Here is a 144,179-nt window from a genome sequence, read left to right on the forward strand (position 1 = left end):
CTGTGTTTGACCCCCTTTCGCCTTCAGAACTGCCTTAATTCTACGTGGCATTGATTCAACTAGGTGCTGAAAGCATTCTTTAGAAATGTTGGCCCATATTGATAGGATAGCTTCTTGCAGTTGATGGAGATTTGTGGGATGCACATCCAGGGCACGAAGCTCCCGTTCCACCACATCCCAAAGATGCTCTATTGGGTTGAGATCTGGTGACTGTGGGGGCCATTTTAGTACAGTGAACTCATTGTCATGTTCAAGAAACCAATTTGAAATGATTCGAGCTTTGTGACATGGTGCATTATCCTGCTGGAAGTAGCCATTAGAGGATAGGTACATGGTGGTCATAAAGGGATGGACATGGTCAGAAACAATGCTCAGGTAGGCCGTGGCATTTAATGATAAGGCTTGTGAAATTTTACTGAAATGTCAAATGGTATAAGAGAGTAATGCCAGAGGTTGGGCGCCACCTTTGCCTTGGCACAGGGGATTAACCTCTATTCAGTACCTACACTCAGATTTCATTGTGAATATTATGAAGTGTGCCTCTTTTTTAGTTATTGTTAGACAACATTTTCTTGTACACATCCACATTTATGGTTGCAAATTGAATGTTCCAACCATATACAGTCACACAAGAATATGTCATGCAAGCTACTGGTGTACAGTTTGTTACTTCCTCTTACTTTTGTTGTGTCTTATGATGTGAATTTTTTTGAGCTGTTACAAAATTACAGTTTCTAGTAATTGTCAGTATTTTTTTACATTCCAGACCAGCTGTCAATCTGTCGAGGCCCCTAGTTTGACAGCTCATGTTGCTGCTTCAGAGCAGTCAAGAAAAATAAATAAATAAATAAAAAGTCAACTAAAAAGTTGACAATATAAAATTATGATATACTGTATCACATGTAGCCATTGCCTAATTGTAATTGGTGTCAGTATGGTCAACTTCTACATCCTGCTTTTCATATATGCCACAAAAATGTATAATAAGGGTTTTGTGTTCTCATTAAGTAGGTCTAATGTGCTTACTCATTAAAAACTCCTGTTTCTTGAGTAAATTAGGCAAGTATGCAGGCACTCTAAAGTGTATGTTTTCAGATAAACTGTTGCCAGAGCATCTTTATTTTGTTATTATGAGGTTTGCAGTGCATCCAAAGTGTGAGAAACACATTAAAAAACCCAAGTCTCTGACTTCTATGTTCTTGAGGACCGACATGCTAGATTTGTTACCAGAAACCCAAGGGTCTAATGATCCTTATTCAAGAGACCTCTCAGTTACCCACAACACCACACTTTATGGAAATCTCCATCTGCCACTGTGCTGAGATGTGGCCTTTTAGAAAGATCATATAAACCAAAATAGATTAAATGTATATGGAGAGATGGATGATGGAAAACACAATTATGCTGCGTTTAGTGGTCTGCCCAGTGAAATGAAAGAAGCCTTTATTTCTTAAGTCTGTGAAGATGTCTGATAGTTTGATGTGTCCATATGATGATTCACATGGATGTAACAGTTTGCACATAAAGATGCTGAAGACTGACGTCAAACTTCCCAGAGGGCCATTGCTGGTTTACTGTTGGCTGTTGGTCAAATCTCCTGTGGAAAATCATCTATTTAGTCAGAGGAGTGTGATAGACTTCAAATATAAAAAAGAGATCCGTGGGCGGTTCTGTACTGTCTAGCAGAGCTAAGGAAAGGATAGAGAGAGGAAAAGGGGGAGGGGGTATGTAGCGAGAGAGTGAGAGTGGGTTGTATGACTCATTCTGACCTAGTTTATGAGCTAGGATGGGTAAGTAGGGATAATGCAGAAACGTGCTAATGAAATATTTTTTTGGTCTCCAACACTTAAATCAAAGAATAACCTTAACAAAACCACAAAACCTATCAATTTGGGAGGAAACTGAACCTTTTTGCACTGGGCACTTTAGTTTACTTGCTGATGTCCAGGTAGGCGCATCAATGCTGTAAAATGTTTTTAATTGCCTGGATCTGACAGGGTGGGCAAGCTGTCAATCTAAGCCCACCCAGGCCCACCCGTAGATCCGCCCCTGCCTAGTAGTGAATAATATTTTAAATACCACATTCTAAAAAAAAAGTTCTATATGGCACCAAAAATGGTTCTTCGTCGTCATCATAGAGGAACCACTTTTGGTGCTATATAGCACCATATCTGAACATGTTCTGTATATGGTAGCGGTGCTATATAGCACATTGGTTAGCGGTGCTATATAGCACCTTAGTCAAAGAACCAGTGAAGAACCTCTGAAGAACCGCTGAAGAACCACTGAAGCACCAAAATTGGTACTATATAGCACCATATCTTAACATGTTCTGTATATGGTAGCGGTGCTATATAGCACCTTGGTTAGCGGTGCTATATAGCACCTTAGTCAAAGAACCAGTGAAGAACCTCTGAAGAACCACTGAAGCACCAAAATTGGTGCTATATAGCACTTAAAAAGGTTCCCCTATGATTACGAGCCAACAACTATTTTTGGTACCATATAGAACCTTTTTTTTTAGAGTGCAGTCAGTCACGCAGAGTACTGTAGTTTACTTGCTGATGTCCAGATAGGCAGTCAAATCTTGAGATGTTTCTTGAACTTTTGAAATGAAAATATGATGGTAATTTCTCAATTTGATTCAATAAATGGCGTTCCAATACTTGATAGGCCTATGCAGTCTAACAGCTCTAGAGCTTCTCACTGTTTGTTTCACTCTGCTTTTTTTGAGTTAGTCTGTGTTTTCGTAATGGGGATTTTTAAGTGACTCTTTCTGAAGGTTACATCGATACGTCGGAAGGTGGTGACAAGTGACTGTCTTTATGAGTGGATCCTTGAATCAACCAGTCAACTGATTTGTTCAAAATACTGATTCATTCAGGAACGAAAACAAATCCGTGGCCACGCCTGAAGTTGCATATTATCTGAGTAGGTACAACATTTGAATAAGAACAGCATGTTAAAACAGCATGTTCCATATAATATACATGTGTGAATGAAATCTAGAAATATTCGTCATGTCATTGTCATGTGACCTACCAGCGTCAGTTCCTTCGATTCACTGCCATTCACAAATCCTCGCCAGTGGCTTGATGGGATAGTTAAGTGTCCATTGGATGCACACTTCAGAATCTTGTCGGAAGTTGAAGGTCATCCAGGTACTTTTTTATGAATACAGTTAATTCAGACATAATATTCTTTTCACACGCTGTTTTTGCCGCCTATAGTAAGGAAATATGCAGTCTATGTCTTTATAAGTGAATAATTTAATCATTCACTCAACCAATTTGTTCAAAATACTGATGCAGAATTCGGAACCACATACTAGCATACTACTCTTCCTATTTCTGACATAGAAAGATATGGTAAAAGTAGTACGAGTAGTGTGGTTCCGAATTCAGCATGATTCATTCAGAAACTAAACAAATGACTTTATGAGCAAATCATGGGATCATTAACTCATCTGATTTCTTCAAAATCACTGATTCAGGAACGTGCACTGCAAAGGCTCTGCTTTGACTTTGTTTAGAACTATTTCAGTTTACGATTCAAAAGGTAACTGGCAAATGTTACTCTTAACTTTTTGTTTATTGAACCGTTGTATAACAGCATGATTCCACTCGCAGTCTTGCTTTTGGGTCTCAATATAAACATTCGTAACAAACAAAGGGTACTATATAAGAATTAAATCAGTTTTGTCAAGTCAGTGTCTAACTAGGATTAACAAAAGCCACTAGAACGCAGTGCAATGTCACACCCATAGTCATTAGATTCTTGCTTTATATGTGGCTCTAGTATCCAGACATGTTGGTTTATTTTTGGGCAAAGTATCTCTGGCCTAGTTTCTTGTTGCCTCAAACCTTTATAACAGTGCCCCCATGAATTTTCAGTTCATTCCCCTCACAGTTCATTGTGAGTGGAAAAGAGCAAAAAATTAATTGTCACGATGCCCTGTGGTCGTGGCCAAGTTGTTTGTGGTGGAACCTAATAACCCCTTGTGACTGGCTATAGTGTACAAAATAACATTGGTGCTGTGAAGTTAATGCATCATTGAGCAAGTATGGGATGTTGCATACATATTAAATAATGCCATAACACTCAAGACGTGACTGACCTGCATTTGGAAGACTGCATAAAATACCCACAAAAATTGAGACAGTGGTTTTCTTTGGCTTTGAAATTTTGAAATCTTTCCCAGAAATAGTTTGACGAAATGAATTAGTCCCCCCCCCCCTCCATTTAAAGTATTAATAGTGTAAAGACCTAAAGAATCGAGGTTTGGAGGAGGGTTTATGTTCCACTTGAAATGAATCTGATGTAATGTACTTGGAATTTGGTTAAGGCTATATTAAAGCTTTGTATTACCATGTGTGGAGGAAAAATAACAGTTGGGATTGGAATGCATATCTATGTGCTGAGTGCAGCCGAAGCTAAATTAATATTCAATACAGTAGTGCTATATGGACAATAATCAATATTTTAAAATAGAGGAAAATATTGGAATTCGCATTCGTTTCTGAATACAAACAGCAATCACAATAACATAATAAACATTTCTGAACTTTCAGTAGACTCTCAAGTCTCATTCGCCCAAACTTAATGCTTAAAGGGATAGTTCTCCCAGAAATGAAAACTCTGTCATCATTTACAGTTGTTCCATATAATCTTCTGAGGAACACAAAAGAAAAATAATAAAAAAAGAAAACTTTAGAAATGATAGCTTTGGATAATACACATTGAAAGATATCTTCAAAACATGACTATTTACATAACATAAGTAACACATTTTGGGGGAGGAATCTGCTCCAGATTAAATTTCTGTACTTCTCTCTCTCTCTCTCAGGTAAAATTCTAATTCACACTCTTTAGATCTCTGGAGATTTGTGTCATCGCTAACTTAAATATAAAACAAGTTCCAACAACCACAGCAGCACTGCTGAGTCCCTGAACATCATTTGGTGCTAAGTACAGTATGTGTTCGTGGACAGTAGATTGCTGTCAGATATGTGGATGTGAATGCGAAGATACTGAATTCTAAACACTTCAGAACTTTCTGAAAAATAAGAAAGGAAATGTGTAAGATAAATGGTAATGTATGTATTTTAATAACAGTGGGGATGAAGGATGGCTGAAGCAGGTGGTTCGGCATGGTTGTTGGCAGGACAATTTGATGCTGATGCAGGCTGTCTAGCTGTCTTGCTGAGTAATGTATGAAATGGCGGGGGAACCTGGTTATAGGCACAGACAGCGAAGATCAGCACAGACAGGGAGTGAGAGAGGGCAAAAGTGAAAAATGTTTGAGTGAGGGACATTTACATTTGTCCAGGCAGATATTTTCTGACCAAAGTGACTTACAATAATGCAAAGTGGCAATAAATAGAACTGATTATATGTCCGTATATAGCCAATGTGCATTGGCAGGAGTGTAGGCCATAAACAGTGTCTTGACTTAATTCCTGCAAACAGCAGAGCAGAGTAGGGGTGTAACGTGAGAGAATTCCCAAAGGAGTTTAGAGGAAGAGGCCCTTAAGGTATTTCTGTAAATATGACACCCGGTTTTGGAGGCAAAGGCCACTCAGGCACTGTGACCTTGCTTTTGAACCTCATCCTCCCCCTTCCACTGTGACAAGAGAACGAGATGATTGTTTTGTTTTTTTATCACAGTAGTAAGACATAATCATTAAATCTTATTTCAGCCTTATTATCATTTATCAGGGCATTAATGAAGTCGCTAAATATATGCAGATTGAATCCCACCCTTTATGTCTGATATGGTTTTCGTTAAAGGAATAGTTCACTGACAAATGGAAGTTCTCATGATACCCAACTGGATACACAGAACAATATGCATTATGACAGGTTGAATATTAATAATAATAATAATAATAATAATAATGTGAAATAGTGAAAATATAGGCTAAATAATTTATATAGCCTATAATAATTTGACATTAGCCTCCTTTGTCTTCCAGAATTTTAATAGCATATATATTTATATAGGCCTAGTATATTATATAATCCTTTGGAAATGTCTGTCTTTCAGAGTTTCAGACTGCACAGACTTGCTTTGGTCTGTGTGTTGTGTGTTTGTGTCCCATCTCTCCTCCCTCCGGCCTCCATGTGACAAGAGAAACTGTTCTGCCCAATACGATTCGCATAGATCGAGTTACTGGCCCTCTCGCGCTGCGCCGCTGCTGCTCAATACACTCACTCACCAGTCTCTGCCGGGCGGGTGGCGCACCGACGCACCGCTCCACACACACACTCTCTCCGCTTCTCACATCCATTCAGCTCGATTCCGCCTCGTTGTCCGAAGATGACCGTGACTGTTGCGGGGCCATCCACGAGCCTAACCTCCTCCAACCGCGGAGAGTAGATCCGGAGCCGAGGAGAGAGAGAGAGAGCGTAACCCACATCTCTCTCGTCTCTCCCCATCATCTGCCTCAATCCTCTGGGCAGCAACCCGACAGCTCAAGACAGCGATTTCTGCCGAAATCTAGCTCTCACCCACAAACACTGTTTTTAGCTCTCAAGACGCGTCTCTTCGGGATATTGTGGAAGTAATCAAACACAAGGATTTTTTGCTCTACATTCGGTGAAGATGGATAATATAAACGTGGAGTCTGTGGAGAAGGAGTGTGGGGCTCTTGGTGGATTATTCCAGGCGATTGTCAATGATATGAAGGTGAGAGGTTTGACACGACGCTTTAAACACACGAAACCGTATATTCTTCATGAGCGTGACCAGCATGTAGATGATGAAAATCTGAAAACCGTTAAGTGGCTTAATTGAGCAATAACCATAATGCAATCTACAGTCGCCTATTTATGTTAGACCTAAATGACAGGGGGAACTACCGCTGCATGACATATCCTTACAGAAGATAGATAGATAGATAGATAGATAGATAGATAGATAGATAGATAGATAGATAGATAGATAGATAGATAGATAGATAGATAGATAGATAGATAGATAGATAGATAGATAGATAGACACACATGCATAGACTACATAGGCTACATACGCCTATATTATGAAGGCATGTTGTGTATCGTTTGGCTCGATACATTTTGCCATAATGCCGGTGCGGCTGAAAACACTGTATCCACACGGGAATGTTGTGCATGTAGAGAGGAAATGGAGGGGGTTTCACTCACACAATAGGAAACAGACTGAACTGCTGCTGATTAAGCAGATGCGGCCGCGCGCCATTCCGTGTGACACGCCGTGAGATGTGTTGCGTCTGTCTGACGGATTGCAGCGTTCCGTCATATCATTGGGTCTATGAGCGTAAAAGAGCGGCCGCGCTCGCGTGAAAACACTGTATCGATCTTCTGTCGGGTTTCATATTTTAAACACATCTTGAAAAGGACACACTGACCGGGTTTTGGGACTCGTATCCAGGCATTATACAGGTTCTGACGAGCTGGCAATAACATAGCCAGCGAGACCCAATAGCGACCACGTGACTTCTCTCTTGAGAAGCATTAGCTGCTTGTTAACATCACAGTTTTACTGTATTGACAAAAAGACGTGATTTTCTTAAGATCTAACAGCTTTAAACAGGACACCCACCCCATCTGCATCTGATCTCTGCTCTGCTTACACAGATATTCTCTTCTCATTCATAATTTAACTCTTACTTCTCCAGCATGCTCATGGTCCCATTTGCTTCCAGGCTGTTAAATGGGGGATTGCAAAATATGGGTCAGCTATCATGCCGACATGCATGTCTGTCTATATGTCTATGTCTATTGAGCACACAGTGGCATTGGCACAGTGGGTCGATGATGTTTGCCCCCAGAGCCTCTCATTTCGGTGTCTGGCACAGTTCTGTAGTAAATGAGCGCTGACTTAAAGATACAGACCCAGGCTTCACCTTTAAGATGTAGGTTGATTCAGGTGCTGCGCTGTTCCTGGTCTCGCTCAAGCTCGCTCTGTGATTGGACCCAGTCGCCGCGTGGATGCAATGCAGACATGCGGTTTGTCCTCGCCAGCCTCTCATGTTGCTATATTGAGATGGGAAAAGCAGGAAAGCACTGTAGCGGATGACTGTAGTAGAGTTGTTCAAGTTCAACAATTTGACGATGGTTACTCGGAAAAAGTGCAGGCATTTCATTCAGTAGTGAAGCAAAAATGAAGTTATTGTTCAAGAGCCAAGATTTGAAAATCTACCAGTGTCTTCTCTCTGCTTCTGCCTTTGCGTGTCTTTGTTTGTGGGTTGTGGGCAGCCTGTGGCTATGCCAGCTCACTTGTCATATGTGTCTCATCACCAGAATGTCAGCTGGATCTTCTTTGTTTCATCTCTGAGATCCTAACAGTACTGGAATACATAAGAGGCCCCAATTCCCCACCTGAATCAATGAAGTATAGATTCAGCTCACTGTTCTACTAGCGTTCCTCTTCACCCAGCAGGTCTGCAGGGTGCTGTTTGGAAACTAGCCTGTGGGAAAAAAATAACTGTACGTGAACGACTACTGTTTCCTGCCAAATAGGAACAGAAAGGAATAATATGCCATACAAGGCTCTTTTGGGAATGTGAATATCTTTTCTAATTCAAAATCAGTTTGATTTCGATGCAGAGCTGTACGTGTGTGTTTTTGTGTCTGGCTCTTGGGAGGACATTGTTGTAAAAGGGTTGTTATGAGTATGGCTCCGAATCATGGGGGGAGGATGATCGGATTTGAAGGGAGGGGGATGGAGAAATGAGATGGAAGGGGTTGAGGAGTGGAATGGGCTGTCATATTTAGGCCCACATTCTTACCCCCCTTCTTTAGGTGAAAGGGCCCTAAGCAAGTGAGAGGGACACCAGCATTAGACGTGATGATGACACAAGCACACAGTTGTCTGTTTGCCAGCTGGACCTGTTGTATATCACTGCTGTTTACATTCGCATGCCTCACACTGAGTTGTGCATACCAGCTTAGAGTAGAGACACTCGTATAGACTCACGCACTTGGTCTAGATCTCATTCTGCCTGGCTACTGAATCTGAACTATGCCTTTAGTAATCCTTTGAATGTTTGCCTGGAAATGGACCTGAGATCATGGTATATAGGGCTATTTCTTTGGTATTTCTTTTATATTCTAGGGGTTGCTTTTTAGTAGACCTAAATTTAAATGTAAATATTACTTTTAGATTTAATTTAATCTTTTCATTTAGTTATATGAATATCACATTAAAACCAATTTGGCTGTGTTTTTACTGTTGTCCCAGAGCCAAACTTTCAATCATTTTGTGGGAATTTTGTAGGAAATTTTTTGGATATAAGGTAAATATCACTTATGAGCAGACAAATGTATTTATTTACTTATTTAGTCAAATTGTGCACAAAATAAATGTGAACATTTAATTTAATTTAATATAAATATGATTGAATGTGTATTTAAGATCAATAGAATGCTAGCTATGCAAATAGCAAGCCATCTTATTCAAATGATGTTTAAAACCATGTCATTTCCACCACTGTCATTTCTACAACAGAATGCTAATATCATTTGAGATGTGGCAGAAATGGCACAGCGGTGGGAATTTTAATTATTTACTTTCAGAGATAAATGAGAAAAAAGAAACACAATGCTCCTGTGATGCATATTGTAACCATGTTTAAAGGCTCAGGGAAAGAGACGGGAACCGGCAAACGAAACGATCAATGCAAGGTTTTAATCATAAAATAAACAAACAACAAAACGAAAGTCAAGCGGCAGCCCCTCACAGACGACTGTTGCATATAAACAATAAAACACAACATAAAGTCCAGGCCTGGTCCTCTCTTGTCTTGCACTGTCAACACTCCTCCTTTTATCCTTACGGAGCTCCTCCATGAGACTAAAGACCGGTGTGGTGCTCATTAGAAAATCGCGCCACCAGCCTCGCTCCGTTTCCAAACATGTATATCCACTGTTGGACATTATTAGTGGACAAATAAAACAAACTAGAGAGAGTCCACATGGCCAGAAGTACCCCTAGTTGAAGAAACAGCTGTAAATGTGGCTTACTGACAACCAAATTTGGGTTAACCAACATCATTGTCTTATTCCCTTTTGCAGAGCAGTTCAGTACGAGTATGTGAAAAAAAATCTATTTGTCTTAAGGCCCATTCACACCAAGGATGGTAACTATAACGGTAACTGTAACTATGAATACATGCACCAATTCTGTGAGAACAGGGGAAGTCATCACCACAACTATAACAATAACAAGGAAAAATATCATTGGAATCATTTTCTGAGTGATTTTTTTCCAGCTGGTGAATTATAAAAACACTGACAGGCAATCAGAACCTTGTGACTTAAACAAGCTTGAGCATTTAAAGCTGAAGATGTCATAACTGCTGCATGCCTATAATAGACCGAATGTTATCATGCGTTGGTGTATATGCTAATGTAGTTGTCATTTTAGTTATCTTTATCATTCTGGGTGTGAACTGGCCTTTGTTCAAGCAATGAGGCTGAGAATCCTCGTGACCACTCAACTCATGTCCACACATTTATTTCTTAATTTGGGAAAGCCCTGAGACAACAGGTTTGCGGCATCTAAATGAGCATGTGTTTTCACTGGCCCCTTGTTAAGCTTGTTAAAGATGAATCAACTTGTTTTGGATGGAGGAGTTTTCTTGGCAATTTTCCAGGAATACTCAGTACATCTTTGTTTGGACTGTCAAACTCATCTCATCTCTTATGTCTGCTGACATGAGGAAAATCTCCCAAAGAGTGATGATTATGGGTAAGCACTGAAATATGTGTCAAATGAACATTTTACTGCTCAGGTTCAAAGCGGGAATCTTTGCTGTTGGGAATCTGTTATATGAGCCCAGTGGCCTCTTGGTAGGGCATCAGATTTTAGAGCTGAGGATTGTGGGTTTGAGCCCCATCTGGGTTGCCTTTTAAGCTCAGCTGATCCTGCAGCTGAATATGTATCAAACTGCATTTAATTTTAAAGCTCTATCTTTCATACACGGTGCAGCCTAATGGCAAAGGATCAGGGGTGTTAACAAAGAGCTTTAAATGCAGTGGCAATTAAGGGCCATGAGAGGCACATATACCCAGACTGCTCTTTAAATCCATTCTTGGGATCCCCTGAGATCCGATCTGTCTGTGAATGTGAATGATCAAGAAACATTTCTTATTATTATCAACGTTGAAAACAGTAGTGCTGCTTAATATTTTGTGGAAACCATTCCAAAGTTTGGGGTTAGTAAGGTAAAAAAAAAATAAGAGAGAGCTTTTATTCTAGCAACGATGTATTAAACTGAGCAAAAGTGACAGTAAATACATTTATAATGCTACAAAATATTTCTATTTCAAATAAATCCTGTTTTGATCTTTCTATTCTACAAAGAATCCTGAAAATAACATGTATCATAGTTATTTGCAACATCCAATAGCCACATAGAGGTCTTAGGTAGTGGGATAGCTCGTGACTCGTTCGCGTTCGGTCATCATTTTCTACAAAAGGAAGACTGATGATCTTATCTTGCTTTCGATATTATTTCAACAAGGCATATGAAGACATGATTTAAACCGATGCAATACGGTCAACAGGAAGTTGGCTCCTGCTACTCGCCCCTTCCAACACTAGCTCAAACAATCAGCCAAAGGAAATAATAAAGAAAACGGAAGTGTTCACCTGTGCCCATGTGACAGTGAATAAACAATAAGAAATAACAAAGAATTAATGCTCCGCTCCTGCAGCAGTCTCCACATAAATATTAAATAGCAAAACTGTTTTCAACATTGATAATAAGAACCCTTATTGATAACTGAGCACCAATAATATTTGATTACAATTGAGCTCCAGATTCAACATATAATGATTTCTGAATGATCATCTGACACTGAAGAAAGGAGTAATTTAAAAATGTTAAAATAATTATTTTAAATTGTAAAAATATTTCATATTTTTTGATAAAATAAGTGCAGCCTTGGTGAGCAGAAGATACCTCTTTCAAATGCATTAATAAAATCTTAATTATTCCAAACTTATATTGCTATAATTAGTGGGTAATAACAAATTCCATTTAATATTTGAATACACTGAAAAAATTATAAACGCAACACTTTTGTTTTTGCCCCCATTTTTCATAAGCTGAACTCAAAGATCTAAAACTTTTTCTATGTACACAAAAGGCCAATTTCTCTCAAATATTTTTCCCAAATCTGTCTAAATCTGTGTTAGTGAGCACTTCTCCTTTGCAGAGAGAATCCATCCACCTCACAGGTGTGGCAGGATCTCGTCACGGTATCTCTGTGCATTCAAAATGCCATCTATAAAATGCACCTGTGTTCGTTGTCCATAACATACGCCTGCCAATACCATAACCCACTCCATGGGCCACTCGATCCACAACGTTGACATCAGCAAACCGCTCACCCACACGACGCCATACATGCTGTCTGCCATCTGCCCCGTACAGTGAAAACCGGGATTCATCTGTGAAGAGAACACTTCTCCAAAGTGCCAGACGCCATCGAATGTGAGCATTTGCCCACTCAAGTCAGTTACGATGACGAACTGCAGTCAGGTCGAGACCCCGATGAAGATGATGAGCATGCAGATGAGCTTCCCTGAGGTGGTTTCTGACAGTTTGTGCAGAAATTCTTTGGCTGGTCTCAGACGATCTTGGAGGTGAAGATGCTGGATGTGGAGGTCCTGGGCTGGTGTGGTTACACGTGGTCTGCGGTTGTGAGGCCGGTTGGATGTACTACCAAATTCTCTGAAACACCTTTGGAGATGGCTTATGGTAGAGAAATGAACATTCAATTCACGGGCATTCCTGCAATCAGCATGCCAATTGCACACTCCCTCAAAACTTGCGACATCTGTGGCATTGTGCTGTGTGATAAAACTGCACATTTTAGAGTGGCCTTTTATTGTGGCCAGCCCAGCACACCTGTGTAATAATCATCCTGTCTAATCAGCATTTTGACATGCCACACCTGTGAGGTGGATGGATTATCTCGGCAAAGGAGAAGTGCTCACTAACACAGATTTAGACAGATTTGTCAACAATATTTGAGAGAATTAGGCCTTTTGTGTACATAGAAAAAGTCTTAGATCTTTGATTTCAGCTCATGAAAAATGGGAGCAAAAACAAAAGTGTTGCGTTTATAATTTTGTTCAGTGTAATTTGCTTTGGCTTAATAACAGTAAGTATTAATAGGCAATAAAGGTATTTATAATGTGAAAATAAATATATTAAATTATATTTTTAAAAGTATTTAGCTAGCTTATTTCATGTTTTACTAGACGAGCATCATATTTGTTGGTCCTTGGTGTTTAAAACCTCCATTTTAAAAGTTGTGAAAATGCCTTTGTTCATTGCAAGTCTAGACATACTTCCTTATGTTTCCCACTAGCTCTAGCCGGAGCTATAGAAAGATATTGTTGCACACAAGGGCACCTGTACTTTCAGCTTGATGACAACCCTGTCATTAAAGTTGCACCATTTCTCTGACTGGTAGTCAATCACAGTAACCTCCCTTCCTTTTAAATTACATACATCATCAGGATGTACAACATCTAGTGTATCTGAGTGGTTTCTGTCATATAGCTTTCAATCAGACTAAGTACCCTTAGAACGTGAGGCAGGACAAGAACAGATTTGAGTCGGGTTGGTAGGGTGGATGTGTCAGAAAGGGAAAGGAAATATACGTTTACACTCAAATCAGTCTCTGTCTGTGCCTAACTGCTCTCATCCTTATGTTGGTATGTTCTGTTATTATCAGGAAACTGAAAAGAATGGAAATTACTGATGGTTGCATATTAGAGAAGAATTTGAATTGGATGGAAAGGGAAATGAAAATAAGCAGTTCAAGGAAAGACACATTTATATTAGAGAATGTATGAGAAAGAGAGAAAGAGAGATAGAGAGACGGGAATGGAAAAGGAGCGCTTGCATAGTGCTCATGCTAAGTGATTTCCATTATTCATTAGGGCATGACTTCAGGCTGCTGTGGTAAATGTCAGAAATAGAGATGATTTGCTTCCATCTTTCGTTTATTCAGTCAGTCATTCATTCGTTCGTTCGTTCGCACCAAAGACTTTTGTGTACTGTACTGAGGGCCTGACAGCTTTGAACACACTGGCAGTTTCTGTCCTCTGCCCACAAAGGCACAAAGCCAATCAGTGCCGCTTCAAAGGAACCCAGTGGAAGCAGAACAGCCAATCACGTTTCACGGCTTCCACTAGCCCCTTGATGTCTGTTCTACGAATACGTGCATTCCTTCATTCCCTCATTCATCCCTTTATCTGCTTGTTGTAGAGGTGGAGGAGGTGACAGAGGAGAAGAGATTGACTTATCAAGAGCATATCAAGAGTCTCAGAGGTTCTATAACTGACCCTTTATTAATTATAGCTGAGGAAAAAAGAAATCAAATGAAGCAAATCTTCTTTTTAGGACCCCTTTATCTAAAACAAGCATCCAAGTGTTAAAATTTGTTTGTATTAGCATGTTAGAATAAGTAAGCTACTTTGCTCATAAATTATGAAACATACAATCTCTGTTTAATCTGAGAACTGCTTGTCTGCCAGTGTAATTCAAGAGTCTTTAAGAAACATGATGCACAACTGACAATCTGTTAGCAATATCATTTCATTTTGTGTAAATTGTTAATATAAACATAAACATTTTTATTAACACAAACTTTGCAGGGCTACATTATTCTGTTAGATTAATTAGTAAGATAGGTTTAACAACACTGTTAGCATTGAGAGTGGGGAACAGTACACTCTAAAAAATGGTGCTATATGCCACTAAAAGTGTTTCTTTGGGTCGTAATCATAGGGGAACCACTTTAAGTGCTGTATAGCACCAAATCTTGGTGCTTCAGTGGTTCTTCAGCGGTTCTTTGGCTGAGGTGCTATATAGCACCGCTACCATATACAGAACATGTTAAAGGGTTATTTCACCCAAAAATGAAAATTCTGTCATTAATTACTTACCCTCATGTCTTTCGACACCTGCGTTCATCTTCGGAACACAAATGAAGATATTTCAGTTGAAATCCGATGGCTCAGAAAGGCCTCCATTGGCACAATGCACTTTACACTCTCAAGACCCATAAAAGGTACTAAAGACGTCGTTACAAAGTCCATCTCACTACAGTGGTTCTACAATAACTTTATGAAGCGACGAGATTAATTTTTGTGAGCAAAAAAAATCTAAATAACGACTTAAATGACCGATTTCAAAACACTGCATCATGAAGCTTCGAAGCGTTATGAATCAGCGAGTCAAATCATGATTTGGATCGCATGTCAAGCTGCTGAAATCATGTGACTTTGGCGATCCAAACCGCTGAATCGACTCACTGATTCATAACGCTTCGAAGCTTCATGATGCTGTGTTTTGAAATCGGTCATCACTATATAAGTCGTTATTTAGGTTTTTTTTGCGAACAAAAAATATTCTAGTCGCTTCATAAAGTTATTGTAGAACCACTGTAGTGAGATGGACTTTGTAACGACATCTTTAGTACCTTTTATGGGTCTTAATTTGTGTTCTGAAGATGAACGGAGGTCTTATGAGTGTCGAACAACATGAGGGTAAGTAATTAATGACAGAATTTTCATTTTTGGATCAACTAACCCTTTAAGATATGGTGCTCTATAGCACCAAAAGTAGTTCCCCTATGATTACAAACTAGGAACCACTTTTAGTTCCATATAGCACCATTTTTTTTAGAGTATATTATAGAAGCCTAGCTAAATACTTGAATATAGAACAATTAAAAATTCATTGTATAAACATTTAAGCTTCTCAACTCACATATTGCTAATGAAAACATTAACAACAATTTCAGAGGCCCTCTTAAGAACTTCTTAATGAGCTACTGTTCAGGGCACAATCCTCATGGATCACTTGTTACAGTCATATGAGCCTTCCCAATATGAATCTCTGATTTAATTAACCTGTTAAAGTCCCCCTGTAGTCAATCATTTTATCCCTTAAAACTCGTCTTTGATCTCCAAAATTACATATTTAAAAAATTTTCCTGTGAAAAAAAAAAACATTTCATGCCTTAAAAAGCTTGAATGTAACTCTACACCCCTGCTTCATTTAGTATACGCAAATCCATGAATATGCCCCGCCTCCACTCAATCACACAAGCTCAGAATACATGATCCACTCACTCAACTTCACTGTAGTAAATGCTGCGTAACGGCAAATGGAAATACTGTTTAATTCTGCTATATATGTTTTAACCAGAAACCGATTCAGAAGAAGTGAGCATACAGGCTTGTATACAATTCGATCAGAATAGTAATGTGTTTTATGTATTGCTCTCTACAATGCACATACGTTAATTATTATGATTAGCCTTTTGTTTGAATATGTTATCAAACAGCTGGTTCACAAACCATGCTCCCGTTCGCCATCTCAGTCTGCCTTCTAAAAATCAGCATCCTTAGAAATGCTTTGAACATTATAGAACATCAGTGGAGAAAGCACTGTTTACTGCGTAGGAGACTGACAGGCCAGAATGAAATTGCTGAATAAAGCAATTTATTTTTGTTTGTTTTTGCACACAAAAAAATTGGAATGTCATTAGCTATGTTTCCATCCAAAGTTGCAAATTTAACTTTGCGCCAAATTGGAATATCGCATAAAACAGTCTCATCCAATGTGTTCAAGAGAACAAAAATGTTACTTCCTGGGAAATTGGCACAAAATATCTGTAATAAAAATTAAAGTTGCTTCTATCGGAGAAGTCACAGTGGCTCTTTCTATCCTATATCTTAAATGAATTGCGCACTGAAAGCACTATTTACAACGTAAACGGAGTAGGAGACTGACAGGCTAGAATGAAATTGCTGAATTGCTAAATTTTTGTTTGTTTTTGAGCACAAAAAGTATTCTCATCACTTCATAAAATTAAGGTTGAACAACTGTAGTCACACTGACTATTTTAACAATGTCTTTCTGGACCTTGAAAGTGTTAATTATGTTGCTGTCTATGGAGGGGTCAGAGAGCTCTCAGATTTCATAAAAAATATCTTCATTTGTGTTCCAAAGATGAACGAAGGTCTTACGGGTTTGGAACGACATGAGGATGAGGAATTAATGACAGAATTTTCATTTTTGGGTGAACTAACCCTTTAAAGCATATTAAAAACACCACATAAACATAAACAACATTAAAAACTCGATTTTCACCACTGGGACCCCTTTTCTGAGCATAGTTCTGAACTTAAATGTTTGTCATTTGTGAATGCTTTGGAATATAGACCTAAGATTGGTCTTTTCTATAGATACTCAGCTGATTATTGCAGAAGTGAAAGCACTTAAAAACTTGTTTACTGTAAAGCAAATATATTTTTATTTTATACAAAATATATATTTTACAAAATAATTTTTAATCTAAAATTACTAGAAAATCAAAGCCAAATCAAGTTGTGTTCCAATTTTGAAGTTGATTTCACGAAAATAGAGCCTGTAAAAACGATTTTCCATGGTAACACAATGTCCAAATCACAAGATGAACTATGCGTGTTTAAGCTTTCAAATGATACCTAATTGATGATGACTAAAATATGTGAAAGGGAAAAAGGCAATATAAAAGCATGCCAAGTGTCCCTCTGCCAGGACACTGACAGTTAACAGGGTATAGTTATATGACTCTACCTTTCAGACTTTGTAGCCCTCTTTAATTTCTCACTGTTGTAAGATGTCATTAGCTATGTTTCCATCCAAAGTTGCAAATTGAACTTTGCGCAAAAATGGAATATCGCATAAAACAGTCTCATCCCATGTGTTCAAGTGAACAAAATGGTTGCTTCCTGGGAAATTGGCACAAAATGTCTGTAATAAAAGTAAAAGTTGCTTGAATCGCAGAAGCCACAGTGGCTCTTTCTATCCTATATCTTAAATGAATTGCGCCTCAGAAATTGAGCTGTAGATGAAACGCAATAAACGCTGTTGTGTTATCTTGTGTTCGGGTGCCTGTTTATGAACGCAATCATGTTAGAATTTTGGGAGGTCATTATACTAAATCACTTTGATGACAGACTCAGGCACACAACATTTGAGATGCTGTGCAATGAAGCTGACTCGCTGGTTAGTTCAGTTATCCAATCACATCCTATGTTGAGGCAAAGTCACAAGCTTTTTTGTTGTTGCACATTGAGGGATTTATTTGGTAAATGTGTGTCCATCGTAGTTTAGGTGTATATCCTCTTATTGGATAAAAAATGTATTCGCCTCAATTGAGCTCATACGTTTTTTAAGCACATTTTTTGAATTTATTCACATCTTGAATAAAGCAATATCCTAACATTTGCATGAAAAAAGGTGGATGGAAACATGGCTATTGTTGCAAAGAAGTGAACTACAGCTCTACAGCCATGTTAGTGTTAAAACACAGTTCTTGCAGTAACATCTTTAAGACCTTAAGAACACATTAAGCTCCAAAAATATTAATCATAAGCCACTTTTGCAGTACATCTCATATCGCCTGTAAACCCTTGCGTTACCAATGCAACGACTGAGCAAATGTGTATTACATTCCAAAGAGCGGCCGTTATCAGCCTCAAAGTGGAAAATGAAACCATATCCGTATCGTCTGGCCCGGATCGGCATGGAATGGAATGGTTAAGCAAAGACATTTATACCAAATAATTCAGCTTTGGACATTGTAAGAAAGGGCTGGCAACTGAATTCAGTTGCAAAAGTGATACTCTAGATAAGTATATGAATTATGATATAAAAAAATCCATTATTGTTTAATGGCTCGAGCCTTTGTTTGAGCATTTGAATTGATTCATTTGTAGAAATGGAATTAGTCTAATGCAGCTCCGCTTTTGTCTTCCACAATCAGCAGTGAAAGCAGTGGGGAAGAAAAGAGAAATTAAGGCAGCAGTGAGCTATTCATTTTGGGATCATAAATGAAAATGAGTCATTTGAACTTTGACAGAACGTGTCTTTAAGATCTGAGGCAGTGGCTCCTCGTGGGATTCCATTAGCAAGAATAATGCCAGAGAGGGCTTCCTTTGTTAAGCCAGATCAATAGCAGTAAAATCAGTCTTCTCTGGTGATTTCATAGACATCTATGGGGCTAGACTGCCTCTTTTATTTGCATGCGTCACTTTTATAGTCTGGTTTGGAGGAATTATATAGCAGACATACTGTAGTTCTGAATTTTAGGAATCATTTGCTTAATGATCAGTGAAAAAGATGGAGTTCAAATTGAGCAAGGAGTATTTCTCTGAACACGTTGCGCTGACCTTTAAAAGCGCCATCATCATAATCAATTGAATTTAATCCTCCTCACATTATCAAGGCACAGGGTTTGTTTGCCCTGTATACCTCTACAACAGAACCTGGGATAATGGCTGACAGAAAGTATTTAAGGCCAGTGAGAGTAAACAATACAGTGGCTGATCAATACATGTGTTAATCCTACTTTGCATCTGCAGTTGATACACCTGCAATGTGATTCTTAATAGTGTTATACATTTTTTTTTTTTTTTACAGTTAGGTACTTTGCACATGCATTCAGATGTATGTATTTTGAGTTCCCTTTCGTTCAGTCACTACGACGTACGTTAGTGACTAACGAATGGGGGTTTCGCTTAGAAGCCAATCATCTTCATCGTATTCAACAGCGCCCAATGGCAGTGCCAATGCCATGGGCATGCGGAATTTGCATGCGTAACTCCGCCCCACCTCGTGGGTATATAAGGAAGTACGCTGCGAACATCGCATTATGTTTCTGCTTTGGAGCCAAGAGGATCTCTTCACTCCTACAAGCCTGAATTCTGAAGTCTTCTCTTCAGTCTTCGAGAGACCAGCGGTTCTCCAGGGTGTTGGTGTTACGGCGCGTTCCAGCGATCTCATGCTGCCTGCCTGCTGATCTGTGCAGTGATCTGCAACAGCTGTGTGTGTGTTTCCCTGGGCGCTTCGGCACTCTGCAGAGCTTTCCTCTCACAAAAAGAGCTTGCGCGTGGCACGTCTTTTTCAAGACGGTTCGCCCGTGCACTTCCGGGTGCGATCGATCTCCGTTGCTGTCTATGGGCACATTCACTGCTCGATGTGTTTGGGCTTCAGCACGTTCGGGCAGTGTTTGTGGATGCGTCAGGTTCCCACTGCGGGAACGTGACCATCGCGATGTTGCGGTCGAGACTCAGTGATCTCCGTGAGGAGAGAGAGTCCCCTCTGCCACACCCCAATCTACCGTCTCCGAGTGAGGCGGTACTTTGGCTGGTGGCCAGGGTGACCTGAGTGCGGTGCCGTGGTATTAAGAACCCCGACGATCATTCCTCGGGCCACGCCCCCTCTTGCACATTGCTTAAACCCGCGAGTGTTGGACTGAAACAGCGGCCCGTCTCTGACGCCTCGTTCGTTTCGTTCACGCTCCAGATAGCAGTGAGATGTCGATCGCCGCATCCCAAGGTGGGCTGGAGTCCTTTGGGGATGACGATTAGGAGTTGTGCTCCGCCTCCGGGTGTGTCAGCGCTGCCTGATCCGACCTAAGGTTGACAGCCATGTTATCTCGGGCAGCCGCAAGTCTCGCGCTGGTGTGGAACTCCGCCCAGTCGCGAGTGCTCGTGGTTGCGCGATTGGTTTTTGGGGACGGCACCCGACAGCTGTTGGGCCCCGCCCCCAATGCCTTTCGCTCCCGAGGTGCATGAGGAGATCACGCGGTCCTGGAAGTCCCCGTGCTTCCCGCGATCGTTTGGTGGCCTCCTCCACCTTCTCTGCCCTTGATGGGGCCGCGGCCTAGGGTACACTGGGGCCCCCTCACCCCCACTGTTGAACTCTCTGTTGCGCACTACGGTGTCCACAGAGGGCTTGACGTGGCGTGGTGTGGCTGTCCTAAGCACCCTCCCAAAGCCTGTGGGCTCGTCTACTTCGGTGGCGTGGTCCTGCAGAGCTACGGGCAGGCCGCCGCCCCGTTGCACATGCACAAGGGTGGAGCCGACCCAGGGCTCTTCATTGAGCTGCGTGCCGCGACTGATCCCGCCCCCGGGCGGTGAAGGTGGCCACACGCTCCCTGGGTCGGGAGATGTCCACAGCTGTGGTCCGGGAGAACACCTGGCCTTACCTGGTGATTTGGAGGACGTTGAGTGGGCCCGCCCCCTCAACTCACCCATATCCCAGGCTGGCCTCTTCGGCGGCGCGGCTGGGAACTGCGCCCAACAGTTCTCGGCCGCCCCAGAGCAGACTGAGGCTGTAACACGTACTGCCCCGGCGGCCAGCTGCTGCACCAGCCGCCGGCTCAGTCGCCTCAGTCCGCTCGCCGCCGAGGGCGCCCTCCCTCCTCCCGCCCGGCCCCAGCAGCAGCCTTCACCCGGGCCGCGCCGTGGAGGTGGTTGAGGATGACGCCCAGTCCGCTCCCCAGCCTGGTTAAACGCCACGCTGGAAGTGGACAACTCAGAGATGGGTTCCAGTTCTTCCCAGGGGATGGTAGCAGGGCCTCTCCTTCCCCCGGTGGAGGGCCGGGGGAAAATCCTTCCGCTGCTGGCCCCCGGGCTAGCAGCGCTTGGGAAGAACTCATGTTCCTGTCTCTGAGAACCCAGAGACCGGTGATGACAGTGCGCGCCACCCACGGGTCCCGCCACTCGCATCCCTCTCTGTCGCCAGCCTCCTGGCAGAGCAGACCCCAGTGGAACGCGCGTCCTTCCCTGGTCTCCTCTGTCAGGACGCAGCCGTTAACCGCACCCCCACACCGGGACGCCCAACAGCCTCCCTTGTCCGGGTCGGTAACGCTGCATCGCTGCCCCACTCCGGGTACACCTGTAGTCCGATTGACCCCGCTGGTGCAGTTCCTGGGAGCCTGGCTTCAGATTCCAGGGCTGTCCCGCTGGGTCGCGAAGACAGTCAGGTGCGGCTACGCGATTCAGTTCGCGCAGGTTCCTCCCCGCTTTCGGGGAGTCCGTTCCACTATGATCGGGGCTATGCCCCCGTCATGCGAGCGGAGGTTGCCACCCTACTGGCGAAGGGTGCGATCGAACCTGTCCCTCCAGCCGAGGTGAATTCCGGGTGTTACAGCCCGTACTTCATTGTACCCATAAAGACCGGTGGGCTTGACCGATCCTGGACCTGCGCGTCTTGAACCGTTACCTCCACCGGTTTCCGTTCAAGATGTTGACAGCGAAACGCCTTTTCGAAAGCGTTCGTCCAGTCGATTGGTTGCAGCGATCGACCTGAAGGACGCCTACTTCCATGTCTCCATTCTACCTCGACACAGACCGTTCCTACGGTTTGCTTTCGAGGGGCGGGCATATCAGTACGCAGTTCTACCATTCGGGCTATCTCTGTCCCCTCGCGTCTTTACGAAGATTGCCGAGGCAGCCCTTGCGCCCCTTCGGCAGCACGGGGTTCGCATCCTGAATTACCTCGACGACTGGCTTACTGGGTCACTCTCGAGAGCAGGTTTGCGGACACAGAGATTTGGTGCTCCATCACCTAGCCCGTCTGGGCCTTCGGGTCAACTGGGAGAAGAGCAAACTTTGCCCCGCGCAGAGGATCTCTTTTCTCGGTATGGATCGACTCGGTCGCCATGTGCGCGCTGCTTTCGAGCGAGCGCGCGCAGTCTCTGCTGACTTCCCTTCGACAAGTCGAGGGCAAGAGTGCGGTTCCACTGAAACTGTTTCAGAGGCTCCTGGGGCATATGGCATCTGCAGCCGCGGTAACGCCGCTCGGATTGCTTCATATGAGACCGCTTCAGCACGGGCTACGCGATCGAGTCCCGAGATGGGCATGGCGGTCTGGCACGCTCCGGGTACAAGTGACTCGGGCCTGCTTACAGACTCTCTCCCCGTGGTCGAACCTCAGCTTTCTACGGACCCGAGTGTCCTTAGAACGAGTTTCCAGGCATCTTGTTGTATCAACAGATGCATCATCCACGGGCTGGGGTGCCATGTGCAATGGACAAGCAGCCACGGGCTCCTGGATAGGACCCCAGTGCCTTCTGCATGTCAATTGCCTCGAGTTGCTGGCAGTACGGTTCGCCCTGCACCGCTTCCGAGCGTTGCTGAAGGGTCAACATGTACTAGTCAGGACAGACGACACGGCCGGGCGGTCTACGCTCCCGCCGTATGTCTCAACTCGCCCGCCATCTCGTTTTATGGAGTCAGAAGCATCTGAGGTCCCTTCATGCTGTCCACATCCTGGGAGTCCTGAACCGTGCAGCCTCGAGCTCTCACGGCTTCAGCCACTTCCTGGAGAATGGAGACTCCATCCCCAGACGGCCCAGCTGATATGGGAACGGTTCGGTGACGCACAGGTAGTCCTGTTGCCTCCCAGGACTCTTCCCATTGCTCCCTGTATTATTCCCTGACCTATGGTCGGCACGGATGTACTGGCGCACAGCTGGTCGTCGGGGCTACGCTATTATGCGTTTCCCCCAGTGAGCCTTCTCGCACAGGTACTGTGCAAGATCAGGGAGGACAAGGAGCAGGTCATGTTGGTCGCCCCGTTGGCACGGCCGGACCTGGTTCTCAGAACTGCTACTCCTTGCGACAGCCCCTCCCTGGCCTATTCCTCTGAGACTCCTCAGAGACGGGGCACCTTTTGGCACCCGCATCCAGCGTTCTGGAAGCTCCACGTGTGGCTTCTGGACGGGACGCGGCTGGTTTGAGTAGCCCTCCACCTGCGGTGGTCGCTACCATCACTTCCGCTAGGGCAGAGTCTACACGACACCTCTATGCGTTGAAGTGGGACCTCTTCGTCACATGGTGCTCTTCCCGCCAGGAAGACCCCTGGAAATGCCCGATCGGGTCTGTGCTTCGTTTCTCCAGGAGGGGGTGGGACGAAGGCTGTCTCCTTCCACCCTTAAGTGTACGTGGCCGCAATATCTGCCTACCACGATCTCCTGGGAGACAATAAGGTAAGTAGCAGCACGACCTGATCATCAGGTTCCTGAGGGGGGCGAGGAGACTGAATCTTCCTCGCTCTCCTCTCGTTCCCTCTTGGGACCTCTCAGTAGTCTTAAGTGCTCTGTAGAGGCCTCCCTTGAGCCTTTGCGGTCGGCCGAGATTAAGCTCTTGTCTATGAAGACGGCTCTGCTGACCGCATTGGCCTCGCTTAGAGGGTCGGGGACCTGCAAGCATTTTCGGTTGACGAAGCGTGCCTTGAGTTCGGGCCGGCTAACTCTCACGTGATCCTGAGACCCCGGCCCGGATATGTGCCCAAGGTTCCCACCACTCCGTTCCAGAGATCAGGTGGTGAACCTGCAAGCGCTGCCTTTGGAGGAGGCAGACCCAGCCTTGGCATTGCTCTGTCCAGTACGCGCTCTCCGCGCCTATGTAGACATGACGCAGTGTTTCAGGACCTCAGACCAGCTCTTTGTCTGTTATGGTGGAGAGCGGAAGGGAAGTGCTCTCTCAAAGCAGAGGTTGTCTCACTGGATAGTGGACACCATTGTTTTGGCATACCAGCAGTAAGGTCGACCATGTCCCCTTGGTGTGAGGGCACACTCCACCCGGAGTGTGGCCTCCTCTTGGGCTCTAGCGCATGGCGCCTCGCTAACAGACATCTGCAGAGCTGCAGGCTGGGCGACACCCAACACATTCGCCAGATTCTACAATCTCCGAGTGGAGCCAGTGTCCGACTTTGTACTCGCCCCCCCGAGGGGCCGGTAATGGACCACGCTCAGGTGTCTTCGCTTGCTCGCCATTCCACTCCCATGACTGGATACGTGCGATATTTTCCTCAGGTGAGCTCCCCGAGAGCCCTGAGCTCCTCCAGCACTGTCAACGCCGACATCAGTTCAGTCTGCCCTTTCGAGCCCAGACCCTCATGTCCGGCCAGGTGCTCCGTGTGCATGGTTCCCCTCTGGCGACCCCCACACGAGTATTCCCACCGTAAGCCTCCTCAGTGAGCAGGTGTCTTTCCCTTGGCAAGTCCCTGCCACCCCTAGGGTTAAAAATCCACCTTCGGCTGGTACCCTAGAGATCTTCCATATGCAACCCTCAGCGGGTCATATGTGTATTCTCTAAGTCCTCCCTACGGTAGGCACCTTGGCATTCCCTCACTGGGATATGCTTCCCAGTGTACCTTGGTAATCCTGTGATAAGTGGGAGTCCTAGGGCCTTAAGTGGTGGGATCTCACACTTACGCAGGGCACTGGATGACAGCTGAGTGGCGCTGTTTTACAGGTTCCCCCATTCGTTAGTCACTAACGTACGTCGTAGTGACTGAACGAAAGGGAACGTCCGGTTACGTATGTAACCCTCGTTCCCTGAGGAGGGAACGGAGACGTACGTTTCCTTAGCCACGTCAGCTGTGCTGCCTGGAACGCGGAGTTCAGTCTTGGCTCCTGCAGCAGTAACATAATGCGATGTTCGCAGCGTACTTCCTTATATACCCACGAGGTGGGGCGGAGTTACGCATGCAAATTCCGCATGCCCATGGCATTGGCACTGCCATTGGGCGCTGTTGAATACGATGAAGATGATTGGCTTCTAAGCGAAACCCCCATTCGTTAGTCACTAACGTACGTCTCCGTTCCCTCCTCAGGGAACGAGGGTTACATACGTAACCGGACGATTTTTCTCTTAATTGTCTATTATCATTGACCCAAATCCAGCAGCTGTCAGCTGTGGTAATTTTGGCAGATTTGGTAGTATCACTATTGTGCAGTTGCTTATGGAGTGCATGAAATGCCTTTAGCTTTCATCGTCTGCCAGAATTCTGGCTGTTTTTTGGCCTTATTAAAATTCACCTTTAATGCCGTTTTTCCACTCGGTTTGGCAAAACAGAAATTAGCCTGCTTCGTTTACAAGGCCCATCTGAGCATGTTTTATCTAAAATGGTGGGGAGAGGTACTTACCCAATTGTTTGCGGATCACTTGGCTAGTCAAGAAAAAGACTGAATAAAGACAGGGATAGAAAGATGGGAAATAACTTAAGTGAAAATGAGCCAGCTAACAGTATTTGCATAATTGGAAACATTGCTGCTCTGCTATTGGATTAGCCTATGAATATGCTAATGTCCGGAGATGGATGAGGGGGGCGGGTCTTGTGCCTTATCGCTCTCCCACAAGCCCCCGAAGATGATGAACCTCTGTCCCGTGCCTCAGATTAGAGCACTTCAAACAGTGCAGGGGTCCCCTCTGGAGTAACGTGTTCAGATTTCAGAGCAAATTAGCAGACATCAAACAAGCAGGATGAGATGCTGGATCAAAGGAGAGACGCTCACAATCTTTGTCAGCGTACCAGCAGCTTTTGTAGTGTCACCAGTGACTAGGCCCTTCTGCGCTCATCCACTGTCCTCCGCTGTACTGTTCTTTCTTTCTTTCTTTCTTTCTTTCTTTCTTTCTTTCTTTCTTTCTTTCTTTCTTTCTTTCTTTCTTTCTTTCTTTCTTTCTTTCTTTCTTTCTTTCTTTCTTTCTTTCTTTCTTTCTTTCTTTCTTCTCTTGTTTGACAGATTTTACATTTTATTTAAACCCCCTTCTAAAACACAAATTTAAACCTACAATATTTTTTTTTGGCCATTTCAGGAGAGAAATCTTATCTTGTCTGAATAGAAATATCTGCTAATGTGGAATATTATTTATAAACCCTTGCATGAATGTTTCACCAGTCATTATTACATATTCGAGTCCTTTATAGCGACCCGTATCTATATCTAACACAGATGGATCTCTCCTGATATTAGAGTAACAATTACAGAAGGATAAAATAGAGCATATTTTGAAGGGTTCAGTTTGAGCAGATGTTTTATACCACCATCACTCTCCTCATCAGAACTCATTTGCCAGTACATTCAGCATCTGGCTCATATTCACAATCTCAAACATAGTCTCAAAACTATAATTTTCAACATCTTCACAATCAATATTTTGATCGGTGACAGCTTCTTCACCAGATCCACCGAGTGACAGTGACTCTAATATTTGATTGCGTTCAGTATTTGCTCTGCAGTAAATGCTGAGCCATTTCCAGTTTTGCTGATGATACTTCCTATTCTTTTGTTTTCTGCCTGCGGTAACTATGAGTGAAACGTCACTTCATCATTGTTTATCAGACATTGCCACCTTTTGGCATAAAGGTGAATTGCACTTATTCAGTCATCAAAGATTAAATTATTGTTGTGCAGAAAAAAATATACTTGGACTGTTACACACCTCGGCTCACCAGCGACCCTATACAATTTTTTTTTTAAATTAATAGGAAAACAGGCATTCTTTTATAATTGTATTATAATTTTTTTCTTGTTATATTGTGTATAAGGAATTGATTGAGGAATACTTAGAAGGTTGATGTCTTTAAAAAAAATAATAATAAGGAGGAGGGTGGTGAATGACGTCCCGGGTCACTAAGGACCCAAGGTATGCATTTAAGGGTTAACTCTACTAATATTAACTCTGCTCTTCATATATTTTTACCTTCAAGGCAGCTAACCTACCTAAAGCTAACCGCTTACAGTGTGTCAGGACCGAAACTGCCATTACCATATCTGAATATCAGCTCCAGAGGCTCCTCGGCAATTGTATACACAGTGATATAAAAAGTAATAACTATGACGTCGGTTTTACCGTATCAATTCCTCATCCTTTGGAAGTGCATGCAAAGTGGATATGCTTTGCAACCAATAAAGAACAAAGACTAAGGCATTATGCAGTTTTGGCACAAACCAGGTTCTTGCAGGAAGTAAGACTGGAATTACTGATGACTCAATTCTTTTAGTTCAGAATCGGTTCTTTCTTTTGGGAGACAATAATAACATTTATTCTGCACGTTGATCTTTGAAACTTTGCACACCTTTTACATTCACAAAATCTGTATGTAACAGATTAGATGAAAGGTAATATCTGAAAAATCAAAAAAGCTAAAGTAAATTCAATTAATAAAGAGAGACAGATTGTTTATTTCAATGGGTTAATACTTAATACTTAAAAATGTATAAAACCATAGTAAAAATTAGATATCCTGATTCTGTCCGATTCAATATATGAAATGATCCTAAATTAAGAATAGTAAGCCAGATGTCATGTATAAAACAAATCCCATCCGAACAGTGCTCTAGGCTATTTTGCTCCAGTCCCCATGTGTCAGTCTCTTTTCTCTTTTATCTCAAAATCATTCTTGCTTTTTTTGACTGTGGGGCAAGGTGAGACATGGCACAGGGGCTATTTGGGTAATGTGTGGGTGTATGAGGAAGGGGAGGGGTCTTCTTCCAGTTGCTGAGCACAATCTTGACCTCCAGCTATGCTCTGAAGTGTGGCTAATTTCACCCCTTGACACGCAGCGGTCTGAATCTGCCCTGCTCAAAGCTCAACTGAGCTCAGCAGTCTAAAGATGCTAACAAAGACAGCTGTGGCAAGGTGCTGCTTGATGGAGATACTGTTAAAAGCACTGGAAGTGGAGATGCAACAATGATAGTGAGATCACAAACTAACTTTAGAATGTTGAGTCATGCTGATTGATAATATAGAACATTCTTGGGTTTACTATCTCAAAAACATACTTAATATTGAAGTAACACGGTGATACTTAATGACTTTTTCTAATATTTTTAAAGCTGATTACAATATCACCTTCATAACATGTCCAACAACAACAACAAAAACCACAAAAAGATATACAAACATAATGAACAGCTAATGCATTTTCACCTGGTTATACTCTACACTCCTGTTTACACGATACTTCAAAGTTGTGTAAAAAATACCATGCTACTTCCACGCTGTTAAAAGTAACCTGCAATTTCTACCTGGTCTTTCCGCTAAATTTTGTTTTGTTTACTGTGATGTGTTGGAAAATTTTGTAAAATGCCTTGCTAAATTGAAATTAATTTCAGTCCCAAACTGAACAGTTCAAGAAAGAAATTTAATATTAGAAAAGGAAAAAACAAATTCAGTTAGATTCAAAATTGACTCAATAATGGGAGAGAGTTTTAAAAAATATATCACTGTTTTTTGAAAACTGACCGTATTTGAAGCAAGATCATTATTGAAGTGATTTCATGAAAAACACCATTACATCTCAGGATGACAGTCACAAGATAGTGTGTACTAGTCGTCATGCTTGTTAGTTTCTGCTCGGTTACTGTGATATTGCATTTAGCCCATGGCCTGTTGTAAAGCAGACTTCACACAGAATACTTTGTCTGCTGCGTTTCCGTGGCAACTAGGCAGAGATGTACATGGCTCGTCCCCTTATCATCAGGCGACACTCCTGTTCCTGCCCCAGGACAAACCACATCCCCGCAAATTATCATATCCATATAGATATACACACATTATATATGTAAATGACTACAGTGCTTTATCTATAGCCAACATTCTACTGCAATTACTACACAGACTCCATTAAATATATTCACCTTTATGTTTTTTATTTTAAATTTTTGCTATTAGTATTATGGATGCCACAGGGATATTTTGTTTTTTGAATGAAATTAATACTTTTATTCAACAAGGGTGCATTAAATTGATCAAAAGTGAAAATAAAGGCATTTATAGTGTTACAACAGATGTTTTATTTCAAAGAAATGCTATTCTTTCTATTCGTCAAAGAATCCTGAAAAAATGTTTCACCGTTTCCACAAAAATATAAAGCAGCACAACTATTTTCGGAATTGATAGTAACAATAAATGTTTCTTGAGCAGCAAATCAACATATTTATTAGAATGATTTCAGAAGGATCATGTGACTCTGAAGACTGGAGTAATGATGCAAAAAAATTCAGCATTTTAAAATATATATCTTTCATAATATTACATAAAATTACTTAAATAAATGACTGCAGCCTTGATGAGCATAATGTATTTCTTTCAAAAAACATGAAAAAAAACCTTACCGACTACAAAACTTTTGAGTTTTGAGCGTTCGTGTACGAACAATGCACTGAACTTTAAAAAAATGACACATTTACTGCCTTGTACATCGAACACATATTTACACAAAGTACACACTCATAACTCGCCTTGTGTATTTGTGCTTTTGCAGTGTTCATATCCTGTCTGGGAAGACTTCAGTGCCAAGGCCACCAAGCTGCATTCTCAACTCCGGTAAGTTCAGTCTCCGGCTCACATCCGCACCTGTCATGTGAGGAAGGTTTTATTGAATGCTGAGAAAAGACATCAATTTATCCCATTTGGTTTTGTGCTTTTCAGAACCACCGTGCTAGCGGCAGTGGCCTTTCTGGATGCCTTTCAGAAGGTGGCGGACATGGCAACCAACACAAGAGGTAGGCATGTTTAGGGATGTGTGAGAGCGTGCGTGTGGGTTTGTGTGTGTGTGCGCTTTCTGTCCAACATGCAGTATGCATATCCCATTATGAGGGTTATGCATAGCAGAAAACACTACTGGAGGAAGAGATACTGTAGACACTGAGTGTCCAAAACAAAGGATTATAGAAGGGACAGAGCCAGACACTCTAGATTTAATGCTCTCATTTGGATTGCTCTCAAAGAGTGTGAGGATGTATTTCTGTTAATGTTTGTATTTTTGTGCATATAAGACAAAAGCTGGCCTAACTTTATCAGCAAATAATTAAACATAGCTGCATTATTCATCTTTATCTCTGGTGTGTTTTGAACCGTATGTTCACATGGTAAAAATAAACGGATGTTATAAATCCTTGACAATAATGGATAAATGAGAGGGAACAAAGATGTGGCTCATAGCTGTAGAGAGGCTTGCTGGGCGTTTTGGGTTATTTACAGCGTGGTACTTTAGTAATGATTTGACATTTGAGTCGAGATCTTCAAGGGGAATCAACTGATGAAAAAAAGTTGTTTGGAAATAAACCACCAGCCTCATTATGATTATGTTACTGTTTTGGGCTTTTTTCTCTTGGTTGGGGGATTTTTTCATTTCATCTTGTCTTGTGTCTTGCCTGAGGTAAAGACTGTGTTTGAATGAGTATGATGATCTGCGTTATTATGGGTGCGTGTGGGCATGTTGTGTTTTTAATGAGCTGATGGAGCTGGGAGCCTTCCTGTATGCCTTATAAAGGCAACAAGGATCGCATCCAATCCCACTTGTGACACAAACTTCAGATGGAGGCTGTTGGGGTGCAAAAAGCAAAAGGAAAATGAGTGAGTGAGAACAATAAATGAAAGGAGCATTAAATAGTCAGAGGAACAAGGCTATACGAAAGTGAGGCAGCATATTATTATTATTTTTTTTTACAACAATTTGGACAGATAAATGTATTTTTGTCTCATGCAGTGTTCAAAAATTTGCATTTTTCTCAAGCTTTCATATTCTCTCAATGTGAATTATACTCATACACTCCAAAATTCATATTCTCAATCAGTGTATTATTTTCCAATAATATTAAGTTCTCAAATAACGAGTCTTGAATATAAATGGTTTTTGTTGTTCTTCCATTTGAACATTTTTCACTTGTTTTAGGCATAAACCTCAGTAAATATATAATTGTATCTAATGTCTGGCCAATTCTCACGTTGACTGTTGAGTAACTCACTGCTTTACCAGAATGAGATGTCAGTAAATTATAGATTGTATAATTTATAGATTACAGTATAGTTACTGTATGTAGCACAGAGCGAGTGTCCTGGATGTACACTCTCAGAAAAAAAAGGTATAAAAGCTGTCACTGGGGCGGTACCTTTTCAAAAGGTACACTTTTGTTCCTTTTAGGAACTAATATGTACACTTTGGGTACTAATATGTACGTTTAAGGTACCAATATGCACACTTTATGTACAAAGATGTACCTTTTGAAAAGGTACCGCCCCAGTGACAGCTTTTGTTTCCTGAGAATGTAGGTCAGATGCCGCTGTGTAACACTCATTTCTTCTTTAACACTGTTTTAGTGAATAAATATGTGAGCCTGTGAGTGAAATTTCCTCTGTTCTGATTAAGACATGCATCAGCCCACATCCAGCCTTGGGCTTAGAATAGACTGAGAATGACTGTAGTTGAAAGGATGACAACAGCTTTCACAGATTTACATTTCAGAATGATATGAACTCCATTTTATATTTCATCAGCCAATAAAAGTGGATTGATGTGGAGTATATAAAAATAGGCTAGATAACCTGATGGTTGAGCTTGTGTCTCTCTATGGGAAGGAAGGCTTACATACTGCTCAGTGATTATGTGACCTGACGGATGTAAATTTGTTGAATGCCAAAGGGAGAATGGCCACCAAGTTCCGACACACACCTCACAGACGTGCCCTGGCACTTCAAAGTGAGAGAGAGAGAGAGAGCGCCAGGCAAGCAGACATATGAATGGATAAAACAGTGTGTTGACAACAGGACTGCTGCAAGATAAACAAACAAAAGGAGAGAATTTGAGGGCACGGTTGGGGTGTCGTGTAACAGGATAAAAGTCAAGTGAACTCTGATGGGAGGATGTGTCATATTTTATATTATTATATATATACAGTATGTATCATATATTATATGTATCATATATAATGTGGTGCACTCAGGAACGAGTCCTGTGAAACACAAGTCATGATAAAAGAGCTCAAAGACTTGTAATGACATGCTTAAATTCATTTTTATCTCATGTTTGCTCGTTAACTCTGTTGGTTAGGTTTAAGCAGTGTTGTGCGTGAACGAGTTCAAAAGAACGCGTTCATTGAACACGCTCATTTTTTCGTGAACGTTGAACTGAACGCAACACATTTTTTAATAAAGAACTTGAACGTGAATTAGTTCACATTATGTGTCATGAACGGCAGACATCACTGTAAATGAACGTTGGAATTTGTTTTCCATTGAAAACTGAGTGACATCTGTTTTCTCTTTTGAAACGCAACGAGAGAAAGTTCCTCCCTCCTGTATTCTCGCTGGTGCCGCTTAAATCATGTATCACCAGACAGAAATGGTTTTGACATTGTGTGCGCAATGCATTGCGGGCAACGTAGTGTCCGGCTGAGAATAGTTGAATAGCATACTGGCTTCCGCACAACGTTACCCGTGATGAATTGCAGCAGAGCGGGGTAGGCACAGCAACGCCGCGTAGCAGGCAACGACGAGAGCGCGGAGGGCTAGAGGAGCGAGAGAGAGAGAGAGAGAGAGAGAGAGAGAGAGACAGACCAAAGACGAGAGTGAGAGAAAGCGCTGCAATTTAAAAAAAAATGGCTAGTGGAAGTTTTTTGTGCCTTTGAGTTTTGCCTTCATTACCTTCATTCAAGAGTTTTGCTCATTTCATACACACACATATGTATATATACTATCATATATATCAAATAATATATACATATTTCATATTATATATTCTTTTTTTAATTAAATGCTGGTAGATTTCATTGCACTAAGTATAGAACTGGTCTACCTTGTCTGTACTGCTGCAAGTTTCATCACCTGGTAAGAAACCCACAATTGCAGTGTCATGAGCAAATGTCTACAATGAGCAGCTTCAAGGAACGTATAGTGATTTCTAGCTCGTAGTGTGAAAAAAAGTATTTATTTGAATATCTCACGAAAAAAGTAAAATGAACTGAACTTTGAACTAGTTCAGAATTAAAATTGTGAACTTTGAACGTGAACTGTTCACTTTGAGCATATATGAACTGAACTTGAACTAGTTCAGAAAAGCTGTGAACTGGCACAACACTGGGTTTAAGGTACGGTTTAGTAGTGGTGGTACGTTATTCAAACACAATAAAGCATTAACCTTTTAGTGCCAATCACCAGACATTTCATTTCTAAACTGCCGTGATATGTACAACAACCAACAATAAAATGTTGCTAGATTTACGTTCATCAAAACTGACTAGACACCAGACATTTCACTTTGCGTCACCAAAACCCCCCCCAAAAAACAAGTAAAAACCAAGATTGAGCCTGGGTTGCATATTCATGTTTAGCTGGTAAGGTATGTTTGGGACAACTTTCACCCCCTCTCCATCACAACGCCACAGACTGCCACGAAGCAATAAGGAGGGTATGGCAGTGAACCGCAACGAAACGGAAGCAAACACAACCGCACACACACACACACACACACACACACACACACACACACACACACAAACACACTCCAGGCCTTCATACTCTCAATGGGGGTCTGCCGCTATAGTGAGGGAGGAAACTGATGCTTCCTGCCAGTAACTGCCTATAATCTGCTTTTCATTTACTTTCTTTACTGTTCTTCTTCCTTCAGCTCATCCTCCTCCTCTTCTCCTGCTGAGATTGAGTCTAGCTAACTCTCTTCATCACCAGCACTTTTTCTTGTGTTCTCATATTGGCAATACAACTACTTAAAGGGACAGTTCACCCTGAAATAAAAATTCAGTCATCATTTACTCACCCTCATGTCGTTCTAAAACTTTCTGTGGAACCTAATAATAAAAAAAAAAAAAAAAAAAAAAAAATATATATATATATATACACTCACCTAAAGGATTATTAGGAACACCATACTAATACTGTGTTTGACCCCCTTTCGCCTTCAGAACTGCCTTAATTCTATGTGGCATTGATTCAACAAGGTGCTGAAAGCATTCTTTAGAAATGTTGGCCCATATTGATAGGATAGCATCTTGTAGTTGATGGAGATTTGTGGGATGCACATCCATGGCACGAAGCTCCTGTTCCCCCACATCCCAAAGATGCTCTATTGGGTTGAGATCTGGTGACTGTGGGGGCCATTTTAGTACAGTGAACTCATTGTCATGTTCAAGAAACCAATTTGAGATGATTTGAGCTTTGTGACATGGTGCATTATCCTGCTGGAAGTAGCCATCAGAGGATGGGTACATGGTGGTCATAAAGGGATGGACATGGTCAGAAACAATGCTCAGGTAGGCCGTGGCATTTAAACAATGCCCAATTGGCACTAAGGGGCCTAAAGTGTGCCAAGAAAACATCCCCCACACCATTATACCACCACCACCAGCCTGCACAGTGGTAACAAGGCATGATGGATCCATGTTCTTATTCTGTTTACGCCAAATTCTGACTCTACCATCTGAATGTCTCAACAGAAATCGAGACTCATCAGACCAGGCAACATTTTTCCAGTCTTCAACTTTCCAATTTTGGTGAGCTCGTGCAAAGTGTAGCCTCTTTTTCCTATTTGTAGTGGAGATGAGTGGTACCCGGTGGGGTCTTCTGGTGTTGTAGCCCATCCGCCTCAAGGTTGTGCGTGTTGTGGCTTCACAAATTCTTTGCTGCATACCTCGGTTATAACGAGTGGTTATTTCAGTCAAAGTTGCTCTTCTATCAGCTTGAATCAGTCGGCCCATTCTCCTCTGACCTCTAGCATCAACAAGGCATTTTCGCCCACAGGACTGCCGCATACTGGATGTTTTTCCCTTTTCACACCATTCTTTGTAAACCCTAGAAATGGTTGCGCGTGAAAGTCCCAGTAACTGAGCAGATTGTGAAATACTCAGACCGGCCCGTCTGGCACCAACAACCATGCCACGCTCAAAATTGCTTATGTGATTGGTTGATTAGATAATTGCATTAATGAGAAATTGAACAGGTGTTCCTAATAATCCTCTAGGTGAGTGTATAACTGTGTATATATATAACTGTGCATTTAAACAGTACCCTTGCAGACAAATCTTCTTGGCCTAACTGGAGGGTTATCTCAAAATGTTTTATATTTGTCAGGTAACTGCATTTAAACATTACCCTTACAGACAAATTTTCCTGGACAGGAACACCAGGGCTATCTCTACCTTCTATGGAATCAATCAATCAATCCCATCACCACAGGAAATCATACAAAGACAACTTACCTGTGATGGAGGATGACTTCTCAGTCCCGTGTTTCTTGGGAATATCCCGGTAACAGCCCCTAGCTGTTAGAATTTAACATCACAGGGGTCTCTTTATCAATTTTTGTCAAATATTAATTGTCAAAACGGAATATTCCCATCAACACTTTGTTTGACCTTCAGAGCGGATCTACTCCATCCTTCCTCTCACCACCAAGGCTATACAGATCTATCCGTCAGAGCAGATCTAAACGGATCGTCCTCGATCTGTTTAGATCTCTTTAACTTAAATTGTTCAGACAAAGCAGTCAAAAATATCTTCCTTTGTGTTCCGTAAAGTCATATAAGTTTGGATGACTAAAGTCATTCTGTTTTTGATGACTAAATGATGTCAATCAATCAAATCAAATGAGTGAATTGGGTGAATTAACCCTTTAAGATTATGGTCTCACACTGTCTCCTTTAAGGAAAATCAGGCTTTAGCCAAGTTTTTGTCTTTTTCACATGTGTACAATAAGTGGCAGGGGGAAAGAACACAGCATCGGGAGGCCTAGATAATAATCTTGTTCTGTATGGATGGATTCAGTGGAGGGAGTCTGACTGTGTGTGTGAAAACCCTAATTCATGAGCCAGAATCAAAACAAAAAGTGCTTTGGCTTGTCCTCTCGATCTTCCTCTCGGCCTCTCACTCTCTCTTTCTCCTCGCGCTCAGTCTCTCACACAGAGACTCTCTTTCCCACTCTGTTCTTGGCTGTGGTGGCAATAAATGTTGATAGATCACAGTCTGTCCTGGAAGCCTGGCACGGGAGCTCGTAAAAAAAAGGCGGCCTGCAGATGTGTGCGCGGTGCGGAAAGCTCGTCCGGCGCTTCATAGGGGTGTTTTACTGCCCTGCCTGCATGAGCGGGATAGTAGCAACCATAATGAACATCATAAATCTGATTCATACACCAGGGGGCAAAATGGCTGCCCCTTCATAGTCAAAGAGAACATGAAAAAAAGTCTGCCAGCTCAGCAACCAGCAAGCTATTTGGTGGATCAGTTTGTGTGTCTCAGTGTGTTTGTGTGTAATGGGGGTTAGTGTTTCCCCAGATGTTTTAAGCAGACTGGTGTAGGCAGCAGGGTGTTACCATTCACACGGCCGTGTAAGCAAACACCAGCCAAACAGTCTGAGAGGAACATTCTCAGTCGCCTTAACACGTCTATTTCTGATAGGGTCTAGTGTAGATTTTCAAGGCACACTCTATAATATCAACAAGAGATAGTATATTCTGCTTAAAGTGGTACACAAATGTATGTCGCTTAAATAAAACATAATGAAACTTGCACCACAGGAGCACCTTAGCCGTCATTTTAGTGCAAGAACAAAACGCCAAAGAATGACCAGTTGTGTTGAACATATGAACAGTCTTGGGGATGTTACTCCTAAAATAATTCATGATCAATTAGTAAAACTGCAATGGAATTGCTTTAATAATTAGCTCATTCTTTCTGAACTGTAATTGTCTTGCTCACATTACATTAGTTTTGCATTTCTAAAGACTCCATATTGATCTTCACCAGATGAAAAATGGAAGGATGGACATCATCCATTTGGTGATACATTCAGGGTGTATTTATTCATTATTAGTATATTAGCTTAACATAATACAGCATTTAAAGAACTTAGATTGGCCTGAAAGCACAGTTTAAAATGTACACTGCTGTTCAAAAGGTCAGGAAGATTTATTAAAATATTTTTTTAAGGAATTAGGGAAAAATATGTTTTACGACACAAGGATGCATTAAATTGATCAAAAGTGACAGCAGGACTTACAATTTTACAAAAAAAATCTTATAATCATGAAATAATTCATGAACATACACAGTCCTATTTTTATGCAATCTCTATATTATCAATGTAAATACACTATGTACACTCATACTAAGCATCCTTAATCTTTCGCCATCTAAATCGAATTAGCATTCTTCAGTTCTCTCATCTGTTCAGCTTCATGAACATCAATGTGTGCATGTTAACCAAATGAAAGGGAGCAGGTGCAATTCTGAATGCTAAATGTACAGTTTTTAAGTCACCATAATTCACTGCTGTCCAATTTCCAAGTAACTGCTTTTATAATTGTAGTAACTCTAAGTGCTTTACATTCCTTTGTCACAAGGAAGAATAATCTGATGCTGCATAAAAATGACTGAGGATCAAGTGAAGTCCATCTGTGTCTGCCAGTCTATCTCTCCATAGCCAAGAGTTTGACAGCCAATGACCTTGAATGATCCCGTTTCAGTACAGTACAGCCGGACACTATTATGGCTTCTCCTTTTAGAGCTGTTTATTCTTTGTTTAATGTTTTGAATACTTCTAAAATGCAGGCTCTGTTTATTAATATAATGTCAGATTAAGGACATAAGAGGGTTTGTGTGATTACAAAAAAAAGGGAAAAGACACAACACACAGCACAGCCTTGTGATATATGTTTAATAGCAACGGCTGCCAGAAAAAAGTATTAAAAAAGGCAAGAAGATAGAATCTCTTCTTACAAATCATCACTGGCTTTGTGCTCCCCATCAACACTCTCTTATTACAGGAAAATTACTGCTGCTCTTTAATTCTACTGGGCGGTTTGATGGTGCAGGACCTCCCGCCAGCATGGTGAGCCTGACTCAGCTTTCCCCGTATACTTCCCCAAATACACACACACACACACACACACACACACACACACACGACCTCCTCTTGGGAACACCTGTTCTCACTGAGAGACTTGTACAGCTCAGCACTCCTACACCCTCCCAGACTACACTATCATTAAAACCTTATAATCAAGAAACACTATTAACCAAAGACAGGATGCTTGAAATGAGCTCCTCAACAAAAAAACAGAACCAAAGATTTCCATGAACAGGTTCTTTGAAGAGAAACGCACATTTGTTCGCACTGTAATAAAGACCACCAAGATAGAAGGACCCACCTTTTCTTTGTCAGTGTTTGTTTTTTTTGCTGTTATACTGTAGGTAAGGATTCAGCAGGCATTCTTTTGTCGATTTTATTTTGATCCTTCATTTCTCATATCATCCTATAGTACTTCAATAATAGCTGCTTAAACTATTAGTTTTGGATCTGGAATTTGTCTGGGCGAGCAATGTAACTTTGCACAGGATTAGTATTATCTGGGGACCTCGTGTGATTTAAATGACCTCCCCAAATCTGAATTTTGTGTGGCACATTCACACGGGATAAGCGAAGTTTGTGATTTTACTCAAATTAACTGACTTATCTCCTGGATATAATGTCAACTTTCGCTTGATTTATTTGTAACACATTAACCTCTAATTATGATGTGAACCCACTCGCTTAATTGTGCTGTATTTTGGATAGGCTAAATTGTAAATGTCTTGTCGTTATAGGTCAAGCTTTATGATATATCATAAACAGAAGTATGTTCCTTACCACATGCTGCTGTATGTCATCTGTCTCCATCAAATCATTCTTTTCGTTTTCACTCTTCTGATGGTTTCCAGCTTTCTCTTTCTGCAAATTGTATATAGTTGTATGGTGTATAGCGATGACCCAGCACCCAAAATACTATCAAAACACTCCAGACTCCATTCTTCGCAAAATATTGATAAAAATGCGCACAGGAAACAAAAAAAAATTTCTGGCCAAATCACAGAGCTGCCGATTCGCACGGGACTAATATTGTCATTATTACTAGACTGGGTAAACCCAGCCTGATCTAACGGCGATTTGATTTCGCCCGGCAACTCAGTCTGGAAACCCATACATTCATTTATACTGCTTCTGTAATGCAGCGTTCACACCAAACGCGAATAGAGCGTCAAAATCGCATCTACCGCGTTTAGTTGGACGCTTGAACATTTTGAATCCATTTGCGCGTCCACAGCGAATTGGACGCGCGTATAAATTGAGCATTTGAAGCTAAATAGACGTGCGTTCAAGACACTCCAGGAGAAATATGTCATAAAACACCTCTCTGCCTCTTTTAATTTTCATTAAAAATATATATTAAACATTAATAGCCAAACAAATGTTGTCCAGGCAACTCCTACATTATCTTCACTGCATGTGTATTTAAATATCCTTAAAAAATAAAGTTATGAAACTTTCTTTGCCCTCAGTCAAAATGATTTGGCAGACAACAAATGATAGATTCATGACACCAAAGATCGCCCGTTAGATCCACACAAGACAAACCACTACTGGACATCAGAGCCAGCGGCAAACGTCAGAAGGACTAGCCGAGGAAAGGTTGCTCTCGCCGGGGTTAATGAGCGCTGAGCGCCCGGTGATCGCCTGGATCTCACAAACATCTTTTTTTTAAATAGGGGCTCTCTTTATAAATAAACCACAGATTTGAGCTTTAAACAACTACATTCCCACCTGAAAAAGTGTTAAAACTACATTTTGTGACACAATAGGAGTATTTTTAAATTATGCAGGGTTTCTCATCATGTCACTTTACCACGTGGCAGCAGCAAGCAGGCTCCTGATTGGTTAACGCGGCGCGAATTGATGTCAAAGTTCAGATTTTTCAACTCGGGCAAAAAAGCCCCACTCGCGCATAACATCAACGCGCCTTTCCATTGACTTAACACGGAAATCACTCGCACCAGACGCTCTATTAGCGTTCGGTGTGAACGCAGCATTACACTTTTGCGTCACAGACTGGCTTATCCACCTGGCCTGCTATTGGAGGGATTATCACGATGATGGATAGAGAAGCGATGGGTCGTTGCCCGTTGATCACGCCTCTTGTGGTCTGATTGGTTGAAGGACTATCCAATTGCGTACAGAGTAATTTAATTTATGCGCGTTTATGCTCGCGTGTACACTAGAAAATACAGAGCAGACTCCCTAGAACAATGTTCAATCTTAAATTGAGCTTGTTCTGGTGATAGCCAGACAAACAAATGACTAGAGATCACCAGGTAATACTAATTCCATGTGAATAGGGCTTTTGTCAGTGTGTGGGTAAACACGCCCTTTTTCAGGTTACATTGTTACACCAGCAGGTGGCGACAAGTGACAAGAGTCATTGAATCATTCGCTCATTTAACAGATTAATTAAAAAAGAATGATTAATTCAGGAACAAAACATCACTAGTGGGTTTTGCTAGGTGTCGAGACGATTCCAAAACAGTTTGAGAGCCACTGTTTTAGGGTGTTTACGTGACAACGATGTAATAAAAACAGATGACAACTTTGTCAGAACAATCCCTGTTCACGCGTATCTGCGAATATGATTAAAAAGGATGTAGGCTATTATGCATGTCAGGTCAGTAGCGGGTGATGTCACTGTCAAGAACACATGCGCAAACATGTAATATGCATGTGCATGACGTCATCGTTTTCACAAATTCGCGTTTTTGTTGTTTACATGGAGATGGTAAAGGAATTGTTTTCAAAACCTTGCACTGTGAAACCAGTTATTTCCAGGCCCCCAAAACGCTGTTGTCGTGTAAATGAATGGCCAATATGTATAAAAAGTTTTCTGTTTTTAGTTGAAAACGGTGCCGTGTAAACAGCCTTTTGTTTTTGTAGTCTTTTAGTTTGTAGTTTTATTCCTGTTTCCTGTTCCTGTTTTTTTCTGTGTCCGTTGTTGGGTTTTGTCCTTGCACTTACATGTGCTCACTTTTGATTTCCTTGTTCCTCTATTCCTACGTTCTTTGTACTCTACATTGGTTATTATTTTAATAAAGAATCTGCATTTGGATTCAGCTCTCCTGTGTTTTTTTTAGTTCTAGGCGTGACAGTACATTTACATCCGTACATGAACATGCTCTGAAACAGCATGTACAATATGGAAATTTTGAGGCTCGATTTTGCCTTAATGGCAATTAAATATTAACAGTGGTTTGATTTATAGTCATAATTAAGATAGCATTATGTGTAGACCCTCCAGCTCCTTCCCCACAAGGATTCACAAAGCTGTTCAGAAGCTGACAGAGATGTTAAAACCTGATTGAAAGACACTCATTTTTATACATAGACTGATTTCTGGTGTGTATGGAATCAGATTATCTTAAATCAAGGTCCTGATGGAATGGCTTTTTTCCCCCAAACTCACAAAAAATGATATTGCAGTCTGAGTGGTCTGAATTGGAAAGCCCAGTGTGAATTCCTTATGTAACTGTATCATCTTCTGCTTTTCCTTCATTTCTATTTTCCGTTATGACCATACCCTTGTAACAATAGACTAATCCATGCATGTGTGTGTGTGTGTTTCTTGGTGCTCTTGGCATTTACTACAGGATATCGGCTGTTTTTCCTCAAGCTAATCTGAAACACTGGATGCGGTGCAGTGGCACATGACACACAGGTAGACTCTGTACCCCACTGCCAGCCAGCTCATTGCAAGGGGAGGGCGATCGCTGCATTGTTGCCTAGCAACAGAGACAGAGGTGCCCCTGTTGCTTATAGTGTTGCTAAGAAACTGGGAAAAATGTTGCAGTCATTTACAGTGTTTGCCTAGTGGCAAAGAGTAACATGGTAGGCTACAAGCAGAGCTGCTTGTTGTCACAAGCTGTTTCAGTGTTTTTACAGCGTTGAATGAATGCAAGGGTTCAACAGAGGATACAAGCTCAAACCTTGAAGCTGTAGGTGAAGACTTGAAATGAATCTGAATCAGGACTCACAGTGTGGGCGCACTGCGAAGAGGATGTGTCTCTTGTCATTAGTAACAGAACAGAACAGTCTTGCACATAGATACTCCCATGCGCTCACACGCACATACCCACCGCTCTCATTAAGAAGACGGGAGACTTGGCTTGGCAGCGGAGTGTAGTTTCTGCCGCTTCCCACGTACATGCTGCTGGCTGCAGGGACAAAGAGAGCCTGTGACACAAGGAAGTGTCCTCACAGAGCGGCTAAAGAGAGAGAGAGAGGGATGCAGAGGGAGGAAGAGAGGCAAATAGATGAGCATTGTGAACGCAGCTTAATTAAAGACAATAATGTTGTTTTTGTAGCACATTCTTAAAAACAAATGGCTGACTCAGAGAGGTGGAGATGGCCTAGTTTTCCACTCGAGAGAAACTCTCAGCTTTTAAGAGAGTTAAGATGAGATGGGCTTTTGATGAAAAGCATTTTCTTGAAAGACTTAATGTTAATGTGTTTGCATCTGATAGATAGATAGATAGATAGATGGATGGATGGATGGATGGATGGATGGATGGATGGATGGATGGATGGATGGATGGATGGATGGATGGATGGATGGATGGATGGATGGATGGATGGATGGATGGATGGATGGATGGATGGATGGATGGATGGATGGATGGATGGATGGATGGATGGATGGATGGATAGATAGATAGATAGATAGATAGATAGATAGATAGATAGATAGATAGATAGATAGATAGATAGATAGATAGATAGATGTATTCTGTGACTCATCATTTACCCCCCTCCCTCATGCCGTTGTATGACTTTCTACTTTAGAACATAAAAGAAGATCATTTGATGAATGTTGGTAACCAAACATTTTTGGTGACCACCCAATGACTTGCATTGTATGGACCAAGAAAAAAACACTGAAACATACAGGGGTTGGACAATCAAACTGAAACACTGGCCAGTACAGTGTTGGATGTTTACGCCTATATATGCACGGTCTGGTGGCCAATATTCACTGATTTTACATTCCATCAGCAGTAAAAGCAGAGTGTGAAGGTTGGATTAGCAGACCAATAGCACAGGTCAGGTTGCTATAGCCAAACTTTAGGTCACTCATGCCAATGAGTAATGTCGGTTTCATTGGTTGCACCAACAGTGCAAACCTTGAGCTATGGACAATGTGAAACTCTGATGAGTCCACCTTCACTGTCTTTCCCACATAATGGGAGTTACGGTATGGAGAAGCCCCAAAGAGGCTTAGGGGTGGATCAGTGATGGTTTGGGCTGCAATATCATGGCATCAGGATGATAATGCTCCACTACACACAGCAAGACTTGACAGAAGGGTTTGATGAACATGAAAGTGAAGTTGATCATCTCTCATGGCCTACACAGCCACCAGATCTAAATATTTTTGAGCCACTTTGGGGTATTTTGGAGGAGCAAGACAGAAAACATTTCCTCCACCAGCATCACATAGCAACCTAGCCACTGTTCTGGAAGAGGAAGGCCTCAAAATCCCCTCTGGCCACTGTGCAGGACTTGCATCTGTCATTTCCAAGACAAATTGATGCAGTAATTGCCGCAAAAGGAAGCCCTACACCATACTAATAAATTGTTGTGGTCTACAACCAGATGTGTTTTAGTTTCGTTGTCCAACCTCTATATCTCAAAATATCTTCTTTTGTGTTTCCCACAAGTTTGGAATGTCATGAGGTTGAGTAATTGATGACAAATGTTCATTTTTGGGTGAACTATCCCTTTAACTTTAACCAGTGTGAGAAGTCAGTACAGATGTATGGAAACATTGTATCAGACTTAATTTACATTTAAAATAATTTATATGGGTCAGATCATAAGGAGATTTCCTGGACCTTGTGAGATAAAATAGTTCAATGCACTTTAGCATGCTAAAATCAGGCTGATTTTTTTGTGTTGTGAATACGCCTTGAGAATACATTGAGTTCTAAGGAAGCAAAAGAGACGCCACCTCCATTTGGAAGAATTTCACCTCATGCTTCTTTGTTTTGTTTTATTTGTTGTGTTTTGAATTATTTTCTCATCGAAAGGTTTTTGAGGAGGTGCTGTTTCCCTTTTAGTCCTTTGAGCACTGTAAGTGTTGCCTTTTGTGTAATGTTTCCATGGAACTTACAGGATCAAACTGCCTATAACAACCAAATATAAACGTTTCTACACTGTATGAGTCCACTGATAATGACAGATGACCACGATGGTTTATGTTCAGAATGTATATGATTTCATCTGTGTGTACGTGGGGCATGAGTGTTGGAGGGTGATCAGTGGATGAGCCCAGGCCGGACTGAGCATAATCCCTGCTATTAAGAATCAGCATTCAGGCGTGATCTACCTCTACAGGCTCTACTGCTGGCTCAGCTGGTGCAATCATCACACATTTGATTAACCCTACATTGGCATTCTCTCTCTCTCTCTCTCTGTGTCTTGTTTTTATGTCTCCTCCTCTGCTTTGCCATCCACGAACTGAATATGTCAGTCAGGGAGCTTTTGATCTACCTCTGCTTTGTCTGCACTGCACCCTTTGTGTTCTCCTCACTCACATGTACATGTCAATCCAGCACAATAAGTGTGTCATATATTTCCACACCCTACCCCTGCACCCCAGACAGTCACAGAAAGTCTTGAAGGGTTGCGTGCTTCTCTAACAGTGCCTGTTATTGTCTTGAAAAGCTATAAACTGTTGAAGTCATGAAGTCGACAGAGTCCTCACACTACATTAGCACTGTGCACTGTGGAATTGAAAGAAGGCAGGGTCTGATGGACAGAGACAATGAATATAGATCTGTATGATGAGATTATTAGAGCATGAATGGAGACAAAATGAATAGACATTGACAGGTTTATTGATGGATATGTGAAGTGGCTGTACTGTAATCCCATGTTCTGCTCTCTCAATCTCTAACCTTCCTCATCTTTTACTATTATTGTCTCTTTCCTGTCCTCTTTATCTTGTTCCCAGTGGAAGGAGCACATTTATAGTGCTTCTCTCTTTGTCTTTGGGCAACTCCTCTCTCTTTTTAATATGTCTGTTGTTATTTTTACTTTTTCCTGTTGTTTCTCTCTGATTTTTCCTGTCTCTCACTGTATTTCACTTCTGTTTCTGTTAGTCCTTTGGGTGTGTTGGCAAGGCAATCGCCTCTGCAGTTCGCAATCCTGATTTAGGCTTTGTTGTTTTTTTATGCCCTTGTGTGTGTTTGTGCTTATATCTTTGTTTTACTTGGCTTCTTTTGCTGCATTTGTTCTAGAAATAGACATCTCTAATGCACAGACACTACTTGGATACTTGAAGCTGAATGTACAGTGGGCATCAAACATCTAAGATGCTTTTTTTTTCAATTTAACACAAATTATCAGATTATTGTCATTACTGATTATATTATCAGCATAACAATTTAAGTGGACATTTCAGAATTTAGAATTGACTTCTGCTTTAATGACAGCAACAATCAAACTGACATGAACTACTACAAGTGTGTGTGTGTGTGTGTGTGTGTGTGTGTGTGTGTGTGTGTGTGTGTGTGTGTGTGTGTGTGTGTGTGTGTGTGTGTGTGTGTGTGTGTGTGTGTGTGTGTGTGTGTGTGTGTGTGTGTGTGTGTGTGTGTGTGTGTGTGTGTGTGTGTGTGTGTGTGTGTGTGTGTGTGTGTGTGTGTGTGTGTGTGTGTGTGTGTAGGTAAACTCTAAACAATATGTCGCCACAAAGATGGTAATTTTCGAAATCATTGTCCTTGTGGGGAAATTTTTTGGACCCCGTGAGGAAAACAGCTTGTAGAATGATGTTTTTTTTTAAATGGGGTAGGGTTAGGGTATAGAATATTATGTTTGTACAGTATAAAAATCATCGTCTATGGAATGTCCCCATAAAACATGGAAACCCCATCATATATTAAAGCATACCGATTAGACCCAGAGAGAGTGGGAGAGGTTGGAGTTTGGCAGCTCTTTTCACTCTGCAGGGTTTGTGGGGAATCTCTCAGTCTCCCTACATGGAGCACACTAGGGTGCAGATTTTGTGTCCCTTAAGTTTTCCTGGGAATGGTCTTCTTGGCCATTGGTGTGTTTGTCTGGTTTGTTACCATTGTCTTGTCATGTTTGAAACGCTGAACACGGAAAAGGTCAGCAAGAGCTCTGGGTTTTCAGTCCTGGTGAAATGATTACAGAGCTCTGCAGTGCCGGACGCTTTTTCCCACAGCCTGTAGAAAAAGGAGGGCTGGAGCTCAGCCAGATGGGATTGCTGTTAGCAAGGCCATTCTCAGGGAGCCCCTTCGTCCAGTGCAAGAGCGAAATCTGGAACCATGACAGAGGGGAAAGTGTTTAAAACTCATGCTGCAATGATGCTACATTTACACAAAATGGCAGCATTTAGCAACATGTTGGCATCTCACCATTTTCCCAGACCGAACTTATAACAAATGTCTTGTTTTGTCTTCCTCTTCTTTTTTATCAACTGCTTCCTCCTCTTTCAAATAAAATCTCTCATGCATATTCTTCAGTTTCTTATCGCATTCATTATCACCTACCATTTTTTTCTTTTGATATGGACCAGGCTAGAGACTTAAATGTACCCCTTGTTATTAGATCCTCAACTCTTGTCCTTGTAACACTGTTGCAAAGATTCCTACTGTACTTGCTTTGCAGACGTCAAGGATTTCCCAAAAATGTAAGGAGTTGCAAGGATCCCATTAACCCTGTGGAGTGTTTGGAATGCCTGAAATATCCAGAATTCTATTCTGCTTCCTTGTAATGAACTCGCTGACTGCAACTTTTTGTTTACTTGAGTAATTCATATGCTATTTAACAATTGACCTATCGGTAAGCCCCTCCCATCAAACGCCGATGAGCCAATGGCAGTTGAGTATCAGTTGCGCTGGGACCGGAACTCGGACATCTTTAGGTTTCAGCGCCATAGAGATGCATTGGAAAATCCGAAGCTGTCATCGGTTTGATGGTGTTTATGCTACAAAAATGCTAAACGTCGTGCCTGAGGTACTGCAACACTGATTCCAGGTGTCCTGAGAGGATTTTCTGTTTGTCATACTCTTAAGTTATTATTAAAGTTAGTAATTCCCTGCTAACGTACAAACCGACTAAGTTAACTATAACTAACTGTTCTCATGCAACGGTGTAGGTCAGAAACACGAAGGTCTACATTTCAGTGCATTTCTCCATATTAAACTGCTGATTAAATGTGAATTTATGTAATCTTACCCTGCGGTACACGGACAGTGTTGATCCTGGATGTTATCATCTGCGATCGTAACAAGAGGCTTCTCCTGTTTGCATTGAGATCTGTAAACCTTCGCTTCCAAATTAATCTCTCACCATATTTATTTTATTTCTGTGAGTTTATATATGTTTAAAGGTCTGCATTATCTGTCTTATAAGGAGGACTCCTATTTTGACGGGTATTATAGGCCTAGTCTACGGGACGGATAGTGACAGGGAGAGCTCGCACGCAGTTTATCGGAGTTGTTTTGCAGATACAAAGTTCACCAGTTATTAACTGCACCCCCGAAAAGGCATAAGGTCTGTGTATATGTTTGTTTACTGTGAGTGTTTTTGTGTAATTTGCTGTGTATGTTAATGGTAATGCCACGGAGAGAGGGCTAGAGAGAGAGTTTGTGAATGAGATGTTAAGGCGCACTTATGCTTTGTTTGTTCAGCTCTTACGATGATTTTTTGAGTGAAAAACGATGTAATAAACTTCATAAACCATCAGTAAAGTTTGGCCATCATTCGGACGGGGTATACGTTACATTCTGTGTCCAAAAACATCTTGGGATAAGGTTTTCACACTGACAGTTGTTATTGTAAGATATAGCAACTCCGTTTGTTTGTCCGAGTTAGCAACAGTAACTAAGGGGGGCGGGGCTTACCGATAGGTCAATTGCTTTAATAACCTTAACATAATTTGATTTTATTCTTCTGAACAATCAAACAAATTCCCAGCATCTATATTTCTGTCACATCCACTATCGTCAAAGATGATAGACAATGTTTCTGTTCTAGGCAAGAACTGTGCATCCATGTAGCCTAGCATGGATACGAGCAGGGAGAGCAGTGATAAGCCCCCCTAGGGTAAATAGAACATAACCAACAATGTATAGCAGATAGCATTAATGTCAATATTAAAATTTAGTCTGATTCAGGGGCAGTCAGAATGCCAAATCCTGACTGATGAGAGGAGGAGCTGGGGATGGAGGAGGGTAATTAGCTCCGGAGCTTATACGCATGCTATGTTATGCATTGTATTCCTATAGGTAGACGTGATCAGCTATTGGTGTATTGGTGTATACACCCTATTGGTGTATACACCATAGATGGTGTATTGATTGGTGTACATATAGTTACGCTATATATGGGAATTTTCTGAATGAGATACATTTTTCATGAAGTCAGTGACAATCTGGCTTGAGCAGCATGTGTCAGTATGAATTGCCACAGGGTTAGTGGTTAGATCACCACAGTCAGTTACAGTGGGATTATAGTAGAGCTAATAGTTAGTGGATATTACAGCACTATTGCAAGTGTGTGTGTGTGTGTGTGTGTGTGTGTGTGTGTTCATGTACTCTGTCTGTGGTCGTATATGTAATCCTCTTTGTCACTGTGACACACAGACCGAGTTTTTATGAGACCTGGCATGCCTCTACTTATATACGCCTGTGTGTATGGGGCAAAGCTCAGCAGATGGTGCGTATTCATTGCAGCCATCAGGTTTAGAAGTAGACGGCACGTGTGACGTGTGAAAGAGGCATGCGTATCCATTTGCATTTACACTCATCCTCACATATACAATTCTGCACTGATCATGCAGAGCTGTAGACAATTGCAGTGTATAGAGTTATATATAATGCCTTTTGTAGATTGGATTGTTCTGCACAGTAACTAAATCTTCTCTCGTCTGACCCAGCTAACACATAAAAAAAAAAAAACACATTTCGTTAAGTTATAAAAACATTATTTTAATATGTTTTTATACTTTTTCCCTCTTGGTTATATGAACGTTAAGGGGAACATTCCATTATACCATTTTGCAAACATGAGGACATTACTCTTTAATGTTTTTAACGTTCTGAAGCAGGTAGTAATCTTTAAAAAATGTTAGATGAACATCCAACTTAAATGGTTCAGAAAAAAAAAAACTTTCAATGAACAATGGAAATAATGTGTTTGTGCTAAAGTTTTGAAAACATTATTAAAGACCAGATATCTTTGAACAACGATACTATTAATGTTACTGGAATAATTTTGTTCATGACTTTAAGAACCTTGCCAGAATGTTAGCCAAAGTTTTGAGAAGGTTCCCTGTTAGCTGATGAATTGCTTCATTGATCCTTTATCAATCTGGCTTCATTACTGCTTCATAGCACACAAAATATGTAAAAAAAAAAAAAAAAGGTGTAAGGGATAATAATAATAACCCATATGAGATTAAATTTATTAGCATTATCTTAAAAAATATTTGAATGCTTCATGTGTTAACCTCCCTGCCTGTCCTTTATCAATCTGTTCATCATATGTCTCTAGTTAAAGGAAGAGTAAAACAGTTTTTGGCTTGTTTTTCTTCCTTCTCAGAGCTGCTCTCCATATGTGTAGTCTGGAGGCTTCTGCCCAGTTCTAATAGATTTGGGAAAAGCTATCCATTAACGTCCCATTCATCTAAGTGGCAGTTGCTTGGCTTGTGTCTTCAGCCCCAAAAGTATGTGAATTGGAAGCTGCTTTTGGAAAAACTTTTTTGAGACTGTCAGCTGAGCTGTAAATGCCATGTGACTGATCATTCTGGAATTGATGTCATTTTCCAACATGACAGCAGTAGCTGAAAAACAGTCCATTTCATACTGTAAAAAGCCCTCCATTAAAAATGTCACTAGTGAAATATTATTATTATTATTATTCAACAAACAGGTACACGGCTTCATTTGAATGTTTGTTAATGGTGAAAAAAGATGTTACCTACATAATGGTGTAGTTTCATCAACAATCAGTGACTGCTAGAGATGACCATCCAAACCTTGACCCCTGGTTTGGCCTCTCTTGCCCTGGAGACTGTCTGTAAGTCTTCCTCTTTCCATCCCGTCAGCACTTGTCCTGTCCTGATAGATGCAGAAACACACTTCCTCTATTCCCATGCATACAACATATACAGTCTTTCCTGATCCCATCTCAGCACCATTCCTCTGTCATTATCTGTGCATCAGGAAGCTTGACATGAAACATCAGTGGGTCACATCCTTTTAACTAGTCATTTTCTGTCCCTAGAGATTGGGTGAGATTTCCACCAAATTCTTTATCTCCAGAGTGCTTTACATAGTTATAACCATGCACAGTTGTATCGGGAACTTCGTAATATATCTGGAATGTAATCAAGACAACAAAAAGAGAAACTACAGCGCATTTGTGGCTGTTGATGTTTCAGTTGATCTAACCCTAGAGTACATATAACAGCGAGTTCACGTTACGGTCCGCAAGAGTGCTAGTGTATGCAAAGAAGCTTCATTTTTACTGAGTACCAAAGTTTGGGTTGTGACATATGACCTGTGAATTCATATAGAAAAGATACATGTTTGACCACTTTTTGACCTAGTACACACAAAACTTACTTACTGTGTATTGTTATGGGAAAGTACAGTGTATATGGTACATTGAACATATTGCTATTTCCTTTTTTAATTATTTTTCATTAAAATCAGAATCCCTTATATTCATAGCATATTCATGTTCATAGCAGAGTCTAAAGTAATTTTACATAATCATTTTAATTCATACATAATAATACAAGGTTAGATATGTAATTTCCATTTTAGAATATATTATATATTCTGTTAAGGATATATGCTTATAAATTGTCTCAGTCGTAACTCAAGCTGCAGATACAATAAAGGGCTATTTAATCGCTGACTAGTAGACATTTTGTTTCCTCAAATCTTTCTTAGAAACCACTGCAAACGATTCAATGCGTGAGTGAACTGTCTAAATTAATCAAATTAAATGTTATTACATTTATTACAAGAACATTATTCTTCCATCTCCAAAAGTATCTCCAAAGACTGTGGGAAGGGGTGAAGAAAATAGAAAGTTTGGACTGTATGCTATGGCAACAGCTCAAATGGGTGAGCGTTTGTATTGTTTAGTGCTGGTGAGCTCATGTCCTCCGAGTGCTGTTTTTTACCGCCTACTGTACATGGATCCGTCAACCATGAGGTCATGATGTTTCCTGAAATACTTTGGCAAATATCCGAAAGAGCCGGAACGAAAACAGAAAGAGTGAGCAAGTTGGGGTGGAGTGATCCAAGAGAAGATTAAAGAAAAAGTTCAACTGTGGAAGGGTTCAGACGAAGCCAAGAAATTGGCAGGGGTGAGGTTGTGCTATGAAATTCTTGTTTGGCTAAAACTTCCAGTCTATTTTTTTCCATCATTTTCCCCCATACTTTTTATTTTTAATGAAAAGGACATCTGGTGTCAGCAGTGGCGTTAGAGTATTTTTAGCCATAGCGGTGTCCTTTGCCAAGAACTTCCTTTTAGAGTAAATATTTCTTGCCCTCTGTCTGTTCCATTCTCCCTTCAGCCTCAGGAGGGCTGTGTAAGCGCTTGCTAATCAAACCCAGACCCTTTCATGGCCCGCAGCCCAGCTGATTCCAATCACCCTCCATTACACCACCATAGTTAACAGCTGCGTTGATTGGCCCACTGGATTTTGTCTTGCACCTCGGGGCCAATCGTCTGTTTCGGTTCACATTAAAACAGGTGATCAGAAGCTTTGAAGTGCTAGCCATAAGCTAAGCCAACATTCCCGATTATCTGCGTTACAGCATAGTTCATAATGCTGCTAGACCAGCTAATGAAAAGGTTCACCCAGCATTCACCTTAAAACCAATCCAATTATGCCTTTTAAACTCTTGCTGACTTTGTTCATGGATGCTTTGTTCTTTGCATTGAGTTTAAAATCTGGAAAGCATCAAACCCACAGCCTTACGATGGTTTAGAGTTGGAAATTCTTTTTTGACTCTGAAGAGTGTTGAAAAGACGTGACTAGAAGGTTAATGTGTTAATGTGAGTTCTCTATGGAGTGTTAAAACGAACAAAGTGCACAACGTTACGGATGTAATCTCACACACTCATATAGCAATTGAGGAGTCTTGTTTGGTTTTGTTCATCTTTCAGGTCAATGAATATCAAGGTTGAGTTTTTGAAAGTGGTCAATTAGGGTTTTGTGGGTGGGCCTGGGATGATGGTGGTGATTTGCATTGAGCTGCTGTGATATAAAGGGATTCCATGACAGATGCTGAATGAGGCTTCTTCGTGTCTAAAAAGAGGCCTGGTCAGGGAGATCAGAAGGTTGCGAGAGGAAAAACACTGACTGAGTGTTGTGTGGTAATGAATGACCAGAGGGCCTGGCTGATCTGGATCTACGGTTCTAACTTTGGTGATGGAAAGTTTCATGTCTCGATTAGATGGCACATGATTGGTGCTTTAATGTCTCTGAGGGTTGGTTGGCCTCAATCAGAGGGACACTGAGGCCTGCAGACCTACTTTCTTTCCCTCATAATTAGACTTTTTTTTAACTGCTGATGTGTGTTAATGGACAGTATGGCTTGATAGAAGATTGGCTCCTCTCAGATATGAACTGACCTTGCTATTTAGACACAGATTTCCTCTTGGGCCTGAAAGAATATGGATTATTTTTGGAATCTCACTCACATTTGGGATTCTCAACATAGTATGCAAACAGCACTAAGATGATTGAGCACTTTGCATTAAATGCACATATGTCATGTAAATAGAAAGGAGCTTTGTAGATATTTGCGTTCAGGGGCCTGTTAACCCAGCTGTGCATAAGTTACTTAGCATAAATGGAAACTAAAAAGACATACACTTCTAAATTTTTTAGCATTGTACCATTAAACTGTTGAAACATAACTTTAAAAACGTAATAAATCGGCATGAAAGGGAAGTTGCGATCATCTTTTCTTGTGATGAAAAAAAAAAAAAAACGGCTTCTCGAATGAGAAAAAAGTAGGCCAGGACTTGGTTTTGTTCATCGCAAATATATTAGATAGCTGCTGTGCACAGATATTGATGTGATCTCATGTGAATGATGGGTTGTCTCACCCTAGCGTCGCTGCACACATTATTAGGAAGAGAATTGTCAATTTTGATTTCACAGTGACTTTAATGTTCATAAGTCTCCAACCAGGAAAAAACAGCTGAATCAATTCAGTGAGCTCATGCTTTACCTCACATACTTTAATCTTTTAGACATTGACATAAAGACATAAACTTGTTAAAGGATAGTTTTCCCAAAAACGTTTAATTCTGTCATCATTTACTCACCCTCAAGTTGTTCTAAACCTGTATGAGTTTCTTTGTTCTGTTGAACACAAAATATTTTTTTTTGAAGAATGCTGGTAACCAAATAGTCAATGAAAAATAAGTGCTATGGAAGTCAATGGGGTCCAGAAACCAACATAGGTTTGGTTACCAACATTCTTCAAAATATCACCTTTTGTGTAATGTTAGGGTGAACTACCCCTTTAATACTAAGAGAGAGAATAATTGAAGAATTGAATACTTTAATATAAATTTAAAAATGGCTTTTTTTCAGTTTGTATTGATTTATTGGCCTTCTAATAATTTTATATACACACTACCGTTCAATCTATGTTCAATTCAACTACTGTTTTATTTTTAAATATATTTTAAAATGTCACATTGAATAATTGTAATTTACTGTATTTTCAGCAGCCATTATTCTTCAGTGTTGTTAGTCTTCAGTGTCACATGATCCTTCAGAAATCATTCTGATATGCAGGTGCTCAAGAAACATTTATTATAATTATCAGTGTTAAAAACAGTTGTGCTTAATAACATTTAACATTTACAGGATTATTTCAGTTAAAAAGAATCAGAAAGAGATTTTTTTGTATGTTTAAACACATAAGGAATTCGTTTTGGTGATAGAAGAAGCTTCCAGTACACAGATACAACAATAGACACATTTGTACAGGTGTGCTATATACAGCTGCTTTTGTACCAATATTAATGTCTTTACTGTCAGTTTTAATCTATTCATGCATTCAAAATGGTAACAAAGTTAGTTTCAAACTAAATAGCCACTATGTTGAGCTTAATGCATCAGTTAAACAATCTTATAGCTAGTGCAACCCTACACTGGACTGTATCAGTGTTCTCTGAGGATAAGTGTGAGCTCTTCCAGATGTGTCAGATGTTTTGCCTCACAGCCAATAAAATATGAGGTCAGCATCATCCAGAGAGACATCCTATCTACATGTTCCTGCATGTCAGCCCACTGTCTGCATGTCAGTCAATACAAAATGTCAGTCAATGCAAAATGTTGAATACTTCCAAAACAATATTTTAGGTGAACGTGTAGGATTAAGAACAGTTTTAGATGATCCAGATTTCATTTTCTGATGCTTAATGTGTAAAAGTGGTCATGGATAAATCACAGAATGACTTGAGTAGTGAGATCTGAGTGAGCGGGACCTGGTGTCGACCATGACGTGAGGTACGGTTCACCACTGTAGTCAGCCTAGATACTGTAATGCAAAGTGACACACGCACTCTGACTCAACACATCACCTCACCTGACCTTACGTTTCACTGTCCAGGAATTGAGCTCAGCCAGTGGCTCTGCACTGCTACACTACATATGTATTTTTTTTCATGTGCTAGAGCAAAATATATAAAATATATAATGTCACTGACTTTCATGATAATTATTAGTATTAGGGATCCTGGATCTTTAATGGCAGAACAAGCAACAGCTTAAAGGAACACGCCAACTTTTTGGGACTTTGGCTTATTAACTGTATTCCCCAGAGTTAGATAAATCCATACATACCATTCTCATCTCTGTGCGTGCCATAACTCTGTCTGATGCACCCCCCTGCAAGCCTATTTTAGCACAAAGACCAGAGGTATATGGCTCCAGCTAGCCTACTGCTCAATAAGTGACAAAATAACGACAACATTTTCCTATTAACATGTTGTGATGTGTATAGTCATAGCGTGTACAAATAACAAGGTTACAAGAGACAGCCATTTTATAAACGTATACATACTGGGGACTATATTCTCAGAAGGCGCAGCACTACTCTACTTCTGCGGAGTGATTTGCGGTGAAGAGGAGAGAGTTTGCTCAGAGTTGGAGTAATAGAGTCAGCAATTACTAGATAGTTTACAATCATGGGTGTTCGCTGTATTGTAAAGAACTGCGACAATAAACAGGGGAGACCAGGTATTACAATGATATTTCATAGAATTCCAATCCAAAACGCTGACCTGATGAATCGATGGCTACTTGCTCTGGATATAGATCCAAACACACCTGTAGCCATCAGCAAGCACCATAGCATTTGCTCTGAACATTTCACAGAGGACGACACAGAGGAATTTGCCACACGTATGATGAAATGTGTGCTGAAGTATACGGCCATCCCGTCGATAGTACAGACGCGGATCACCCACGACTGCGGTACGTGTTCCGTTATGTTTTTAGATGACTAGCCTACTGTAACAGTACCCTTAGCTAGATCTAATGTAACATTTGTGACACTGTTACATGAATAGGGTGGTCACTAGTACTGTATTGCAGTTGTTCCCGTGCTCTATGTATCCCCTGTAATGTTAGTAATGTCAAGTCAAGTCAACTTTATTTTTATAGCGCTTTTAACAATGCAGATTGTTTCAAAGCAGCTTCACAGTGTTAAACAGGAAAATAATGCAACAGTTGTGTTGTCACGAACGCGCTCTGTCACAGTGACAAATGAGCGGTGCTAGAGATAATTCTCTGGACTGTAGCATTTACCTTGCTAATGAATTGGAGGGGAGATGGGCAGTTTTAGTTTTGGTCTGTGGGTTCATTGTGCAAAAACAGCTACCTAGTCACGCTGGTTTTGTTGACGAAAGTAACAACGCTGCTTCTCAGGTGCTGCGAGCAAATCACTCCGCAGAAGTAGAGTAGTGCTGCGCCTTCTGAGAATATAGTCCCCAGTGTGTATACGTTTATAAGATGGCTGTGTCTCATGTAACCTTGTTATTTGTACACGCTGTGACTATACACATCACAACATGTAAATAGGAAAATGATGGCGTTATTTTGTCACTTATTGAGCAGTAGGCTAGCTGGAGCCATATACTTCCAGTCTTTGTGCTAAGCTAGGCTAGCAGGGGGGTGCGTCAGACAGAGTTATGGCACGCACAGAGATGAAAATGGTATGTATGGACTTATCTAACTCTGGGGAATACAGTTAATAAGCCAAAGTCCCAAAAAGTTGGGATGTTCCTTTAATATAACCCACAATCCATATAGGGTTAAAGGTGGGGTAAGTGTTATTTCAAAAATGCTTTATAAAAGTGTCTCGGGCCGTGGACCAAAACAAACTTGTAGCGAATCAGCAGTAAGGGGCGTGTCTACTAATATTGGGGAGAAGAGAACGCTCAGTGCACGTCATTATTCAAAAGACACGACACAGGACGGACATTAGCCGAGCGATGACAAAAAGAGAGAGATGGCAGATATAAAACAAATGTGGAAGATGTCTATGGAACAAACGAAGGCTTACGATCAGGCAAAAGAAGTATCAGCTTTCAAGTGCTGGAGAGAACTCAAGGAGGTAAGGCCCGAGGTTGCTTAATTTCTTCTCGATTGGCGAGTAACATTGGTTTTGTTTTGTTTCACAGAAATAATATATGCTGGCTTTTGCTTGAATATGCTCCTGTGTCATGTTCGCTTGTTTGTCCATTTGCAATCGTATTGTCGTTCACTTCAGCGATGATAAAGACCCATTCATTTCCACATCCTATAAACCACTGTTTCAAGCGTCAGCTCCCAAAGTGTGTCCGAAAAGTAAGATAATAAAATCCTAATATATGTTTGTTTCCTTTGGTTCCTCTTTTCGTGATCGATATAACCCTCTAAACTTGTCATAATTGTAATATGTTCGTTTGTCATCTGTCATGCTTGTGCTATCGAGTTGTTCATGAGAACTGTGTTTGTGTTTTTGGGATGTAAGGGATGACTTTTTCACTGAACATTTGACCTGGATTACCATAGTAACACACATTGCTTTCACTTATTGATGACATCGGCCGGCTGGCACAGCAGATTCCGCCATAGTCGTTGCCTGGGTTACGTATGAGTGAGGTGGAGCTATCAAAATAAGGGCGTTTTTGTTTTGCTGATTTGAAATATCAACATTGGTTACCAGAAAGCACTTACCCCACCTTTAATATAAGATGTATACCTCGAATGGAGATTTGGATAAAAGCAAAAACTGCTGAATCCATAGATGTGATGTACACAAAAAATGTGCTGGTTCAAAAAGGGACGGCCCAAGCGCAGGGCTATTATGTCCCAGTTTGGAGGGGTTAAATGTTGAACATGCTGGGCTGTTAAATAATTTTGCACATTTTAAAGTTAAATGCACCAGTCTCTGAGAGCAAAATTAAGAGCGCCAAACCCTTTTCAGTGACAGAATAAAACAGAATAACAAGATTTACATTGATTTGTACCAGGACTCTATCCCACATTACATTCACCCTGGTGATTTTAGGAAGCCAAACAATTTAAATATAATGATGATGATGATGATGATGACGATAATAGTAATAATAATTTAAGATTATAGAGATAGTAGTAGTAGTTGTAATAATTATTATCTAAGACAAATATATGCTATTGGGATACAGCTGCACTGTAAAAATATATATATATTTCATAGTAAGTACTGTATATTAGTTATTTTACTGTAGTAAAAGTCTTAATTTATATAACTTGCTAGAGTTGGAGCTTTTATGCACATGCATGCTCTCTTTCACATCCACATTCCCAATCCAGCACCATTGGGTTACTGATTATGAATGATTATCAATGCAAATTGGGTCAACTCGTCCCAGCTTCCTTACCCAAAGGTCTCAACAGTCTTTTCATTTCATGTTTTTATGCATGTACTCCCCCTTTTATTTATTTGAAATTCATGCGGTGTCAGGTTTGACGCAGATTTTGGTGTCAGTAATTGTCAGTGATTCTCTTTGCTGTGCTTTCTGAGCTTCTCAGTCCAATCAGAAGCAGTTTTTGGGGCAGAAGCTTTGAGGTACAGACGCATGCTGAGAGGAGAATCAAGGCTTGCATGAATTATGCTATTTCATGTGCTGCTGCAGTCATCGTTTGTTGTCTTTCCTCTTCTTCCGTTAGCTTTTCTTTGCTTCAGCATGCAGCCTTAAACAGCGCAGTACTGTTGTTCAATTTTATATAGTGTATTCATGCCTCTTTTACAATAACCGCACAAGTGTGCAAATCAAGTCTATGAAGTGATGTGGTGACAATATTTACCTTCTTAGCTTTTAATTGTTTTAAGCATTTAGGGCGATTTCTTTTTAAATTCGCATTGTGACAGAAGTAGAATTTATTACACATTGTGCCGTACTTTACATCCGAGTGAAACATACGAGTATTTATGAAAAAAAGTATGGTGGGGACTTAGTTCTCTCCATCGATTGTTGATTGTGGCAGATCTGAATGTGTAAGTCTGGTGCGGGATTTAAGCAGACTAAATGCTTGGAGTCCGGCATCTGTCACTAAAGAGATTTTCACAGGAAGAGTTGTGGTATTTTAATTCAAAATTACAAGGTTTATTTTTTTCATGTTTTTAAATGAGACATGCATGGATGAATTGTTTGCAACAAGATCAATAACATGCATCTATAAAATATTTATAAAATTATTTTGAATTTCCATTAGATGGCGACTTTAAAACAACTGGGGTAAGGAAAGGGTAAACAAAGAAAAATGTATAAGAATTATTATCTTCGATGATTTTAGCTTTAATCTAGATTTAAGGATATCAAGATACTTTTTATTTTTTTTACAAGAAAACAATATGGAAATTATGTTTTGCAGTGATTCTAACATTCTTATTCTTATTTTTTCCTGTCTTTAGTCTCACTTGGATGTCTCGAATAATGTTAACACCCCCCAACCCTGGCTCACTAAATCGCCTGAAATGAATCTTTTGTCCTCAGACTGATTTTGAGTACTGCCTAAGGAAATGAATTTGCCTCGGTTATGGGATACAAAACAAATTAGCGAGAGGCTTTAATATGAAAGTTGGTTGACATTTTGTTAGCATAGTGTGTAAAATTCAGTCCTCGACTCTCTGATCTATGCAATGACTGCACAGTGGCATCAAACGCTTAAAATCTCTGCATGTCACTAATGTTAAATTATGTTTACTGAACCCTCTGTTTTGTTTTGTTTTAAGAATTTTTTACTTCATCGGAATGATACGAAACTTGGTGAAAGGTTTTGGCACTTGCTATGTGTACACACACACAAAAGATCATAGATATAATTTCGAAATGGTTAAATTGTACTAAAAAAAAATTCACACTTGTACTGTTCACGGTCAAAAATGGCCTGTGGATATTGACAATTTTTAACGTTATGCAAGCAGCACCAGAGAATACACTTTTTAGTTTTTTTTGAGTATTATAATGTTTCTGTGTTTTATTTTTGTTGTTGTATTTTCTCGTAAAATTTGTATAATCAGGACTCTCTAGATGTCTACAAATGTCTGATGCAAAGATACACAGACTATCCTGGGAACTAGGCCAGCTTTTGTGGTTTACACTACTAGGCTCACTGTAAACATACAAACAAACAAACAAAGAAGCACCCAATATACCCCATCTGACCCTTGGACCCAGTTCTTTAATCTATAGTTCTAAATGTGGCCTGTATTTGAATCAGTACTGGTGTCTCTGCATTAACTATACTGTGCTCAAGAATTTATAATTTTTTCCATAAATAAACAGAATCACACTTCTAATCTGCAAATGATGATCATCTGATTATTGTCTGTGCTCAGTGTAAATAACAAAAAAAAAGAGGCCCATTAGTATTTTCTTATATATGCGAGTTAAATACATAAAGTATGAGTATGTTCATGCAGTTATATAACAATGAAACCTTGTGTGTTTGTGTGAGAGCATGGCTGCATTATATGAATGGTGCAGAGAGAAGAAAATTGGCGGGCACAAATCCTTCAGCAGATTTCCTGTTGCTATGGCAAAGCATGAGGGGCATAAAGCCATAGGAGCAAGGCAAAGGAAACACTTGCGTATGACGTATTTGCATCAAGTGGAAATGATGGTAACACCATTGCCTCATTTAGGTCAACTGATAGTTTATGAAAAATTAGTTATGAGTTATAAGCTCAGTTCCCTTTCGTTCAGTCACTACGACGTAACGTTAGTGACTAACGAATGGGGGTTTCGCTTAGAAGCCTATCAACTTCGAGTTTTGAGAAAACGCCCAATGGCGTGCCAATGCCATGGGGCATGCGGAATTTGCATACGTAGCTCCGCCTCACTGCGTGAGTATATAAGGAAGTACGAGGCAATATCGCATTATGTTTCTGCTTTCGGAGCCAAGAGTACCTACCTCTTCACTCCTACAGCCTTCTGAGACTCTGTCAGCTTCTTCGAGACGAGCAGCTTTCCAGTCGGTGTTGGTGTGACGGCGCGTTCCAGTGATCGCATACTTCCTGCCTGCTGATCTGTGCAGTGGTCCGCCTGACAGCTGGTGTGTGTTTCCCTAGGCGCTTCGGCATCGACTGCAAGGTTTTCCTCTCACAAAAAGAGCTTGCGCGTGGCACGTCTTTTTCAAGACGGCTCGCCCGTGCACTTCCGGGTGCGATCGATTTTCCGCTGCTGTCTGAGGACGCATTCACTGCTCGAGCGTGTTTGGGCTTCAGCGCGCACGGGCAGTGTTTGCGGATGTGTCACGTTTCCATTACGGGGGCGTGACCATCGCGATGTCACGGTCGAGACTCAATGATCTCCGTGAGGAGAGAGAGTCCCCTCTGCCACACCCCAATCTACCGTCCCCGAGTGAGATGGTACTTTGGCTGGTGGCCAGGGTGACCTGAGGGCGGTGCTGTGGTATTAAGAACCCCGACGTTCATTCCTCGGGCCACACCCCCCTCTTATACATCGCTTCCGCGAGTGTTGGATTGAATCTACGGCCCGTCTCTGACGCCCCGTTCGTTCAGTTCACGCTCCGGATAGCAGTGAGATGTCGATCGCCACATCCCAAGGTGGGCTGGAGTCCTTTGGGGATGACGATTAGGTTGTGCTCCGCCTCCGGGTGTGTCAGCACTGCCTGATCTGACCTAAAGTTGACAGCCATGTTATCTCGGGCAGCCGCGAGTCTCGCGCTGGTGTGGAACTCCGCCCAGTCGTGGGTGCTCGTGGTTGCGCGATTGGTTTTTGGGGGCGGCACCCGACAGCTGTTGGGCCCCGCCCCCAATGCCTTTCGCTCCCGGGGTGCATGAGGAGATCACGCGGTCCCGGAAGTCCCCGTGCTTCTCGCGACCGTTTGGTGGCCTCCTCCGCCTTCTCTGCCCTTGATGGGGCCGCGGCCTAGGGTACACTGGGGCCCCCTCCCCCCCCACTGTTGAACTCTCTGTTGCGCACTACGGTGTCCACAGAGGGCTTTGACGTGGCGTGGTGTGGCTGTCCTAAGCACCCCCCCCAAAGCCTGTGGGCTCGTCTACTTCGGTGGCGTGGTCCCGCAGTGCTACGGGCAGGCCGCCGCCCCTTTGCACATGCACAAGGGTGGAGCCGACCCAGGGCTCTTCATTGAGCTGCGTGCCGCAACTGACCCCGCCCCCGGGCGGTGAAGGTGGCCACACGCTCCCTGGGTCGGGCGATGTCCACAGCTGTGGTCCGGGAGAACACCAGGCCTTACCTGGTGATGTGGAGGACGTTGAGCGGGCCCGCCTCCTCAACTCACCCATATCCCAGGCTGGCCTCTTCGGCGGCGCGGCTGAGAACTGCGCCCAACAGTTCTCGGCCGCCCCAGAGCAGACTGAGGCTGCAACACGTACTGCCCCGGCGGCCAGCTGCTGCACCAGCCGCCGGCCCAGTCGCCTCAGTCCGCTCGCCGCCGAGGGCGCCCTCCCTCTTCCCGCCCGGCCCCAGCAGCAGCCTTCACCTGGGCCGCGCCGTGGAGGTGGTTGAGGATGTCGCCCAGTCCGCTCCCCAGACTGGTTAAACGCCAGGATGGAGGTGGACAACTCAGAGATGGGTTCCAGTTCTTCCCAGGGGATGGTCGCAGGGCCTCTCCTTCCCCCGGTGGAGGGCCGGGGGAAATCCTTCCGCTGCTGGCCCCCGGGCTAGCAGCGCTTGGGAAGAACTCATGTTCCTGTCTCTGAGCACCCAGAGACCGGTGATGACAGTGTGCGCCACCCTCGGGTCTCGCCACTCGCATCCCTCTCTGTCGCCAGCCCCCTGGCAGAGCAGACCCCAGTGGAACGCGAGTCCTTCCCTGGTCTCCTCTGTCAGGGCGCAGCCGTTAACCGTGCTCCGACCCGGGGACGCCCAACAGCCTCCCCTGTCCGCGCCGGTAACGCTGCCTCGCTGCCCCACCCAGGGTACGTCTGTCGTCCGGATGACCCCGTTGGTGCAGTCTCTGGAAGCCTGGCTTCAGCTTCCGGGGCTGTCCCGCTGGGCTGCCCGGACCATCAGGCTCGGCTACGCGATTCAGTTCGCGCAGGCTCCTCCCCGTTACAGGGGAGTCCGCTATACCATGACCGGGGCCCATGCCCCCGTCATGCGTGCGGAGATTGCCACTCTACTGGCGAAGGGTGCGATCGAGCCTGTCCCTCCAGCCGAAATGAGGTCGGGGTTCTACAGCCCCTACTTCATTGTACCCAAGAAAACCAGTGGGTTACGGCCAATCCTGGACCTTCGCATCTTGAACCGATCCCTTCACCGGCTTCCGTTCGAGATGTTGACTGCGAAACGCCTTTTCGAATGCGTTCGTCCGTACGATTGGTTTGCAGCGATTGACCTGAAGGACGCCTACTTCCATGTCTCCATCCTTCCTCGACACAGACCGTTCCTACGGTTTGCTTTCGAGGGGCGGGCATACCAGTACGCAGTTCTCCCATTCGGGTTATCTCTGTCCCCTCGCGTCTTCACGAAGATCGCCGAGGCAGCCCTTGCGCCCCTTTGGCAGCACGGGGTCCGCATCCTGAACTACCTCGACGACTGGCTCATACTAGGCCACTCTCGAGAGCAGGTTTGCGGACACAGAGATCTGGTTCTCCACCACTTAACCCGTCTGGGCCTTCGGGTCAACTGGGAGAAGAGCAAACTTTGCCCCGTGCAGAGGATCTCTTTTCTCGGTATGGAGATCGACTCGGTCGCCATGTACGCGCAGCTTTCGAGCGAGCGCGCGCAGTCTCTGCTGACTTGCCTCCGACAAATCGAGAGCAAGAATGCGGTTCCACTGAAACTTTTTCAGAGGCTCCTGGGGCATATGGCATCTGCAGCCGCGGTAACGCCGCTCGGATTGCTTCATATGAGACCGCTTCAGCACTGGCTTCGCGATCGAGTCCCGAGATGGGCATGGCAGTCTGGCACGCTCCGGGTCCAAGTGACTCGGGCCTGCTTACAGACACTCACCCCGTGGTCGAACCTCAGCTTTCTACGGGCCGGTGTGCCCTTAGAACGAGTTTCCAGGCATGTTGTCGTATCGACGGATGCCTCTGCCACGGGCTGGGGTGCCATGTGCAATGGACAAGCAGCCGCGGGCTCCTGGACAGGACCCCAGCGTCTCCTGCATGTCAATTGCCTCGAGTTGCTGGCAGTACGGTTCGCCCTGCACCGCTTCCGAGCGTTGCTGAAGGGTCAACATGTGCTTGTCCGGACAGACAACACGGCCGTAGTAGCGTACATCAACCACCAGGGCGGTCTACGCTCCCGCCGCATGTCTCAACTCGCCCGCCATCTCGTCTTATGGAGTCAGAAGCGCCTGAGGTCCCTTCGTGCTGTCCATATTCCGGGAGTCCTGAACCACGCAGCCGACGAGCTCTCGCGGTTTCAGCCTCTCCCGGGAGAATGGAGACTCCATCCCCGGACGGTTCAGCTGATTTGGGAACAGTTCGGCGACGCACAGGTAGACCTGTTTGCCTCCCACGACTCTTCCCACTGCAGCCTGTATTATTCCCTGACCGAGGGCACGCTCGGCACGGATGCACTGGCGCACAGCTGGCCGCGGGGCCTACGCAAATATGCGTTTCCCCCAGTGAGCCTACTCGCACAGCTTCTGTGCAAAATCAGGGAGGACAAGGAGCAGGTCCTTTTGGTCGCCCCGTACTGGCACGGCCGGACCTGGTTCCCCGAACTCATTCTCCTTGCGACAGCCCCTCCCTGGCCTATTCCTCTGAGACCGGACCTCCTTACTCAGAGACGGGGCACCCATTGGCACCCGCGTCCCGACCTTTGGAACCTCCACGTGTGGCTCCTAGACGGGACCCGGCAGGTTTGAGTGGCCTACCACCTACGGTGGTCGCCACCATCACTTCCGCTAGGGCAGAGTCCACTCGGCATGCCTATGCGTTGAAGTGGAACCTCTTCGTCACCTGGTGCTCTTCCCGCCAAGAAGACCCCTGGAAATGTCCGATCGGGTCCGTGCTTCAGTTTCTCCAAGAGGGGCTGGAGCGAAGGCTGTCTCCCTCCACCCTCAAGGTATATGTGGCCGCAATATCTGCCCACCACGATCTCTTGGAGAACAAAAAGGTAAGTCAGCACGACCTGGTCATCAGGTTCCTGAGGGGAGCTAGGAGACTGAATCCTCCTCGCTCTCCTCTCGTACCCTCTTGGGACCTCGCAGTAGTGTTAACTGCTCTGCAGAGACCTCCCTTTGAGCCTTTGCGGTCGGTCGATATTAAGTTTCTGTCTATGAAGACGGCTCTGCTGACCGCATTGGCCTCAGTCAAGAGGGTCGGGGACCTGCAGGCATTTTCGGTTGACGAAGCGTGCCTGGAGTTCGGGCCGGCTAACTCTCACGTGATCCTGAGACCCCGGCCTGGATATGTGCCCAAGGTTCCCACCACTCCGTTCAAGGACCAGGTGGTGAACCTGCAAGCGCTGCCTTTGGAGGAGGCAGACCCAGCCTTGGCATTGCTCTGTCCAGTACGCGCTCTCCGCGCCTACGTAGACATGACGCAGTGTTTCAGGACCTCAGACCAGCTCTTTGTCTGTTATGGTGGAGAGCGGAAGGGAAGTGCTCTCTCAAAGCAAAGGCTGTCTCACTGGATAGTGGACACCATTGCTTTGGCTTACCAGCAGCAAGGCCGACCATGTCCCCTTGGTGTGAGGGCACACTCCACCCGGAGTGTGGCTTCCTCTTGGGCTCTAGCGCATGGCGCCTCGCTAGCAGACATCTGCAGAGCTGCAGGCTGGGCGACACCCAACACATTCGCCAGATTCTATAATCTCCGAGTGGAGCCAGTGTCCGACTATGTACTCGCTCCCCCGAGGGGCCGGTAAGGACCAGGTTCAGGTGTCTTCGCTTGCTCGCCACTCCACTCCACGGACTGGATACGTGCGATATTTCCTCAGGTGAGTTCCCCGAGAGCCCTGAGCTCCTCCAGCACTGTCGACGCCGACATCAGTTCAGTCTGCCCTCTCGAGCCCAGACCCTCATGTCCGGCCAGGTGCCCCATGTGCATGGTTCCCTCTGGCGACCTCCACATGTGTATTTCACCGTAAGTCTCCGCAGTGAGCGGGTTTCTTCCCTTGGCGTGTCCCCGCCACCCCTAGGGTTAAAAATCCACCTTCGGCTGGTACCCTAGAGATCTCCCATATGCAACCCTCTCCGGGTCATATGTGTCTCTTAAGTCCTCCCCACGGGTAGGCATCTTGGCATTCCCTCACTGGGATATGCTTCCCAGTGTACCTTGGTAATCCTGTGTTAAGTGGGAGTCCTTCGTCCGTACTAGTCTTACGACAGGGTACTCACACTTACGCAGGGCGCTGGAAGACAGCTGAGTGGCGGGATTATATTGGGACCCCCATTCGTTAGTCACTAACGTTACGTCGTAGTGACTGAACGAAAGGGAACGTCTCGGTTACGGATGTAACCCTCGTTCCCTGAGGAGGGAACGGAGACGTAACGTCCCCTTGCCACATCAGCTGTGTTGCCTGGAACGCAGGAGTTCAGTCTTGGCTCCTCAAGCAGGTAACATAATGCGATATTGCCTCGTACTTCCTTATATACTCACGCAGTGAGGCGGAGCTACGTATGCAAATTCCGCATGCCCCATGGCATTGGCACGCCATTGGGCGTTTTCTCAAAACTCGAAGTTGATAGGCTTCTAAGCGAAACCCCCATTCGTTAGTCACTAACGTTACGTCTCCGTTCCCTCCTCAGGGAACGAGGGTTACATCCGTAACCGAGACGTTCTCCCTCGCTGAACGATTTAATTGATTTGAAGGTCTAATAATAATACTAATGTAAAATAAATTATCATGTGTTACCCTGCATGTGTGTATTTAAGTAATACTGGAATTGTGTGTTTTTTTGTTTATTCATATGGGGGAAAATGTCTCTTTCTCTTTCTATACTTTTGGAGGCCATATAATAATGAGACCATATTACCACAAAGCTGAAATGCTATACTAGTAAAGTATCAGTATGAAGTGAACATGATTTATGGGAGAGTCCTGTTCATGATCATTACGATATAGTTTCATGTCTGTCAGAATCCCTGCTGTTTTTGTTTTGATTTAGATACATATTAATGCACCTGCATTATTAGTAATTATTAGCAGAAAAAATATTGTACGTCAAAGGTTAGGTCTGGTGAAATGAGCGCAGGAATGTTCTGTAGAGGTGAAGGCTAGTCTGTGTGGGGGTTTGAAGCCCTGCAGGCTGAAGTCTCTCTGACAGACTTTCATGTTCAGCAGCTCAACAGGGAGTCATGAGGCAACATGCGCCACACATCATCAGGTCTCGTGACGGAGAAAAAAGGGATGTCTGAATTATTGGGGTTGGGTGAGTAGTGAGAACACTGACAGGAGGAGAACTGGTGGGAGAGGAGGGGAGGAAATATATAGGTGGAGAAAGATTTAATCCCTATTCCAATATTTCATTTAAGCCCATACTGTGGTGGTACAGTGATTTCATGATGTGATTTTTTTTTGTACATTATAATGTGATGCCATTTTTTTTTGTGTTTTAAATTTTCACTTATGTAGACAAAATAGTATAGAATTTTATCATACTTTTTTACTGTATAGTGTCATATATTTATCAGTTATTGGCCATAACGTGAACATTTCAGGTTCAGTTATCTGTATTATGCCAGAATATTAATATTGAAGTTGATTCCAGTAATTTCATTGGGCTCTTTTAACCTTTTAGGTTTTCTTTTAGAAAACGTAACTGTAGTAAAGTTAGTTTGTGTGGGAATAAGGAGGCGGGAACCGGCGAACAATACAACATACTTTAATCAAAAAGAATACAAACAAAGTGAAAGTAAAAGCGGCAGCCCCTCACGGACGACTGCCGCACACACATAACAAAACATAAATAAAACACAAATTAAAATCCAGGCCTGGTCCTCTCTTGTCCTTCACTGTCTTCGCTCCTCCTTTATACTCCCGTCACTCCTCCGTGAGAGACGAGGCCAATGCGGCACGCAGCTGGCGCTCATCATCCTAATAATGACCGCGGCCTCGTCCCGCTCTCACGGTCCCTCAGCCTCGCTGCTCGCCACATACCCCCAACGCCCTTCGCAGGCCAGGGGGTACCCACGAGCCTGCGCTCTACCCCCCCCCCCTCCCCGGGGGGGCGATCACGGCGGCCGCGGTACCTGGGGGTAAGGACAGCGTGGTGAGAGAACGGAGCCGGGAGCACGAGGAGCGACAGAGACGAGAGAGTGGAGAGAGGAGAAAAAAAAATAATTAGTCCGGTTCCCTGACACACTGCCGCTTGGTCCTCAGCCCGCCGAGAGGCTCTTCCTCGCGGTGCTATGCGATGGCACTGGATGCTCGGTGGACGGCTCGATCCTCCTCTGCCCCCTGGCGGCCGGCGGTGGCTCCTCCTGTCGAGGGCAGCCGGAGCGAATCCCATTCCCGCGCTCCCTGCTCCTCCCCAACATGGCGGACGGCAGCAGGCTCCGGCTCAGGGCAAGCGCTGGCGATTCCTCCGCTCCCTCTCGGACGGCAGCCACCCCACCTCGACCCAGGGGCACGGCAGCGAGTTCTCCGTCCCACCGGATCTTCATTCGCTCCAGCACCACCGCCTCGGGCAGCTCCTCGCGGTCTTCACGCATCCGCCCTGCCCGACCTCCTCAGCACCGCGATCCTCCTCAGCAGCGAGGGCTCTTCGACAGCATGTCTCTCCTTCCTCCCGGGTTTCGGCACCAGTGTAGTAAAGTTTGTTCGTGTGGGAAGAAGGAGGCGGGAACCGGCGAACAATACAACATACTTTAATCAAAAAGAATACAAACAAAGTGAAAGTAAAAGCGGCAGCCCCTCACGGACGACTGCCGCACACACATAACAAAACATAAATAAAACACAAATTAAAATCCAGGCCTGGTCCTCTCTCGTCCTTCACTGTCGTCGCTCCTCCTTTATACTCCCGTCACTCCTCCGCGAGAGACGAGGCCAATGCGGCACGCAGCTAGCGCTCATCATCCTAATAATGACCGCGGCCTCGTCCCGCTCTCACGGTCCCTCAGCCTCGCTGCTTGCCACAGTAACTATTTTACACTTTGGAGAATTGGTGGCAAATTGTAATGAATTTGTATTATGGTGAAGGTCCACCATAAACCAAACCCTTAGTAACCAGATAGAATGAAAACTTACGAATAAGATCCTTTTAATTCATATGAATTCACTTAAATGCGGTTTAGTGAACGTGCCAAAATCGACAAAACTTTGTCAAATGATTTCAACATAATTTAAAAGAAGGCTTCTATAGCAATAGATGATTCCTGGAGAGCAGCACAGTGCCCTGTCATGGCGGCATCTGTACCGTCATTCTGCACAGACTGATAGATTTTTGGACCGCTCACTGACCTGTCTGTCCCAAGCCTGCCACACTTGTGTATAAAACTGAAGCCAAAACGTCTCAATCGCCCCCAGGTGGTTGGTCCCAGTATAGCTCATAAACCCCGCCCCTTCATGTATTCGCGAGACAAACTAAACAATCAAATAACACTTCAAATATTTTTTTTCCAAAGATGGTTTCAGTCATTTTAGGTAGTTTTTATCACACTGATTTCAATTCAAGTGTTCGTTTTTTAAAGAAGTTTAGTTTTAGTTCTTTTTTTAATGCTATAAAAACGGGGGGTGTGACGTCATGACTGACAGCTGAGATTGACGGCTTCACTAAGTGAAATATTCACTGAGGCACCAACAGACTTTTTTCAGGAAGAGATTAGAGCTTTGACTTTAATTTCTACATTTCCATAACTGTTTATTTCACACCGACATAATGAATTGTTCGGCATCTGCGAGAGTGTGGGCGGGCTTTTGATATCACGGCTCTACTTCCTGCTCTCTACTGCGCAGACTCCGGTCCCGAGGTCACTACCTTTACAGACTCCCAAATCTGCGCAAGATGTCAGCGCCATATTCGGATGTTGGCAGCTTCTCTTTTCTGCAGTGGAAGGTAGTGAAGACGCGTCTTCCATATTTTTGTTCCGTTCAATGGTCTGTCCTGAGACCTGCACTGCTCTGCATGTCTCACCACCATCCATCTGTTGCCCTAGACAGAGCAGAGAGACTGGACAGTAGAAACTCCTCAACTGCATGAGCGAGTGTAAACACTCATCACAATATACTTGAATATTAGCATGTTTCTGTTTTCATTAATTTACTGTATATGGCTCAGTACATCTGCTGTTTTTATAGGCACTGATTCTCAACTGCTTTTAATGACCTAGCTTGACCTAGATTTGCCTTGGACTACAAGTAGCGAACCAGTGCTGTACACTCTAAAAAATACTGGGTTTTTCTAACCCAAATTTGGGTCAAATATGGGCAAAACCAGCTGTTGGATTAAATTTTAAAACCTAAAATGTTTAAAAACTAAATTTTAAACACAATAGTTGGGTTTGTCCATATTTGACCCAAAACTGGGTTGAAACAATCCAGCATTTTTTAGAGTGTACTAATATATATATTTTTTTTATTAGCACACATTAGTTTAGTACTTTTTTATTTTGTTTTGTTGTTTGTTTTGTCAATGTATATGTCATCATTATGTGTACCTTTTAATTTATAGTGAAGTAATGTTGTATGATTGTTGGCTGTCTTTATGTTAGTATTATGTTACCTGCCTAGGGACTGCAGATGGAAAGTAGTTACTTTTACTAATCCTGGTATATTTACATGGTGTATTTTTATACAATTATGTTCATGAATATGCATGGTCTCTATCAAATAAACCAATAAATAAAATATATTGTTTTTTGCACAAAAATTACATATAAAATTATTAACATGAGTGAAATTGGCCGAATGTTGTTATACATTTTTTTATGGTTTAAGGGTACATACTGTTTGTGTATGACTCACTTAGAGCTACCAAGTTATTAATATTTTGCTAATATTTAGCTTTTTTAACTATATATGGATATACATAGATTTGCATTTAGCGTGTACATTCAGCATGGTTTCAATTGAGAAGCACTGTTCTGTGTTCATGTTTTTTTATGCGTTGGCTGTCACCAACTTCAGATTTGCTTTGTTTACGGTGAGATGGTAAGTCAAAATAACAATAATAGCATTGAGTAAATGCACCTGTACATCAGCTATTTCTGAAACCCCAACTCAACATTATAATCCTGCCACTGTCTCTCTCTCTCTCTCTCTCTCTCTCTCTCTCTCTCTCGTGTAAGTGTTCTGTATGCCTTTCTGCTGGTCCTCAGCCAAGTAAATGGCTCTGTTTATCCAGTTACTCTATTCAATTAAGTTCGGAAGCCACAGAAGGAATTCCCAACAGGCAGATCTCATCCATTTTTGTCTCAAATATAAAATGATGGAAGATAATCATACAGTACATGCTGACACAGAAACACACACACAGTTATTATCAGGTGTTGGTGAGTGAGCAAATATTCTGCCACAACTTTTGGTGTATATGGAGCGCACAGCTGTAAGAGTGATTTTGATGGGCAATATGGGTCATGATGCACCAGTATGATGGTAGGGATGCATCGTAATTGGTATCAGCAAGAATTTTAGGAAGTCTAGAAGTTTTTTCCATGTTATGGCCAATAACCAATAAATGGCTGATATTAAATTTTGTTAAAGGGGTGGTTCCATGTTTTTTTTCTAGGCTTGGTTGTGTTTATGGGGCGCAGTCTTAATACTTCTTTTTTTTTTTTACGCCATATTTTTATTTATTTATTTATTCCACACCACTGTCCTTTGAACGGCTCGTTTGCTTCCTGCATCTATGAAGCCCATCCCTCCGAAAAACACAATGGTCTTAGATTGGTTAGATGGTCAAATGTAGTTTGTAGTTCTGCAACAGCTCTCTCTCTTTTGTAATGACTGTGACGTGGCCTCGCCCACTTTGTTGCGTGTTGGCGGGGGCAGTGTTTATGTTAAGAGCAAGAGTTTATGATGTCACCAACCCGGGAAGAAGCTTGTTGTAGTCCAAACCGGCCGTTTTTGTAGGCAATAAACTGCCATAACTTTAAAAGACAATATCTCCGTTTGCATTTAACTTTCAGTGCTGTAACTTTGCAGATACTGTTTTTGCTCAAGCAGCAAGATTACACACTAACTAAAGTTAAAAAGTGAAATCGCATGCAACCACCCCTTTAAAATAAAATAAAAATTATACACTAAAAGAAATCAGAAATCATGTACTTCAGAAATCATTCTGATATCTTGTTGTGCTGCTTAACATTTTTGTGAAAACCTTGATATGTTTTTTTCAGGATGAATTTGATGAATAGAAAGTTTGAAAGAACAGTATTTTTTTTGTAACAGTATATTGTCTTTACTCTCACTGTTGATCAATTTAATGCATCCTTGATTAATAAACATTATTAGTTTAATTAAAAAAAAAAAAAATCGTACTGACCCCAAACTTATGAACAGTAGTGCAAATCCAATATCGAAAGATACTCGACTATAAATTAAAAATAATATAGTAGTAATACTGTATATGCAGACCGACAGTATATGGTGCTCATATTTTATCCATGCCTTGACTTACGAGACATTACATTAATTGTATTGACAATGTCTTTTGAGAACATTTTAGGCTTGGTAAGGGAGTGTTTTGGATTACTGAGACTGAGAGAGTGATTAGTGAAATACAGTCATTCATGAGGAAGATGAATTTATTCACTCTTTTACAACAGTCCACCAGTTTGTCAATGCTTTCTACTCATCTTTCCCCAGGATGGTCGTTTTCACATTGTGGTGACTAAATGTCATGAGGAAAATCAATATGTGGGGGCTAGTGTGGCAGTGTGGGTCTTAGCGATGAGGCCAACAGTAAACACAGGCTGCTGTAACAGATGGAGGCGACAGCACTGTGTGAATACTGCCACTTTGTCCAGATTACTGCGGTAACAACAGTACGCTGCTTCGGAGCATACGCTGATCCGGACATTCTTAAGGGGTCATCAGAGAAATTTTAGTCTGATATTATCTGGTTTGCGAGAGACGCTCATTGGGAAAACTGAGCATGCACCGGGAGAACTTGTATCATTAGCCAGATGTTAGCTGTCTCCCTTTACGTTAAAGTCGCGATAAAATGGAAGTAGCATCAGATCTTTTCTTCCGTATTTCGACGGACATCCAAGTGAAACAGATTATCGAAAAAAAATCAATTGGTTGTTGATAGGATGGAGGCAGATTTGAATGTGAGCTTGCAGACAATTGGTGCAAGCGAACTAAATGTTTGGAAAAGTCGGGCATGAATCACCAAGGAGAAGTCTGATGTTTTTATGTTGATTTTTGATTAAAGCTACACTGTGTAACTTTTTTAGTCTATTCTTAGCTAAAAACACTTAGTTTTTTCAAAACTATATGTGCTCATTAATGTATATTTACTTCTTTCAAGTAATAAAGTATTCTCGTAAGTTTATAATATGCCATTGAAAATACATAAGGTAATGGGATCTAACGGTGGTCGCCATGTTGCCCCTCCATCTTGAAAGTACATTAGCCAAAGAGGGACATACCCGTAAATTCAAGCTTCGCCTTTCGCGTTTTAACCGGTTTTAATACTCGATGGCACTGTACAAAGTTCTCTGCCTCGCGCATGTGCGCGTCAACTTGTTCAGACTTGTCTGGTGCATTTGCAGAGAGTTTTCATCTCAGCAGCGTCCAGTAACAGAGTTATACGGAGTTTTCCTGGCTTGTTTATTCCTCAAAAGTCTGTTTTTCCTTGTGTGGTATTTCTGTGCGTTAATAACTCCGTAAGTAATAATAGTTATTGTCATTGTAGATGTGTTTCAGAGTGTGTCATCGCGTAATTCAGTTGATGTCACCTCAGAAGTATTTTTGTGTCAACAAACAATAGCGTAATGCTCACCTATTTGAATAATCATTCAGTTATTTTGTTATCAACAATGTTTATTCGTTTTTAGAAAATATTTGCTTGTAATGTATGTTGATGGAAATATGTATCAGGTCTGATCGGCATATTAACAATTGTTATACAGAGCGCACTGCAGTGCTAACGTTAAAGCGGCGCACACACTTTTGTAACCGGACACCGCTTGTTAGCAGCGGCAGCTCCGCTCCTTTTAATGCAGCTGCATTTAGCGCCTATATATGGTACAATAAGCTCTGGTTTACGGTTACATTATACAAATGTAACTTATAAGTATAGTTATACAGTTCTTAACAGTGTATGTATATTTACCATCCTTATTTGTTCTCTCACAGAAACCACATTTATGTACATATCCACGCAAACCTGTTTATGCCTTGCAATTGGATGACTGAATAAACATTACTATCATCAAAGTTCACTCTGGATTAGCTGCAGTTCTTTCTAGCCGAATAATTAGGCCAGTTGAGTTCCAACCATCCCACTGCGCAGAGAATATCCCACAGGCACCGTGTCGAATGTGGACGAGGTCGAACTGGAAGCCAAGTTAATCTTGGACTAAATCGGCCACCGTAGGAGTTGAAACGAAATCGGAATTGAGAGGAACAGAAACTAAAATTCACTGGATGGTCATATACCTTTTCACCACTAGATGGGGGGAAATATCACACAGTGTAGCTTTAAGTAATACAAGGTCAATTTTCCTTTCGAAATTTTAATTCATGCCAACTTTTTTGGGATATAGCGTAAGGTAAAAAACAAACAGAAAAACTGCAAACAGACACAACAACTAAAGAACATCTCATTTCAGAGGCCATTAAAATGTGCAACCTCACTTGCTCCTTCCGTTCTCACGCTTACTCATTCCTGGTTTTTGTCTTTTGTAGTTTTCTCTCACTATCTTAAGGTATGGTGGCACTTTGACATTATACACTGTATCATCTCACTCTGCTGTGTGTGTTTGTGGGATGGATTAATGAATGGTTGCTGGGTAGAACAGGAGGCATGAGGCAGGAATGTGTTAATTATGAATGGAGCTTCTCTCGTGGCATACTGGAGGCTCTCATTGGAGAAACACTCTGTTTGTATGCATGTGTGCCCTTCTGAGTGTGTGTGTGTGTGTGTGTGTGTGTGTGTGTGTGTGTGTGTGTGTGTGTGTGTGTGTGTGTGTGTGTGTGTGTGTGTGTGTGTGTGTGTGTGTGTGTGTGTGTGTGTGTGTGTGTGTGTGTGTGTGTGTGTGTGTGTGTGTGTGTGTGTGTGTGTGTGTGTGTGTGTGTGTCGGCATGCATGCATGTTTACTTAATGCGCTCAGAGCAGCCATGCAGAAAATCTGTGTGAGTGAACACCTTACTGCTATTGCAAAATGGCAATAGATAGCTGGCAATGGATAATAGACAACTGCCAATATGAGTCAAAGGCATGTCGATGAAAGATTGCTGTGATTTTGCCAAGGAAGACGTGTTCCTGATTCAACATCTTTTGTTGATGATGGAACAACATTCCTGTCCAAAAACATAGTCCTCCTAACCCTATTCCTACCCCTAACCCTACCCATAACTTACTCATCTATCATTTCCCTCTTATTTTAAGGATAAGAATGGTGAAGTACCTAGCCCTTGTTTTAAGCCTAAACTTGACATTAACTGATAACCTATCCCTCAAATCTGATTGGAATGTTGTTCCAGGATCAATACGGATGTTGAGATTCCAGGAACATGCTCCACTTTTTCAACAATGTCCCAAATGATCCTCATATTTGTCAAGACACTAACGATAAAGTCTGACGTTTCAATAATAAATCAACTGTTTCTCATCACGTTCTTCCAAAACCAAACAATCTGAGCAATGGTATTCGGATTCATTTTATATTCCTATACTCTCAATTGTCAACTATTTTAATTCAAGCCTCATTTATGTCTTTATCTCTCCTCAAATTGTAGGAGAAACATCTGAGACAGTGTAGATACTTAAGAAACATAAATGAGAACCAAAATACATTAGGCTCTCGAGATATGAAAGAGCAATTAAAGTAATAAAATGACTTAAAATGACATCTTGGTATCACACATACAGTATCTTTTGGAGTTGTGAGAAAATTCTGTCTTTTTGGGATGATGTGCAGGTAGTTATGTCTGAAGTGTTTGGATATAAAATTCCTAGAACCTCTTTGTTTTTACTTATGGGAAATATTATATATATGCGGCTTGCAAAAAGACTATAACTAGGAATTGGCTTAAAGATACTAATTTGAACTTTAAACAATGGTTTGGAATTATTGAAGAAATCCTGGTTATGGAAGAACTTGCATGTATTCTAAAGATGAAAAAAAAGTGCTTTCAAAATGGACTGGGAAAAGTGGGTGATATATAAAGAACATAAGACGTCCTCAGCTAAGTAAACAGTAATTGTTATAGGAATGGTTAACCTCGCCTGTTTGGCTGTGTTGTTCTGTTTTTTTTTGTTTTAATTTATTTGGGGGTACATGTATGTGTATGTATAAGTACATTGATATTTAAGAACTTACGCTGACAAGCATCTGTAAGTATACAGCTGTGTACGCTGTTTAGCATATATTTGATATGTATACATGTATAACTTATTTTCTCCCTTCCTGTTATTGTTTTTATTTTCATTGTTAATCTTGCAATATATATATATATATATATATATATATATATATATAATTACCTCTTGATGATTTATTTAACATAAATATGGGCTGAAATTATTTATAAAGAAATATTACCAGTAAGATATAAATATGTCTATCATTTTCCATGAATGGTTAAAAAAATAGATTGTTCTTCAACCCAATGTTTAAGGCACAGCTTTTACCTTTTAAGGGCCAGAGTTGATTTGTTGGGGTGTGTGCCTCTTTGATAGGCCTAGATTAACCCTGTAAGGCCTAGATTACTGAATTGCTCTAATCTGGCTGAATCTCATTCCTCTGGAACTGGAGATCTGAGGTCAGCACAGACCAGGATTTAAAACTGGAATTTAGGTTTTCATCACCCTGAGAATAAGCTGAAAATACTAATGCAGCGAATAGATGGGTAAATCATTCCCCACAGCCACCCCGGTAACAAAGAAGCATACGCCTTTAATGCTTATTGATATAATGACATGACATTGAGTTAGATTGCCAGTCAAATTTCAAAATACCATCTTCAAAAATTGTATTCTTTCTTTTTTCATATTGTTGTGACAGTCATATGAAATACGGGGGTTTTTATATTGTAAATAATAACAAATTTATCCTATTTTGAAGGTCATGAGACAGTTAAATCTAACGGGCTGGTGTGGTTCCAGGCAACACTTACAGACTTCTCAGTTCAACAATTCAGTTTGACATCTTAAACACTTCAGGAAAGTAATAGCTGTCCAGGCAACCTTCTTTGGAAGAAAGCACACTGCCTCTTATAAATACTGGGGTCAGGATTTTCCAAACGTTTTTTTTTTCTTCCCCAACCTGCTACTAAAAATAGCTGCTACATTATACTGTGGCTACAGGTTACACACACTTTGGGGAATCTGATAGATTAAACCACTTTATTTGGACTGAAGTAAGCATAAAGTACTGGTCCGTGTTTATGATAAATATCTAATTCAGTCATGAAACTCTTGAGGGTGCAGGGTAATAGGTATATTAAATACAGTCAGCAAGTAATCACATCATTACCGTATGGCATTACCATAATATAATGAGATTGCTTGTTCAACATTTAAAAAGTCTGGGTCATTGTTTGCTGTATGCTAGTCCTGCAACAGATATCCTCTGAAACCCTCCACCTCCCCAGCTCCACCTGCCTAGATGCTTCAGGATTTATGTATGTCTATTTATGCAGCAGCAGCCGCAGCAGAAGCATATCTTCCATATAGCAATGGCAGCAGCGTGTCTGTGTATCTATTAGTAGTAGCAAGGCCATACTTACTCTGCAGCAGCAGCAGCGTCCGGCATATTTAGCCCACCAGTGAATGAAATATTTGAATGACTTGTGCAAGTTGTACACTTGATGGTCTTGAAAATGCTAGTGATTAAAGTGCAGCATATAAAGGTGCAGTAATTTCAGTGTTGTTCTGACAGGTTTTCTTTCTCTTGTGCGTCCTATAGGTGCCACCAGAGATATTGGATCAGCGCTGACCCGCATGTGTATGAGGCATCGCAGCATTGAGGCGAAACTTCGCCATTTTACTAAGTACGATCACACTCCTCCTGTTACTACTTCCTGTGTGTTATAGTTTAGAAGTCTATATACAACACAAATATACTTATTCATATGATTATACGCAACACAAGAACATAGAGCACAGACAAGGGCCAAAATTAATAGCTATACATTTTAAATGGAAATCATATATGACAAGTCAACTGGAATACTCGATTCTGTGACATTTGGTCGTCAAATACTTTTTCTAACATTATTTTCAACGCAGTTGATCAGTAAATCAATATTTCAAGTTTATTTTATTTTTGTTTTTCACACTATAATCGGAGACTCACTCTCAAAGTCTGATACACACACTTAAGTTTTCACATGTCATTAGTGGACATCTGCAGACAATTCCTTCTGACAGTCTAATGAATGGTAGCCTCAAACTCTAAGCCACACTGTAAATCAAAGCTTTCGTTTCTCATGATCAGAACACCCCACAGGGTTGATGATATTTCCTTGTGATTGTTCATATTTCTCTGTAATTGAATGAGAACCTCATTATTTTCATTACTCGGCTATGAGCGGTTTGCGAACATGATCCTCTCTCCATTGCTCTCAGTGCTTTGATGGAGAGCCTGATCAATCCTCTACAGGACCGCATTGAAGACTGGAAGAAGACAGCCAATCAACTGGACAAGGACCATGCCAAAGGTGACTTAGCACTTTTTTGTCCATATGCACATTATGTCAGCTCTTAAAAAGTAGACAATTTTCACACATTTCCGTTTTCACAGAGTACAAACGGTCTCGTCATGAAATAAAGAAAAAATCTTCGGACACCATGAAATTACAGAAAAAAGCCAGGAAAGGTAACACGATTTATTTTCATTTAGAAATTTTAAGCATGACAAAAAATTGGTCTATTTATTCTGTGAAATATTGTCACAGTAGCACACAACTATGCATACCAGTGTTTTAATGTCAATGAACCTGATGGATCAGATTAATATCACATAACATTGCCCTATTACAAAGCAGAAATGTGTTGGACACTCAAGGGCATTTCCTTAAGGTCAAAACTGGCTGTCTTATTTGACGTTCAGAACAACCAGCTGATTGGATGCCATCAGCGTTCACTGTGTTTTTAGTAGCTCTAATGGTCGATGATGGACAGTTGAATCTCGGAGCTGCTGTTAAAGACGCATAGACTGCATAGAGTGCACAATGCGAATGCGCTTGGTGAAATTACTGATCCCTTTATAGCAGGCAAACAATCCTCTGACATGTAAGCAACCCCCTCTGCTGGCTGAAATGCAGAAGTGCAACTCTCACCTCATTTGCTAAGCAGTTCGTGTTCATACCCCGGCAGCCAATAATTTCTGCTTTTGAAGATAGGATGACAATCCTGTGTGTTACTAGGAAGAGTCCAGTGTTAAAGGAAAAGCTCCCTTTTATTATTTTGTTACAAGTCCGGCATCTCATTTCTTTTAAGATCATTCAGTTTGATAAGACTACCTGTTTGATTTTCTTTTAGATCCATTGCGCATTAAATTGTACATTTTTGGCTGGTTTTTGAATTTCGTTTTTGATTAAATTTTCTGTGGTGGTTTGGCTTTTCTGAAACAATTTGGCCGTGAAATGAGCTAAATTGCTTCCTAATACTAACCCTAACACAGTGCTCTCCCTCCTCTCTTTCTCTGTATCTCTTTCTCTCTGTTCTTTACCCTCTCTGTTCTTGGACTCCCCCGTGTTGTGTTCTCTCTCTCTCTCTCTCTCTCTCTCTCTCTCTCTCTCTCTCTCTATCTTTTTCCCCTACTTTCCCCCTATAGAGCTACAGGGTAAGTATGTTTTTCCATGCAAAGATGTGGCTCACTTAGATTCTTCTCACTCGTTTCTCTGCATGGCCCTTTAACCCGGCCTCAACTCGAAAAAGACCCCAAAACGTATGCAGACAGTTCTGTGGCCGCCGGATTTAACCCCCACATGACATTTTAGCTTGACAACTTACAACAAGTGATTTCTGCCATTATAACACCTGAGGGTTTGCTTTGTGCATGATTTTGCTGATGCCGTCCCAGCATGCATGCTGCTTGTGTTCCTGGAAGCAGTTCTACTGCGGGTAACTGACTTTGCTTCCTCAGCAAAGGTCACGACCATCTCTAACAACCTAGTCTGCATGAGTTAACCTTTTAACTTCCTCTGGGAGGTTCCATGTGTTTCATTAAGAGTAGAAGATGTTCGATCGCAGAGTTCAGAGGCGTCTGTCTCCATCTGTTGTGTAGGTGCTAGTCGGAGTAGTTCGTTTTTGTTCTGTGTTCACATTACGTCTGTATTGTTGGATGCTGGAAGAGAGAATGATCCTCATGTTCTAATGTTGTATTCCCTCTTGTGTCACTTTTTTTCTTCTGATTGTCCTTTACAATCTTCTTATTTTTTCCATTTGACCTTTTATTTTGTCTGATACTTTGGCCATTTTTCATTCTGTCCATTCTCCACCTTGTTTCATCCATCTCCCTGTCTTCCTTCCCTTCTTTTCTGTTATGCTCTCTGTTGCCCCCTTTAGGCCGGGGGGACCTTCAGCCTCAGCTGGACAGCGCCATGCAGGATGTGAATGACATGTACCTGCTGATGGAGGAGACAGAGAAGCAGGCGGTGCGGCGAGCTCTAGTGGAGGAGAGAGGGCGCTTCTGTACCTTCATCAGCTTCCTGCAGCCTGTAGTGGTACAGTCCACCTCGGCGTCACTTACATGAACTGTACAGCTGCTCCGCTCATGAACTCTTTCCCCGCCATAGACAGAATATTCCGTCATTTATGGGACAGCGCTTCCCTAACATTTTCCGTGTTTTCACTGTTATACGGTAGGGGGCTCTATTACACGTTTTCTGAAAGAGTTGGGAATCTCCGGATTAAAACACAGACAAAAAAAGAGCAGAAACAAGCGATAATAGCATTGCCTATGCACGTTGGAGTCTTTGAAAAAACAACAACTTGATTTTCTCAGATTTTTTTTAAAAATGTTGCTTTTTTAAATGAAACTTACCCACATTCAAGCAATTATAAAAAAAAAGAATGCATGAAGCTAGAATAACACATTTTAAAGCAGAGGCTCTGTACTTTCTTTTGATATATTGCATGGTCAGATATTCATACAACAAAATATTCTGGGGGCCATGACATTTTTGTAAATATTATCAAAAATGCTGACGGTGGCTGGCAACTTTTTTTTTTTAAATGCTGGTGGGGAAAGAGTTAAAAGAATTTGAGAGCACATTTAATTTCATCCTCAGTTTACTTGGTAAAATTAAAGCTTGTTTTGAGGAAATAACTATAATTATATAACTATATTTTCTAATTGTGAATGCAGTACCATTTAACAAAGCATCATTTAAAAGCATTTAAGAGATGTCAGAGTTCCCATGTACACTACCGTTCAAAAGTTTGGGGTCTCTTGAAAGAAGTATCTTATGCTTAGCAAGGCTGCATTTATTTAATTATAAAACATACAGTAAAACAGTAATATTATGAAAGATTATTACAATTTAAAATAACAAAATTTGTTTATTTTTTTATTTCAATTTAATTTATTCAATCATTATTCAAGTCTTCAGGGTCACATGATCCTTCATAAATCATTCTAATATACTGATTTGGTGCTCAATAAACATTTCTTATTATTACAATGTTGAGAATGGTTGTGCTGTTTAATATTTTTGTGGAAACTGTGGCACTTTTTCAGAATTCTGAAAGGGATGCTGGACATATAATAACGAATTACTTAGTAATAAATCATTTTAGATTTTTGTAAAGGAATTCATAAATAAACATGAATTCCTATCTATTGAAAGGTAAATCATTTTTTATTATCTATTGAAATGTAAAAGCGTAAAAATGTTTGTTATATTGACAATGGTAATGTCAATATTATTACAAATATTGACATTACCATATTCGCAAAAACAATATGCTCTTAGAGGGTGTTATTGTCTGTAATTTAAATGGCATTATGCACTAAAATAATTAACTTGAAATTATAATAAATTAACTGGTTTATTTAAGTCAAAAATGTTATTTAACATCACTGAATCAACCTAAATACATTATTTATACCAACAATTTTTGATTAAATTAGGTAGAAATAGCTCTTTAAGGTCACAATTGAAGGTTACTACTTTTTACAGTGTGATGATAAATTACTTCTTAAATTACAGAAGTTTTGATATATTAACTATTTGTTCTTTGCCCTTGTGTAAATGTCAGAATGGGGAAATTGCCATGTTGGGAGAGATCACTCATCTCCAGGCCATTATTGATGACCTCACCGTGTTAACCTCAGACCCCCACAAACTGCCCCCAGCCAGCGAGCAGGTGCACATTCTCCTTATATACTTCAGTCATCATGTAACATGTGCAGTGCTTTACAGAAACAAGCCATAGTAAGACCATTAATATTACAGTTGTGTGTGTCTCTCTCTCTTTCTTTCAGGTAATAAAAGACCTTAAGGGTTCAGACTACTCTTGGTCCTACCAGACTCCCCCCTCCTCTCCCAGCAGCTCTGGCTCCAGGAAAAGCAGCATGTGCAGGTGAGTGCAAGACTGATAAAGAAATAAAGAGAGACAGTGATGTTAGCACACTTATTAAATCTTTATTTCTGTTTATTAGCCTTTTTCTTCAGGATAGATTTGTTGCTTGTGCTGTGTACTATGTGGCTTGGCTTTTCATGGTTGTAATTGCTTTGAAAATTGCTGTTTGTTGCAAAAAGACAGTACAAAAAGACAATATTTTTACTGAAAAATGGAAGCTTATACTTGTAACTACCCTGCTAGAAAATCAAGCTTTTGCTGTGCCTTGAAACACAGTAGCTGGTATTGAGCTGGTCTAAGCTGGTAGACAATCTTGGACCAGCAAACAAACCAGTGACCAGCTGGTCATACCACCTTAAAGCGATAATTCACCTAACAATGAATATTCTGAAATCATTTACTCACCCTCATATTGATTTAACATATTAAGGCCCCGATATACTCACAGTGAAGTTCTTTTTTGTTCTTTGTTTAGGGGTAAAACAAAGTTTGAAATACGTGACCAATGATATACTGTTAGTGACACTGCTGAGAGTGACGGTTAGATGAATATGAAAATATGTGCTGCGCGCTTTTCTCTCAAGTAAGACAACAACACTGAGAAAACAGCAAGCATTTTTTAATAAAACATAAGAAAAGCATCTGACCATAGCAACGTAGTTATGTTTGCACAAGCTCTACAATTCGGCGCTCTAGTGAATTCACGTCACGTTTGTAGCACTTTATACTAGACTGGGCAAACCCAGTCTGATCTGCTGGCGATTTGATTTCACCCGGCAACTCAGTCTGGAAACCTGTACATTCATTTCTACTGCTTCTGTTACACTTTTGCGCGAACCAATCACAGACTGGCACGCTATTGGCGGGTTTAACACGATGACGGTCGTTGCCCGTTGATCACGCTTCTTGTGGTCTGATTGGTTGAAGGACTATCCAATTGCGTACAGAGAAATTTAATTTAGGCTTGTTGATCACACCTCTTGTGCAGTAGAAAATACATAGCAGACTCCCCAGACCAATGTTCAATCTTAAATTGAGCTGGGTCTGGTGATAGCCAGACAAACTTTATACAATAGATTGCTTAAAATCAAGCAGCTTTAACGTATTAAACATGAAAAACAATGTCAGTGTCTTGTTTCAACAAAAGTACAAGTACAACGTCGTTTTCCACTACAAAGCAGCTGTCCAGTGTGTTCATGTTTTCACTCGCGGACGTCTGACCTCGATGGTTCTAAAAGAAGAAAATGAACCAGTAATGGTTTTCTACATGAAAGAAGGCGGAGCCTTTGCGCACACCCACCTATTATGTGATCGCCACAGACCAATGGCAGTACGAAGGTGTTTATTAGCTAGAGCTAAACAAAGTAAATTTTGGCCTGATTTTGTTTGAAATTATGGCACATTTGTTTCTGTCTTCAATTACATTGAAGTATATATATATCGGGGCCTTAAAGGGATAGTTCACCCAAAAATGAAGTCATCCTAGGTGTATATGACATTCTTCTTTCAGACGAACACAATCAGAGTTATATTACAAAAGTCCAGACTAACCCAAGCATTATAATTGCAATAATAGTTGCTCTGTTTTTGAAGTCCATAAAAAAATGCACCTGTCCATCGAATAACGTGCTCCACGCGGCTCCGGGGTGTTAATAAAGGCCTTCTGAAGCGAGATCGCCTTCCATGGAAAAGTGTTGAATGTTGAAAGTGAAACTCAAGATGCGTACGTGACGCCATGACAAGCGTACCTGGTCGCGTTAGTCTTTCGATCGGCAGAGGACCTTTCAACACTTTGTCCATAAATTGAACACGGAAGGCGGTCGACCGAAACTTTACTTTATAAAGTTTTAAATATGGATAGTTTTCTTACACAAACGCATTGATTCGCTTCAGAAGGCCTTTATTAACACACCGGAGCCGTGTGGAGCACGTTATTTGACGGACAGATGCATTTTTTATGCACTTCAAAAACAGAACAATTATTACTGCTATAATAACGCTTGGATTCGCCTGGACTTTTGTAATATAACTCCGATTTTATTGGTCTGAAAGAAGAAAGTCAAATACACCTAGAATGACTTGAGGGTGAGTAAATCATGGGCTAATTTTCATTTTCGGGTGAACTATTTTTTTCCTCTTCAAAACACACATTAAGATATTTGTAAATGAAACCTAGAAGATTTCAGTCCCTTTATTGAAAGCACATTACACCAAAACTATGACGTTTCAAAAAGTTCATGAAGACATCATAAAAGTAATCCATATTAATTGAGTGGTTTAATCCAAGTTCTCTTTTAGAGAAAAAATCACCTTTTTATTTTAATTTAAGCTTTTATTCACATATAAACATGGATCAATGTACATACATTGAGCACATCAAATATGGTAAACTATACTTGCGTGACGAAGCATCAAAGCTTTGGCTAAATGGACCTTCAATGGGACAGACATCTCTCAAGTTTCATTAAGAATATCTTCATTTGCGTGTAAAAAAACGATGACAAGAGGGTGAGTAAATTATGACAGAATTTTCATTTTTGGTGAACTAACAATTTACGGGGATGCTAATGCTAATGACCATATTGCATAAGCTAAATGACTAGCTAGAAACTATAGCTAATAACTTAATTTTCCAACAGGGTTATATTTTGTGCAATAGTGTGTGTATATTTTGAATGCAAGTGTGTGTGTACTATAAGAAAGAGGCTACTGCTGTTGCACTACACAATCTCACTGTATGTTGACATCACATGTAACCCCCTGACTGCATATTAGTCGTAAGACACTGTGGTCATTAAAATGTTATTTTGTATTCCTGTAAAAGCCTTGTTTTCAACAGCAAAAGTTTAATGCTTATTGCGTCATGTTATTCATCCATTGAGTCATTGTGATTACAATGAACACAATTAGACTAAAGTAGCTTGTTTAATATGATCACTTTTCTAATTCTCTTGCGATTAGTGCGTCTGATGAACGTAACTTAAGTGCTGTACTCTTTGAAACGAACATCCCAGGTTAAATACATTTTAAACCCCATTAGCAGAATCTGTCTAATATTGCTGTACTGTTTCTAACCTGGAATATCATGAAACAATTACTTCATTAAGAAGTGAAAGCATTTCAAGATCGCTTTTACATAACCAGCCCCTTTAGAGTTTTTGATTAGACCATTAGCAATTTTCTTTGGCTCCAGGGCCAATTACAGCTTTGTTTTATAATAGTGTCATTTAGTACCTGTTTGTGTTTGTGTGTGCTGCCTCGCATGGAGTCATGGGGGTTGATTCAAGTGCGTCGGCTGCAAAGCGCCGACACATCTGAACACAGCCTTCAATCTCCATACTAGGCCCCCTGTGTCACACCTGTCAAACTTTGTCTTACATATGTTCTCCCTCTGCCCCCCCCACCCCCACCCTGACCTCTATTCTTACCCATCAACCCCTGCTTGAGACCTTTGTTTCTCCATCTCCTTTTCACTGACAATTTTTGTTATCATTATCACGTCATTTTTCTTTACATTAATCACAAAATGCTTGACCTCATCTGTCATCCTGTAAAACCCTATCATGCTCATTCTGTGGTTGTGGTTCACACTTATCACCATATAACCTGCTCATATTTGACCCTCCGTACCCCACCCTTGTACCCTGGCCCTCTGCCCTGTCGCACTTTCCCTTGCCCCTGCAGCAGTGTAAACAGCGCCCATAGTAGTGCCTCTCGATCCTCTGGTGGCTCTCAGACTCACTCACCCAGTTCGTCCTGTCGCTACCGCAGCCTGGCCCAACCGCTAACAACCGCTGCACACCGCCTCAGCAGCGTCTCCTCCCACGACTCTGGCTTCATCTCCCAGGACGCCAACGTCTACTCCAAACCTCCATCACCCATGCCCTCCGATATAACCAGTCAGGTATTTATTTTCTGTTTATTATGTTTTTTTGTGTTTAAGTAATTTCCTGTTGTCTTAAAGAAATGTTGGTAATGAGAAGCTATACAGTACAATTAACTCATTTTCTCTGGTGTGATATATATCATTAAAATTGACCCATGTAAAACAATAGAGTAACCATATCTATTGTTGTAACAAATGGAAAATATGTTTTAAAAATGGATAAAATGGCTGACTCCTTTGTCTTGACTCCTAAATTTTTTTCCATATTTTGGTTTATTTTTTATACTCCACTGATCAAAAGTTTGGGGTCAGTAAGATGCTTTGAAAGAAGTCTGTTATGCTCACCAAGGCTTCATTTATTTGATCGAAAATACAGTACAAAACAGTAATACAGGGAGTGCAGAATTATTAGGCACGTTGATTTTCTGATCATATTTTTTTTCCAGGCACATTTGACCAATTCCAAACCACAGTAATCCTAATAACTACTATGGATATAGTATTTAATAATGTATAAGTGATATATAATTGTTCATGAAGGCTGGAAATGAAAATCACCTTATATTCAGGTGTGCAGAATTATTAGGCATGTTTTCTTTTACAGATAAATTGAGCCAAAAAAGAGATTTAACTCAGACTGAAAAGTCAAAAAGTATTAAATGCCCATGAGAAGGATGCAATACTAATGCAATACTAGACATTGCAGTTAAGGCATGACCATTGGACAGTGAAATGCTCGTTGGGTCAGCAGGATCTGACAAAAACAGGTGGTGAAGAAAAGACACCTGTTAACTGCAAAAGAATTAAGAATTAAGGTGAAGAATTAAGGGTGAAACCATCAGGAACCCTTTAGTCTCCAGCGCCACCATTTTCCAGAGCTGCAACCTACCTGGAGTCTCCAGAAGTGCAAGGTGTCAGGATCTCAGAGACTTCAGTTAGGTAAAGAATCCTAAAAAATGACCCCCACTAGATAAGAATCACAAGCTGAAGTGTTGTAAAATACATGAAGAAGGTTTTTTTATAGGCTTTATGGACAGATAGGTTGAGAATGACTCTTGAAGGACCAGCACCACATCCTCTAGTACCACTGTTTGAAGAATTCATCTTCCAGAATCTGGCAGTACGTTTTGGGAGTTCATTTTTAGTCCATCTCTGCAAAACGGACTTCAGGATGGACTAAAATGAACTCCCAAAACGTACTGCCAGATTCTGGAAGATGAATTCTTCAAACAGTGGTACTAGAGGATGTGGTGCTGGTCCTTCAAGAGTCATTCTCAACCTATAAAGCCTATAAAAAAGCAGGCTTCATGTATTTTACAACACTTCAGCTTATGATTCTTATCTAGTGGGGGTCATTTTTTAGGATTCTTTACCTAACTGAAGTCTCTGAGATCCTGACACCTTGCACTTCTGGAGACTCCAGGTAGGTTGCAGCTCTGGAAAATGGTGGCGCTGGAGACTAAAGGGTTCCTGATGGTTTCACCCTTAATTCTTCACCTTAATTCTTAATTCTTTTGCAGTTAACAGGTGTCTTTTCTCCGCGACATGTTTTTGTCAGATCCTGCTGACCCAACGAGCATTTCACTGTCCAATGGTCATGCCTTAACTGCAATGTCTAGTATTGCATTAGTATTGCATCCTTCTCATGGGCATTTAATACTTTTTGACTTTTCAGTCTGAGTTAAATCTCTTTTTTGGCTCAATTTATCTGTAAAAGAAAACATGCCTAATAATTCTGCACACCTGAATATAAGGTGTTTTTCATTTCCAGCCTTCATGAACAATTATATATCACTTATACATTATTAAATACTAAATTAATAGTAGTTATTAGGATTACTGTGGTTTGGAATTGGTCAAATGTGCCTGGAAAAAAAATATGATCAGAAAATCAGCGTGCCTAATAATTCTGCACTCCCTGTATTATAATTACTATATTATTTATAGTAATATTATTTACTTTATATATTATTATTGTAATACTATATCACTATATTATATATTACTACAACTTTAATAACTATTGCCTAATATATTTTAAAATGTAATTTATTCCTGTAATGCAAAGCTGAATTTTCAGCATCATTACTCCAGTTTTTAGTGCCGCATGATCCTAAATTCATGATCCTATATGTGAATAAAGACTAAATTAAATCTAAATTAAAAGTCTTTAACTGACATTTTTGATCAATTGATCAGTTAATGCATATTTATTATGCAAGTTGATATTCTGATTATATTTTTCTTCCAAGCACATTTTACCAATTCCAAGCCACATTAATCTTAATAACTACTATTAATTTTGTATTTTATCATACGTGATATATAATTGTCAAGGAAAGCTGGAAGTGATAAACACCTTATGTTGTCTATAAACAGTCTTCACGTATTTCACAACACTTCAGCTTGTGGTTCTTATTAAGTGTGGGTCATATTTCAGGATTCTTTACCATAGCAAAGTCTCTGAGATTATGACACCTTGCACTTCTGGAGACTCCAGGTAGGTTGCCGTTCTGGGAAATGGTGGCACTGAAGACTAAAGTGTTCCTGATGGTTTCACACCTAATTTGTCACCTTAATTCCTTAAATGTTTTGCAGTTAACATGTGTCTTTTTTTCTTGGCCTGTTTTTGTATGACCCTGCTGAGCCAATTAGCATTTTGCTGTCCATTGGTCACGCCTAAATTTTGCATTTTCTAGTATTGCATTAGTATTGCATCCTTCTCATGACCATTTAATTTGTGACTTTTTTTACTTTTCAGTGCGAGTTAAATCTCTTTTTTGGCCCAAAAGAAAACCTGCTTAATTATGCACACCTGAATACAAAATGTTTTTTTTTTCAGCCTTCACAATTATATATAACTTATAAATTATAAAATAAAAAAATGTATAGTAGTTATTAAGATTAATGTGTTTTGGAATTAGTAAAATGTGCTTGAAAAAATATGATCAGGATATCAACTTGCATAATAATTATGCATCCACTGTATATGTCATTTGTTTAAAAATAAGGTTGTAAGTGTGAGTACACCAAACTGTTAAATCTTTCGCCGCTGACATTGCAATGACTCTGCAGAAATGTGGGGGTGATACAAACTGAAATCGATTCCCCACATAATAGTGAAGAAGAAACCACATTGTTACCGCAAATCTGGTTCTGAGCTTTAAACATGTAGCAAGATTCCCTGCATCTGAAAGATTACAGTGACCTCTTGTGGACAAGACTCAAATATGTATATCAAACTATTGTATATCAAACATTTCCTCTTGACCAATGTTCAGAATGTGGGTGAGGCAGATTTTTTACATTCTCTGGAAAAGGTGTTATAGAAAGAGCATGAAATTTACTTGTGAAGCTTTGAATGTGGAACATAGGCTTTGCATTATGTACACAGACGAGGTACGTTTCTTGGAGTAAAGCAAGTGAAATGCACTTGTCTCAGAGCTCACATGCTCTCTCTCCATGGGATAAAAAGGGGATTTTTTCCTTTGCTGTGAATCTACCAAATACATGGCCAAGGTGTGACACTGAAGAATAAGCATTTTGAAGGCCAACCTAGCTTAAGCACAGGAATAAATAACCCTTTGAATCTTTTTAGTTTAACCAGGATGTTAAAAGAAAGTATTAAGAAAAAACAAACAACCCCCCCCCCCCCCCCCCCCTTAAAATGTGGTAGATATGAAAACAACCAGCAGATGGCAACATACTCATTAAACGAGAGAGAGAGAGAGAGAGAGAGAGAGAGAGAGAGAGAGAGAGAGAGAGAGAGAGAGAGAGAGAGAGAGAGAGAGAGAGAGAGAGAGAGATGTTTTTGAGGATGCATTTGATTAAAAAAACAATAAAAAGTATTACAAAATATTATTAAAATTTAACTGTTTTCTGTTAAATAATGCAATTTATTATTTTGATGACAGCTGATTTGTCAGCAATCTCACATGATTTGGTGCGCAAGAAACATTCTTATTAGTTGCTGCTTTTTTGTGGCAAATGTGATTCATTTTTTCAGGATACTTTGATGAATCGAATGCTCAAAAGAGCATTTATTTGTAATCATATTTTTTTGTAAACAATTTAATGCACCCTATTGAATAAAAGTAATTAATAAAAATATTAATTTCTTAAAAAATAAATAAAAATACACATTTACTGACCCCAAACTCTTCTCCTCTCCAATAGTAATTCATATGGCAACTCTAAATATGGCAAGCTGTAGGACTTGAAGTTCTTTGGTTAAAAACTGTTATAAAATTTAAAATGTCTTTTACCTGTTTACGAAGTGTGCATTTATTATAAGCATAATAGCAAAAAATATCCAATGAATTCTAACTTTGACAGAGCCCCTGTAAATGGTTCCCTGCTTATAACCTGCCTTTTATTATCTCTCTTACAGAAGTCATCAAGTTCAGCGTCCTCAGAAGCATCTGAGACCTGCCAGTCAGTTAGTGAGTGTAGCTCTCCGACCACAGTAAGTACAGAGCACTCTGTCCATGAGACATGCATGTGCTGAAACTGTCAGTCATATTTTGTACTGACCCATGATGGTTTTGATGCTGACTGGCAGGTTGAGGTCTTCTCTTTCTTTCTTGCGGGTATCAGCTTTGTGCTGTCATCAGATCTGATCTTCCCTGCCACTCTCAGCATGCATCTGCAAAGGCACACATAAAGGCTCCCATACCGTTGTGTAAAGGGAAGGGGGTCTCTCGCTACTCTGACGGTCTCGATCTTATCTCTCCATTCCGCAGTTTGGCTCGTCCTTCGCTACCTTCCGCCCTGCTCTCTCACACACTGGCTCCATCAGGCCTTTCTCTGTCATACTTCCTGCGTCCCCACCCTATAACCGCTCCCCTGGATCCAACACACCCTCTCCCACATCCAAGGTTCCTTGCTGGAAGGTTTGTCTTCATTGGCACTTTTCATTGCCGTTTTGTTTCTTTCTTTTCTTTTATGTGTGTTCTTGTCTGTTGAATAAGTGCCTCCTAAATTAACACTTCTCGACAGTGCTCCGCTTTGGTTTCATTCTGCTTAACCTCATTCATTACCTCATTTTGCTTTTTAACATGCACCTTTTCTGTTGGCTGTTTGATCCTGGTTTCAAATCTCTGGCTGTGAGATTTGCTAAACCGAGCAGGCCACGGAAGGTACCTGTTAGTTTATCCAACTCAAACAGTGAAGCAAACACTGAGATTGGGCATTTTCTAAAGCACATAAGACTCCTATTAAGACTATTCGTTGAAAGGACACTCAAACTGCTGGATCGTGGGCCAGTCTTCTCCCCCGCCCCTGAGACCGTTGCAATTGTTGCTTTACACTGCTTTGAACTAACCGCTTGTACTTCCTCAGGACTGGTCCAAGGTAGGTTCCAGTGAGCAACCGCTAGCCAGCACGCTTCAGAGGAGGAAGGAGCCCCTTGATAGGCTGAGGGAGGCAGAAACTTCTCCTCAGTCACAGGGGTATTCTGGGATGCATTCGGAAGACCCCCAGAGGCCAAGGATGACCCCGGCTACTATAGCTGCCAAGGTAACTTTCACCATATGAAACATTCATCATGCAGATTTTAATTTTGAAAATGCCAAGCGTTTTTTATTTGGCAAAGACATAATGTGCCTGTTTGCTTAGGGCTGTTTTTTTCAAATATGGATGGTCCTGGCCTTGAAAAATTAATAAGGCAGTGGGTCAAAACCAGCACACTTCTAAAGGGGGGCGTCTGTGTTAGCGCTTGACGGAGGACGTGTCTGAAGCTTGGCGCTGATGCGACCGTCATAGGGACAACAGCCAATCACATTATTTGCACGAACGCAATTGGCTAGCGTCTGCTCTAGGGTATTTGCATAGAGCAATCTGATTGGATGACGCCTGCGTTGGCGCTTGAAAAGTTGAGAAATCTTCAACTTCTGCCGCTTGCTACGCGAGTGAACCCACGATTCAGTTCGGCAACGCATGACGTCACCCATTTAAAGTAAATGAGAAGCATTAACGTCGACACGCTATGTGAATACAGTGTAAGGGGCCGCAAGATGGCTTCAAAATATTATTATTATTAAAATTAAGCTAAAACAGTTAAAAATCTCAATGTAAACATCTTATTTATTTCAATTTGTTCCCTTAAGAAGTTCTCATGGTCTTGTAAACATGGATCTAAGAGGACATTTTAAAAGTGTGATTTTTATACCTGGGAGTCATGAAAAATGATTTTAAAAAAAATCTAAAAGATTATATATAATATACATTTTTATAGTCATGTCAAGCTCTAAAAAAGGGTAGAAATTGCTTTTTGTGAGTAAAAAATGACTAGACAAAACAAATTCACAATAAAAAGGAAATAAAAAGTGAAGGACATTCTGTTATTGAAAGGTCTGGAATTATGGAATTTAATTATTTAATTTGAATCCATTGCCACTTCTTCTTTCTGTAAAATAAAAAGTTTGAAAATAAGCAGCCTTCAAATGTTATCTTTGACAATGGGAGTTCTTCGAGTCCAAAAATTCTAAAGCCACAGTAGTAAAGATTTTTAAAAAGTCTTAACACACTTCACACTCTCACTAATTTTTGTAACATCATGAACATCTTAATCCCAGTGTCATTTCCACCGCATCACAATAGATTTATTGATGCATTTCATTTGAAGCATTTTCAGAGCATCTTCACAGTTAGCAATTTATGTATAATAAATACAAATTTCAATTACACTTTCAAAATGTGTACATAATTGATTGGAAATGGCCACAATAAAAATAATTTGTTTAAAAACGATGTTCCTTTTTTTGCTTTTCTTCATATAATATATTTCATATCAATCATGCTTTTTACTGCTTTTCTCCTTGATAAACAAGGACTCTAGCCTTTGAAAAAAACATTGTTCATTGTGGGACAATCATAATTCATATAAATGTATCACGTCATCATGTATCACGATAAATATTTATTTTACTCTTTGTTTACCTAATTTTATTTATCTATAATTATGTTTAATATTTGTTTTGTTTTTTCTAAATTCACTTTTCATACCTTAATATTCAAAGTCAAGGTATATATACACACACACATTAAACAAAATTTGTGGAGTCTGTGCATGATGTAACTGTATGTATGTATTGTGTTATGGTGCAGCATGGCGAGGAGGTCTCTCCAGCTGCTAGTGACCTGGCCATGGTGCTGACACGAGGCCTCAGCATGGAGCAGCAGAAGAGCAGCCGAGACTCCCTTCAGTACTCCAGTGGATACAGCACTCAGACAACCACTCCCTCCTGCTCAGAAGATACCATCCCCTCACAGGGTAATACACAGTCAGAAATCACCGTTATTCATTATTCATTTAAAAACAAGTTATGATATTGGACAAGTGGGAATTTTTCGTATCTTTTTTTTTTTTTTTTGTCAGGCTCCGATTATGATGGTTACTCAGTGAATGGAGACACTGAGGCTGACAGTCAGGCTGAATTCGATAAATCCTCCACAATTCCCCGCCACAGTAATATCGCCCAGAACTACCGGCGCATGATACAGACTAAGCGTCCCGCCAGCACAGCAGGCCTGCCCAGCGGAGTGGGAGCTCTGGGCGGACCTCCCGGCGGAGGGGGCGGTATCCCCGGTACGGCCACCATCCGCCGAACACCATCTACGAAGCCCGGGGTGAGGCGCACCCTTTCCAACGCTGGCCCTATTCCTATACGCCCACCCATCGTGCCAGTCAAGACCCCCACTGTGCCTGACTCACCCGGCGGGAACGCAGGCCCTCCCGCCCGTGTGGGCAGCGAAGAATGTGTCTTTTATGTGCCGGATGACGCCTCCCCGGGAGCGCTGGAGTATGTGAAGGCCTCTCCAAAGCGGCTGAGCCTGCCTAACACAGCCTGGGGTTCAGGGGGCGTGGGCGGATTAGAGATGAGCGTGTACGGCCAACCGGGCGAAGAAGATCACCTGCTGGCTGCAAATCGCCACAGTCTGGTGGAGAAGATCGGGGAGCTGGTGGCCAGCGCTCAGGCCTTAGGTGAGGGCCAGTTCCCTTTCCCCTCACTGCCGAACCAGCCCCCGCCGGGCCCCGAGGCTGGCCCGGACCCCGAAGTGCCCCAGGAGGGTGAGGACATGCTGAGGTCTATTCGTCGAGGGGTGCGACTGCGCAAAACCGTCTCCAATGATCGCTCAGCGCCCCGGATTTTGTGATGCCTCCAGGAGAGATGGGAGAATAAGAGCGAAGTAACCCAGAAAAAAAAAAAAACTTCACAATGACTCTCTTTAGAATACGAGCTATGAAAAAGAGGATTAAAAAATTAAATGTTTAAAGTCATTATAGAAATAATGAATAACAGTAATGAAAAAAAGTAAATGATATGTAACAGCAGGCTCAGGCCACTATAACTCTTAGCGTGTCCGAACGCATGTTTGTCTTATTAACACGCCCATCACCGTGGGATAGTTGATCTGTAGTGAGACAATTAACTACTGAAAGAACAAGGGGCCAGGATGTTTGGGGGATTTTTGTGGTTCGCTCCAGATCTTCGCATGGTCCCCCTAGAATAACGGCCCTCCTCAAATTATGGACCCCAGGAATCAGTGCTGGAGAAGCTCTTGGGGTACGCAGGGGCTCTTTGAAAATCCTTGCCCTCCACAATGCTCTCTCTAACCCCACCCTCACCTCCAGTAAATTTGACATCACATCCTGAAAGTCTAGTGGTATCGCTGTTGTGTGTTGGTCTGCAGTCTGGAGGTGAGCAGGGCTCTGCTGCAGGTCAGCTCGTGGTTGCGTAGAGGGACGGGATTTATCTTTTATTTGTACACTTCCGTGGTTTTGCTTTATTTACGAGCAGGTAATCACATCCTAGCTACTATGAGTAGGAAATGTTTATGTCAGGTATGTGGATTTTTGTAGAATTAGGGTTTAAAAACCACCATGATAATGTGGAGCAATAATGCTTTTTTTCCTTTGATGGGGGAAGGTTTTAAAGATCCGCTTTTACTAAAGCTGTACGTTTTTGATGTTCAGGTGTCTTTCGAAGACTTCTTGTCGAGTCTAATTATGGCTTATTTTTAAAAGGAAATGAGAAATAGAAAGGATGCAGAGCACTTTCAGTTGTTTAGACCACTAGTTGTCACTGTGGCCACACTATGTGTGGTGAATGCTGTGAGACGCCGCGGTCACGTGCCCTGGTACTTAGGGAGACAAATGTGCGTAGCAATGTCATGATATGGAGAAAAAAGAGAGTGATGGGATGTGAAGGAGGTAGGAAGAATGATTTGGACGTTCTTTACAGTGGGGTTCAATTTCTTAACGTTATTCATTAATGCATTAGCTATTAGGAACTAGCAATGAACAGCATAGGTTCATGTTAATTTATACTTTTTCTAATGAATTTGTATTTTCAAGCAGTATAAAGTAGCATTTTTTTTCAACAAGGACACATTAGTCTGATCAAAAGTGACAGTAAGGACTTGTATAATGTATCAAAAGATTTCTATTGCAAATAAATACTTTTATTTTGAACTCTCAATTCATTTAATAATCCTGAAAAAATGTAATCATGGTTTCCACAAAAATATTAAGCAGGATAGATCGTAGATCATGTGAGACTGAAGACTAATGGCTAATTCAAATTTTTGCCATTACACTAATAAATTACATTTTAAAAATATATTAAAATAGAAAATGGATATTTAAAATTTTCCCAATATCATTTTTTTTGTAGCCATTCTGATCAATGCAGCTTTTGGTGAGCATAAGAGACTTTTCAAAAACATTTAAAAATCTGACCAAGCCCAAACGTTTTGAACAGTACATATGGTGTTCATTGTTAGCTTAGGATAACTATTGCATTAACTGTTAACCAATTGAACCTTTTTGTAAAATGTGACTGGTGATCTTGAAAGGAATTGGTTGATACATTATATTTAATTTCCAATTTGAGCTTCTAAAAATATGAGTTTTTCAGGAATGTTCTTTTACTTGTCAAGCCTCAAACCAGTCCCCTGATATATCTGTAGGAGGGGTGGAGAGAACGAGCTGAGATGAAGGCACACACCTGGCTGCCATTTTTTGGGACATAAGAATAAACTTAGGATCTGCAGAGGGAAGAAGGGGATGAATAAAGGAGGTGGAGAGAATGAACTCTGGGAAGAAACTCATCCAGTTGTTTATGATAAAAGCATTCCACTGCCTGTTATAGATGATATAGGAGTAAATACCTATGACGCGAAAGGTCGCTGGTTACCCCGGTTCACCTGACGTGAAGAAAAACAATGCTCTGTGATGATACTGGATGTGGAGGTAATATGTAGGAGGTCAATACATAGTTTTAGTCATGTAGTGTCTGTTTGTGAGTGACTTTCTGTTCTCCCAAGACTCCCTAAAACCCCTGCAGGCATAAATAGTGCTGTTGCGCCAGACACTTGCTCCTTACTCTGACTTTTGGGTTGTTTTCTGAATTATTTATTTTGCATAGAGCACTCTGTTTTAGGAATGCCTGTAGCGTGTTCAAAAGGAAAAAGTATGTCTGCTTTGTGACAGTATGTACGAGTTTGCCGATCTCTCGCCAAAAATAGTGCCGTTCTGGAACACCGAGGCCGTATTGAGAGCAGGCTGGAATGAAAGAACAGGGTTACGGCAATTCAAAGCCCACACTGCCAGCCGATGAAAGAGCAGGTCAGAACTTTGTATATATTCATATACATATAAATATATATATATATATATAAGAAGGTGACCAGTACTAGCTTCACTAAAAACAAATGTCCTATATAAATGTTGTCTTGCAATGGGGTGGGTGGAGAATCAACGACAAGTGCATTGATTTTGGCAGCAATATAGTGAAGTTTGCTGGACGAAGGGAAAAAAAAAAATCTGTTACATATCCACATATTTCATGGCCTGCAAATCACAAACATACAGCTCTCAGAAGTTCAATTCACAGCATTACGCAGACAGGAGAGTACGACTGGAAGGAAGATTGTGGACGAGAAGTGAAAGAGAAAGAAGAATGAGATGAGTAGGCTAAGCGTGAGAAAGACAAGGCCAGCAGAGAATAATTGCTGAAAAACGTGGGAAGCGAAGCGAGAAGTGAGAGGGGAAAAAAACACAAAAGCATGATTGCAGGTAGTTGGCTTACTGTTGTCTCTTTATTGTAACGTCAGTCTCTGCAGGTTTCTGCTCCCGAGGTCATGAAGCAAGATGACAGTTAAAAGCCCCTCTAGAGGAAACTAGCGGATAGAAAAACTATCACTGTCACTTATGAGCTCAGCCTTCAGCTTCTCAATACCCACATACTCACACCACAGATAGACTATTTTGGTTCTCAGGTGATTATAAACACATTTTCTCTTTGTTTTGCAGTGTTTAACATTACTCATGCTCTTTTGTCTCCCGCTGAATGTCATGATATGCTCACTAGAAGCATACAAACACAATTCAGCTGTGAAAATATGATCTCATTGGCCTGTTATCTTACACCTGATATTTGTGAAGCTCAGAATTCACAGTTTGTCCAAAACACTCTCATGGAAATTTGTAACAATTTTATGTTTTGGCTAATTATATGAATTCATACAATCTGCTTACACCCCACTGACGATTAGGTTTAGATTGACATTCATTCTTCTTCTAAAAATCATACATTTCCATATGAATCACACTGTGCAAACTAATATGAAATCACCACCCCGTAAAATAGTTACGTTTTTTTTTTTTTTTTTTTCACGAGATCAGGTTAGTTTGTTCCTGGAGCACCCCTGGTTATTTTAGGTATTATCAGGGAATTTAAACGTGGTTTAGAAATATATGTGCTTTGATGTGTAAATGTGATTTTTGAGGGCAATATTTTATTTTAATCCTACCATCATCTCACAACTTCTTCCTTTGCTCTTAGGAAGAGCTATCTCGACCGTCTCCCACTCTCACATAAAAATAAAATAGATAAATGCATCCCTTTCAGATGATCGTTTTGAGGGTATTTGCCTGGAGAACCATTAGTAAGTAGCACATTGGACATTATTTAAAACTAAACAAGTGTCTTCAGTTCTGCCTTTACATTTAATATGTTGGTAAGCCAAGCAAATGCCAAAAAAATAAGTGAATTGGCTATCCTTTATATTTACATTAAGTAGGCCTATTTGACCAAATCCTATAGAATTAGCACAATCAATAAGTATAATGTTAGCCTTATGCAACTTTATGCCTTTTTGATATTCACTCAGTCCAGCTGCACTCTGGCCTTTCCTCTGTCATCCCATTTCCTCATGCGTTGTGTTATCTCTAAAATGGCTACATACAATAAATGGTGGTGCGCGTGACAGAGGGATGAAATGTACATTTAGACCGGAGCACGTGCAGCCACCATCTTCCCTATCCACCCGCTGTTTCTCAAGAATGGAGAAATGCCCTGAAAGACACCAGTCTCCCACGCTCGGTTCAGCCAGTACACTGCGATTTCCCCCTCGCTGTCATCGCCGCCGCCGCGCGCTCGTGGAGGGAGGGCTTGGCAACCGGGTGTCATGGAAACTGAGTCTTGTGTCTTATGCCATTAGCCTGAGTTGAGTCTTTTCTTTTCCCCTCGCATACAAATAGCATTACGCACATGCCCCACAAGAGACCCCAAACAGCAAGCTCTACAGCTCAACACTTAGCCGGTGTAGCCTACTTGATTATTATTCTTTTTTCATTATTTCATTCTCGTGTATTTATGACGTGTGCGTTTTGTTTTCGTCCGACCCCATCATCCCCTCCTTCATCCTCTGACTGAAGTTGAATAACGCTACAGGTTCTGTTGTCTCTGTCTTTCTTATTTCTGCTTTCTCGCTTACTCTTCTGCTTTAATTTATTGTGCTGTTTTCCTAAGGCTAATTTGCCACTGTTGCTGATAACATCATTTCCTTTTTGGTAATATTTATCCTTCTAATTTTTGTTAAGTTTAGTCACAGCTAATGTAACAAAACACACTGTGATGATTCCAGTATTAATAAAAGTTGTACTTAAACTGTGTGAAGTGAAGAATATTCATTTGCATTATGTTAAAAAAAAAAATTGTGAGGGGAAAAAAATTGTCCTAAAAGAAAATCAATTTCCTGGGAGGTTCGGGGTGGTGTATGAAAGAAAGCCATAAACAAATAGACAAAACAAATATTTAATTGTAAAAGCTCGAAATTAGTTGACGAAAACCCGGAATTATGTCATACAAAGTCATAATTAATTTATGAAATAAAAAGTTTAAATAATTTTTTTTTAAAAATGCAAAATTGTGGCACAAAGTTAATTGACAAAAATGTTGCCTACATTTTTGTCAGATTTTAGCCTAATTTTAATGTCATAATTTCGGCATTGCCAATTTTTTTTTTATATTTTTCTGACTTTTATGCCAATTAGGCTACGACTTAGTAAATCATAATTTCTATTAGGCTACTCAGGATTTACCAAAGTATGTTTTTTTTTTCTTTTCTTTTTTTTTTCTTACAAGGCAGAAATGGGATTCCAGGGTGGTGGTGGTAGTCATATAAAACTAATTCTGCCTACATAGGCCTAGTGGGTAATCCGTTATAAATTATAGCTACATTATACCTACAGATATTTGTTCATCACAAAGGCATAAAAAAACAAGCAAGGGTTATTATGCATAAGGTTTACACATGATAGATGTCATGCACACACACGAATACAAAAAGGAAACTGGATGAGTGAAGTTCAGTTGATAGTGCAAGCGGCTTGAATGAAGGTCCACAGCAGGTAAGAAAAGATCCATCTGATAAACATTCCCATTTAGAGTGCTCCCCGTGCAAGGTTTATTTCAGACGCCAGGGGGCGTCAACGCGACTGTGACCGCAATACTGCCAGACACAGAAAGTGTGTTCTAATTTTTTAATATTATGCGTAGAATTCGAAGTTGAAACACAAATAAATCATGTCTTTTACACTGAAAATAAACAACTTGCAAAACCCCTGTAATTAAAATCACAAGTCAGTCTCTAAGCCCCAATCTTGTGCTTATCAGCTTTATAATAACGACTTTCAACAGTAGAGTGAAAGACAGAGATTAGCAATTCAGCTTTGTGTTATTTGCTGAGAAAGCCCCTGAAGGTGTATAAGACAGTCCCAGCTGCGCACTGGACTGCTCAGAGCTCAAGTGTGTATCTTTAATGATAGTCAAGTCGCTTCATCTATAGAAAACACGTCCGCAACTTAATTAGAACGTCTTCTGAGCTCGTCATCTCTCCGGAGTGTTCTTAAACCACACGAATGCAACTTTAATTAAAAATAAGTAGGCCACGATTAATTTAAGAATCCCTAACAATGATATTCAACGGTACAATAAAGGGATTAGAGAGTTTAGAACGAGTGCTCGAGTGCTCGAGATCATTCAGAACCATCCTTTTAATGGTGTAGCCTATTTAGGGTACACGATCATATCTATCACCTGCAGGTGAGTGAATATGATCTTGATTTCTCATGTGAGTAAACTGTCAAGTGTTGGGGGAGCTATTTGAAAGTGAAGTTTGTCTAGCAACATTTGAATCACCATTTGAAAGGTCAACAGTCAGTCTATCCATTCATTCTTCAAACCACTTGTAGTGTAGCCTGCTAGAGGCTCGCGGGAATGCTGGGCTACTTCCATAATATATATTAAGTGAAAAACAGTAGGCCTATGTGACAGAATAAATATGTCTGAATACTTCTTCCGAGATTCTGAAGAAACTACACACATTCATACGATATAGAACATACATTTTTAGCAGCCGTGAAGTAATTACTAATTAATGTCTACTCAAGTGAGTGTGCGATTTCGAATGCAGCCAGAGATTTTGAGGTAAGAATGTACATCATGTAAACTTGATATTAGATTAAATTGTAGTGCAGGCAAAATGTGATGCATTTTTAACCTGCTAATTTCAAACCATTATGCCAATATGGCTAGCCAAACAATGACTGACAGGGGTGGGTTGGAAAATAAAGCAACTGATGAGGTTTCAAAGAAGGACAGGTCAGTCAGATCAGTTGCGAAGGCAATGTTGAAAGCCAGTGGTGATGATTCTGAGAGCTAAGAATATAAAACCTTTTTGTGTTGTCCCTTTGCAGTCTTTGGGCCCACCACTCTGGTTAACAACATACATTTTTCACCATTGTGATTGATTGACATTGACATAAACTCAAACACACATTGACAGTGTTTTTTGTTAGACCTACATGTTTTTTACACAGGTAAACTGGAGTTGAGTCTTCATTAAGCATAAATACCGTTAAATAAGTTTTTTTTTCTAGTAGACTAATTTACACACACTCCTGAGCCAAACAGAAAGTGGATTCGAGTTATGGCCAGTCACAGATGTTCTTTTAGATTGTTTCAATAAACCTGTTTTTGTAGCATATTGCATGCTTATTTTTACAACCTAGATTGTAACAAAGGCACACCATGGTATTCTCACAGAGGTTTGAATTGGTGCCTTTTGTAGTAAACAAATGTGGGCACTTTGTATACAATTTTGAGCCCCCTAGCTCAAAAAAATAAGCGTGCCACAAAATTACCCGGATGACCTACTTCCAGCAAGGTTCTGAAGTGTGCATACGATGAAAACTTTACTATCCCATGAGGCCACAGGAGAGGACTTTTGAATGCCAGTGAATTGACGCAACTGAGCATGGCGAATGTAGGATGTCCGGATTACATTCATACTTGGACTTAAACTTAGATCCTCCCGTGCTGTTGAGCACATCGGGTGACGAGGTCTCTCCACCGTTGCCACTCCTCTGCCAGCACTTCAGGATACGCCGGCAAGCTTGAGATCATTGATGAAGGTTCAGCGCCAGGTGGTGCGGGGTTAGCCCCGGCCACACTTGGCCCCCAGGGGGCACCAGTGCACTACCACCTGGGGAATGCGATGTTGTTGCATTCGTAGAATGTGCCCGGCTAGCCTGAGTCGTCTTTGCGTTATTGTGACTTGAAGGCTGTTGGAATTTCCTTGCCGCAAGATTTCTTCATTGATGATGTGGTCAATGTACCGGATCTTGAGAATCCGCCAGAGACATCGCTGATGGAATGAGTGTATCCTCCGGAGTGTTCTAGAGTCGCTGTGGTCTGCCGCGTCCTGGGCCTCTGCCCACTTTCATAGGAGCCAGTCTTGACATGATCATTTAACTCGGCAGTCAAGGTTGGTGTATAGTGTGGTCACAAGGGCTCATTCATTCCCAGTATCAGCCTGAACCCTCCGCTCTTTTGCTCTTCGTCTTTCATCGATCAGTTGCCATGTCCTGTCTTGGATCCATCATTCTTTAATCTTGTCCGATCGGCGCCCAATCTTTTCATCTGCACAGCTCCGGATGATGGTCTTCATCACCTTCCAACTGTCTTCGACGTCGCCTATATCAGCGAGGATCTCGAACCAATTTCAGAAGTCAAGTGCAAGCTTGGTCTTCAAGCTTTTTTATGGTATACGGACACTTGACCATAACTTGTCACAACGTCCGCCGCCCTGTAAACCCGCACAAGAGGTGTCACCCATCGTCGACTGATGCAGATGTGATCAATCTCATTAAAGGTGACTCCATCCAACGCACGCCATGTCTTCTTGTGAATACGGCGATGTTGAAGAGATCTCGGCACACGAGATCAGCCGTTCGCTGTTATCATTTGTTCAAATAATGCAAAAGGACCAACGGTAGGTTCAAGTCCGTTTCGATAACCACCCACCTTTGCGTTGAAATCGCCAAGGACGATCTTGAGATCATGATGAGGTATTTCGTCAAGGGTGTCTTGTAGTTGGCCATAAAACGTGTCCTTCCCAGTGTCGTCGGCACTTTCAGTTGGTGCATAGACTTGAACGATCGTAATTTGGATGTTGTTGGTCCAGAGGTGCGCGGTGATTTGCTCATTTGTTCAGGGCGATTCCGAAACCTCGTTGATGCCACTCTGTAGGACCGGAGAACGGGATGATCTTGCTGTCACTGGCCAATTGTCCACTGCCGATGCACCATACTTTGCTGATTCCCAGTGCATCGAGACAATAACTGTAGAATTCCCTTAGGAGTTAGGCAAGGTGGCCAGCTTGTTAAACCATGCGTACATTCCAGGTGGCAAGTCTAGTAATTGTTTTTGCAGATAAAATCGCATTCTTACTCAGGCGTCGGACCTCATTGCTGGTTTGCTCTGACGCCGTCATCTGGAAGCGACCGGTTCGCTTGCAGGGTTAATAGTAGGAGATATTCATCTTTCCTGTAGCAGTATGAGTTTTACGTGGCCGGGTCACTAGCCAAATGCCCAATCCTTCTCCTTTCTCATCAGGCCTTGGGACCGGCAACGGTGGAGTTACAATCATTGGACTCAGATATACAACCCGTTCTCACTCCCAAGGCGTCAAATTCCGACGCATGGTCAAGTGCTTTTCGCGTCACAATAAAGACGCTAAAGGCACCCCTAGGCGTCACTTTATCGACGCGCTGAGTGCTCCATTCATTTCAATGAGAAACCTTTGGCGTCAGAAACAGACGCGTTGGGCATGGGAAAGTTATCGTCATGCTGATCATATATTGGGTTATGATTTTGCCATTATGACATGTTGGACTGTGATTCTCAATTTAATCAGCCAGCATCATTTTATTTATTATCTAGACACGTTTTAACATGTAACCCAACCCTATTCCATCCCTAAACCTACCCATTTGTGTGGTATAAAACGCAGATATAACAGGCAGAGTCGACTGCATGCACAATTTATTCAAAAAGTACAAATATTCCAAATATTCCGAGGCCAAGCGATTGATTTGTGTAAAGGAAATCCCCAAAAGCGATCAGCGTCTCCATCTGCAGAAGATCACGAACACATTAAATTTCAAATATTGCCGCCCGTTACATCAGTTTTCATAGTGAAATTGTATTGGCTCTCGTAAGTCTCATGACCAATTGCGTCATTACGTCAGCTTTGATTGTAAAATGTCATTGGTTCTCGTGTGTCTTGTGACCTAATGCGTCATGCTAAAGAGGCGTGTGTGTATTATTTGAATGAGATATGAATGAGTGCGTTAACGGAGCGGCGGGATCATCATCTCAGCGATTAAAACATTAAGATCAACTCTGTTCTTTACATAAAGACATCGTGGGACTTCAGAAGACTTGGAATGCAACATGAGTTCATACTTTTATACTGTTTTGGGTCAGTTTTTGCAATAAATAGATGTTACTGTACTTGTATTTGCCTGTTATGTGTTTTATATTGTTTAGAAGTGGGTAGGTTTAGGGTAGGAGTTGGGTTAGCAGCTCCAAAATATAAAAGTAACCTTTAAATATGAATAAAATCATGTCTGCTTTTACAAATGCAAAGAATAACATGCGTCTTGATCTGACGCATTGGGTAAACAACTGAAATGAATGGAGCACCCAGCGCGTCGATATAGTGACGCCTAGGGGTGACTTTAGCGTCTTCGATGTGACGCGGAAGGCACTTGACCATGCTTCGGAATTTGACGCCTTGGGAGTGAGAATGGGTTGAGATATACTACCGCAACTTTAACGTAACTTTAGCTTTGACATAAGTGTGGGCACGGCCATTTGTACCTTGAATCTTCTTCTAGTTATTTAACCTGTACAAAAATAGTCTGTTATTCTGTTTTATATAGCAAACTGGTTTTTGTTACAATGTTATTATTTTAATTTATTATCATAAACACATGGTTTGTAGTGAAAATAGTTTTACTGTTTACTGCACTTTGTTATTCTTCTATAGCGACTAATGAATCGTCTTACACATTCAAAGAAAAAAGCTTACATCCATGTTGCATAATAAGATGGATATGCAGGGAATCCAGGATGGATGACCAGTTCATTGCATGGATAACAAGCAGAGACATTTACACACTCTCGCTCATACCTATGGGCAGTTTGGTGTGTTTAGATTGTGGGAAAACCAGAGCAACCAGAGAAAAAACACACCAACACAACATAGCCTTTGCACAAAAACAATGAGTTGGATGACATTATTAAACCTGAATAGTAGCCTATTAAGTACAACAAAAACACCCAATTTAGGCCTAAACGAGTCAAAAATGATACACACTGGGACTCAAATCGGTGAATGTTGTTTTAATTGAATAATTCATGTGAACTATCCCAATGAATAGATTCAAATGGACTGTCCAATGCTACATAGACAGAGAGAGAGAGAGAGAGAGAGAGAGAGAGAGCAAGGGCCGTTTAAGTGATTGCGTTGGATTATATCCTCAGCTCAGACTACTAGCTTACTGATTTTTAAAAAATAGCTTGCTTGCTTGTTAATGGTTATTAACGCCGCTATTTTAGTTAGCTACTCCCCAGCACTGCTGTTCCCAAACTTTCCTTTTGGAATTACTGAAATCTCCTTCATTTGAAGAATCCCTCATAGCAAACCTGGTGATGCGGATCACATGAGAGAGGCCCTTCCACGCTTGACCCCCTTACTTCAGATAACTGAGAGCTTTTCAAAGGTACGCGTTCTCCCACCATGACAAGAGGATCCACTAATCTGCCCCTCACACCCCCTGACTGCTCTTATTGCCTGTAATACATTTATATCTATCACTTTCCACCCTTCTCCCACATGTGTGGATGTGTTCAATAAAATGTGAAATGAAATCCGTGTCCACTCTGTGCCTTATTATCCTGCTACTTATCAAGGAAACACAGAGAGCTGGCACAGGACTCAAGGGGGATTCTTCACGCCTCTGTTTCACCTACACAATCCAGAGCAGTTAGGAAGGAAAGGAGAGGAAGTATGTGTTTGTGAAACTATTGACTTTTCTAAAAATCTACTAAATCTAGATATTCAATTACAACATATTTTATATTTTCCTCAAATAATATAGTGTGCATATATACACTGATCGGGCATAACATTATGAACTCCTACCTAATATTGTGTTGGTCCCCCTTTTGCTATCAAAACAGTCCTAACCCGTTGAGGCATGGACTTCACTAGACCCCTAAAGGTGTGCTGTGGTATCTGGCACCAAGATGTTAGTAGCAGATCCTTTAAGTCCTGTAAGTTGCCAGGTGGGGCCTCCATGGATCGGACCTGTTTGTTCAGCACATCCCACAGATGCTCGATTTCGAATTATTGGGGGGGACTTGTCTCAATGTCTATGGTGGTTACGGCCATGGTTTTGGAGATGCTCTGACATAGTTGTCTAGCCATCACAATTGGCCCTTGTCAAACGCACTCAAATCCTTACTCTTGCCCATTTTTCCTGCTTCTAATGCATCAACTTTGAGGACAAAATGTTCACTTACAGCCTAATACAGTGCATCCGGAAAGTATTCACAGAGCTTCACTTTTTCCACATTTTGTTATGTTACAGCCTTATTCCAAAATGGATTAAATTAATATTTTTTTCCCTTAATTCTACAAATAATACCCCATAATGTTTATAAAAAATACCCCAAATTTATAAAAAAATAAAAAACGTGAAACAAATCACATGTAAATAAGTATTCACAGCCTTTGCCATGACACTCAAAATTGAGCTGAGATGTTTCTACAACTTGATTGGAGTCCGTCTATGATAAATTCTTTTGATTGGACAGGATTTGGAAAGGCATGCACCTGTCTATATAAGGTCCCACAGTTAACAGTGCATGTCAGAGCACAGACCAAGCCATGGAGTCCAAGGAATTGTCTGTAGACCTCCGAGACAGGATTGTATCAAGGCACAGATCTGAGGAAGGGTACAGAAACATTTCTGCAGCATTTGAAGGTCCCAATGAGCACATTGGCCTCCATCATCCGTTCATGGAAGCTTGGAACCACCAAACTGAGCAATCGGTAGAGAAGGGTCTTAGTCAGGGAGGTGACCAAGAACCCGATGGTCACTTTGTCAAAGCTCAAGCTTTTCTCTGTGGAGAGAGAACCTTCCAGAAGAACAACCATCTCTGCAGTAGGGATGCACCGAAATGAAAATTCTTGGCCGAAGCCGAATACCGAAAACGTTTTTTCTATTTTTTTCCCCATTTATTTTGCCAATTTTTTCACCATTGCATAAATTAAATAGTAAACATTTGCTTGTCTTGCCTTTTTTAAAGAAAAATAAATTACAAAACTACAATTTAAAAATATTTTTTTTAGCATTCCATCAGACATTATACAACAAAGCATAATATAACTTTAAATAAATAAATAAAAACATTTATTTGGCCATCTTATGCCATCTTATCTTATCTTTGGCCTATAATCCATACAGGTATCATAATCAAATCACTGAGGGTGCTTCTGAAATCATTAAGGGTGCTCTATTAAAGTGCAGATGTAGGCTAAGCAAAGGCCCCACCACAGCAGTGAGTGTACAGTGAGAAATTTAAGATTATTTATAATTTCAAAAATATGTTTGTAACGAATATTTTTCTATTAATCTATTAGTCTGCCTTTACATTGCTTTAATGCGTTAATGTCACTTCCGAAACTTTGTACCGTGCAACACGTTGTAAATGGATACGACATTCTACAGACACAAATATGCATTGGAGCATTTGCCAATATACAGTATCAACTGAGGGTGCTCTTGATTGCATTTGAGGGTGCTTAGACAGTGTCTGCAAATGGCAATTTTTGCATCCATCTCGGACACGTTAATGCTTCCACACTTCCGACATGTTTGCTGCATTTAAAAGCGTGTGAGCCTCTCTCTCAACACACGCTGGTCGCTATATTTGATCGCGTCATCAAAAACGTCATTGTTCGCTTACATTTATTCTGTCTTTTCACGTATTCGGTTATTTTTTATATTTTTGCTATTTTCGGCCGAATAATTTCGGTTGTCGAACAATTGGTGCATCCCTACTCTGCAGCACTCCACCAATCAGGCCTGTATGGTAGAGTGGCCAGACGGAAGCCACTCCTCAGTAAAAGGCACATGACAGCCTGCCTGGAGTTTGCCCAAAGGCACCTGAAGGAGTTTCTGATCATGAGAAACAAAATTCTCTGGTCTGATGAAACAAAGATTGAACTCTTTAGCCTGAATGGCAAGCGTCATGTCTGGAGGAAACCAGTCACCGCTCATCATCTGACCAATACCATCCCTACAGTGAAGCATGGTTGTGGCAGCATCATGCTGTGGGGATGTGTTTCAGCGGCAGGAACCGGGAGACTAGTCAGTATTGAGGGAAAGATTAATGCAGAAATGTACAGAGACATCCTTGATGAAAACCTGCTCCAGAGCACTCTGGACCTCAGATTGGGGTGAAGGTTCATCTTCCAACAGGACAATGACCCTAAGCACACAGCCAAGATAACAAAGGAGTGGCTACGGGACAACTCTGTGAATGTCCTTGAGTGGCCCAGCCAGAGCCCAGACTTGAACCCGATTGAACCTCTCTGGAGAGATCTGAAAATGGCTGTGCACCGACGCTCCCCATCCAACCTGATGGAGCTTGAGAGGTCCTGGAAAGAATAATGGGAGAAACTGCACAAAAATAGGTGTGCCAAGCTTGTAGCATCATACTTGAGGCTGTAATTGGTGGCAAAGGTGCTTCAACAAAGTATAGAGCAAAGTATTTATTTTTATTTTTATAAATTTGCAAAGATTTCAAACAACGTCTTTCACGTTGTCATTATGGGGTATTGTTTGTAGAATTTGAAAAATAGAATAAATTGTATCCATTTTGGAATAAGGCTGTAAAAAGTGAAGCACTGTGAATACTTTCCGGATGCACTCTATATCCCACCCACTAACAGGTGCTGTGATGAAGAGATAATCAGTGTTTTTCCACTTCATGAAAGGCATTATGGTCATAACGTTATGCCTGATCTGTGTATATTCTCTATCTTTTCTTTTTCTCTAATCTTTTAATTTCAATGCCAATGCTCAATGCCCATAACTCATTCATAGCTATTTCAATGTTGTGATATTTTTCTTTCAATCAACATTCCTATACGCTTTGACAAGACAGTGCACATTTCAGTCAAGGTTTTCATTTATTTACAATAATTGCAGGCTCATGTCTTTCTTGATGGTTATGATTTTTTTGGAAAATTGGGCATTATGAGGAACATTCTTGACAACTTGAATGAGTCAGAATTATGATTTGGCCTGTTAAAGCTGCAGCCACTTATGCTGACCTATTCTTCCTGTAAATTGTTCCCAGAGTCCATTTAAACATGTACTTTGGAAGACATGATTCTTAAGTTTGTACAATATGGGAAATCTCATTAAGTAATGGCAAATTGTGTTGCTCCCACACTAAAAAAAGGTGCGTTGGATTTGCATTATTTAATCATGTACATTGGATCCACATGAATCAATTAAGTAACACAAACCTAATTTGTTCACATAACTTTAACATCATCAAATTAAGATGTTTTGAATTGACCAGGGATTTTATATGGTTCCCTGATACTATACACATTTTCTGGTTCACTATCTTTGTGAGGACTCTCCATGACATAATGTTTTTTTTTATACGGTACAAACTGTATATTCTATCCCCTTACACTATACCTTTAAACCTACCCATCACAGAAAACTTTCAGTATTTTTTACATTTTCCAAAAAAATCCTCATGGGACCTCAATTTAGGTCCCCATGAGTCAGTGTGCATTCAAGTCCCCACTGGGATAGAAAAACATGAACACACACACAAAAAATATTTTTACTTTTCCCATTGCAAAGCATGCTGGGAACTACACTTTCAGTTATGTCAACATCAAAAAACATTTAGAGTGTTCATCTGGTCCGTATATTCACCCTACATAACCAGACTGCACATTTTAGACAATTACATTAATTGAAAACAAAGCAATCAAATTTAGAAGAGAGACCATTTTATTGTGTAGATCAGTGCTTCTCAAACCTGTCCTGGTTACCCCCAACCATTGGACATTTTGGATGTCTCCCTCAATAGTAACACCCAATTCAATCTTGCAGCAAAGCCACTGGAAGGCAAGCCTTTAGCAAAAAAACAACAAAAACAAACAAACAAAACTGCGTCATTAACGTAATTTTCGTCACGCAGTCAGATGATCTTAGAAGTCGGGAGTTTATCACAATCACACTGAGCATCTACTGCACCTGTAACCCTGGTAGGAGTACATTTCCATTCTAACTCTTTAACCTAATTCTGCTTCTCTGTTTGTGATCAGGCCAGTTTAAGTCGTTAAACTCTGGGAACGTTTTCAGTGATCCTGTAATCGAATTCATTCAAACAGTCCAAAACAGCGCTAATGTAAAGAAGGCCAGGCTGATTACATCAGACATATCAGAGAGAATAGAGACTCACATTGCGTTTTTAGTGAATTATTAATTCCAGTGTGTGCTTTAAAACACAAGCTCTGTCGTATTCTGCGATTGTTTCTGAGGAGCACAATTTTGGTGACGTGCAGGAGTCGTACAGTAAGCGTGTGAGAGTCTGATATATTGATGCACAAAGAACAAACCGTGTATGTGTGCGCTCTTGATCACTGATATCACGCTGCATTCATGTACAGACACATTTCAGTACATTCGCGTTGTTTCCACATACACTCAGGAAGGATAATGTTTGATTTGTCATGTGTACGTTGTTGTGATTAGTAATCGTAGGTTTATGTCAAAGCGGTTGATTTAAGAGGTTTTTTTGGCATCTCTGTGTGGTCCTGTTCGGTATTGGCATCTTGTTTCTGTTGATCTGTACACATACTAAACATTGTGAATTCTGTTTTTGTTTTTTTTGTAATGTTTTTTTTTTTCATGGGTGCTTCGGTTTGTGTATAAATGTATTATATAATATAATTATATGGACTCCTTATATTTGGTTATTTGGTGTCCTTTTGGAGTCTCCAATGAAGCTTGCAGAAAAAAAAATTCTGATTGTTTACTTTGCTGGATATAGCAATTTATGACAAAAATAATTGTTTAATGAGATAAATGGCGTATGCTTAATTTTACGATAAGTGTGCATTTAATCACGATTAATCACACAAGAAGAGTGCGATTAATCGCAATAAAAAAATGTAATAGCTTGATAGCCCTAATCACAATGAGTAAAACCAAAGAATATAGTTCTGATGGGCAGCAAAAAAAACTCCAGCACATTCAGTTGTCAGACACAACTGGAACTTCAAAAGGACCTGGTTCTGTGGTCAGATGAAACAAAAAAAGAGCTTTTTGGCAGCAAACCCACCAGATGGGTTTGGTGCAAACATGGACAAAAATGTACCCCATGCCCACGGTTAAAAGCTGGATCTTTAATGTTGTAGGCCTATTTTTTTGCTGGAGGTCCTGGACATCTTGTTCTGATACATGGTATCATGGATTCTAGCAAATACCAACAGATAAAAAATCAAAACCTGACAGCCTCTACTAGAAATCCCATAATGGGCCGTGGTTGGATCTTCCATCAGGACAACAATCCAAAACAAACATCAAAATCAACACACAAATGTGTCACTGAGCACAAAATTAATGTCTGCCATGACCATCCCAGTCCCCTGACCTGAACCCAATAGAAAATGAGTGGAGTGAAGTGAATAGAAGAAGCACCAACATGAAGCTGGGAATCTGAAGGATCTGGAGTGATTCTGTATCTCTGATCTCTTGTCAGGTGTTCTCCAAACTCATCAGGCATTATAGAAGAAGATTATGGCCAACGTGTTTTGGAGAAAAGGATATATTTCATAATGTGATTTACCCCCCACTTTCAGTGCTTTTACTTCAATGAAAGGTTAGATTTTTGTTAATTTATTTGAATAAAAGATAAAAAGGATAAACAAAGTGTTCTTTCTATCACTGCCAAGTTAGTCTTGTATTGTAATGATTTAGGACTATTGTGTGCCTGTGATGATGTAAGGCTTTTTAATGAATGATGGTAAAAAAAAAAAACATAATTTGAATGAATTAAATATGTATTAAATTACAATTACGTTTTTAGTGTACTCTTAAATGTAGTTTTTATCGCCCTGCAGTTGCTAGTAGTTTGCATATATTTACACTCTTTTTCTTTTTTTTTTTTGCGGTAAAGCACATTCCACAAATAATGCAGTCATATGTTTACTAGCAATATAAAACCAAATATAGAACATTTATTCAAATGACCAACGCACAAATCCACAAGAAACTGATTAACGTAAACTGTACCTGACTCATAAAGCTTTGAATGGCGGGCACTGACGTCACTGCCATTACATGATAGGCTGAGGTGTTGCACGTGATCTAAGTTAGCCGTTACACTTTCTTCAATGGTAAGAGATACAGACCCTCTCATCTCCCTATAATAAGACAATGGCTGCATTTGAAAACCTATGCAGCTGACTCGTTGCCTCACTGCCTTATCAGACAATGGCTTGTAAGGCAGCGTTTGTGCATGAAGGCACCTCACGAAACTGATTTCGGACAGACTTCTAAGGCAGTGTAACCATTTAATACAATGTGTCCTCTGAAGGCAGCATTTTCCAGGTTTCTACTAATGAGCTGATGAGTTGAGTCAGGTGTGTCAGATAAGGGAAACATCCAAATGTGTGGTGGGGGGTCCCCAGGACAGGTTTGAAAAACACTGGTGTAGATCACAAATAATATATGAGTAAATCAGTCATAAATCAGTGCTTTCCTGTCATAAATCAGTGCTCAAACAGTAGAGCATGGCTCTAGCAACGCCAAGGTAATGGGTTCGATTCCCGGGGAAAGCAAGAACTGACAAAATGTTTGTCGCTTTGGATAAATGCGTCTGCCAAATGCATAAAAGTAAAAGTAAGTAAAAAGTAAAGGTGCAGTATGCGATCTCCCAGAATTGCTGTTGAAAACTGTTGATATCATAGACCGTAAAAAAATATGGACGACGCGACTTCATTGACTTCCGCTGACCAAAGTTGAAGCTTTCATAGGCCCGCTCACGGCGCTGACATCTTGGGACCGAGTCTGCGCAGTAGAGAACGGGAAGTAGAGGCGCGATTATCAAAAGCCCGCCCACACTCTCGCAGATGCAGAACAATTCATTATGTTGGTGTGAAATAAACAGTTATGGAAGTGTAGAAATTAAAGCTAAAGCTCCAATCTCCTCCCAAAAATCCAGAAAAAAGTCCGTTAGTGCCTCAGTGACAAGTTCATTCAGAGAAGCCGTCAATCTCAGCTGTCAATCATGACGTCACACCCCTCGTTTTTATAGCATCAAATAACTCACTAAAACTAAACTTATTTAAAAAACGAACACTTGAAATGAAATTATTGTAATAAAAACTGCCTGAAATGATAGAAACCATCTTTAGGAAACAATTATTTGAAGTGTAATTAAATTGTTTAGTGTGTCTCGCGCCCATTCTAATACATGGAGAGGCGGGGTTTAGGAGCTATACTGGGACCGGCCACCGGGGGGCGATCGAGGCGCGAAAGCTTCAATTTCTGACTGAAACACTACAGGCTTGGTTGATATTTAAAATCAACCCAAATAGACCCACCCCCTCTCTTCATTGCTCCGCCTCCAACACTTTACAGCCCGCACATAATCGCCTCCCTCTGAGTTCGTCTTGAACGCAGAGGCCAGAGCGCTAAAAAGGAAGTGTTAGAGGATAACAATTTAGGAACCAAGACCAGTTGTGAAGAGTGTAGACCCAGAGTCAAGAGTGCAATTGATTAAAGTAAATTTATTGAAGAATAGTTTGCAGTTTCATCAGCAGAAGCCAGCTTCAAGTCTCACAAAGCGTTCGTAGGCTGCGCTCCCTCTACCAGATTTTCGTACATACAATTTCTCAACAGTTATACACTTTTCAAGGTTTTGCCACTTCATTACTGCAGGTTGAATAATTCTGATTGGCTAAGAGAAAATAGACAGTAATAGTAAATTTACACACATTGTCAGTTAATCAGATTTACGTGTCCATAGATCACTTGTTGACGTTTTCACCCTGGAATTAGGCATGTAGTGACCATAGAGATCTGAAGTAGGCATCAGCTTGTCCAGAACAACATACTGTCACTCTCCCTAGGATGCCCGTTGTACACCTTCAATACCGATCTGTAACACAGAATACTACGCACATACACAGATACACAGTCTCTCCAAGTTTGGAGTTGATTGAGTTCCAGTTCTGACCAGAAAGTTTCCCAAAATATACTGATAACATGTGTTCTATTGATTAGGTAATATCATAACTGGAAATAATCATTAAACATCATTATAATAATATAGGAGGATAAATATTGATTATTTGATTATAAATTAAATTAGTATATATGTATATATATATAAGACGATGAACGGACGACAAGGAAGCACAAATAATGAACATACAGTACACAAGAGTAAATACAAGCAAGGGTTGGTTGCTCCAGCTCCAGATAAACAATGACACTCAAAACTGTCCTGTAACTATGGCTTGACATTACAATAACAGAATTTCTTGGTTCTGTGAAACCGCAAAACCAATGTTACTCACGTGAGCAGAAACAACACAACCTCTGTGTCTTTTTATAGGCCTTTCCGCGTTGGTCTCTCCAGCGCTGGAAGGCTTTTCTAATATTAATGTGGGTCCTAAAGCTCTTGCCTGATTACAACCCTTCTTTTTCCAGTGATTTTCCTCTGAGATTTTCTCTGTTGAATTGTCTCTCATCTCTCTTTCAACCGTCTTTCTTCAAATCGATCCCTCTTGTCACTCTCTCTCCTCCACCATCATACACCCCCTAAGGCTGATTGGCTACACATTTGTTGTGGTGCTCAGTCCGACCAACTTTTCAACAGCGTTTTTGAAAAATTGCTTACTGCACCTTTAAGTGCATTATATTAAAACTACAGTTAAATTAGCAGGAATGATGCATGACCCCCCATGCCCTTTTATTCTATTAAGAGCTACAAATGTTTTTAACTTATTCACAATGCACCCTTGCCAGCATTATTTATTCCATCAAAGCGATTCACCCCATTGCTGGCATTACACAAGTTATTAAACTAGATAAGAGGTTAAGATGTGCGCCTGATAAAACCCACACACTGGATGTCCCTCTGAGTGTGAAGATAAGAAAGCAAATGAATGCTGTGCAGGAAGGATGTGGTGGAATTAATAAAAGAAGAGAAGTGAAGCTCTTCAGTATGTGCTTCCACTGCATGTCAATGCTCTTTACAAAGAACAGCCATCTGTTACAAGTAAACAGACACTTTTTTATTACTACATGAGTTATTTTGCAGCCTTTCAGAGAGTTGGAATTGTTATGTGCAACTGAAAATTCTGGTCTGATAACAGTGAATTCCAATTACAGGGATGTAGGGGCGCAGACAGCGGGGTCTGATTATCATTGTGATAGGCTGAGGGTTGACATGCTCAAATGAGATGACAGGATGACATGTATAAATGTATACATTTTGTGAGACAAATGGAGATGAAACCTTTGGGAGGGAAACCTTTGATGTGGAGATTTGAAAGAATGTCCACATCGATATGCCAAGCGATTATCAATCTTTTGTACCGCTGGAAGAAAACGGAAACGAGGAGAGAATGTGAAAGCACGGTGTAAAGGGTTGTGACAGTGTGAAAAATGAGAAGAGAAAATAATGGCCAGAATGTGAGAACAGTGTGGAGAAGTTAGAGAGAACGAAATATAGCACACATAGGTTGAGACAGACGGCAGAGGAAGCCCTTGGGGTGTGGCTGCCTGTCTGCAGTCATGGGATTTGTTGCTCTGACAACCTTCATCATCATCACCTGCATCTTCTGCTCTGAGATCAGTCTTATGACTCAGTGCTTCCTCTTATCCACTATCTCTTCAGGACAGGTTTGGGGTCGCCACTTGAGTAATATAGAAATGACACTAGACGAGGAAACCAGATTGTTATCTGTGAGGACTGTATCTGGTTTAAAGTTGAGGATCACTGCAGTAGAGTGTCAAATTGAATTTCAATAACATAATGTCAGTGTGATTTTTTTTTTTTTGAGAGATGTCTCACCAAGTCTGTATTTCTTCAATCAAATATATAATATTGTGAAATAGCATGCAATTTAAAATAACTGTTTACATTTATTTACAAATACATTTTGAAATATCATATATTCCTGTGATGACAAAGCTGAATTTTCAGCATCATTACTCCAGTCTTCAGTGTCACATGGTCCTTCAGAAATCATTCTAATATGCTAATTTGGTGCTCAAGAAACATTTCCCATTATCATAAATGTTGAAAACAGGGTTATGGTTAGGGTTAGGAATAAGGAAAACATTTTCAACCCAGGAACTGAATGAAGGCTGAGCCATAATGCACACTTGGTCAGTGTTCTTCTTTGGAAAACGTTTACTTCACAACATTCCAAAACATAATATTGTAATTTGTACTGCACTACGTTTCATATTGAATATAATTTAATATTTATTTACATACAAATTTAGTACTGTATTCTTTTACTCAAGTAAAAGCATTTCAAAGGTTTACTTGAGGACAAGTAAGAAAGAACTACATTTTTAATGTAATTAAGTATTAAAGGTAAAAAAACAACAACAACAACAACAACCTTTAATTTATGAAATGTAGTGCAGTAAAAAGTATGACATTATGCTTTGATATGTAGTGAAGTAAAAGTTTTCCAAAGAAAAACTGTGATAAAGTAAATATACTTGAAATATGTACTTGAGTACAATGTAAAACTACTTCACTACTGTCCGCCTCTGGTCATTAATGCCAAAAACGCTTCCCACTTATTACACAGCAGTTACTTATCGAATGAATAAATAAATAATACTTGGACATGATTATACTTCAAAATAAAGACCATTATGAATAAGCCGGCCTACAGCTTAGCAGTGATTTCAGAGCAATATTTGACCACAGAATGTCATAACTGACCAATTCAAGTCAAGTATTCCAGAGAACAGTGTAACAAAACTGGCTGCACCTGTTCTTTGTCACTGAACTGTGGATTCTCTCTGTTTATTTCTATATACATCTCAGTGTAAGTAGATCAATGTTATTCCCGAATCAGGTGTGATACACATGCACCTGCAGGCAGCCATCTCTATTTTCTCAGTCATTTGTGTGTACAGAAAAGGAATGCACCGAAATTAATAATGATAGATATGAAATTGTGGAGTAAGGGCAAACCAGGAATGCAGAAATGCATATGAATGCAAGAACTCAACAAAACATCAGCTGGGGCATAAAACAATTACAAATATAGTATTGCTCTTTCAGGGTAAATTGCTTCAGTGGGGTTGTGAACTAATTCTGTTATGTTTTGGGTTAATTACATTGTATTGTCAACTTTTGTTTGCTTGGTAAATGATGTAGTGTTGTGCTCTGCAGGGCCAAAGATCTAATTGTTTGGTACAGAGAAAGAAGAAAATACAAAATAAGAGGAACAGAAAGGCAATGCGTTTCAAAGGCCCCTCCAAACCACTTCACCAGAAATCCCACCCTAATTGCATTGGTTAATGTTACCATGCAAAACATGGCCAAAGTAATGTGGCCATACGTTTTTTTCCCCCGAATGTTTCATAAGCAAGGCCCGTTGGATCAGATCGTTGCAGGCGGTGAGTAAAATGCATCAAATGTCTGTTTTGTTGGCAATCGGCGAGTAAGTGCATACAATGTAAACAACATGAACATATAGTGAATCAAAAGTTATCCATAATGCGATGCAGTGGCGGAACTTTGTTTTAAAAACTTTGTACCCCCCTTAATTACATTATCGTTTACTCCCCCTCATATAGTTTGAGAACCTGAATGACTTTTCTGTGGAACACAAAAGAAGATATTTTGAAATGTTATTTCAGTCTTTTTTCTGAAAGTAAAAAAGGTCCAATGTTGTTTAGATCATTTTTTGCCAAAAATATCTTAATTTGTGTTCCACGGAAGAATTCAAATCAAGGTTTTGAACAGCATGCGGGTGAGTACATGATGACAGGGTTTTCATTTGTAGGTAATTATCCCTTTAAGTTATACTAAGAGTCTTCAGACGTATAATTGTATGTCTATGGAGTCTAAACTTATTTATCTAAAAATGAAAGGCTTGCCAGAAAAAGTCAAAACAATTACTGAAGAATTATCTTTTCTGTCAACTCTCTCTTCTAACAAAAAAAAGTGGTACGATGTGGCTCCTCATCAAGGTCTGGTGCTTGGTATTTCTTTCTTTCACATCATCATCTCCTCTGTGACATTCAGTCAGTCTTTTTTGCATCACGGTGCAGTGCCTCTTATTTGCAGATAAACAGCATGGCTCACCGGCACACTAACACAGCGGTGCCCAGTCGGCCAGTTCTAATTAATTGCAGCTAATGAGGAGCAACATTAGCATATCAATACTCCCTCCGTGTCTGTTCTATCCAAGCATGGACGACACAGACTCATCTCTAGCTGAAGAAAAAGCATATGGTTGATACCTCACAAAAACACCATTAATTAAATAAGCTCCCCTCATAAAACAACCTCTGCCTCTATGTCTTTCCTCTATGTCTTTCTCTCTTTCTTTTTTTAATAAGACTCATTTGGTCTGCTATTCTTTAGTTGCGTGCCTTACAGACAGGAGAAAGAATGTGCATAGCTTCGTTTTTCTACCCTATTCTCTCCATCTTTGAATGGGCAATGGAAATCAATATGGTTTTTGTATTTTAGAATCTCCCATCAATACTATGCAGCTGAAAATGATACACTGCTTTCAGAAGGAGCTCAGGGCAATTTATTCCAGTGCCACGTTTTTTAGGATCATTGCCAAATGTGGATTTTGTTGACGGAAGTAGTTCTGGAGTTTACTGCCCGTTTACAACTGCCTCATAGTAAGATGTAGATGTTGTATATTATACAACAGTTAGTTCTGGCATACAGTCCAAACAGCACTGATATTTTCCACTGTTTGTATCACTCCACTTGTTTGTGTTTGTTCCTGACAATCAGTCTGTGGGTTGTCATACCCTATCATACACCCGACGCAATATGGCGCAAGGCACGGCGCAAGTGTTTTTTGGTAGATTCAGCCCGACGCAGTTATCATTTTCACGTCCAGCGCCACGTTGTTTAAATAGCAAATGCACTTGAGCCAATCTGTTCGCCCATGGTCTGAAAACAAGGTGTGTTCAGGTGCATTGTTGGCAAATTGCTATTTTGAGCTAACTGAAATCATGTTTGACCAACAAAAACCTGGTCTAAAGTCAATAGCGCAGTATTTTTTGTGTTATTTAAAGGCCGCGTTAGTAATATGCGCCTGTAGGCAGGTGCACAACATGTGTACACTCTGCTTATTACACGCACAGGGATGCGCAGCACACAAACATTTTTAAATTTTAAAAATAAAAGGATTCCTCTCTGGAGAAGTCTTTCTGCTTACAAATTCCACCATGTAAATAGTGAATCCTCCATGGTGCAAGCGCAACTGGCTTTTGAAAGGAATGGGAGATGAGACGCTGATTGGTTTATTGCACGTTATGCCCAAAACACACCCATGACTCATTAAGAGACTAGGTACAACCCTTTTAGACCATGTGCCCGTTGTTAAACTAGCAAAAGTGGATTCACACACGACACGCGCTTCAGACCATGCCCTCAGAACGTTAAAATAGGGCCCTGTGTATTTAGTGGCAGGGATGTATTTTCTGCGGGTTACATTGTTACACCCGTAGGTGGCGCCATGGCTGCATTTATGAGTGAGTCATTGAATTGTTCACCCAACTGAATAATTGAAACCACTGATCCATTCAAGAATAAAACAAGTACAGCTGCCTTAATGAATGAGTCACTGAATCATTCACTCTCCGATGCGTTTAAAAACACTGTTTCATTCAGGAATGACACACCATTACTGTGTGTTGCTCGTAAACGCAAAATAGTTCATTCTGCTGCGGCTTCATTTGGAATCATTTTTATTTAAAAACCAACATTACACACGCATCTGTTCTATTGGTCTGATGGGACACTTTTCACATTTCTGGTTTTGGAACGCTTTCATAAACAATAGCGTAAACTTCTATGTACATGGAATAATTTTATTTTAGTCAGAAGAATCCACTATTCCATGACCACTATACTTTCCAAAAGATTAAACAATATAAAGAGAACAATGTTAAATTTACTCTTCATTGAAGCTGGGTTGACTAGTTTTTTGTTATAAAATCCAGGCTTTTAATATAACATATAGTAAAGTATGTAGTGTAATAAATGTATTTTGTTAGTTTTTTTAAATCACAGTCTGTGAAAGGGTCCATTTGACTGCATTTTTGCAGGTGTTATTGATGGACATTTTATATTATTTTATTGCAATGTTTTTGTATGCTTTTTTTTTAGCTAATATAAAAAAAAAATGAATCTTGGATTTCTGAAAAATCAATAATTTCTGATGTTAATCTCTCCCCCTTATTCTTGTCAGAGACCAAACTTAATAGAATGACGTGGGATCAGAGATTTTATGCACCTTATGGTATCTTATTCTAAGATTGAACAGGTAAAAATTAAACAGAAAAAAAGAGGCAGTGATAGCAGTTGAAACAGGTTAGCAGTGGGAAAAACAAGGGCAAGAAGTATCATGACACTCAACAGGGCTGCTTAGATGTGACGTGACCTTTTCTTCATCAGGGTATTTATTCATCAAAGACTCACTCTCACTTTTAAACAAGCTTAGGGTGGCATGCGAACACAGGCTTATTAAGTAGCCATCTTGAAAGACTGACTCCCTGTCATGTTTTAATGAATGGCATTTTTGATGGATCTGGCAGGGTGTCTCATTCAGAGTTTTTCCACCACACTTTAAAGGCAAAGGAATGGGGACAAAAAGCAGAATTAATTAGATTCTTTACCCAAAAATATTCTCCATGGGTATAATTAACAACAATTTATTTTGACACAGTTTCTTCTTGAAGGAGGCAATTTTGCTAATTGGAATTATTTTTGAGTTGTGTGTTCAGCAATTATGTGCACTTTTCCTTCTCCAAGACAAGTAAATGAAAAGTGTTGTTTCCATTTGCAGATGTACGAGATAAATTTGCAAAGTGTTTACTTGTAAATGCAATAATACTTGAAAGACCTCTTAAAAAGCTAAATACAGAGACAAGCCCACAGGGTAAACTGACTCAATTGCCTGTTTCTATAGTTCAAGGAATATTTAATGAATATTCACATTAATTGAAAAACATATTTATGATGGTCTCTGATGAACATTCTGGTAATGCAGTCATTTCCATGAGATCGTTTGGCTGTTGGTTAATTAGCTCTTTGCTTTGCCCTTTTTTTCTTTTTGATCAGAAGCTGTAGTAACTAATGAAAAGAAGAAAAATAAAATACAAACAATAAGCCATTTATAATTTTAGCAAGGTAAATTTGGAAACAGCTTGTGAAAAATGTAACCTGGCATATCAGGCTGGCAATGTCTTCTCTTAATTCATAGCCTTTTGAGTAAACACTTTATTTAGTCCACGTTTTCCCCTCAAGCCACAGCGTTTCATCCTTATCTGTTTTGAGTATTGAGAATTCATCATGCTCAACACCTTGACCTTCAGAAACAAACACCATTTTAAGAAAATTGCTTTGAAAATGCTTTACACTCATGCAAAGCCTATACCAGAAGAGCAAAATACCACAATTATGTATAAATTAACACTAATCACTCATTGTGAGTTTCTTCTGATGGAATTTGTCATTTGCTGTGAAAACTAAATTCATTTACATTCAAAGAAGACATTTGAAAAAGAGAAAATGGTGCCTGAAAATATTGCTTTGATCAACCTTCAGGCCATGACCTGTAGCGTGCAGCCTTACGCTGTAGTCAATAATGGATTACCATGGAGAGTAATATAGCTAGAATATGAAATACACTCTGTCTAAAGTGCCACCACATCTACATCATGTTTGATATACTGTGGCAGAGACAAAATGTAGTCTATGCTGTCACAGTAATGCTGCCGGTTTAAAGGTAGACTTCTCCAGAGCAGAGCAGTGTAGAAGAAAATGTTATTTCAGTCACAATCTGGCCGTCCCAGGTGTGCACATCATGAAATCAAAGATTCTTCCTTTTTGATTCCCACAGACCGCTTCTTCATTCAAGGCTGCATGGAAAAGATGTTCACCTGGGGTGAACAAGATGCTCTTTATCCACACAAACTTCACAAACACCTTGGTCTGGCTGGGTAAATAACACCAAGAGGTAAACAACACCACAATTTTAGCCCAAACTCAGAAGAACAAAGAAGTACTATACGGAGCCCCGCACATGACATGCAGGGAAAAATAGTTGGCTAAATGAAAAAAAAGGCATGAAATTTTTTATTTATTTTTTGCATGTCATGTGCAGTGCTCCGTAAAATACAGTAATTACTATATTGCAGTAATGAGAATCATCTTGCACATTGCAAAGTTGTTTTTTCTCAATTAACAAAATTTACAACACATACTACCATGATGTACAAATTCTTCACTGTTTATCTTTTCTTTCTTTCTTTCTTCTTCTTTTTTTCTTTCTTCTTTTTTTTTTACAGTAATACGAATCAGGCTATAGGATTTGCTTAATTGTTATACCCCCAAGTTTCACAGAAAAGGCTTAAGCCTACCCCCAAACCAAAATGCATGCTTGAGTTGTTTTAACTGAAAGCTATCTAAAAAAGCTAAAAGCTAAAATATGTCAGTGCCATTGTTTTGTCTAAAGTTGCACACCAGTAATGTTTTTTTCTATGGGTGCTTTCACACTTGGTTCGATTGCCTGGACAGAACCCGTGTTCAATTGCTCCCCCCTCCCCCCGCTGGATCGTCTTCATATGATATTATTTGGACCCAAACCGGTGTGCGTTTGCGTCATCAAAGCAGCAGCTGTTTATCCAGTTGCTTGGTAACGACGGCGAGCGAGTAACGAGTAATACATTAACTCATTATTATCTTTTAGTTAAGCATAGTTTAATGCATATTAGTGCACAAATTGTTACCGATCACTCAATTATTTAATGCATGATACAATTTCTTTCTTTCTTTCTTCCTTTTTTCTTTAGATTTGGTTGTGATATGCACCGATCAGGCATAACATAACAGCCTTTGCCTTCCAGATTATCCTCTGTTCTTCTGTTTCCCCCCACATCACACTTCTTTGAACTGTTATCATCTCATTTGATCTGTTACACTGATATGTTGGAGGCACAGCCGTAATGAAACTTTATGCCCAAATGAGATGCTTTGCTCCAACAAGATAGCAGCTTCAGTAAACATTGCCTTACAAACTGCAGTTTATTTCTTCACAAACATAAACAATAGGAGAAACAGATGCTTCATAAAATGATATGAAGCTGAAACAGTAAAGTGCAAAAACGGGATGACAAATGTACTGCAGTACATATAAGGGATATCATAAAAGTTTAGACTGGCTGTTTGACAACAAATGATTAAATGCAGTTCTATCAACTCTGTGTGTTTTTGGCATGGATAAGATAATGTTAAAAGGTCTTGGGGGAATAGAGCTTCTACGCTGCTGTTGCTGTTGGTTATTATTGTTACTGCCAATACATATATACAACATGCTGCTGTGAGCAAGTAAGACATGCTGCTGCTTTACAATATCAGTGGTGTGTGGGGGTGTTCTAAAATGAGGAGGCAAAGTCCTCACATTTTTTTTATATATCACATGTAAATTTATGCCCATGTTACACTTAATTATTGTGTGGTTAATTAAACATTACATAAAAAAGAAAGACCAAATACATTCTATTGTGTATTTTTACTAGGCGTGTAATGATTCACTCGTTTTCTCGATGCATCGATTACAAATCCTGACGATGGATATGAATCGATCTTGAAACATGTATTTTTGAATCGTGAATCATTGATTTCGGTCGATAATCGATTTAAAATGCTAAGAATCGAATGAATCGCGATTCAATAGCGATTCAGTGCTTCAAAACAAACTGTAGATTATATCTACATGCGTGAATTAATAGAGACGTTGTGATGCGTCACCCCGCGCCCTCACAGCTCTCCTTCACCGACACGCGCTGCACTCTTTACCGCCTTCACTGGATTGCTCTCACGCTCCGTCCGTAGCTCATTGACACATGTTTGAGCAGCCCACCTTTGAGCTCTCCTCAGGACGGCCACTGCTATCACATGCTATCTATCGAGACAGGAATAGTTCTGAGTCAAACCGCTCAAGCCTTTGTCAACTGCCAAGTCACCGTGGTCACTGTTGAAATAAAACGCTTTCATTGTGTGGAAACGTCACCATTATTTTATTTAAAATAAATACTGTTTTACGGAAATGGGTCATACCTGAGCTGTTGAAGTAAAACCCCGCTTATTCAAGGATGCACATATATTGCATTGACGGAGCAAACACATTTGTAAGTGTTTAAAATGCATACGCACAGTTCTGATGGATGATACATTAAATTTAACTTAATGTAGTTTAACTGAATATACAAAGGGAACTACTAAAGTAACTACAACATTAACAACACTGAAATAAGAGTGTGCGGCTTATCTATCAATCAGATGTGCATTAAAGTTGCGTCCGATTCTATAGCAACAGTAGACACCAGTGCGTTTTCTTTCAGAATCATCATTAGGAAAAATGTTCTGTATAAAGAGAACAAAGAAGGCTTTTCTTTCTATTCTGTGAAGAAAAGTTAGTTTAGAACTAGTTGGAAAAGTGCATGATATGCTAGTCTCTCCATGGAAGCCTTGCTAGCCTGACAAGCCAGAACCACATCAAAATGTTGGGTCTGGGAACACACCATTGGCAGGGCTCAATCCGAGGGGCGGGACAAATGGTTGTCTTTCAAATTCCCTCTGCACGCAATAGGATATCGCTACAACCAACTAGAGCAACGAAGAAGGTGAAGCGGAGCTAGCTGATAGATTAAACTTTCGCCATATCAGGTCGGCAAAACTCCGAACACATCTTCCTTTCTTAAGAATGACTTCAGTTCTTTGTTCTTTTCTCAAAGAAAATCTTAACGCCAAGTCTTCCGGAGTCACGGCCAAAGCCGATTCAAAAGACCGCTGTTCGCCAGCTTCTTTGTTTACAAGTAGCACGCGGAACCGCAAACTGGCAAACCTATGAATCGTGAATCGAATCGATTCGCTGCCTACCCAAAGATTCCCAACCTTAATTTTTACACTATATATTGTTCTATTCAATAAAACCAAGTGTAAATGTTATCAAGTTAGTTTTACGCATTTGTACATTTATTCCAAAATAATGAACAGCTGGTAACAATTTAAACCATACATTTTATTAGTGAAATAATGTTCAGCTTTCCTTTTTTAATAGTCTACTTATTTTCAGCAGTCTTCAAACTTCTAGTTCTCACTGGTCACAGACACGAAGATGTACCTTTAATTTCCCAAAGCTGAATGCTCACAAAAAAAAAACCTACATTCATCATGTTTTCAGGCCATTTCAAGTTTGATTTTGATGTGACAGATATGAGTTGTTTACTTATTAATTTGTCTTCCCATTAACGCCATCCTTGTCTTCATTCGGGCCGATACCAGAACGCGCACGAGAACAAGAGGCGGAATTTATCGCACAAATCAATAATTTCCAATCATAACCGATCCTATCCAATCATAGTGCGATGGAGCCATTGCCTCCTCTCACATGACTTTTCCCCATTCATTTCAATTTCCCCACACAAAACTAAGCACACGCTTTATGGGGTCAGTATTAAGTCTATGGGGAGAGAGGAGGCATCCCTTTGTAACTTAACATGCGGGTGACACTGTTGGACAGTGTTACTTTATAAAAACGAGGGACTTTTACACTGTTTAATGTCACATTTTGTAATATTTGCGATGTTTTTTTTTATTAATATAGATTATTTTCTCATTCAGTTTTTTTTTAGGAGACACTGCCTCCCTTGCCTACTTGGAGGAAACGCCCCTGCAATATAACATGAATTACCTGTAGCAGATCTATACAGGTGGAGCTGGGGAAGGTGTATGATTTCTGAATGCATGCTGCAAACTGCAACGCAGACACTGACCAGGTTTTTGAAAGTTGGAACCAATCAGCTGTGCTCTAGAGAACACAAAATCGCATACTTCCCTACTATATATAAGGCGAAAAACAGTATGTGACAAAATAAGTATGTCCGAATTCAAAGTACTCATAAAAGAGTAGGCAAAACGTACCTGCATGACCTACTTCTTCCGGCGCGATTCTGAAGTGTGCATACGATGGACACTTTACTATCCCATGAGGCCGTGGGAGAGGAGTTGTGAATGGCAGTAAAACGACGTAACTGATGCTAAAATGTAGCATGTCTAGATTACATTCATACTATATAGAACATACTTTTTTAGTGGTCGTGAAGTAATTACTTATTCAAAATAATTACCTTCTCAAGAAAGTATATGATTTTGAATGCAGCCGATGTGATTGCAAGCAGATTGGTTAAGGACCTATCAGCCTGCGCCATCTGGAGTTTCATGACAGAACTTGTATTTCATTGGGGAGAATTGAAGAGGATTGGAGTTTTTCTCTTCTTTTTTTTTGTGATGCCAGGACCTCCAAATATGAGTATCCCCTGGTGAGAGACCCTTTTCCTAAACAAAAAGGCAGATATATAGGTAGATCGATATATTGCCATTCTACTAAACCAGAACAAAAAATATTTACTTTGCATTATGTTGACAACATTTTTCACACTTTTCTCAGTAAATTTCCCAGTTTGAAACCCCATGCATTTTTGTATCAAGAGAAAACTATAGTGGACAAGTTGAAGAAATCATTGTTCTTACTCAGTCTTCTTTATTGTATTTTCCTAATTGCAACATCTGAAACCTCAAATAACAGCCTGCTGTTTTGTAAGGCTTTGTCTTCCCCAGAACCGTCTTCTCTCCACTTTTTGTTTTCTTTATACATCATTCTTTGTATTCAGTTCATTTTCATTTTCCCCTTTCAGCGTCCTGCTCCCATCCAATCTCACCTTGTTCTGAGTCTCTCTTCTCCCACATTCTTTCCTCGTGTCTTTCTGATCTTCTCCTACATCATCCCTCCCTTTTCTCGTCATAAGCCCTCTGCTCTGCTCACCAGCGTCTACTCATCTTCTTAATCTTCTTACACAATTTGCATATTTTCTCTGTAATTTTATTCGCTCGCAGTCTTTTTTCCCCTTCTCCCAGGTTGCATTTAAATAATACAAATCTGTTCTATATTTGTCAACTGTGTGATGATCTTACATTTATGAATATAATTGAATATGTTCCAGCCTTTGGAAGCTGTTGCCAGAGGGCCTGAAAATAACAGAGAGGCATCTGGAGCCCCACTTTATAGATCTAGATTCCAATCATAATGAAAGCCGTTTGCCATGTTCTTTGCCCTGGGGGCTCCCGTCCTCCAGCGGTCTGACCAATAGACATTGTAGCAAAGAAGTGTGTCAAATTTCAAAGGGTAGATGAGCATATATCATCTCAGAATAACACAGTTCAGAGTAGCAAATCATGGATATTCAACAGATGGCAAAAAAAAAAAAAAATCCATGCATTTCCTCAATTGTAACCTAGTCTGTTTTGGTTTCATTTCCACTGTGTTCTGTTCCTATTTTGCCTGTTTCTTTGGCAGTTAATTAGTTTCCACACACCGGTTTCTGTTCACCTTGATTAGTTAAATGAGGTTGTTTATGTTTTCAGGGAATAGGGAAACAAAGCAGTAGATTTTTAATAAAGACTTTTGTTTCCCCTATTCCTTTCCTCATGCGCTTTATTACAGCCACACGTGACATCAGTGTTCACTGTACACCAATAAAATCAACCTGATCTCACAGAATTCCGTGAAATGAACACGGGTCCCTTAACTCAAAATCCGTGGCAGTTTCACGGAATCGCCGAAAATTCCGTGATGGGTCCACGGAAGTGATGCCTATATAAGTCAATGACAGTATACAGACGCGTTGGGCATGGTTATCATCATGAAACTATGATTTTTGCCATAATGACATGGAGTGTGATTCTCGATTTAATCAGCCAGCATAATTTTATTTATTTAATATTTTTTTTTACAGTATTTAGACACGTTTCGAACTCGTAACCCAATCCCTTCCCTAAACCTAACCATATGTGTATTATAAAAAAACAGGATATAACAGGCAGATACGTCTGCAGGCACAATTTATTCCAAAAGTACAAATATTCCAAGTGTTCCGAGGCCAAACGATTAATTTGTGTGAAGAAAATCCCCAAAAGCGATCAGCAGCGTCGAGTCCATCCGCCAAAGATCAAAAATACATTTCAAATTTGCCGCCGGGAGAAACGTTACGTCAGCTTTGACAGCATTGGCTGTCGTATGTCTCGTGACCAATAGCGTCATTACGTTGGCTTCGATTGTAAAATGCCATTGGCTCTCGTGTGTCTCGTGACAGAATGCGTCACGCTGAAGACGCGTGTGTATTATTTGAATCAGATATGAATGAGTGTGTTCACGGAGCGGCGGGATCATCATTTTAGCGATTTAAACATTAAGATCAACTCTGTTCTTTACATGAAGACATCGTGTGACTTCAAAAGACTTGGAATGCAACATGAGTTAATACTTTTATACTGTTTTTGGTCAGTTTTTGCAATAAATACCTGTGACTGTACTTGTATTTGCCTGTTATGTGTTTTTATATTGTTGAGAGTGGGTAGGTTTAGGGTAGGAGTGGAGTTAGTTGCTCCAAAATATGAAAGTAGCCTATAAATATTCATAAAATCATGTCTGCTTTTTACTGTCATTGACTTGCATTGGAATCACTTCCGTGGACCCATCACGGAATTTTCGGCGATTCCGTGAAACTGTCACGGATTTTGAGTTAAGGGACCCGTGTTCATTTCACGGAATTCTGTGAGATCAGGTTGAAATAGACCACATAAAGAGTTACAAAAGAAGTTTACAAAAAGTTTTACAAAAGAAGGTGTTATGTACCGTATTTCACTGTGAATGTTTAGGATTCACAATTACTGGTAGATGGATTTTGGTGATACTGATGACTGTAAACAGGCGATCGTTTTTAAAATAAATAATATGACAGACAACTTTCCACTCAATGTAAAAAAAAAAATTTGTTTTAATATTATTTAGATACTATTATAGTGTTTATTAATATGTTAAATTAGCTTTTACGTTTACATAAAAATAAAAGGTAAATAACATGACCCCCCATGAGGAGGTTCAGACACGGGACGACATCTTTGGAGGATCCGCCACCTAAATATTTATATCTTATACTATCTATGAATGATGCACAAGATAGTGAGAGAAAGAGAAAAATGATGAATCTGTAAAAAGTGGCATCGGTCTACTTCTATTCATAATTAATTTAAATGTTTGAGTTCCCCATGTTGTTGCAGCTCAGGATTCCTTGGACTGCTTTTCTAGACAAGAAAACTACTGATCTAGTTGGACCTAATGACATTCTTGCAGTTTACCATAAAATGAGTGAACCAAAGCCTTTATGGAAACAATCTCTGACATCGTCTGTGAAATTGCCCCCTCTCCAGGTCCCTGAAAGAGATCACCGAACAATGGAAAGGAAAAATGCCATATATATCTTTCATCAATTTGCTCGTGTTTACCACGATGGCCTTATATTTTGCTCGTACTTTCATCTTTTCCTCAGATTTTGATGTTTTGCTCTTTCACAGACTGTTGGTCTACATTACTTCTGATGGCTTGTTTTCCTCCTTTGATGTTGCGGAGCTCTTAAAAGTCTATCCGGAGCCATAAGGAGAGAGAAGCACTTCATATCGATATACTGCCGTAGTACTTCATACACTGCTCGCGATCCATATTCCATTGATTCTCTATGACTTTTCACACTTGTTAGATGCTTGTGAATTGCAGGCCCTATGCAGTAAAGGACTCTCTGTTCTGTTCGCCTCTCCAGTGAATCGAAATTCTCTCAGTGTATAACACGTCGGTATGCTTCACAGGCTTAATATTTCACACTTAGTGAGAGCCGGCATCAAAGAATATACAACTGCTGCATTTTACAATGATGTTGGTCGCTGTAGTGAGGAGTTTATTCCATCGTTAGTTTTATATAAAGGGCTTAGAGCTCTTTTTCGTAACAGTTCACTCCCACTGAGGCTTTGGCTTCCTGCTGCCAAGCTGAATGAACAATCCTGATGAAGAAATGATTCATTCGGTTATAATGGCAGCAGATCCTGGGAGTTTACGCTCTGCCTGTGAGACATGCCGTAAGGCATGAGTGTTGGATTCCCAGCTGTATTGCTATTGTGCCCATCAGGATTGTGCTGTGATGATTTTGATCCATGAAGAAGAAGGGCTGATTGTGGGGAGTGTTTCAGTCCAAACACTTTCCTGGGTCAATTATAAATAAGAGTGTCCACAATAACGAAAAAGGAATATGCCAAGTTCATAGAAATTTACTCTTTGTGAGCAGGTTGTTTTTTATTTATTTATACAATTTTCAAGAAAAGTTTCACCCCAATTTTGCTTACACCTTGAATGCATGTGAACACATCTTACCAGAGGATCAGGCCTGGTTTTTACATTGTGTTTTGTTTATGTTTGTGCGGCAGTCGTCTGTGAGGGGCTGCCACTTTTCCTTTCGTTTTGTGTTTATTTATAATTAAAGTGTTTGAACGTCCACCATTTCACGCCTCCTTCTTCCCTTAAAGGTCCCATGGCATGTATTTTTTTTATTTTTTTTTTATGTATTCTGAGGTGTATTTATATTATTAGTATGATTCTTACATCATAAAATGTCATAATTTAGAAATAAAAGGCATTTTTTCTATACTGATGTTTACCCTCTGGCTGAATGCCCTTTTTCAAGGGGCGTGTCTGCTTTGAGACTTCGGTAAAAACGCCCACTGTTGCGATTGGCTGACATCTTTGCTTTTGAAATGAGTATCAGATCTTGTAGCGGAGGGGGCGTGGTTTAACTAGGTCTACGAGGCACGAGCAGGTATGAGTCTGCCAGAGAGACTGATGGACCTGAGTTCACTTCTCATCAGTTTCTCTCAGCACGTCTCATTTCAGCGAACTGTTGTAGTTACTAGCATATACTTCAGGTTATTCGTTTATTTCTAGTCGGAGGGACTGTCACTCATGTCAGAAAGTTAGTAATTTAGTAAATCAGCGCTGACTCGAGCCGCGAACCGTTTAGAACGATTCAGTTCGATTTGGTGAACTGGTTCGACCGGTTCACTAAATAGAACCGGTTCAAAAGAACGATTTGTTCGAGAACCGGACATCACTAATGTACCAGAGACGGCGCGATTGCTAACAAAGTTATATTGTACTGAGTTGTGAGAGCGCTGTCAGCGTGAGTTTACTTTGTTTGTATCTGAGAGTTCTGAATAAACACGAGTCCCAGTCACACCGAGCCCGTTTTCCTCCTTATTCTACCAACTTTGTAACACATGTAATGTACCATAACAGCTGTTGAGATGAACGAGTTACGAGTAAGTGTTGATTATAGCATTATTTTTAGATATTTTCCTATCATATGAAAAGCGTCAGTGATGCGCATTGAGTACACAGCGCAAACAAAGACACAACAGCAGAAATCGAATGTAATCCAGTTTATTGTGGGGATAGCTGGCTAGCCTAGCCCGGATACGCTCACGCTCCCCCCCCCCCCCCCCCCCCTTCTGCTTAATCTCGCACTGCGTATGGTGCTGTGGGCGAGATGCAGCACTGGGGGTTGGTGATGTTAAAGGCTCACCGGTCAGTGCAGCCTGAGCTTCGGCGTGCGTGAGGTTTATCTCTAAAGATGTGGCTCTGCCGATGTTGAGCAGAAACTCACGACTGTATGCACATTTTAGAACAGATAGACGCGACGAGGACGTACAAAAACACTGACTCACAAGATAAAAAACACTGTTCTGTCGGGAGAGAGAGAAGCCGCAGCGTGTGCACGAATAATAAAGTTCTGTGTGAACTTGAATAATTAGCTACACATCAGTCATCACTGATCACAGATCCAAAGGAACTGAAAAAAAACTTCATTTGTACATCTAAACACTGAGAAACTGCCAGCATTCACTCGTTCACAAGCCATGATCTCTCGAGGACAAACAAATATGCAGCTCGCATGGGCGTGCCAAATTCTCTGGGCGGAGGAAAGGGAGGTAATCGTTCCTGTTATGACGTCATAACAGGAAAATTCAAGATCAGCTCGTCTGGGCTGTCATTTTCTCAAAGGCAGAGAAAAACAGCCAGAACTCGGTTTACACCAATCAACATTTCTAGCCACTTGGGGACAATATTCAGGCTAGGGGAACTCATAATAATGTTGAAAAACCTCATAAAATTGAACATTTTATGCCATGGGACCATAACAACATTCCTCTTTACACTGATTCCGAAACCGAATCGTGGTGCTGAGGAGGTTGGGCAGCAAGAAGGAGCAGAGACCGCCAGTGGCTACGCAAGACGGTGGTGTTGGAGCGATGGAAGAACAGGTGGGACGGAGAGTTTGCTGCCATGCTCCTGGGTCAAGGAGGGGTGGCTGCCGTCTGAGAGGGAGCAGAGAAGTCAACGCCGTTTGCCAGGAGGCCAGAGCCTGCTGCTGTCCGCCATGTTTGGGGAGGAGCATGGAACGGGGAAGGAGATGCAGGCTGCACTCAATTGGAAGAGCCATCGCCATCCGCCCGGAAACGGAGGAGCTTTTAGCTGTGCACCAAAGGATGTCCAGTACCATGGAATGGCATGTCGCTCCTCTTCTCTGTCGCTCCTTCTGCTTCCATCTCCTTTTCTCTCGCCTCATCTGTCCTTACCCTCAGGTGCTGCAGCCGCAGTGACTGGAAGGAGAGGGGGGGGTAGAGAGTCTCGTGTGTACCCCCCGGCCTGCGAGGGGTGATGGGGGTGGCAAGCAGGACAGAGGCCAAGGGCCGGGAGAACGGGGCGAGGTCGGTGGCGTGATTGATAATGAGTGTCACCTGTTCGCCGCACTGGTCTCGAGTTTGTCACAGAGGAGCTTTGGAAGCATAAAAGGAGGAGTGACGATAGTGAAGGACGAGAGAGGACCAGGCCTGGATTTTACTTCGCTTTTACTTTAGTTTTTTGGTTTGTTTATTCATAATTAAAGTTTTTGAACATTCACCGGTTCCCGCCTCCTTCTTCCCTTAACAACATACTTCGTTACACTTACGTTATGGGGACAAATACCCAAAGATGGCAATATCCAAAATCGTTGTCCTTATGGGGACATTTTTTCTTGAAAAAGAAAACAGCTTATGAATCATACAAATTTTTTGAAAATGTAAAACTGCAGAATGTTTTCTGTGATGGGTAGGGTTATTGTAGGTGTATAGAATGTAAGTTTGCACAGTATAATAATCATAAAACGTGTGCGTGTATGTGTGTATGTGTGTGTGTGTAAGTGCGTGTGTATCATTAGGTGTGAACATTTTTGTTTTTGTTTTTTTTTGTAAATAAACATCTGCCATCATGTCACCCTGATACCAAAGGTCTCCTCATATTCTCTTTGCCAAACACAAAGCCTTATGTTTCTCACAATGACTTTAAAAAAGCAAGATGTTGCAAATGGCAGAGAAAAAGAGAGTGGTGAAGTAAGTGCAGAGATTGGTTTGAGTCATTGGGCTCGGAGCGTGCCTGATTTGGCCTGCTGAAATGTGAGAGCCATAAGAGGATTGCAGTGGTTTCCTGCTGGCCAGCTTTAATCAGTGCAGAACTGCAAATGTCTACAGCCGCAGATTATGCGGGGATAACATGACAAGAACCCAGTCCTGCCAGCACGACTAGATAGCACATGGGGCACTGTACTTACTAATTAGACAGCGAAGAGGAGTTGGGGAGAGAGCGAGAGTCGTATGTGTGTGTGTCCATGTCTGTAAGAGGTAAACCACTGTGCATTGTTTGTGCCCATGAGGATTGTCTTCATAAGCCCTGCAAAATGCGATATGTGAAGTCGAGCGTTTGTGCGCCATATCTTTGTTTCTCTCTGTTTGCCTTTGAACACAAATCAACATTTGTTTACTTCTCTTTGTACATGCGTGTGTATGTGTGTCTATGTGAGTGTGTGCACATTGCCCGGGGCCAGATAATACAAGAGAATGCCAGTGAACCTTGTAAGAGCTACTGTCGTAATCCGGCCAGTGCAGACGCAACCAAGCTGAAACAATACCGATCTATTGGGCTGTTCACGCTGACCTGAGATCAGGGACTAGACTGAACTGGCAAGCAGATTCTGACTCTTACCTTATGAAACGATGCACATGATTCATCGCCTGAATGACTTCATTCCTTCAGCATGACAAAGTTCTACAATACCGACCGTTTCTGATAAAAACAACCCAACAACACCAATGAGAAGGCCAAGGTTGGCAAACACAAGAGGACAGACAAATAGCTTCTATTGTATGGCAGTAATAAATAAGATTTTGAGATGCACCATTAAAGCTTTCGATATGTTAAAAACCGAAGTGTAAAGATGAGATGAGTGTGCTGTCGAAATCAATTACCTACCATCAATAGAATGCAATTGGAAAGCAGTGGAAATAGAGACAGAGAGGAAATGCAGAGACAGAAAATGAAATGCCTCTGCCTCCTCATTTGAACATACTGACTAAGCAAACTACATAAGACTGCTTCTTATTGATTTATTATTTAAGTGTCTGTTGTGAAAAATTACAGTGCTACTGCCTACAGACCTTCCCATTGTTGCCAAAAAAAAAATACGATTTGTGCAATTTACCCCTCATTAAAATAAATAAACAAATAAATGAAACGCACAGAACATTGCTTTAGGGTAAAGCAAATTTGGTCCTGGTGCTGTTATCCTCCTATCCAATCAAGGTAATCTGCTGACACGAAAGTCTTGTTAAACATGGTAATGCAGACAGATTAATGTGCAGAAAGCTTGATAGCACCCAACAAGATCTTAATTAAAAGTGGGATGTAGGTATAGATGTGGAATATTTGCTAGTAGTGTTTCGAAGTAGACTAATTGATGTAATAATTGCTGTGACACAAATAGTTCAATTAGAAACTGATTGTCTCATTACAGTGATCTGCAAGTCGAGTAGTAGCTGAACTCCCCTAGGCTTAACGGGAAGTGAGTGTGATACTGGGAAGTGTTGGTGTGCAGGTAAGGTGCAGGGTTTCCAGGTCTGCGTAACAAAAATAGCCCAATGGCCTAGCTCAGTGATCTATATATATGACAGGATTGCTCAATACTACCAGCTGGCAGAAAAAAACACCAGAAGTGTTTGAGCGGCCATATTGCTATTTCCAACTGACAGAGCGCATCATTGACTGAGTCAAAACATAAAAATCACCCAATTTGCAGCATATCAGTCAAACAGGATTATTTTTTAGGATAGGATTAGTACATGTATGTAAATTAATTGTTACTTTGCATGTTATCTATAAGGTTTATGGTCTTGTCTAGTGATATGACATTTGAACCGAGGCGTCGGAGTTTGTGTCGAGAATAAATGGGCGTGCCAGATGAAACCCAGATTCGAGGCTTGCGTTGTAAACGGAAAAATCACATGACCAATGACAAACGAGGCCTCGGTTTGTGTGGAATACGTCATTGGTCGCTTCGGGTTCGAAACTCGCGCCACCTTGTGGTTGTTGTGGTGTTTCAGAAAAGTGTCAGGAGTAGTGTGAGTGTCAGAGAGTCAGAGAGTTGTGTCATTGACGTTATTGTGGTTCTGTTAGGATTATATATTATTACATTATACTATTATACTACTACAGTATACTACATTATTACTATTAGGTTAGATAGGTATAATAAGCAGGCCTATAATCCTTCCTTCACCCACCCTAAACTGCTGTGTTGCAGTTTGCTCCACTATATCCTCTGTCCCATAAGCACTACAATGCACTTAAACTACACAATAAACTCTGCACACCGCACACAAAAAACAGTGACAATTCTGAACTTTTCCCAGCTAAGACTGCTCTGTTTCAGTTAGTTTTATTGCATTCCCTCCACCGTAAGCACTGCACTCAACACAGCATCACTTTTGTTGTTCATACTGTCACTATCCAAACAATTTATAATAAAATTATTAACAGTGTGTCTGACAGTTGTCTTTGAGCAAGTCCGACAGAGAAAGATACATCTTTTATTTTATAACCATGCATGGACAAATGTCTGCTCAGGTCATTGGCTCAGGATTAATGGATTTGTTTGCTATTTCTTTGCACTGTAGCTTGGTGTCACTAGTGAGCAATGATGAATGAAGCTTCAGGTAATGAACCTTTTGGTGAAGCAATGGGCTGCGAGGTCTCAGTGGTTTAAGAAGCCTCATTTTGCCATCACTAGTCTTGTCAGGCAGGTCAAGCGTTATATATATATGTCACAAACCGCTCAGAGATTTTGGTTGAGCTAGGCTACGTCTACATTAGATCCTGGATAGATTTGAGTTTTCGTTTCAAAACGCTCTCCATCCACACTAACGTTTTCCAAAAGTTTCTTATCCACACTGAAACGTAAGTAAAACGCCAAATTCAACTTACTGCGCATGCGTAAAACCTCATAAAAGCGCACTGAGATGATACAGACATAAAGTTATCACACAATTCTTCTGGCAGGATCATTTTATTTAGCAAAATATCTCACCATTCATGATGCGTCCAGGTCGCACTCAGTCAACCATTATTATGTTTGGTACAAAACGCAATTCCACTCGTGTTTTGATACAGGACAGCAAATGCATGTACTTTTTCTGTCATCCTTGCAGGACTGTGATATGAAGTGTACAAAGTAACATATTTTAGCAACTGTTTGAAAGTGAATAGCACATAACAGGCACAATAGCGATAGGCTATAAACATACATATCTATTGGTACAATATGCGTCACATGATTAAACCTGCGTCATCGTTTTCAAATACCTCCGTCTTCACAGTCCACACTACACGGTCTCAGTGTGGACGGAAGGCCAAAACGGAGTGAAAAAGATGTGTTTTCAAACAAAAACGTGTTAGTGTGGACATGACCTTATAGTGGGTCAAAACCAAGGGGAAAAAATACAAACAAAGACTGAGTCCAAATCACAGGCAAATGGGGAAATGATGATCAAAACCAGAGAGAGTGCTCAGAATGGCAGTGTGACACAAACAGGACTTTACAAAGAGTGATTGAGTGAACCAGGTATATATAGACAGTTAAATGAGAAACAGCTGAAACTAATCGGGGATAATGAGGATTCTGGGAAAAGTAGTTCATGGTGGAATGACAATTGTCTGAGGAGGAGTGCCCTCTGGTGGATATCCTGGGCACTCCAGCTGGTGATCGTAACAATACAAAATTTGTTAAGATAGGTCTGTCAACTGCACACTGCTGACACAGGTAACTGACCAACACAATCTCATGGCAATTCGTTACTATTTTTTATTTTGGCTAATTAGTGGTTAAATCGTTTGAAGTCTCATTAATGTCTCATTTTTACTTCCCAGTGACGGGTATGTGTAGGGGTGGACTTTATATTGCACTATTCTGTATTAAAATTCAAAGTTTACCACACATCAGCTTGCTCAGAGCACTATAAATGCTCGAAAATAAAGCTTCATGTATATAAGTCCATACACAGTCTGTGTTATTTCTCTAAATAAGGAGTTTTTTGAAGCAATGACATTTAAGAGGCTACAGGACAGAACACGTTATATGGCTTTTTACTAGAGTGAAAGTGTGGATAGGAATTAAGTATTATATATATTGTTGAATAAAATGGTAATTTAACCAACGTTTAAGTCATTATCTTAACTGCTTCAAAATACATTTTGTTAACAAAACCTTTACTGTTGCTCTACGCATAAAAACAATAACAAAACATAATTACATAGCCTCAGTGAATAAATTTACAATGCAAATTAAGTATGCGTATACCTTACAAAGCATAAACAAATAACCACACATGCTTAGAACAAATCTCAAAAATGGTGACTCGTTAAATAACGTTTTCTCATTAGAATCTGTTAATTTCGTATTGATTCATTAGAATGTGTGGGAGTAGCAATATGTTGGGTAACATAAAGTAGCCTAACTCCTTCACCAAAACTTGACCGTGCTATGTGATTAAGTTTTGGCGAAGGAGTTACTTTGTGAATGCATTTTGATGGCTGTCACAGTGTTTGAAGTAATTATCTCTTATGGCTACCTTGGAGGCTGAGTGTGTGTTTTTGTGAGTGGGGGAAAGTTTGCATATAACTCTGCTTGCCGTTGTCTTTGTGCACAATCTTTTAAAGAGGCCGTGGGGATTGAGAGTAGGGTCCTGCTTTGATCACACTGGATAGGAACTGCTGGCACAGGCACACTGCAGAGTTTGTTTCAAGCCTGCATGAGTTAGAGAGTGTCTCAGCGTATCTCGCTCACAGACTTTGGAGTGCCAATGTAGATCGTACCCCTTACTGATGAGCTGTGCTGTTAAAGGTATAGCTGAGAAATGAAATTGTTGTTCTATTGCATGCAAATCACACCACTTTTTATGCCACGTAAATTATGCTTATTCCAAAGCAGCGAGCAGCAACAAGCTGTGTGCGGTAAGATTCTAAGTCATGCATCCTTGTACCCATTTGATCCACCAGACAGATTTGTCTATTGAGAAACATATAGGCCTACATGAAATAAATTGTTCCACCAACAACAGTTCAATCATTCCCTGTGACACAATTTACAAATCAGACGTAGGCCTAGGCTTTAATGTGCAATCGGCTCCATGTGCGCCAAGTTTGTTTACTAGGAAAGAGAGCGTGAAAAGTATGTCGGTGGTAAAAGGCATTTGCTGAAAGGATTATCACCTAATTATGAGAAACATCTATGTGCATCTATGTGTAGTCCAAAAGCACTGGGGCTTTTCACTGTTTGTATCACTCTGGTTGTCTGTGTTTGTGCATTCCAGACAGACAACATGTGCATTATTGGTGGGGATTCAATGCAGATTGATACACCAGCAGGTGGTGGTGAGTCAGTCATTTGAATAATTTGCTCAACTGATTCATTCAAAAACACTGATTCATTCAAAAGCGAAACAACTGCCTTTTTGAGTGACTCGTTGTGTGAATAATTCAACATGGCTGTATGTAATGGCTGCTTTAATAAATTACATTTAACCCTTAAATGCATACCTCGGGTCTTTAGCGACCCGAGACATCATTCAATACTCCTCCTCATTCATTTTTTAAAGTTAAAAAAAGAACCTTCTTAGTTTTCCTCAATCAATCCATTTCAAACAATATAACAAGAAAAAAAAATTATAGGCTAATTGAATGCCTGTTTTTCCACTAGTTTTTTGTCAAAATTGTATAGGGTCGCTAACGACCCGATGTGTGAGATTGTATTTTTTTTTCTGCTCAAAAATAAATCTATAATGACGAAATAAGTGCAATTCAGCTTTATTCCACAAGGTGGCAATGTCTGATACACAATGATGAAGTGACGTTTCACTCATAGTTACCCCAGAAAACAAAACAATAATAGTTATAATCTGCAAAACTTGAAATGGCGATTTACTGCAGAGCAAGTAGACTCTACTGAACACATCCAAATATTGTCACTGTCACTTGATAATGGATCTGGTGAAGGAAGCAGTCAGTGATCAAAATATTTATTTTGAAGACATTGAAAATGAGTTTTGAGCGTATGCGTGAGATTCACGATTCACGAATATGAACCAGATGCTGAATGTACTGGGAAATGAGCTCTGGTGAGGACAGTGATGATGATCTGCTCAAACTGAACCCTTCCAAGCTCCAAAAGGTAACAAATTATGTTTTGTTTTATTCTTCTGTAATTGTTACTCTAAATCTAATATCAGGAGTTTTATATATTATCGTGACAGGTAGAGATCTATCCATGTTAGATATAGATCCGGGTCGCTAAAGACCCGAATATGTAAGAATGTTTGGCGAAACAGTCATGCATTTAAGGGTTAAATAAATTTATTACATTTTAAAATATATAAAAATATAATATATATATATATATATATATATATAAATCTTTTTTTTTTTTTTTTTTTTTTTTTTATTAAATAAATGCAGCCTTGGTAAGACTTCTGTCAAAAAAACAAATGATTTAAAAAAATTGCACCAACCTCAATATTTTCAATGGTAGAGTGAAAGAGGGAGAGTGAGGATTGTAATACTCAAAAAAAAATTTAAATACATTCAACTCAAATCTGTCATCTATCCACCCACACTGCTGTAACATGTGTACATATGATAATATACATACAATTTATACTTGAATAGACGAAGTCAAATGTTGCATCTGACTACATAAGAGGGGACGGTTGCAACATGTATTAAAATGTAATAAAAACAATTATTTTGCAATTTCTTTATTTTATTTGTACACTGACAGGGTCGGGAGTTTGCTATGTATTTTCTACTGCACAAGAGGCGTGATAAACGAGCATAATTCAAATGACTCTGTACGCAATTGGATAGTCCTTCGAACAATCAGACCACAAGAGGCGTGATCAACGGGAAACGACCCATCGCTTCTCTATCTGTCATCGTGTCAAACCCTCCAATAGCGTGCCAGGTGGATAAGCCAGTCTGTGATTGGTTCCCGCAAAAGTGTAACAGAAGCAGAAGAAATTAATGTACAGGTTTCCAGACTGATCTGCGGGGCGAAATCAAACCGCCGGCAGATCAGGCTGGGTTTACCCAGTCTAAGGGTCTTAAGTTAAATTAACTGTATAAAGAAAAAGACTATAGTAAGACTATACCTATTTTCAAGCAACAAGTAACAACTATGTTTTGGTGAATTTTTACAATACATTTGAACTACAAAATATTCTTTAATCAAAATCAAGACACTAAAATTCACTGAAATACTTTTGTGTACTTCTTTGATGTGTTTGCACGTGAGAGCGAGATCAGGCATTTTTATGACCGCCACCTTCCTAATATTGTGTTGGTCTCCCTTTTGCTCTCAAAACAGTCCTAACCCATTGAGCGGCTGTGGTATCTGGCACCAAGATATTAGCAGCAGATTCTTTAAGTCCTGTTGCGAGGTGGGGCCTCCATGGATCGGACTTGTTTGTTCAGCACATCCCACAGATGCTCGATTGTAAACCTTTTTTTTTTAAAGAAATCATCGATTTTTGACATAACGCGCACCCAGCATACCCAGTTAAAAAAGTCCCCATTAGCCACTGATATATATACTGTATATATGGAAAACAATCAAAATGTTGTTAAGTTGATAATGATGAGGTCACTGAAAAAGTAGTGACTGACAAGTTCTCATGGAGATGAAGGAGAAGGACCCCTGCTATTCAGAATGGTGCAGCCTGGAAATGACAACATGGAGCACTGTGGGGGAACGGAAATCGCAGCACCTCAAACTGGCTTGTCAGTTGCTGCTTTGGGGTGGCATGGGTAATGATGGCCTCAGGCTGTGGTTGAGGCTCGGAACAGCAGCTGGGTGGTGTGGCAGCGAGGAGAGGATGAGGGAGCTCGGGAATCTGACAGGGGTGAGAACTCCTGAATGCTAATGCCTTTAGTGCTTGGCTAATTGGCTAATAACTCACAGTACATATTCTCCAGACAAAGTCACTCTCAGATTCTGTGTGACCAAAACCAGCTGAAGCCAAACATTTTATGTCTTGTCCTAATGCCCCTGTCTTATAAACTTTCATTTAAGTTAAAATGAGTAGCTGACATGTACTGCAAAGGACATTTGTTGCACCCCATTATACGAAATAAATGGGAGATATCCAGTCAGCCGTCTATTGTATATCAATCAGTTCATTAAAGCTTCATTTGTATCCTCTTCCATCTCTACTCGTGTCCCACAGCTCAGCTCTGACCCATACAGATCCATGTGAATGGAAATGACCTGCTCTCTCCCCATGTTCTAAGATAATTGGAAAGACTTACATCCAAGCTAGTAACTGAAAAAGCCTAACTACTGTATAGTTTCTCTCCATTCAGGCTGTGCAGCACCTTTGGATAAAATTTTTTTTTTTCACCACAGGTATGTCAGAATAAGACCCACACAATATAATCTTGGAAGGATCCTTCAGCTTGTCTGAACTCATGAAGGGATTTATAGGTTCTTTACAAGTAACAGTTCTATTTAGATCCATATCGTCCTGAAGAACCCTTTACATGCTGAAATGGTTCTTTGTGTTTGAGTTTAGGGTTCTTTATTCTTTATTAGCATTATTTTTGCTTTTCAAATTTGTAACTGTTAAAGCCATAAATATCCATAATAAAGGCTAGATGTCTTACGGCGGAATCTCTAACGTCATCACCGGCGGCCATCTTGTCACAGGCAGGGCTCTGTGGTACCTGATGTAAGGCGAGTGATCTGCATGAACACAAATACTCTTATCTCACTGAAATCTTGACGGATTTACAAATGGTTTGGTTTCTTACAAACGTTATAAACGTTGCTATAATTATGGATGCTTGAACAAATTATGAATAATTTTTCATAAGTATGCAGTGTCATACCTACATCTCTGACATTTATAACAAACCAAACAGTTTGAAAATCGGTAGAAAATTTAGCAAGTTATGGTTATTTAAAAAGTGCAAGTACCAATGAAAACAATGTTGCGAGTGAGCGAGCTGCCTGTGACAAGATGGCCACCAGGCGTGGACGTCGACCTCCATTGGCCAGCAGCGTGGACGAGACATCTAGCCTTTATTATGGATATCTATGGTTAAAGCCACCTCATTACTGATTTTATGGAGCTCAAAGAACCATAATTTGGAACCGTTTAGAACCATTTTTAGGTACAAACGGTCCCATTTCCTGAAAAAGGAATTACTTGCTTTTTCTTTTTTTTTTCAATAAATCTTCTTACTCTCATAATAAGGAAAACACATTTAAAACCGGGGATGGTCAAACTGACATGTAAAATCTATACTTCCCCTCCAACAGAATTATGGGTATACATAATGATTAATGTTATCCTTTCTCCTGAATTAAAATAAAATAAAAAAACATGCCTTTGTCTTATTAGCCTGTCATATTAGATGTATCATATTCTTATGCATTACAAACACATTGGCCGAGTCTTTCTTCCCTTGTTACAAGTGCATACGAAAAGTGCGTTTGAACAGCAAAGTGTTTTCCTTGACTTTGGTTATTAGTGGAAGTTAAGGAGCTGCTGTTTAAGCACGTGACAGCATTCGCTGCAGGCTATACCCTTGCTCTCCTGAAGATGCTTGTGGAGAGAATGAAGAGAAGCAGGGATAATAGGCCTCTCTGTGCTGTCTTTATTGCCTGACGTGTGTTTAACACTCCAGTCTTCATCTGTCTGCACTGTGCGATTGACTGGCCATGGTAGTGATTCTAAAAATGGTATGTTTTGAAAGCCTGGTCTCATCGTTAATACGTAGGTATTAATACATAACTTTCATAGACACAAAACATACGTTTTTGTACATTTGGATAGGTGCTGAAATGTAAAACATGGAGCATTATTACATTTTTACAGCTTAAAAAATGTAATATATTTACAAATCTTTCTTTTCATAAAGATATCTGTATAATTTCCCTTATACCATTTTACAGATAAATGTAAGATCCCTAGCCTAGAAATCTAGATGCACCCTAGCGGCAGAAAATGTAATTTGCAGCCAGGGTCGTCTAGCAACTCTCCGTTGGCTTGCGAGCTGGAAAAAACAAACTCTGGTCAGGCCAATCACATCGTGTATAGAGTCGGTGGGCGGGCTTAACAGAATGACGGCAGAGTTGCAGCGGTTCTGCGTGCTACTTGTAAACAAAGAAGCTGATGAACAACTCTGGAAGACTTGGAGTTAAGCTTTTCTTTGAGGAAAGAACAAAGAATAGCACTGAAGTCATTCTTAAGAAAGGAAGATGTTTTCGGAGTTTTGCAGACCGGATACGGCGAAAGTTTAATCTATCAGCTAGCTCTGCTTCACCTTCTTCGTTGCTGTAGTTGGTTGTAGCGATATCCTATTGCGTGCAGGAATATGAAAGACAACCGTTTATCCCGCCCCTGGGATTGAGCCCTGCCAATGGTGTGTTCCTAGACCCAACATCTTGATGTGGGTCTGGCTTGTCAGGCTATAAGATCCCCTGACCCTAATGAAAACAATATTTTGCAGCTAATCCTACACCTAC

The 144,179-nt window shown here is 40.8% G+C and overlaps 1 protein-coding gene across 2 annotated transcripts; it reads left to right on the forward strand.

Moving 5' to 3' along the window:
• The first annotated feature begins 6,122 nt into the window (after positions 1–6,122).
• Positions 6,123–94,574, forward strand: mtss1lb (MTSS I-BAR domain containing 2b). 2 transcript variants are annotated; one of them, XM_079802573.1, is made up of 14 exons: positions 6,123–6,688; positions 29,907–29,968; positions 30,074–30,147; positions 77,798–77,882; positions 78,460–78,551; positions 78,635–78,709; positions 80,404–80,561; positions 82,099–82,206; positions 82,325–82,422; positions 86,107–86,326; positions 90,699–90,773; positions 91,649–91,825; positions 93,416–93,581; positions 93,687–94,574. In XM_079802573.1, exons 1-14 carry the CDS (start codon positions 6,605–6,607, stop codon positions 94,463–94,465), a joined length of 2,253 nt encoding a protein of 750 aa, XP_079658699.1. In that variant the 5' UTR covers positions 6,123–6,604; the 3' UTR covers positions 94,466–94,574. The 2 variants fall into 2 exon arrangements, with proteins under 2 accessions (XP_079658699.1, XP_079658700.1); XM_079802574.1 differs by having other exon boundaries at positions 6,200–6,688; positions 86,194–86,326.
• Positions 94,575–144,179: the final 49,605 nt, after the last annotated feature.

The sequence above is a fragment of the Gobio gobio genome (assembly GCF_949357685.1).
Source record: "Gobio gobio genome assembly, chromosome: 2".
NCBI classification, from domain to species: domain Eukaryota; kingdom Metazoa; phylum Chordata; class Actinopteri; order Cypriniformes; family Gobionidae; genus Gobio; species Gobio gobio.

Excerpts from the sequence above, each read along its gene's own strand:
- mtss1lb (XM_079802573.1), top strand. The coding sequence starts at position 6,605 with ATGGATAATATAAACGTGGAGTCTGTGGAGAAGGAGTGTGGGGCTCTT. Across the intron at positions 78,552-78,634 it reads GGACAAGGACCATGCCAAAG|AGTACAAACGGTCTCGTCAT; the intron begins GTGACTTAGCAC and ends CCGTTTTCACAG. Across the intron at positions 82,423-86,106 it reads AGGAAAAGCAGCATGTGCAG|CAGTGTAAACAGCGCCCATA; the intron begins GTGAGTGCAAGA and ends TTGCCCCTGCAG.